The sequence below is a fragment of the Serinus canaria genome, chromosome 2 (genome assembly GCF_022539315.1).
Source record: "Serinus canaria isolate serCan28SL12 chromosome 2, serCan2020, whole genome shotgun sequence".
Lineage (NCBI taxonomy): Eukaryota > Metazoa > Chordata > Aves > Passeriformes > Fringillidae > Serinus > Serinus canaria.
In genome coordinates, this window is record NC_066315.1 from 91,839,336 (window position 1) to 91,974,997 (window position 135,662).

The 135,662-nt window shown below is 42.3% G+C and overlaps 2 protein-coding genes across 2 annotated transcripts; both read right to left on the minus strand.

The window, feature by feature from the left end:
• Positions 1 to 11,292: 11,292 nt before the first annotated feature.
• On the minus strand, positions 11,293 to 18,248 carry BLOC1S4 (biogenesis of lysosomal organelles complex 1 subunit 4). Its single transcript, XM_009101464.4, has 5 exons — positions 17,989 to 18,248; positions 17,607 to 17,678; positions 16,355 to 16,456; positions 15,537 to 15,671; positions 11,293 to 12,273 (listed from the first exon to the last, which is right to left on the minus strand). Exons 1-5 carry the CDS (start codon positions 18,199 to 18,201, stop codon positions 12,175 to 12,177), a joined length of 621 nt encoding a protein of 206 aa, XP_009099712.1. The 5' UTR covers positions 18,202 to 18,248; the 3' UTR covers positions 11,293 to 12,174.
• A 953-nt stretch (positions 18,249 to 19,201) lies between these two features.
• On the minus strand, positions 19,202 to 83,408 carry PARD6G (par-6 family cell polarity regulator gamma). The gene is made up of 3 exons (XM_030238919.2): positions 83,242 to 83,408; positions 70,179 to 70,401; positions 19,202 to 21,974 (listed from the first exon to the last, which is right to left on the minus strand). Exons 1-3 carry the CDS (start codon positions 83,311 to 83,313, stop codon positions 21,115 to 21,117), a joined length of 1,155 nt encoding a protein of 384 aa, XP_030094779.1. The 5' UTR covers positions 83,314 to 83,408; the 3' UTR covers positions 19,202 to 21,114.
• Positions 83,409 to 135,662: the final 52,254 nt, after the last annotated feature.

The window sequence follows — 135,662 nt, forward strand, 5'->3', positions numbered from 1 at the left end:
TAAAGTTGAAACAGAAAAGTGATAAAGCACTTTGAAGTATAACTACATCTGTATGTCTAAAATGAATCACTTCCTGCACTGTTACAACATAACCTGTAGAAGGTATTAGTAAAATACGATTTTGCAGGTTAAAGAGGAGCTGTGCTGATGGCGTGTTTCTGTGAAAAGCATTGGACGTGAGTATGTCTCATTTCATCTGTGTAAGCACGCTCTGCCACTGTTATCTACAATTTACATCAAAATGCCTCAAGTTAATCTGGCAAATATTAACTACAGTGAACATGATACTTTGATTTAACTTCAGAAGTGCTGCATATCTACAAACAGTAATTCAGTTACATTTCCAACTTTCATCTTCTCATCATCACAAAAATCATCTGAGGTTAATGCTTCCCATTTTTTTACAATGCCTTTCAATATCTCAAGGTTCTTCTTGGTTTTGTGCCAAGTCTGCTGGCTCATAAGGATTTAATTATCCTTTGTCCACCTCTGAAGGCTTGGCTCCATGGTAAGTAAAGGGAAAAAAAAAAGATGTAAGGGTTGGGTTTTTTTCTTCTTATACAAGTAGCAGCATCAGGTGGGGAAGGGCAAGATCCCTTCACTGCTCCTCCTGTGGTGGTTCTACTGGCAGGGCTGAAACACAGGTTGAGGGAGTGTCACTGACAACTGATGGGGTCACAGAGAAGAGGCATGAGGACAACTGATCACACCCAGAGAAGGAAACCACAGGGTGTGAGACCATATTCATTTTCACAGCTGCCTGATATTTTCCTTTGCTGGCAGCAAGGCAGGCAGCAGAACAGGAGAAGGAAGTCAGAGAAGGTGCAGAAGGAAATCTCTTCCCAGTCCCTCTGCAGCAAGTGGCAGTAGTTGGCTGAGGAGGAGGGTGGAGAGCTGGAGTTGGTGCTATCAGAGCCCTGTCAGGAAAAAGCTGCTGTCTTAGTTGCTTGCAGGAGCGAATAAACCATGGACCAGTCTGAATGAACCAGATCCCTACTCTCTGAAAATGCTCTGCCAAACTAAAAATACTGGGCTATACTACTCCTAGGACACACATCAATGCTCAGCAATAGCCAGTGCCACCCTATGGCCAAGACAAGGAGTAAAAGGTATTTTATATTTGTATAGGTGGGACTCTTTGTTATTTGAAATGTTCATTTATATTCTTGTGCTTAATTGTTATATTTTATACTGTTTATGTTTTAGATCTTTATAATATTCAGCTGAATTATAAAGCAACATTGCTTCAGGACCTGGACTGCTAGTAGGAAACAGCACCAAGAATTTTCAAAAGTGACCAGGTACACCTGCATACCACATGCTGTGAAATCACAACTTAGAAAAAGAGGGTTTCTCTGATCTGACAAAAAATCCAATGATACCTACAGGGAAAAAAATTGTGCTTTTTCTGATCAGAAAACAAGGAAACCAAAATGAATGCTCCAGCCTGAATCGTAAAAGTATCAGTACAAAGTAAATGCAATGACTCATCATAGACAGGAAAGCAGTGTAAGCTGAGACATACAAAAGCAAAGAGGAAGGAGGGAGAAACAATTAAAGAGATTTTAAAAGAGTCAAAGTCTCTTTTTAAAGAGACTTCTAAAAGATTAAAATAATAATCTTTTATTATTTTAACATCACCTGAAAGTTCCACACTAAAGAATATTACTGAAGAATATTATCAGATGGAAATTTAGAGGAAGTATTTACACTATTAATTAAGAATTCAAACAAAACTTTGAAAATAATAGGAGTGATTAAATAAAAGCAACTGCTAGTGATAATTTTCAAGCTGTAAGCCATTAATTTCCTTTTACCAGTTTCAGGCAGTATCAAACAAATGTGAATGGTAACAAACACGGTTTTCCATTTGCTTTATGATGTGTCAAAGCACCTCCAAAATATGATTCTTTTACACAGACAGAATATTAGGATGACGTTGGTATTATCTAACAGTGGACGCAGGAAACTACATTACACCTACAGAAATGCCCTGTGCAGCCAGAGTTCAGTATTCTGCCTCCTATGGCCACATCTACTAAATTTTTCTGGAAAAGACCAAAAAAAAGGTACAATGTGGACTGACTAATTTTTAATTGTTTCATCTTCCTATTAAAAGGAAAGCAGAACAGAAACAGCTGGCTAAGAAAAGTAACACTTACCTAGTAAAGAGTGATGTAATAAATATTCTTTCTGGAAATAGGCTATAGAGCACATGAGAAGGAAAAATGGAATTTGAAAGGAAGTGCATGAATCATTACAATCAGGAAGTTAGTGATAACTCATGTGCAGTAGAGCAATTTCATCTGCATCTTGAAAATCTGTGGCTAAAATTTTGGTGTCAAACTGACTGGGCTGTTCAGATGACAAAATATTTCTCGTTCTATTATATGTCCCGTTTTCTCCTAATATAGCAAATCCATTTCACCTGCCCACATCAGACACTTCTCCTTACCTTAATGTGACTGACCCTAACACACACAGTCTCATAACCTCCTCAGGTACCACCAGATACCTCCCTTCTTTGCTTTCCTGCCTCTTCTGGAAGCTTCCTGCACCACTTTTTCTTTCTTCTGTGCCCCAGCTGGCCCCTTGTGACCTGCTGCTTGCATTGTGACCAGACCTGGGTAGCCACAGGCACTCCTGCAGGGCCCCACAGGATGCCCCAGGATTGTGGACCTGGCAAGGCCAGTGTTGGAAGTGGCAGTGTATATTTCTGGGCTCAGCTGGGATTGTGTTGCTGCTGCCTGCTGCTGCTGCCTGCTGTCTCATCCAGCTTGGTCTTCACAGCCGTGTGCTGACAGCCTTCAATATTCCTCCAGGACCCTTCACCAGCCAACCATATTTGGCTAAATCTTAGAAATTCAGGATTAAACAGATGTCTTTTTGATAGAGCAAGGAGCCCCAGGCAGATCCCAGGTTACCTGCTGTCTTCCCAGAGGTCTGCCTGCACACAGCTAAATACTCCCTTCCATCTGGCAAGGGCACCCCCTAAGCAGGGCTCCACAGAGTTGTGGAGCTGTGTGCCTGTTGCGAGGGCCCGGGTAGCATCGTGGATTTCAGCCTGCTCACTTCTGTTCCAGCAGCAGGGCAAGTGAGGAAGTAGCAGCCAGCCAGCTGCTGCCTGTGCAGATCCCCAACTGCTGGCAGGCAGGTTCAGACACATATAAGGAAGCCTGAGATGAACCTTGCCACATGTGCATGCTCTGATGGGTCCAGTTGATACAAATGCCTGTCATCATCAATGTTTTGAGTCATTAGTTCATTCCATCAGTTGGCATCTATCAGGTACAATTAGGTGTCCACGCAGACTGGGACAGACATTTGACAACACTGTCAGTGCAGGCCAGGGAGGTGTGAATGCATCCCATCCTGCTTTTAAATACAACACTGAGCAGTTTCTCCACAAGTCAAACCATGCAGAAAAAAAGTTTGTGAGCAATTCTAAATGTAACAATTCTGGTTTCCCCAGACACCCTTAACAAACCACACTAAGGCCCAATAGTACTTATATGACTATAAAAACATCACACAGGAATAGCACCATGTATAGTTACAAGAACCATGAATAAACTGAAAAATTATGCACAAAGCTCTATCAGGCAACGAGAAAACTGCTTATTTTTTAAAAAATGTAAAAGGGAAGTGGGGAAAAAAAGATGGTAGAATATTTGAGAATACTCCTCTTCTTGCACTTATGTCAGTCTTTGCTTCTGGGCTCTATATTGGTATTGCCGTTTCACCTGTGAATTAAGCCATGTTGTGTAGCAGATCAAAAAAAAAGTTGAACACAGTGGGAGATGCTATTTTTTCTTGCAAGACAGTATACTGCTTTTTAGTTTGACCATAATGCTCAGTTACTGAAGAAAATTAAATAAACTGAGCTGGAAAGAGGAAGAGTGCAAAAGCAAGGCTATACCTCTTTTCTAAGCACTATGCTGTTATCAGATGGCCACATCCACAAAACTCTTACACAGAAAACAGCAGACTGTGATTGCAGAATAGTCATTCACTTCAACTTCTTCCTACACACTGCAAGATAAAAGTAGCGCGTGATTAATCATCATCATAGAATTACAAAACGGTTTGGGTTGGAAGGGACCCTTAAGATACCTAGTTCCAATCTCCCTGCCACAGTGGGGGTTGGAACAAAAAATGGTCTCAAGGGCTGGGTTCCAAACAAAGGTTTAGGCAACAAAATCTGTAAGTACTATTGTCCAAAGGAGTGTAGCACAAACACTGCTGTTCTCTCTCAAGGCCCAGCTGAGATTCTCCAGGATCATCCAAATGTCTGAGAGTAACAGTACACTGATCTCACCAGAGCAGGGCAGTGAAATGCCCGCTTTGGACTTGGGATGTTCCTCAACATGACTCGATCTACAGGGGTTCTCGCTTCACAAAAGAACCAGAGTAAACCTCTCAGCATGGTTGCTCTCAGCTAGCTCAAAGCAGGAGCTTCCGTAGGAAATCCCACTTCCCACCCATCCAGGTACTCAGAGTGCTTCCCCTCCACCCTACCAGGGAGAAAAGGGGCTCCATAAGAGGCAGCTCAGTCTCAGGATACAGAGGAGTTAAGGGAAAGAGGGGGAGAAGAAGGTACCCTTCTTCCTACAGAGTTGACACAAAGAAGGATTTGGGAGCACTGAAAAAAAAGAGAGTTTCTGTCATTTCCTCAAAGTTCCTTCTCTCCTCCAAGGCTTCAGTGGGCTGAACAGTATCTGGAGCATGCTTCATGGGCTCTCTGCTTCAGCACAGTACCTCAGGTTAAGTTTAAACACCATTTTACCAGGACCACTGCTCTGTAGCTATGATAAGAAAAGGTACATGATTGTCCAGGTGAGCACAAAGGGGTCAGACAACCAGGCCAGTTGCTGACCTCCTGTAGTGGTGTATCCACACAAACACCCTGACCAATGCAGCACCCCTATTTTGCCTTCTTGTGCATTGCCCCATAATCTACTACTTTTTATATCTGATCCACATAACCTTTGTTTTAGCAAAACCTCATCCTACTGATTGGAAGTTGCTCCTGCTTAACAGCCACAGATTTAGCTATTACATTAAAATATCCTTGTACATGAACCACATTATGAGTCAGAAAGTAAATTTGAGCAGTTACTCATAAATGAGATCACACAACTCTGATAGGTCCTGGAAACCATCAGTTTAAACATTCAGAACAAGACAAGAAAGCATATTTGATACAGGGAAATAAGTAGAGAAGAAACAAGAAAAAGGCAGGTTTTGGTACTGTTTAAATAACTGATTTGCTTCTACCTTAAATTACATGGGCAGTCCTAGCTTTTTGATCTCAATAGGATACAGCATTAGTGGGAAAGGATCAGAGAAAGGCAGCAAAAATATGGAAGCTTCATACACAAAATAACAGGGCTTTAAGCAATCTGTTCTGAAGGAAAATATCCCTGCCCATGGTGAGGGGTGGAACCAGATGATCTTTAAGGTCCCTTCAAATCCAGGCCATTCTGTGATTCTTCAGCCAACGGAAGAGATCATGGAAAAGGAAATAACAGAGATTACTACAAGAGGACGAGCATCACAGATGGCTCATGACTGTTGATTATGTCCTCCAATACAAGAATTAGAAGATATTAAAAGAAGCTTATGGGAACAGGGTTCAAAAATATGAATGTGGGATGCAACAGAGAAGGTGCTTTGGCAAGGAGATTTTATTTCTGTGCACACTGCCTCTTGTCCTGCCAGTGCGCACTGCTGAGAATTGCTTGTCTCCCTCTCCTCAACTCCCTCCCTTCAGGTATTTATACAATTTAATGAGATCACCCCTGAGTCTTCTTCAGGATGAACCATTCCAGTTCTCTCAGACTCTCTACACAGGAGATGTTCCAGTCCCTTAATTGTCTTTGTGGACCTGAACTGAACTTACTCCAGTTAGATATATGTCTACCCCTCCATCATCTCCTCTCCAGCAGCTTTCTTACCTGACATTTACATCAGGCTTTTCACAATACCCACAATATCCATATTCAAGCACTATCACATCTGCATTCATCCCAGAGCTTTGGTTCAGTCTTTTCACCCCTGCAGAGTGGTGTTTGCCACCCTGGGGCTATGACTGAGCTACCAAGTACTTCAGCACAGTAGTTCAGGTTGATTTTGTAGGTTAGTATTTCATTGAGTTTCATCTTGGCCTAAAACTGCATGGCCAGCAGCATGGAATGAACACCCAACAGCAGTTGCAGCAAGTCAGCTAAACTCCTGAGCAAGTCTCTGGTTGTATTCAGTCCCAAAAGGATCCATTTTACACTCAGAAGCCGTCCCATAGCGCAAACTAATGAGAGACAGAACGTTATTCGAGAAGGGCACTGGTATCTCCTACAACCCTGCTTTCACTGACCTCTTTCTGTTATTGACTCTGTGTCCTCATAATTTCATCCAACTCACTTAGCAGAATCTTGATTTATCTCACTGGTACATGTAATGAGTTTGCAATGGTGCTGCTCATCTACTTTGTTAGCTAACAATATCATACTTGATTTTCCTTAGGCAAGATTCCTCTGGCATTACTGCTTCGTGTTGTCCTTCAACTACAGAAACACAATTAAATTCAGGAGAAATCAAGCTAATAAATCCAGAATTATTCAATTTTGTTCAATTATATTGTTTAGTATTTTTCCTCCCAAATATTTTTTTGCTTAATAATACACTGGATTTTAGATGCAACAAGCACACTTCCACAAAAGTTCCCAGCAACCTCTGACACCAAGCATAGGGGCACTGTGTATCACTAGCAGATGAACCATGACATTTTAGTTGATAAATATTGCTGGAAGCAGGCATCTGAGCAGGACATGCAAACATCTCTGTAATGACAACAAGAAGGTTATTCCAAATACCTTATTTCTTTCCTGTTTTTCTTTCCCTCTGTGTTTCCATACAAATTGCAATACCATCCCTATAGAGAAAAGGGCTAATCAAAGACACATGCAGGAAACAGATGTTATTTCCACAGCAGGCATCTCCCCAGCTGTACATGGGGACACACTGCCAGGGTAAGTGCTTTGCTTGCCTTCTCAGGGGGATGGCTGAGAGTAGAGGAGTGTCACCCCTCACCTTTGTGCCAAGACATCAGTGCTGGGGCTGGACTGTTTGGCTTGGCAGGACTGATTTTTAGCCAGAACAGTCCAATGACCTTGCTAGCTACCTGAAGTCCTACTGCTTTCAAGAAAGAGGAAGTAACCAGAGGCAGTAACAGCAGCCTGGTCCAGACACACACACTAGAACTGGTCCACAGTTCTAGTATAGTTATAGCCCCTCCCAAAACTAGGTACTTGGGAAAAGTGCACACTGGAGGGAGAAAAAAAAGCTCCTGAACTGTGAAAAAATAACAACATCACATATATATGTAATGTCTGTTGTGGATCTCCATTCTTACCTTCCAGTTCAGGGATCTTGCCCTCGTCTGTTGATGCTGCTCACAGCTCTGTCACCACGATTTCACACCTTGGCACATGCCCTGGCTTATCTCCTGGCTGTGCTATGTTCTGCCTCTTCCATTCCTGCATAAGGCTCTTACCATTCATTTTTTCCTTTTTTAATTTTGTTTTTATGAATCAATCAGAACCAGCTTTATTGCCAGTCTGTATTTCTCAGGTGCTTCTGTCATATTTAGTGCCCTCAGTTTTAATGTCCTAGGATTGTGCAAATTCCTGCTTCTTTTTTTTCTTAAAGGTTGCTTTGCTTGTCAAGAAACTCTTGACAGTGTCACCTGTAAGGAACAGATGGCAATTAAATTATTTTTGAATAATGTAGGCATTGAGCTATTCTCATGAAACCTACAGCTTCTGAAACAGTGGGAGATGAGAAATTGGATATTTATCCTTCTTTTCTCAGTGAATGCACTTTCCCCCATGAATTCTGTCCCTTTGTCTTTTCACTCTGAACCCTCTGATGAAATTCTTGCTAACATTCTCTTCATTTTCATAGGTCTTTCAGTATATTCATATGTCTGTGTATTTTTGATACACTTTTAAAATATACTGTTTAAGATCCCATATAGATAGCACATTGGAATGACTATTGATGCAATTTTAATGTATTGGTATCACTTTAACAGCCCCCCAAAGAATGTACAGACAATATTAAAGCTGACAAAAATGAAAAATCATTTTGAGTCTTCCATGTGGATTTTAGACAGGATATTTTGGTTTCCCTACCATATCCCTTACTCTGACATAATTCCAAAGGCATTATTTCAATTTTTCCTTTTCACAGTCTGTATCTATAGGTTCTGTCTCCCTGGCATTGCACTGTACTGCCCACAAGCAACACCTTCTGTCCTCCTTTTGTCTATTTTGCTTGTTCCTTATTAAGACATCATGCACCATTCCCATAACCTTTACAGTTTTTCAAAATCATAAAAAAATGACCAGCATTGAAAGAGTTTGTGAGTAGATAACATGAAGCAAGAAAGTCAAGAACACTCCCACAATCTCTGAGATCAGCTGGAGTCTGTACTACCATCTTTAGGTTGTACTACCACCCATCGGCTTGAAGTAGAATCAGCAAAAGCAGCTGAGTGGACAAAACCTCTGCTCTGCTGCTGCAGCACAGCCTGCCACAGCAGCTCAGCTCCTACAGGGATGGGAATCCCTGGAAACTGGGAAGCAGCTGGAAACTCCTCATCCCTGATGGATTTAGCTGCAGTGGAATAGAAAGATACCAACTCCAATTATGGTCCTCTTTGACCATAGCTGTATCTGACAGGGATTTTGGCTTTTCAAGGATTTTCTTGGTAGCTGGTCCAGGACCAATTTCTTTTCCATGAAAAGTGAGGGAGTTTAAAAAAGTAAGTGCTTAAAAAACATTTTCCTTTTTTTCCTTCTTTTTTTTTTTTCTGTTTTAAATGGAGCATTATTTACCAATTCCAAATATAAAGTTCTTTTCACAGAAAAAGGTGCAAGCTGTCTTCCTCTTCCTTCTCATTCTGCTGTCTTTCACTCAGGATCACTCTTCACAGCTTTACCTTGCTACTTAACTCTTAGTGTTGTAGGGAGAACTACTTAACCCTGAAGTCTACTGTCAACAGAAGTAATGAAATGCCACAGGTTTTTATGTCAATGTAATCCAGTGCAACTTTAAGTAATTTATCTTATTTGATCAGATAAATAATCAAACCTGTTTCTTTTCATTTCAGTCATCTGCATCCTTTGTAATTTCTTTACTGCAGTTGCAGCACTGCTTGATTGGAACAAAATCTGCTGGTCCAAAAATAATTAAATACAAATATCAACCTTTATGCTGACTTCAGGCATAGTTCATCATATATTTAAATATCTATGCAAGACAGAACATGCTCATTTTTTCCAGGAGCTATGAAAAGTGTAGGCCTCTAACATTCAGTCCAACCTGACTATGATATAACCTCACTGTGAATATCTTGTGAATGCAGCTTCTGTGACATATTGACATACATTGTACATCAAACAGATAATTTTTATAACGCTGCATTAGTTTTAATTAGCATTAGGCTAATGCTAATTTTAATATGGGCCTAGAATGTACATAACTATAGGAATATTGAAACTTTTAGCATTACTTTTGCTAGGATTGTTTTAAAATGTTTGCTTAATGACATAGAAAGAAAAGTAAGATGTGTAGACTCCTTTGTTGATATTAAACATTAGCTCATTTAATGAGCCTGATACTCAAACTTTGCAGCACAGCACAACCACATCTTGCTTTACACCAGTTCTATATGAAGAGCTCTCAAGTTAAAAACAGGCGATGTAGCCCCACAGGTACTGGCTTGTATCTTGGAACTCAGGCAAGAGGATGAACATGGTGTAGAGAAAGATGAAGGTAGAGCCTTCTGGGGCTGTGAATATTGGTATCACTGGATTTTGAGATGCAGATTTTGTTTACAGCTGGCAAACCCAGCAAATATTGAACCTAATTCACAATATAGTTTTTACGGGTTTTACACTAATACAAGGTAACAGCAGACAGAATAAAGGAATATTCTGAGTATTTCTTTACTGAGTGTGAACACATGGGATGTTTTTTATTCCTGTGAGGTGAGTCTGACCATGAATAAGGAGACAGCCAAGGTACAAACAAACCAACAGCAGGGTGCATTTTGTCAGCATTATGAGAATGCCTTAATTTCATAACCATGAGCTTAATTTCATAACAGATGAACAGCGACCTTGGTATTTTGTACCAGGTATTTTTAAAAGCCACAATTCATTTACTGTTTTTTACAGCATTTCCTTAAAAAATTTTCCATGTATTGTCCATTATTTTCAGTAATAAAAATATTTTGGAGAATTTCCAGCACAGAGCTATACTAATTATAGAAACTGTCTGATTTTTATTGGTGGTGTGCCTTAAAGATACAGCTCTTTTTTTCCCATAAAACAGTTCAACAAAAATGCCCACTGCAGGACGTATGAATGTTCACTCTTATTAATATGAACAATATTGTGTGAAAAATATTCAGCTGTATAAATTTGCTGAAATCTTTATTAACATTTCAAACATCATCTCTTTAAAAGAAATTGCATTTTGGCTCCACACAGCAGTGGACAAAGTTATTTGAGAAGGTGATTAATTTAATTAGAAAGTTGCTCTAAAGATTACTTTTTTTTCATACCAGTGTTAGCACGTTTAAGAGTACTTGACTGCAGCCTTCTGTTGCTACCCTAAGTGTGTAATTTTATTAGATCTCACTGAGGAGGGATAAACCTTCAAGCATTAATTATGCATACACTGAAAGGCACCACGCCTTTTAGAAATGCAACTGTTGCTCCAGTGGAACATCTGAATAACGAATTATTTATGAAAACAAGGAGGGTGGGAGGGGAGCCCTGCTTCAAGGTCATGTCTGTTTCTTTCTGCATGTTTATGTGATTATTTTCCTATGTTAAAATTCAGGTAAGTTTCACATCAGAACTACTTTTAGAGCCTACTAACTTTGACTTGAAAAATCTTTGTTTAAAATTTTAATAAATGTTGCTTCAGATGCATTTAAGACATTTAGAGCCCAATCCCTGCTGGTCTTTGGAGACAGGATCTATTAATATATAATCTCTGCTCCGCAACTATAATATCTGTTTTGTGCAAACAACAGGAAACCTACAGAAATATTGTTTCTCTAAAGCATTCCTCCCAGACTTGAATTTTGAGTATTCTAGTGAGCTACACTGGCAATAGAGCAGCAGAGATAAAACTTGTTCAGAGGAATACATCAATTTATTATTAACACCTGCTAGGTGGGTAAATACTGTCCAGTGAAATGCAAGACCACAACAGGGGTTAGCCAGCTATTAGTTTATTGATAATATAAATTGCAATCAGCATGGGAAGCCTCAGTATCCACAGAGAGTTGTGAAGGAAAAGCAATCTGGTCAGGTACCTGATTGAGGTTCAGTCCAGGGTCATCCCTCCTCAACTTAGATACTTGTTCTTTTTGACAGCAGGTTTTACACATCTATATCTCTCTCTATATATATAAATTTATTTCATGTCCACCTAGTTACACATCAAACAATACAATGATGCCATAATTAAAAGCTTGGGTCACTGGGACCTGAGGATCATCAGTGGGGTAAGATGTTGGCTTTGTGAACTAGAACTACATCACATGGATTGAGCCATGTCCTTGATTCCTGGATGACCTTCCAAGTCCTGCCCCTGCAACAAGTACATCCCAATGTGGTGCATTTCTCTGTACAAACTGCAGGGACCAGGCTTAAAACCTTGGAATAGACGTGAAACCTAATGCATAGTTTTTCTTTCACCTCAATCAGCATATTATGAAAAAAGACAAATAAACCCCCTCCTTGTGATACAGCTATTTACATGTGCAGCAGCACAGATATTTACGTATTAAAAAACGTATATACAATAGGATGTTTCCTATTATTTCCATATTTTAAAAAATGCAATGCAAAAATATTCTTAAATTCCTTCCCCAAAATAATCTGAATACTTACATGGTGTTTTAGGAAGGCTTTTGAAATAATGAGCACAAACAAAGATTACCTGAAAATATTGCCTGAAGGAAGACAATGAGAATCAGAATGGCAATATGCCATCAATAGTGCTTAGAAAATGCAGCTGTTCTGAGGTTGGCATTCCTTTTGTTCACTTGGCTCTCTCTATCCTGGCCGATTCATATCCCAAAGCAAAAAATCATCAATAAGGTGCTTCACTAAGACATGGAAAATAGTCTTCAGTCTTGAAGAGGACTGGAGGTTCATAGGGGGTCTGCTGCTGTCGTGAGGAAGACGATTTCTGCAAATTAGAGAAATTTATTTTTCGTCTTTTTCATAAAGCATTTTAAAACAAAGCCTGCAGAGCTAAAATGCATAACAAGAAAAGTTTTAAGGCATATCTCCTTAGTTGAATGAATTCTTAATCACAGCTCAGATGAATTTCTTCCTAAAGTTAGCGAAGAAATGCAGCCTTTGGCCTTTGCCATCCCAGCACCTAAAAAGACTCAGTCCTGGAACATGTATGATATGCCAGCGCTGCAGAAGCCAAACTGTACCACTCAGCTGATGGGAGAGTCATTGTAACCTTCACCCTTTCCAAGCCATACACCTTTACCATTCAAATGCTCCTCAGCTGCTTCTTTTGAGTCAACTCTGGGCCGGGATTCTCATTTAGTTACTCAAAAAGTCCTCCTATGGAAACACACCTAGCAAATGATTCTTTCAAGAAGGTTGCTGCTCCTGCTGAGCTGCTTCATATGACACAATGTTAAAAATAATCGGGTAGTGGACAGGAAAACAGCTGTTATACTGTTTTCCAGGGAAGGCGTACATGTTTCTTTTACATATTGACTGTACAATGTTTTGCTGCATCCAATGGCTCATTGAAAGAGACAACACCAAGGACCACTAGTGACTACTGTGTCAGCCTTGCTGCATGTATATAATGCTGCAAGACAACACAGACACAGGGTATGTTTTCAATGCCTGGCATTAAAGAGAATGCTTGAAAACCAAGATTTCACTCATTAAAAGTTCTTTTCAACTAATAAAGAGATTTTGATGAACTATTTCAGAGAGCCCTGTCAGTTTGGAAAGAGGAACTTAGTCTTCACCCATAATAAAGTTAGAAGTACACCCAATATCATTGTTTGATAGCCTTGGAGTTCAGAATGGTCTTACAGCACCAAATGAAGATAAAAGTAACCATACCTACAAAACAAAGTGGAAATTTCTCAATATTCAGTTGAGCTGTATATTTGCACTCCATAAAAATTAAGTACATATTCTCCTGCTATATAGAAAATTACTGATATATTAAATTATATCTTTAACTTTACAATACCATTAATTTCTCTAAGTTTGTTTTGCCATTCAAGTTGCAATGAAATTAAAAAATATAAACAAAGATCTAATCTATAAACAGTGTATATTATCAGTGTTCTCCATATCACAACTTTTGCCAAATGTAAAAGCAACCTTCAAAATCTAAGTTCTGATTTTTAAAATACTTTCCTACTCTGTACTATCCTATCACATAACAATCTGCAAGCATGGGAATCTAAGGTCACAGGTTTTCTATAACTCCTGACATGGATTTAAGAGGTGTTGTATTTGCCTCTGTGCAAGAAGGGAGTAATTTCAATCCAGTGAGGAAATTTATAGGCAGGCACAGTACCCACAATTGCCTAAGCACACATTTAGGATCAGTTATTTTTGCAGCTGCTTGGCAGACATTTTTACCTTTTGAGGGTCTACACTTTTAGCAAGTCTTATACACTGCCTGGTATTCACAAGGGAAGACCTTTGGGCAAAATCTGAAAGGGAGATTATAAATACACATCTTGAGAAAGAAAAAATACAGCCTTTGTGTAAACAGATACATTTAAAAGGGAAGAGAATGAGGGTACCTGAGTAAATTAAAACTATCACTAAAATGTGAACTACAGCTACAGTAAAAATCATGACATCAGAATAACCTTCTTTTCCAAACATGTATTTTACCATTGACATACTGAGCTAGTTAAATATCAGGCAAATGGAGAAATCTCTATAGGCATTTTCATTCACATATGCTTGTGTTTACTACTGGAAGTAGGTATTTTACAATTCAATACCCAGAATCACTTTGGAACAGTAACCTTCCTTTTAGTGAATCAAATAATGCCAGTAAGTTTTGAGTGTTATTTTATTGCTATCCATAATCCAACTAAGAAACCACTGGAGATGCCAGGTTCACCCTCCTGAAACTTTCAAAGATTTTCTACCTTTTCAATTGTGGAAAAAGTGTTAATTTGACAAAGTGTTCCCACACAACACTAAAAAAGTACTTTCTTTGAACTTGCAAATTTTTCAAGTGAAGACTATAATTCCTTGGCTAATAACTGTTTATCGAAAAAAATGGAAAATACTGCTGAATATCCATCAAGGCAACTTGTGCAGGTTTTTGGTTTTGTAACTGGCCCATCAAGTGCAACTTTGTGTTGTTGATTTTAGATTTTTTTAAAATAAATAAATTACAGAACTCCTAAACTTAAACACTAAGGAAAATGAAGGAATGAGATGAGAAATTACCTAACTTAAAGACTGCAGAATAAACAGCAAGTTCCTTGAACTGAGCCTTAACAAGGCAACACATGTTCTTTTTATAGGTATTTTTGTCTGCTGCCATATATGCTTGGAAGATGTGGAACAAAACTACCCTGAAAAGCCACAATCTTCTTCCTTCTCCCCTTCTACAAAGCTATTTTTTCATCATTCTTACCAGAACACAGAAAACTGAGTTAGTACAGGATGAATACACTAAAAGATAAAACAGTCTGTGAGCTGACAACATGCAAAAGAGGAGAATTTACAAATGGTGTACTGCCAGGTGATGTCAAGAAGCATCAGGAATTCAGGTGATATTTTTTTTAACCAAAAAATTATTTTAAACCCAAGGCACAATGCCAGTTCAGTGTTAGGTAAGGCATCTCTGAAATATACCAGAGAAAGTGCTTCAAGTCTTTTATAAGGGAACAGTCCACAAGGAAAAATGGAGAAAATGCATCCTTAGAAAGCTTACCAAAGTGGTAACATGATTATCCAACTGCGTGGACTAAATACAACTATAACCTTTATTTTAAAAATACTGTGCAGATTAGCTTTAATCTTCTTTTAGGTAACATTTGAGCAGTGATGTTATCAATGCAGAAGGATCCTTTAGCAGTGTTGCCTGTACAGGCTCTTCCTACTTGCTTTGCATACCACCAGAGATCAGGGGTGTTTTAGTATAAAGGCTTGTGCATTATGTGCCTGTTTGTGTCCTTCACATTCATTTCTTTGTGTGCTCAGCCTTGTTTTGCAATGCTAAACAAATCCTTGTAAGAAAATAAATTTTTAAGTTTGGTTGCTTCCTTTTTTTTTCTAGAGAAGCCTGAGAGCTTTGTAAAGATCCTAATAAAGTATATTAAAAATGTTCAGCTACATTCATATACATGTGCAACAAACTTATTATTATTTTAATCATCTGGTCTAGTAAGCAGAGCAACTAAGCTGGTCACATGGCAGCAAAACTTTACTTACATTAAGGAAGGATGGCATGCTGATTGTGTGCAAGATTTTCTTGAAGGTGCTTGGAAAAGCTCCAAGGTCTGTTTCTGCCTTTGTGACCCGTTCTTCCAGTCCAGCTACACTATTCCCAATCATTTTCACAAAAGCCTGGTGTAAAATAAAAAAAACAACAAAATAAATATGACATTTTCCCTAACAAGATAAACCAGGATTACATATTGCAAAAGAGTGGTGAAAGATCCATTGCTTAAATGAGTTGTCAAAAACTTCATGCTCAATTTCCCTTCTGCCTGTAAGTCCACTTTAATGCTAGAAATTACGTGAGATACTTAAAAGGCTGAAAACCAGGTTAAATCTAATAAAATAATCTTCCTTTTCCAATTTACCTTTCAAATAACTAATTTGGATTTTCAGAATCTAGACTTCTACCTGCCTTTCTACTACCAAAAGAAAAAAAAAAAGGATCTGAACAGTCTTGAAACTTTATCAGGGATCAAGAGATCTCTTATTCTATTTGTTTCTGAAACTTTGAAAGCTAACACGAAAACTGCCTTGCTTCAAACAGTCAATGAACAATTTCTTTCTTTTTTTTTTTTAAACACGTTACAAAAAGATCTAAAACACGTCTGGAATTCCCACAGTCCCCAGAAATTCTTCATAAATGGAGTCTTCTTTATTAACACTGAAGTACTGAACCCAGTGTGGACATGGAGAGCACAACTCACCTGAGCTCACTCCACATGTGTGCACATACACACACAAATATGCAGACATTGATTTTTCCCCTCTGTTAGGAAACAAAATGACACTAGAAGGCAGCAAATACATACCTCTAGTTTGTCAATCTTCCTATATATCTGCCTCATTTCTGTAGCTTTTGTGTAAATTTGAGGTATACTTTCATTGACAACTTGAGAGGAATCACTTCGAATCTAAAGATAATGCAAAGAAATAATACAAAAATCAGTGAATGAAACAAACTGTTTAGTAGATTTTATTCTGGAAACTAGAACTGCTTCAATGAACAGACTAAAATCTGGAGTTTAAAAATACCAGAAAAAAAAATATAAAACCACTAGATTAAAATCAATACACTATAGCTTTTTTAATAGCTTATAAGTAAGTTTGAAGAAAATGAATTTTGCAGAGACTAGTATTTACCTTTATACTTATAATTAAAGAAGGCTAATACAATCTCTTCTGAACTGAGATTGAGCATATTCTAAGACACACTAAAGAAAAAAACATATTAAGCTAAAATTTTGTCTTAAGTTTTACTACCTGTACTTTTCCTCAGGTTTGTTATAAAAATGAGACCACAAAAATCTTAGCTTACTGGTATTAAAAAAAAAAAAACCCAAACCTACAGAATTGTGCAGGAAAATCATATGTGCTACACTTTAAAAGACAGCCTATCTACCAATGCCAGCTTACACAAAATTTCCATTCAGTTCCCCCATCTAACCCTATGAGAAAAGTGAAAACAAAACTGCCTTTCTTAAAAGAGGGTCCCCTAAAGACAAATCCAGCTTTGGTGGTTTGGCAACTCAGATTAGATACTTTCATTATAAACCCAACAAAGGATGTCTTTATGAATTTTCAAGAATAAGCAGAATATCACACTGTTCTTTTACACAAGAATACAAATACAACTACACAAATATGCAGTTAGAAAAAATTTCTTCACTGAAAGGGTAGTCAAGCATTTAAGCAGGCTGCCCAGGGAACTGGTGAAGGTATTTAGAAGATGTGGCACTTTGGGACACGGTTTAGGGATGAATATGGTAATGCAGGGTTAATTGTTGGATTTGATGATTTTAGAGGTCTTTTCCAACCTAAGTTCTATAAGATTATATGATTGTATAGCTATATGGACACATTTTGCTCTGACATGAAAACTTGGTAGTTTTCATCCATGAGTTACCTGATTACCAAAATAAGTCACCAAATTATCAAACGTGTTTTCATACTGGAACATGCCTAGACCAAAGGCTTCTTTCTCTCTGTGTCTTACTTACAAACACCAATTAAACTGTGTTTAATCTGACTTTGAAAATACAACCACATCCAAGTTATACGTACCATATCCAGCATTCCCACGAATTCATCCACCCTGGTCAGTAAATCTTCTAGACTCTTGTCTAAGCTTTCTATCTGCAAAACGGAGGTCACTTAAAGCGCTTGAAAACACACTCACACATTCACACAACCCCGGCCAGTCTCACAAACAAGACCACGGAGTACAGACACCGGTCAGACTACAGCCAGTCCCACAGAAATCCCACAGGCTTTTCCCTCTCTCGGCTTCGTCCAGCGCAAGGGACGCGACCCCCGGGTTGTCCTGTCATGCATAGCCCCAGCGCAGGAGCGTGTCCAGCTCCAGAGGGCTGCGCTCCCGTGACAGCCCTTCCCTGAGCCCGGGCGCTGTGCGGGAGCCCCCGGCCCGGCCCGGCCCCTCGCCCACCTGCTCGCTGAAGAGGCTGCGGTCGGCGAGCAGGTACGCGGAGTAGGCGGCGGCGGTGGCGCTGAGCGACGCCTCCGAGGCATCTTCGTCCTCCGCCTCCCCGAGGCCGGAGGCTCTGCTTTGGCTCTGGGACACGTTCCCGCTGTCCGCGCCGGGGCAGGCGTCCGGCACCTCGCCTCCAGCCCGGTCACCAGGGCTAGCGACGGCCGCCATCCCACCTCCCGCTCCCACCGGGATGCACCGCCCCTCACATGACCGGGCGGGCCGGCGCAGCCGCTCTCGCAGCAGGCGAGGCACGAGCGGCCCAACCCCCGCGGTCCGGCACTGCAAGCGGAGCGCACCACCGGTGCCCGGGCAGGGAATGGCGCTTGGCTGGAGGAAACTCAGGTTCCGCCGCCTCCGAGCCGCCCCTGCCTGGTGCTGGGACAAGAGCGGGGCTTCGTCTGTAGGAGAGGTTTTGGAGGATGGGGCCTTTAGCGAGGGCTGGCGTGCCGCTGCTCCCTCAGGCCCACACCCTTAGAGTCCCGTTCGGCAATTCAATCCCGCCCGAAGGGGTCCCGGCCTGTGAAACCCGCTCGGCTCAGCCGCGTTTCCAGGCGGATTCCTCCTGTTACGGCCTGAGTTGGGAAGGGAGCTCACTGTGAGTGTGCAACATAGCTCTGCTTGCGGTTACAGGACACTCAAAATAGAAGCTGGGTTGTGTGTGTGTTTATTTTCCCCACAAAATGTTTGCGAGCCTTAAAAGTTACTTCACAAAGTGTTGGATCCAAGGTTAACGCATCAACAGCTGGCTGTTCTGTTTGCAATTTGTTCGTGTGTGTGAAACAACTTATGCTTCCTCCCTCCTGCGGTGAATGGGGTGGAAACTTTGGATAGATTGTACTAGAACGCTTTCTATGGACAGTGACAGCCAGCAGGCTCTGGGCAAAGGGGTGCAGCGTGGCCATCGGAGGTATCCTGGCCTCTTTCCATGGAGCCAGAATTACCCCTCAAAGCCCAGAGGTCTGCAGCAGGCCATGCTGTGAGGAGGGTAGGAAGCTACTTGGTTCCCATGGAAATGAGAATAACAGGAATCTTTCGTAAAAGCAGCACTGATAAAAGATACTGCACTAAAATAGTTGCATAGTTGAAGAGCCACTCAAACTGGATACCTTGTTTTCATAGGGAGGGGAGATACTTCCACATAAAATGCACGAGGCACAGGGAGAAAATACAGAGTAGAAGACAGCGAACATTTTATTGCAGACAAGGTCACATTTTCATCAGTTAACCAAGGTAGAATGAGTAACTTCAGCCAGACAAATCCATTTATTCATAAAAGTAGTCTTATTTAAGGTGTAACAAATTTTTCCAGATAAGATGGTCTGATTGACTGAAGCATATCCAGCTATTAATTTGTTTTACTGCACCAATAATCAGATTTTTTTTTTTTAATGAAAACCTTTGGTAAAGTACAAACACAGTTTAAGATGAACAGGATCAATGTTCTATTCTTACTGTGCTGGGAAAAATAAGTACAGCTCTATAGCTGCTTTGATACCTAGAAAAGTTTTAATGAGAGTAAGTGAAAGACTTTTAAAATAAACTCTTAAAGCAAATCTAAAAGAAATAAACTAAGTTCAATGTCCCAAAGATATTTAACCATGAGCAGAAGACTGGTTGTTCCACAGGTATTCTAAATTAGCGACAATGAATTAGTCCACACATCCTTTTTCCAGCCATTACAGATTCCAAAATGGAATGTAATTTTTCCAAACCAAGACTCCTGAATTTTCATATTCATAAAATATTTAAGAAATGTCTATTCCACCATATAAAAAAAGCTTTAATGTACTACAAAGTTAAAAACAAAGAGCAAATGACACAAGCTAAAAGTAGAAAAATACATTTTAAAACATTTATATTTTGTTCCTTACACTGATCAAGATATAACAAAATATTTTAGATTAGACCACTTTCATAAAACTCATGGTGTTTCCAGAAGTAGACAGGTACTGACTCAACAGTCACTGGTCACTCAGTAGCCACTTGGCCACCCAGCAAAGGTGTCTGACCTTCACATATATCCAGTATATTTTAATTTTCTAGAAGTCCTGTGTAGACATTAAGCTTTATTACTGGAGGAGTCCAAAAATAACAGAACTATTCTAAGTTAGGCTTGAGAGTCAGTCAGCACCCCTCCCCTCCGTAGGGCAATCTCTTGTCAAGGATTCAGGTTGCCCGAAAGGTACAGCAAGGACCAGTGTCAGCTCTGAGGCTTGCATGCCTAAAAACTCACATGAACCATGATTTTGAAAAAACAGAGATGATGCGGGAAGGAGGGGAAAAACACAGACAAATCAAAAAAAGGAGGTATCATCTAATAAATATGGTAAGAGAATACAGGAAGGCCGCGGTGCTGCCCCCGCTGCGGTGCCCCCGCCGGCCGGCAGGTGGCGCCCATGGCCCGGCAGCCACGGCCACGGCCCGCGCCGCCCCTCGGGCCGCGGGAAACACGCGCGTTTGCACGGATATGGATTTCTATCGTTTCCTTTGGAAAATGTGTCTGCAGCGTCCCCCGAACGCTGTTACCACCGGAATAGGAAACGGCTGCTTTTACAGAGCTCGTCTGGATTAGACATAACGCTGAAAAGACGGTGTAAACAAGTCGGCAGAAGAGCTGTACGTAACAGAAGAAGATGGGGTAGCTATTAAGAAGCACTCTCTCCTTAGCTGGTATTAGAAGAAAACCAGATTCCACTTCAAATAGACATGTCTGTTACTATTAAAATCTAATTCATATATATGCATGTATAAATACGTCTACCCATGCTTTCAAACCCGAGTATATAACACTGCCATGGGCAGCCTGTAAGACTGCTTAGGTTTATACCAACTAAAACAAATTTGTGTTCTCACTTTAGGGCTGGGACATAAACCAGGTTTTGCACTCTGGCTTTCTCCTGACAAATTTTGCAGTGCATGACAGTTTTATGTCTAACTCCAGATGCCACGTTTCCTAGGAAGCAAGTTTTCTGCATCCGTGAGGTCTGTGAGAATGTCAGCTCCCTGTTTCGTGCACGTGTTGCACGAGTCAAATGTCCCAATTGGCACTTAAGACTGTAAAGAGAATTGCAGAAATTGCTACTAAAGTGTAATGACTGTTCCGTCCTCCTCGATACCTCCTCTGGGGATAACTAGACTGTGTCGGGGATCAGTTTTTAAGGAACTGAGTAATTTGTGGATGTTGCCGTTGCTTTCTCGGCCAGAGCTGTTGTTGAGCACCAGGTCCCTTTGAAGTCTGTGGCTAAGGCTGCTGCCATTGATTCGAGAGAGGCTACTGGAAGTAAGGCTGTGCAGTTTAGGAATGTGTTGTGGCTCCAGACCACCCTCAATGACAATGTCAGCCTCTTCATCACTCTCCATTTCATCAGGGTGGAAGTTCTGCAGCACGTGAGGTGTAGGCAAGCTATGGTGACTTGCAGTGCTGTCTGTGGACTGGCCAGAGCTACCAGACATCCTACTGCTCCGAATAATATTGTTCCTCTGGTTTGCTGGCTTGACCGTGATAATGAGATTATGGCTGTTAGCAATCATCATGTCTGTGACCTGGTCAAGAGTCTTTCCTGCTACTTCAATGCCATTGACTTCCAGGACTTCGTCATTCACAGCCAGCAAGCCTGTGCTCTCTGCCAAGCCACCAGGAACCATACGGGAGATGAAGATACCGGGAACTTTTTCCAGTCCGTGAGGAGTCACCCTTACACTGGTGCCATCGCGAATGTAAAAACCCAAGGGTTTCTCACAGCCGTGTCGATACAGCCTCACTCTCCTGTGTGTTTCGGGGAGAATGTCCACATCAATTATGGAAGACACTGGTCTAAAATCATGAGGCATGCTAATGTTGATGTGGGGACGCCGACGGAGGTTGTCATTGCGCAGTGTCACCAGAGCCTTCTTCTTCCTCGACAGCGTATTGGTCCCAAAATTGCTGTAGTCCACTTCATCTGAAAGAGAAACAGTACCAATGTATCAAACAGAATAATTCAATCTGCAGATCATTTTCCTCCTCCAGTTGGTTCAGTGAAGGCACTAACAGCAATATGGAGATAATAATAATATGAAAAAAATAATACTAATATGGAAAAAAATTCAATTAATTCTTCCATTTACTCTAATCTTTGTTTCACTTTATGTTCATCAGCACAACACTCAGAATGAATTGTTTAAAATGACTCCCCATACTTGTTCCACGTTTTGGAGAAAAGAGACTTCTGATACTCAACTCTTGTCAGCTGCGCAGAAGGCAATTTCTTGCTGCAAGCCTGATACACCATCTTGGATATGGGACTGTATTTCCAGAGCTGGACTGTAATCTTACACATACCTCCCAAGTGGGCAAGGAGCATATATGCATTCCTAACTTAAAAGTCTGAACTGGGGAGTGTTTTAATACCCAATACACTGCCTTAACCTTAGGTACAAACATGAAAGCAAGAATGCAAGGGAGTAGTTAGATATTTTTTCAGCCTAGGCTTTTCTAGTAAGGGAGTTTTGTTAATATGCATCTCTTGGTACATCACTTTTCTCTCTGGAGTATTTTACTTCAGTTCAGCTGAACTTGACAGCAATAAAAAGTGCTAAAAGTGCCATATAACAAAAGGTAGTGTGTAAGCAAGCAGCCCGGCAGAAAGAGAAGCAGGTAGAAGGAAACTCCTCTGCTTAGTCTGTATGCTAAGGATCACAGAATGGACATGGATTCACATCCACACTCCTGCCTTGAGAGCAAGATTCACAGGAAAATGCCTTTCTGGGGTCTGCAGTTTAAGGAATTGTTCAAATATTTCAGTCTCTGTAGCAGTTATCTCAAGGGCACGTGAAAAGTGATCACCCTTAATTCATCCAAATAAACTAAGTTATTCCACATTAGAAGTTCATTTTGTGCTTTACAAGTCATGAAGTTGTTAGTGTACAAACTGCATCACCTCCTCTCACAATAAAAAACCTGTACACATTTTAGACATGAACCATGCACTAACTGAAAAGTTATTTCACCGGGAGTTTAAGCATACTTTTCAGATAAACTTACAGACTTTCAGTTTATTCTCCTGTTGAAGACAAGCAGTACCATACAAAGTACAATTACAGAACTGCCCCTAAGAAAATTGCTTCTCTGACAAATTAACCTTGCATAGCAATGTTTGAAAGAGTAAGACAGTACCTGATAAAGTCTGGAGGAGGGAAAAGGGTGTTAGTAAAAACAAGCTTATAATTGCATTTCTATGTCTTGCAAGGTTTCATTTTCAAGTCCACTTTCAAGATGTATTATTGACAGATTTCAATTAAGTGACATTAAGTTATACTAATTAAAGGACACTAAAAAAAAAGTGGTCAGTAGCAACCTGACCTAACTGAGCTTCCTGGGAGCAGGGTGTTAGATCAGGTGGGTTCCAAAGGTGGTCCATTCCAGTCTAAGCTATATAGTGATACTACATAGTCCTTTGAGCTGGAAAAAAATCATTTAAAGACTTCAGAAATATTATTTCTGCATTCTCCAGTAAGTTATTTACACTGGCTATAGTAACCCTGAGGACATCACAAGGCATCTGGAAGGTCATCCTGAAGAAAAAGTTTCTGTGAAATGAAGATATTCCTTGGACAAATCTGTTGTGTTGAACTTCACATTCACCTCTTCTCTCTCTTCCCGGGATGTTCAGAGCTGTACCAGCTGCACAGGCCCTATTGTGTTATTTAGACTGGTGAGGCACAGGATTGGAAGTCCTTAAAATCACCCAAACACAAGAAGCTCCCAACTGGTTTCTGGAAAGGTATTCACAGCCCAAAACAGTGACTGTGGAGAAATGGCACCTTCTCAAGTCTACCTGGTGAATAGTAGTGCAGTGACTTCTCTTTTGAGTTCAGTAGCCAATTACTGCAGCCAAAGCCAGGTATTATTCCTCTTCTTCCATCAACAAGATTACCATCTACATTCAGCTACTTCTGATGGATCCAAAGGTTCACAACAAATATTTTTCCTTGTAAAGTATGGGTGTACAAGAGATATCTTTTATCACCACGGTCTCCAACACTGTGCCCAGCTCACCCCCACAGTTCACTGATAAATTTCTGTGACAGTCCTATGAAAATAACTTGGGGCTTCAGATCTAGAATCCAAATTCTTCCTTACTTGAAATACAGTGCTGTAGAACAGTACTGCTGTGCCTTAAGGTCCAAGAGAATCTTTATCACAAAATTTTCAGTTTAAGATGCCAACTAAAATTGCACATGGGTTTATGCATTTAAGACTGTCTCTAGGAGTACTGGCAAAAAAGCTTAAAACAAAACCTGCATTCCTTAAAGACTCAGAAAACGAGGCAGGTCAGTACAGCTCATTGCACAGCAGGTAAAATGAAACACATGCCCTGGTTAGCCATCAATCCCCTGGAAGCACACAGGTAGCTGTTACCTCCCTCTCTCTCTGTAAGTATATTAATACTTAATTACTTTAGGGCAAACTTGCAAAAGTTTTACCAAAATAATTAATCTGTGAATATTGTTTTGACAGAACTGTTTTCTTTCCCCTAAATTAACAGCAACGAAGGGAGTTAATTCTCTCAAGATGCAAGTTTGTGACGATAAAGTAGCAAAGTCACAGAAGTATGATGACTCTCCCAACACACAAAAGTAATTTCTCAAGTATTTCCCTTAAGCTGAACCACCAGCAGGGCACTGGCGCAAAAGAAGTGGTTGCTTTGTGCCTGTGACCTCCTCACCTGTGCTCAGCCCACTAACCAGTCTCCCCAGATGATTGCCAGCATTCCTAACCTCTGAACAGCTTCAAAACAACCACCCCCTTTAATAACAAAAAGCCCATCTCACCACAAAAATGCTAACTTTTTCCTCCAAACACAAACCAGGCATGAGCAGGGATTACATTATAAGTGATGCAGGTTACCTTCACTGTGGGACCACTGACTGTTCCAGGATTTAGTATTACAGGGCTGAACCATGTTAAAAAATGAAGGCCATGTCCTGATGACTGGAGTTTTTGTTTTTAGAACAGTGACTCAAGCAGTAGTTTCCAACTCTGACTATAAATGGGGTTCTATACCAGGAAGATGAAATCTAATTGTAAGAGGTAAAAACTGTTAAAAGATATTACAGTTTGGAGAAACGAGAGCTAATTTGAAGAGTTTTTAAGAAAAAATGCCAACTTTATTTTCTAGAAAAAATCTGAAGTTCAGAATACATGCTCTTTGACAATACAGGGATTACTACATTACTTGAATTCAAGATAACCCACTCTCTAATGGTTACACTCACTTGAGACATCACCTAAAAATAAAATTTTAAAAACAGTCAAACCAAACAAAACAATCTTGTAGAACAAAACAGCTACACCCTCAATGTTATTTAGAACCACTACTCTTGCTGCAGGAATAAAGCAAAGTATGTCAACTGAAGTTTAACATAATTAGCTGTTGCTGTGGCAGCAGAAAGTCATCAATCCCCTACCAAAATGAAAATAAAATTTTCTTCACAAGGGAACTGGGAGAACTCAGCCAACATCATTCACTTTTATCAGCTATGGGGTGGTTACAAAAAAGGTGACCGGTACTAAACTGCTCAGGTGGCATGTGTCAGGCTGAAATGGAAACTGTATCAGTACATAATTTATGATGACACTCTTTTAATGAAGGTCAGCAACTTGTTAGGTTTTGAGTTTCTCACCATACAGGATTGCAAGCAGGAATGCCACTTCAGCTAAAGAAATGGACTGTGCTTGATACCAGGCTTCAGGCGAGACCAGAAGGTACCATATGGAACCAGACAGAGCTCATTTTTCATTTGTTGCCATATCAAATTCCCCTTGTGAAGAACAGAAGGGGTCCACAGAACTCTGCACGTATACTAGCATGAGAAGTGGCATCAAATGGCACATCTAAACAACGCTTAAAGCACTGAATCTTACAGGAACTCATATCTTATGTTTCGAAGGAGGCCAGACTTAAATGTCACTTACATACACACAGGTGACAGAGAGAGAATTAGTCTTTTAGGTCTTGAACATGTTCCTCATTTCATGGAATACACCAGATTATATGGATCATTTTAATCCACAAGATGCAGTGTTTTCAGATAAGATGTACTACAAACTCGATGGATAATCCTGGACAATCACTAAACTTTAACAGACTTGGACTGCATTTTGCTTGTGCCCATAATTTGCTTTTGACTGAAAATACTGTTCCTGTAAAAAGAGATGAGGTTCTTCTCTTACCTCAGTTGGAGAAGAACTCCTGACCTTTTCAATTCTCTCTTACTTGAATCTGCAATCTAAAGCTACACAAAAAATACCTCAAACTCCTCTGTAGGCACTGAATAGCCACTCTTTTCCCCAAAACTTCAGCTTTTTGTATATTTGAAGAAATATTTTCTCTATTAATGAGTTTCACTAAATCTTAAGTATTTTGGCTGAGTCTTTTCTGTTACTATGTGTTTGGTCAGTGAGGTGTTTGTGGGGTTTTTTTAAACTACCTACTTACCCATAGGGACCTTTCTGTTAGAAAAGATACATGTACAGATCTCTTCATGCAGAGATGGAGACTGTGTTCATTTTCTTGACAATGGTGATGATGGTGATTAAAAACATACCTGTAAAATCTATAACTTTGAGGTGCTCTTCTAACAATTCTGTAGTCATCTTGTGGCTTTACAGAACACCATACATCTTCCAAAGGGGCATCACAAATCCAATGGTTAAGTCACACAGGACATAACAGCAGAGCATACTAAAGGGCTATTTATAAGGCTAAGAAAACTGCTTAGAGTATTTGGTTGTAGCCAAGAGAGTATTGTATTTCTGTAATTTACATGAAACAAGAAATTATAGACCTTCTGAAAAAACCACCAGGAGCACCACTCCCACTGCTTGGACAGCTGCTTTTCATAGGAACTGCCTGCCAGATAAAATACCAAAGCTTAGCCAGATAAGATTGTATAAACAAGCTGAATTCCACAGAGAAGCAGACTGCCAGGCTCCTATAGGAACAGTTTGTTTCAGACTCTACATTTTCAGTGTACATGCACTCATGGCTTATTATTTCCTCTGGGAACTGTGGAACGTTAGTTGACAGCCCTGGAAAGTACTTCAAAGACAAAATTACTTCCACTGGGGAGAGCGGCACTTCAGGCAGCTTGGGAAGGAGGCCAATGAGTCATTAATAGTGAAGGGTAACCCCTCCATCCAACAGATCTCTATTACTGAACATCCAAATTAGCAGCAGTCATAAAGCCACTTCAAGGGAACGTGTCATGTTTAACCCTTCTACCTTTCTGTGTCCCGGCTACAAAACACTGCCTATGTTTGACAGAAACTGCAATCACTTTCTATTTTCTCAGAAAGATCAACACCAGAAGCATTTGTGAAAGCAATCAGACAGCAAATAAGCTGGCAGTCTCTCATTTATGACCTGTAAGGCTGACTGCATGCAAAGGGATTTAAGAGGAAACAGATACAAAATGAACTATAACTTGGGGGGAGGACCAGTGCCAATACTGCTCATCAAGGAGTATTTAATGGTGGGAAAAATAAGGTTATCTGAATGCTAACGTTGCATTGTATGTATTGCAGGAATATTTAAAAATTGTATCAGAAGAAACTGGACACGATTTCATCAAAACTTAGAAGACCACCTAAATGTTGTAGTTTATCATTAACATTCAACAAGACTTTTGAAGCAGGAACTATGCCTAATAAACTGCAGTTTTGCAAAAGGCAACCTTCTTTCTGCAGTGATTCAGTCAGCACTAGAGAGATAAATTTGCCTTTCTACTTAGGAAGTGTTCATTAGTAGGTTAGGATTAAAACGTAACACAGGTGTGTGATACAAATGTATCTCTACTTCCAACATGTTTATAAACTTGTAATATCCTACCTTCTTTCAAGAAGGTAAATGTTATTTTGTTCTTTGGTTTAGCAGTCAAAACTGGCATTTCATTAATCTCAGTCTCTTTACAGTGTCAGAAATATATAAAAAACATTTTTAAACTGGTTGCCTTGAGGACGGAAACAATCAATTCCTTGGGACTATAGCCTGTGCTGCTGGCGTGGCCTCCTGCACTTCTCACTTTTTGTCATCAGAGGCCACTGTTCCCTTGCTGAATTTCTTCCTTTCCCAGCAGGAGGCCCTTGCTTTTGACTCCCAGCCCTGCTTCAATGGAGCAGAAGCATGACCTGCAAGTTTGTCCCACTAAAGAAGTGAGGCCTTTGGAAGACATGGATGCTACCAAATATAAGTAATCATCCAGCCATGTGCCTCCCAAAGTTATCCTTGTCCTCAGAAATATCAAAACCCAGCTTTCCAAACTGTCCCATAAGCCAGCTACAGGACTCCAAATTTTACAGTGGATGTGCAGATAGTGATTACTAGGATTTTCAGGGTTTTCTTCTTTTAAGTTTGATATGTGACTTCTCTTCTATCCTAAAACATGCCAGAAACAACAGCTTTTCTCCCATTGCTGCTTTCCACAAACCACATTATGCAAAGATTACGTTATTGCAGCACTAGAAAATTGTGGGGTTTGAGCTTTGGCTTCATTGCCGGGTTTTTTTAAAGTATTGGTTAATCTTTCCCACTTCCTGCAGGAGGTCAGTGGGAAGTTGGGAGGAGTCATGTTTCTGCTGCACTTCTCGGATATCAGTCATTATTATGTTCGTGCCAGGTCACAGGTGCTGCCCCAGGGAGGTTTTGATGGTGAGCTGGCTTCCCAGGACAGTCAGCAGTGAGGGCATCCAGCAGCAGTACTGGATCAGTGATGCATGCAGAGGGCAACAGCGTCACCTGTAAACAGCTCTCCTGCTGGCCTGCCAAAAGAAGCCTAGCACCATATATCCAACAACTCCCAGCAACCAACAACTGTATTCATTCAGCTGATGGCAGCAAAATGGGAGGGCTATCAATCCTATTCAATGATGCTTGGGGGGCAAAAAAATCACCCTCAAAACCACCTTCCACAACTGATAATTTCATACAATCTATTCAGTAAGTTACCATTTAAGATTTAAAGTTATTAAAAAGCAAGCTTTAATTATTGTACTTCAGCCACTCAGTTTTCACCTGCAAACACCATCCTATTCAATCAGATCCAGCAATTGAGGGGAGCACCGTTTGTTCCCTCAAATAGGCACTAAAGGAATCACTTTTTCCAACAGAAAATGTGTATGTGTTTTGCAAAACAAAATGAGAGACAAAACTGCAATAACTCTTATTAGCCAGTGCAAATACAATAAAAATCTCATTAATGACAGAAAAAGCGGTAAATTTTATCAAGTGACTTGAATACAACAGTTTCCCAATTGGTAGTAGAAAAATATTACATCTTGCACAAGTGTGAAGTGTGGAAGGCATGAAATGTTTACAGATTGAGCCAAAGAGCAAAGAGAATATAATTCTATTTTCCATAGTTGCAATATTTGGAAAAACCACAAGTAATAAAAATAAATTCACCTCAGACCACATGAATTCAGAATATGAATTTTATACATCTGAAAAGAAACAAAATTTTTGTCTCATACTAGTCTCAGGAGAAGCTTCAATTGTAGCTTGAAAAGGCAGCACAACACCCAGCAGCATAAAATAAAGGTGGTGTATGTGCATGACAAGACTATTTACACAGGCACAGGTGAAAGGAAATTATTTTTAAGGGCTGCAATAGTGAACCTGATCAGAACCATCATCCTACAGGCAAAAATATTAAAACACAGCCTTTTCCTCTGTTCAGAGGTAACTTGATCAGCATCAAAGATCACTTCAACAGCCAACAGAGGTGAGGAAGGCAGGATCTCTATTACCCAGCTAACACAGCTTGTGGCTCACCGGAGGGAACCCGAAGCCAACTTGGTACTTCACACTCCCTTCTGCTACTGTCTTGCCACTTATGCACACCTTCTCTGCCAGGTGCTCTCCTCCTCTCCAGTCTAGGCTGATCTTCCCTCCATAGCTAAAAGCAAAACTGATAGCAATCAAGATTCTTTTATTGCCCCATGCTCAGCTACCTGCTAATCATGTTTCTGTAGCATGCAAGCAGTTTTCCTTCTTGGAAGGAACAGATATCTCAGAACTGGGAGCACTTATTCAAAGGTGGCAATAGAGACACTCAAAGGCTACAAACATTAAATCTGTGACAAACAAGGAAACTACTAAAAAGACTGTTTTCTGTTCCAAAGTAATTCTTTCTCATGCATTCTTTTGCTGAGTAACACCTTATTCATCCCAAGCTAGTTCAGACAGGCAAGCTAGGAAGTGCCTTTTCACTTATTCTTCAAAATTCCCAGTAAAAATATTTTTTTTAAAAAAATCACTTAACTGTGGAGAAGTTCATATTTAATGACAATATAAGTCTCAAAGAAATAAATGTCAATCTCTTCCACACCCTTTATCCTGGAGTGTTCTGAAGTTGCTACCAGACTTTCTCAGAGAAAGATGTGGTTTTATGCAGTCAAATTTTTTTCTAAGGTTGTGTTTTCTCTCTTCAAAAAAAAGGACACGACAATGTTTTTATAGCTTCACTGTTGTGGTGTGATAATGCCACATACATCCTGCAAAGGAGGGGAGGGAGAGAAAAACATTTGCAGTGCTTCTCAAAGCACTTTTCTGGTTCCTGCCTCCAACCCAGCAGATTGTAAGTGAAGTCCAGATTCTGCCTCTTATCATGGAATTAAAAGCCTTCAAAACAAGCGTGGCATAAGAAATTAATTACAACACTTGTCTTTCAAGTCACGACCTCTGGGAGTCTCCCAAACTTTGCTGGCTGCAGTCAGGTCAGTCACAAGACAAACAGCGGCCGTGGCCAGCCCCGACAGCTGCGCGCTCTCATCAGCCCCACACAGCCGCTGCCCCGGATGCCCCGGGCCCTACGGCACTGGCAGGCTCTGCCTCCACCTGCGGCCTCCCGGATGCACCGGGATGCCCTCCTGGCTGGTGGGACTGTGGGAATCCCAGACTGCTTATCTCCTGTGCTCTGGCGGGGCAGGAACAGGCAGCACTGCCCCTGCAGAGACACGTTTTCCAGCCCCCCGTTCCCCAGGCTCCAGCAGGCCGGGGCAGGCAGGAGCAGGCCCGCGGGCAGGAGGAGGAGGATGAGGAGTGGCACGGAGCCCTGGCAGAAGCAGGTCTGAGCCAGTCATCATGAACACCAAGGAGTCCAGCCGGCACAACCCCGCGCGAAGATGATGGCACTGGAAAGGAGCATCAGCATGTGAACAAAATCGTGGGCTCCTCAGGTGGTGGGGGACAAGGGAGGAGCAACTTCAAAGTGCTGCTGGTGCAAAGCAGAAAAATTGCAGACACCTACTATATATATATATATATATATATAGATATATATATTTCATGTTGGGTTTTCTAAGGCAGACAGAGGAGAAGCAAGGTCAAGAGCCCAGTCTATTACAATTCAAACTGCGTCTGTAACACGTCCCCAAGCTGGCAGCACCCTTCCCCCTCCAGAGGACATGGCTGCTCACCTCGCAAATGGAAATCATCTTCTTCCCAGTTATAAACAAAGCAAAAGCCAGGAAGCCCTTTCCTGAGGACAGGTTGCAAAGCAGTAAAAGCTGCCTGCCGAGTGCAAAGTCAGAATTTTCCTGAATGATCATGAGGGCAGAAGCAAAGGAGACTTTTCTCTAGAGCTCAGTCGCTCCTGCAGAGGCCCAGCCGTGTGCCAGGCAGTGCAGAGCTGATCTCCTCTACAGAGAGAGGCTGGGAAGAACTTCCCACTTGGGAAACAAAATGCCAATCCCATCCCCAATGCACAGCTGCCCCCAGCTGAACCCTGCTGCTGGTGTACCCTGAGGCCCTGCCCACAAGCTAAGGAAAAAGAAAGTCAGTCCAAGGAGGGCTGCCTGTCTTTGCCCCATGTACACCCTCCCTGCAGAGCCAAGGACATGCTGGCCATCTTGGCAGAGGGAGAGGCTCCACAATACTTTTTTTTTTCCCCAGCACAACAGTAGATATTTAAAGAAGAAAAAAAATCTCTCAGGCTCTCTGTGATATTTATCATAATCCCTATGGTCTTCACACTGGTTCACCTACATGGCACATTTCTATGTGGCTCCCGTTATCCCTGCTGCAATGGTGGCCCTTTCCTGGGCTTCAGCAGGATATCACCTCCTTGTTTTCTTTGCTGCCTTAACACCATGAAGCAAGAGGGTTACAGCTATGCCCCCACCTCTCATCCTCAAAACAGAAATGAAGCCTTGCCTAACATACAAGAATCGTGGCTTCCACTGTTTAAAACAAAATCAACTTGTTACTTTTAACGTTCAATTAGCAAAAACCTTTCCCAGTCATCATCAGAAAGCAGGAGGCCCTTAACTCTCATCCCCAATTCTGTCAGTAAAGTGCAAGTTTTTCTTAGAAGCAGCTTAAAGGATCATGGTGATTCAGGCAGAAGGATCAGCTATGTAGAGTTACTGGCTAAGTGATTTCTGTAACATTTTTATAATGCTGTATTCCTTTCTCCATCACTGGCTGCAGCTCCATACCCAATTAAGTACACAAAGTAATTAAAGGCTGCAACTTGGGCAAACTTTCCACCTGAAGAGACTCCCCAAGATCTGCTGACACTCACAGCACCTGCATACTTGAGGGGCTTATCCCACAGATGACCACTAACTGGACTGTGAACTTTCTTTTCCTAGAACGTTAAGCACTGATCTGCAACACTGAATAAACAAACAGGAGGAAAAAAAAAAATCCCAAGTACACTACCTATGTTTACACTGTTTAAAACGTGGTTTCTTTCTTCCCACTTTTGACATGCTTCATCATTATGTGAGTGTGGCAAGCTCGTGGCTGCTGCACTTTTTCCTTTAAAAAAGTGCTTCTTCCTATGAGCACATGATACAAACAAGGGAGTGGCAGACAGGAAGCGATTATTCAGAAATTAAAGAATTAGATCAGGTTCCACGATATCAGAACAAAACATGACACATGGCAAGTGAAGCTGACATTTACTGGCTCAAATGTAAGAAAACTTCATTCACTAAATATAATTCAGGCCTCATGCAAACATTTTGCCTCCTTAATGAGTATCAGTGTTGGCAAACGTGAGCATTGACATGTCTCCTGGGAGCACCAGTTACTCTATGTATTTCACCAGCAAAGTTACACCAAACACAGAAATACAGATGTACAGCTTCTACCCAAACAAGTTTTTTTTTTTAATGAAAGCATAACTCTGACAGTAGCAGCAGCAAGTGATGGCACTTCTGCTCATGGTTTGACTGGCATGGCTGCTCCAGAGATGCTAAACACAGACACTGCTCAAGTTCAGCCCTCATCTCTGTTGCTAACAATCTGCTGCCACAATGAACGGAGGTTCCCAATGCCAAGGGTACACCCAGTATTCATGCCACTGGGAATTCCCTTAATGATCTCAGTTTTCCTGTTACACAAGAGATAATAACACTGAATCATCACCACATTTGCCTGTTGATTGTTGGGGGGTAGGGGCAGACAGCTACCTGACAGAACATCCAGCTTTCATAGCCTGATCTGTGCTCTAAGTGCACAAACTATGTTAGGACATGAATTTTATTGTAGCAGGAAAATTAAGTTGTAGCCAGACTACGGTTGTACAGCTCCTTAGTGTGGAATTACTCCTCCTGATTTACTACCATTTCAAGTTCCAGAAAATACACCTTAAAGAAAAGCATCCCACACAAGAGAACTAATTACATAAAGTCCTTTTCATCTGTGAATCCTGAAATGCTAAAAATAAAAGTTTACTGTTCACGGGAGACTAAGCTCCCATTAAAATGGTTAAACTAAAAATCTGGAGAATACATCAGAGGTTACGCAAAGCCCAGCAGCTTTAAAGGAAAGAGGAGGGATTTACAGGGTTCAAAGGCAGGAAAGAACAGATGAGGTATGTTAGAACTTATTTTCATTACACTACATAGTTTGTTTCCAAGAATGCTTTCAACAGAAGCATCCTCTCCACACAAAAGGCAAGTGCCTGTTGAGCTGACAAGCTGTGTCCCAGCCCACAGACAGTGAACTGCTACCAGTAACCTTGGCTCACCACTTCTTGTGTCTGCTTCTGAGACCTTTCTCCACCTTCAGTCCCACAGGGGCTCTACCGTGAGCAGCCAGATCACATCTTCACCTCCCGTATGAAACAAGAATGAATTAAAAACACCTTCTGCTTTTTTTACACAAAAGCCTAGTGTCCCTTTTCTGTCTTTCCTCACCTCACTTAAATTGCTAGACAGCATCAGGAATTGGCAAGATCTGTAATAATAAGATCATAGTAAATGCATACTAAAGTCCCACAACAGGAGCCAAATGGTGACCAAGACAAGAATATTTATTCAATGATGTGCTCCATCTTCAGAAGAAAAGCATTCCAACGACATGAAAAGTGAAGACAAATAGTTATATAAAACAAAACAATGGCTCAGACATAGATATGATTAAAATGCTTTCTTGCTAAGATGCTCTGGGGGGGATACATATACTCAGCACTAAGTTGTGCTGTATTTTAATAACACACAAGCTGATGGAACATCTTATTTACAGTTTACAAGGCTGACAAAGTTTTGCAGTTGCAGTGTAGAGATCAACATTAAGAACCAACTCACTCTCAAGGTTAAGGAAGTTTTCTTTGTGTTTATGTTAAATGTTATGGACATGTTTTAAGGTGGCCAAGAACCAAAGCACAGCACCTTTTTCTTCTGTACAAGCATCAGTGCAGGGCACCTCCTGCAGACACCAGAAAGATCCCAGAGCTTCCTCCCATGCGGAAAGGACAGATAGAGAGCATCAAAGAGGTTAAACAAGTTCCAAAGTTAAGGACACCTGTCCTTAGCTTAGCAGCTAACACCACATAATTTCAGGGAGCTGCAGTGAGAAAAAAATACATTAAAACAGAGAAGTAGAATTTTATTTTTTTTCTGGGCTCCTTTTCCTTACTCAGGCAGATTGTATTTATCTGCTCAGCTCCAGTTTTTCCTTCTGTGTGGATGCGATTTAACAACCACATCACCACGCTAAAACTCTGCACAAGACAGCTCATCTTGCCACTATCTGTATCAGCTCATTTCACACAAGTCAGGCCTTTGACCATGGCAAATCAAATGATATGTTAGTTGAAAGGAATCCACTTGAACTCTTAGTCTCCATTTTTTAGTACACAGATACAGTCCTGAAAGTTTAAGAAATAAAAGGGCTGTGGCTATGAATTACCTGCTTGTCTGTGGGAAAAAAAAATCTGGAAAATCCTGATATTAAGACTACCTGAAGTATAGTGAAAGAGAGGTGAAGCATTCAAGACCAGCTAGGCATCACAGAGATCAAAAAGCCAGTCAACAGAAGGGAGAATCTCATTTGTTACACATATTTCTCCTGGGAAAGCACCACTGTCCTGTTTGGTTTTATGCCTCTCCTGTCACATCAGTCAAAGGCCAATGTAAAGTTAACATGCCAGATTTCACATCATCTGCTTGTCCCAACAGCTGGGAAAACTGTTTTAGCTGAGCTCTGCTCTTTTGCTCGCTTCAGATTGTTGTGTTAATTAAAAAGTCTTGCTCTTGTGTTGCACAGCCCACAGGAAGTGAGGAGGAGATTCCTAACTTCATAATCACGTTAGCCAATAGCTCCCAGCGCTCTCCGCGCTGCTCCGCAGAGCACCAGCGCTGCGCTCTCGGGCTGGCAGGCTGGGGGAGGATGCTGTGTAGGAGACTCCTCACGTTATGCAGCGTCAGCCCGAGCTCCTTCACAATGGGAGCTTTCTGCCAAAGAGCAACATAAAATCCTCCCTAAAACTACAAGCCTGGCAGAGCAAATTTCCCAAACAGAAATTAGAATTTCCCAGCCTCACAAAAATCCACTCGGTAAGCTAAGGTAGTCACTAGCTGGGGAGTTATTGCATATGAATGTGTCCCCTTTGGGCTCACCCCTAGCCTAACAAGTAAAAAATATTACTATTGTCACCTCCAAGCTTAGACTTTAGTATTTCCATCTTGGAAGCACTACAAGGAGTGAGTCACTCTATATACCTTGGCAGCAACTTGCAGGCCAACAGGGAATATCCAGAAGGAAATAATGTCACCAGTTGGTGAGGCAGCAGCTATGTTTACCAGCCTAAACAAGCTTGTGTCTCAGTACTTTCAGTTAAGTGTGGCCAACAGCAAATCTCTAATTCACAGGTCATAAAACTTCCAGCTCAGAAGTAATTTACTATTTAATATGTCTGAAAATTAGAGATCTTCAAAAGTTATCCCAATCACTGAAGAGGAGTACTAGATATTAGAATCACACCAAGTGGTGAATTCTTTTGAATACCATATTGTCCTTGCCTGATTTCTGCAAGGCTTTTAGCAAAGCAGGAGGTTTGGACACTGGAAATGCAGAAGTTCAGAGCAGCTGCAGCCTTGTCCTATCTCTGGGAAGCAGGAGGAAGCCTTCACAAACAGGAGCCAGGCTCAGTGGCACAGGGCACCCACGGAACAGCAACCACAGCGGCTCAGCACAGACAGAAGTCAGGGAGATGTCAACCTGATTGATTTTGACAGCTGAGGAAGGTTTAGGCATTTCAGCAGTTACAGTTGACCATCATTCAGAATTTGCAATGTGTGATCAAGCTAGTTAGGAAAAAACAAACAAAGCCTATCCCCCAACCCATTTTGGGGTGTATCAGTACCCCAGTACTGATCAAACTGAGTTTTGAGGGAGATATCAATAAACAAGGCATTGACTAATTAAGAGGACTGCTTATGTGTCAAATGAGATGGTTAATACTGTACAAGGTGGAACTTATTTACTAGCTAAGGCTCCCAACACATCAGTTTACTCAATAAGTTCTAGCAATTTACACTTTGCTACCTGATGAGCAGTGCTAAAGACACTACCAAAGTGCACTTAAGAAAGTCTTTCTTATTTCACAGCATATACACTCTGCATATGACTTATTCACATCTTGAGCTAAAAGTTAACTTTTAAAAAGGGCTGATGGAGATGCATCGACTGCACCCCTTTCAAGCAGATAGTGAGGGAGCAGCACAGAGCCAAGTTTATGGCATGGTAGAGTTAGGATGAATGTCACACCAAGGCTGGCTAGGAAGCTGTGAGAATCCCACTAAGCAGCCACTTGAGAGAAAGTGTATTAATGAAGCAAGACCCTTAAGCTGTTTTTTGTCTACTTCCAACAGATCTATTACCCTCAGAGGATTTACTCTTTCAAAAGCATGCCAACTGCCTTCACTACCAGAAATGCTTTATAAAAAGCTAGACACTTATATGAACAAGTATCACATGCAACAATTGCATGTCTTCAAAACGGTCTGCAAAAAATGAGGATGGAAGCCCCTTCCACTGCATTGATTCAGAAATCAGGAGACATACCTTGTCACCTTTACCCCTCCCTAAGAAGTTTTAAAACTGTCTGATAATAGACTACATACACATCCTTTCTAGCCTTTTTATTTATATTATTCAAAGTCTCTAGGATGCTTTCCTTAAGGCCACAAAATGGAAAGTAACCATGAGTACAAAATCTCCCCTATTCCTCTCTGGAACTTTTAGATGCCTTAAATGAGACTTGAAGTAAGGCACAACAGTTTGACTAAGATGCTTAAATACCCAGGTGTTTTCTCCCTCTCTATGTATACACTGTGCCCTACCAGCTGACAACAGGTTAACAGGTAGAAACAAAGGTGTCATAGGCTTTTAACATTGTAACCCCAAACTCACAAAATAAAGCCTTGCAAGAGCCTCATTTTCTTTTAATAAAATACTAAGTTTCTGCTGCCCACTTGTGAGGGCACTTCAAGCATCTTTATTTTCTAAGCCAACAGAAACCGTGTCTTAGCAAACTCAAGGAAGGCAGCCGTACAAGAACCATGTTCATTTCTTCTTATGAGGAAACTGTTTTGTGAAATTCACTTTCAGATTTCCATTTTTGCAGAATCAGCCCATGGGGCAGCAGCACACTCAAAGTGTCCCTAACTGGCATTTGCTGTTATTGCACTTTGAAATAATTGCTCATGCAGATATTAATTGTCAGCACACACTTATCACCAACCATGATTATTTGCAGACTTTTCAAGAAAAAATCTGCCTTTCTATAATAGTGTTCTCACTACACCCTTTTCAAGGAATCATTCACATTACAACGGAGGTAAATAAATGAAAGTAACCAGATCGATAGAGCATTTACAATTACAGTAACTTGTAAAATTTGAGAATTTGGTTTAGGCAGAATGTTTGCACAGCAAGTTCTCTTTAGATGACTAAGCTGTCACTGAAACTGGCTGAAACTCTGAACCACAATTCCTCTCACAGGGGCTTTGCCAGCTCTGCTGCCTACTGCCAGTTTTCATCAGTTCAGCAGCAGCCAGCACCACCACCTGACAAAACTGCTTCCAAATTCAACTTCTGCATCAAGCCTTGCAGTCTAGGGGCAAGGTAAGGCAGCCAAGCACGGCAAGAACATTCAGACTTCTTACACTGTGGAGCTAGACTTAGAATGAGGGAGAAGGTATTTTGTTTCTAGGAATTTACACAAGATCAATACTGAGAAATTTCTCTCTATTGATCTAGCAGGGAAAGCCACATGAAAAAAAAGACAGACTACTGTATCAGACTTCTTCTGTCCTCCAACATTTTTATTTTCCCCCCTTCACATGTCTAATGAAGCATGAAAGCTGTTGCTCCATCCCTTCTGCTGTCTCTCTCTGCCAGCAGTACAGCCAAGAGATTCTAGCTCTAAAATTTATAGATTGTATTATAACCTGTCAGCACCTATCATATTTAAAAAAAAAGCCAGATCACATCCTTCAAACAATTTTCATCATACGAAGTCATGCTGTCAGTGGGGTGCAGAAAGTGGAGGAATTCCTGTTTACTGTTAGACTTGAAAATTTACGGGGAAAAGGACTTCCAATTACAAGCTAATACCTGAAACACCACACTAATTTGTGTGTCATTAGCACAGATGTTTATCCAGAAGACCCACCTAAAGTTTGTGGATGAAGAATCATTGCAGAAGGGTGACCAGCAAACATGAGAGGAATGGGACACACAGAAAAACATTGCTCAATGCCTGTTAGGGTACCAGAGGAGAGACGTGGCCCTGTCCTCTCAGAGGACAACCACGCAAAAGGAGGTGTACTGTGTCATGATATTGCACTCCCATAAGTCATTGTTGGGACTCAGACTGCTATATGGATTCTGACACTGAACTGCCAGGCATGCACAGACTTCAGCTTCCAAAAGCTATAATCTGTCATTTCATTTTAGGACAGGCTTGACTTTGTGATGTTTTATTTTAGATGCTGCATTACTTTCACAGGTCCCTTAAAAGTTAAGCCATGAGCTGTTAGCTGGAGTCAGCTCGCTAAAAGGTACCTCAGACTTGAAACTCAAACATGAGCACAAAGTGCAGGCAAAGAGTCACTAGTATCCAAGTGTGAGAGTCAAATAAAGCTGGCAAAGCTGGGACTGCAAGGAGAACATACCTAACATCCTGCAGCATGCACAAATGGATGCCACCTGCTCCAGCCAGGGCTGAGCATATAGTTCTGTCCTACTTATACTCAATAAATCACTGCAAAATGGGGACAGTGGTAGTAGACACACTGTGGGTCTCCTCACGAAAGCTCCCAACCCAAATAAAAGCCAAATTCCTGTTCAGTGTTGGGAAAGAACACACCTGCTCAGGATATCACCACACCTCCCCTGAGCAAGGGCAGCAAGGCCCTCAGAATACAAGCTGGCTCATTTCTGAGCTGTAACACACAGACAGATCTCATTTCTGAGCTGTAACACACAGACAGATCTCATTTCTGCCTATTCACGGGTGGCTGACTTGTACCAATAGTGCAGCTCTGCCAAACTCACCCAACAGGCCCAGTCTGAAACCTCCAGAGCTGCCAGCTTCCCATGTACAAACCTGATCTTTGCTAACTAAACTCCACCCTCAGCTCTTTTATCCTGACAAGGGACTAGGTTGGCCAGGATGCTCCTGGCTGATAAGCAAACTCCTTTTGATTACTGCTGGTTGTACTAATACAGGCAACACTCTAGAAGCTGGTTCTACACAACAGAAAGCTTGAGGAGACAAAAACCCAATCACCACACCAATAAAAAACAGGGCCATTGACTGATGAACTGCTTAGAGAAGCAAATAATTTGTCAGCTATTGGCCTGCTGCACTCTGCTCATGCAGCAACTCTGTCCAGTCTCTCCTGACAGACTTCTTTCAGGGCAGGGACTGGATCCACTTTTTTGGTATACTGAGTCTTCAAATTCTAAACACAATATGGAGATCACTGAAGCTTGTGGAAGAGAAAATGCAAGCAGAGAAAGCACTGGTTTGTAAACAATCTTTAACATTTTCCTGTAAAAAGAATACAATGTCTTTCATATATATGTATATGAAAATTACATATGAATGGCATTTCACAATTTTCAATCACACATTTTCATTTGCTTTGGCCCACTGATGTCTGGAAGACAGCCACACTGTATTGAACATTCCACAGTTTCCAAGTTTAGACAGAACAGGCCTGAAGACAATCTGGATTCAACCCAAAAAGCAACTTTGCCTCAATTGAACTTTATTGGCAATTCTGCTTAAGAGGCAACCTAAGAAAAGGGAAGGCTCCTGTCAGTGTTACATTCCATTTCAGTCACAGACAGACTTTCAGTGTGAAAGTTTTTCTCTGTTTACACCATGAAAAGTAAAAAAGCAATATGGAAAACAAATTGAGGCAGTAGGAAAGAAGAATCAATACTGTTAAGTTGTGAAGAAGGGCTATGAACAGACATGTGAGCAATAAGGACCACATCCAGCCTATTGGTAGTTTCACAGAAAGGACAGATTCAATTCATGAGCAGTTCCAGCATACTTCCATGGTTCAAGGCTACAAGTTTAGGTCTCAGACTGAGAATTTTAAACACCCATTGTACTTAAGCTTGAATTTGGGTTGACTTCTTGCCTACACTTCCATCTAGCTTTTGTGGTTAATCCAATTGGTCCTGCCTCTGTCTTCTCAGGCTGCTGTAAGCCATGCCATGGTATGACAGAATTATTTAATGCTGTTTATGTGCCAGTTTGTAGTAGAAGACGACCAATTCAGGATGAGTAAGTTGTATCACACATTGAAAACATCAGTCCTTAGAGATAAATGTTTCCTATGTTGTCTTAGCTCAAAAGCCTAAGCCTTCCCTGCTCCAAGTTTGATTTGCAGACTTTGGTTTGGAAAGACTCTTTTCAAGTCGAGAGAGGCCTGTTAAATAAAGTCAAATACATATGATAGCTTTGTATCAGCTATTTCTGGATGCCTTTATAGCAGTAATCAGCAATCTTATGCATGTTATCACCTGACTACACAGACACCACCGCTAAAGCAGCTACTGAGGAGAGCAGGCAGGAAGTAAAGTCATGACTTTTGCTTTGGAGATAAGGAAAACACTTGAAGGACTATTACAAAACCCACAAAGATAGCAAGCTAGTAACTGGCTGTTCATCTGTCCTGGCTTCAGAATAAATCCTTAAAATTTGTCTTCCAATCCCCAAGTGGCCCCAGGATCAAAAGGACAGTGAAGAACCTCTGCCCTCATCAAGCTCCTTCTGGAACAAAGATGTACATGCATATATGTGCTGGAGCACAGATGATGATAAGCTCTGCAGAGCACTCCCTGAAGCTAGGCCATGTGGCCAACATCAGAAGAGTGATAAACTCTGTGTAAAAATATCTGTATAGAAAAGGCCTTTAAAGTCAGATTGCTGACTGCAGGATGTGTTGCTCCTAGCCAACAACTTGCTCCAAAAGGATGCCTGCTGTCTGTAAGGCTGCTCATTGCCTTGCAGTGTGAAAGAGAAGCTGACCAGTGGATTTACCACTTATGAATGTAACCTCAAGTTCCTAAACACAGGGCTGTAACCTAGATTCTGTTCTAAACATCAGACATCCTTCCAGTCCAATCTGCAGAGAACTGACAGCAAGTTGCTTCAGTATGAGCAGAGGAACCTGGAGAAGGGACTGTGCCACGGCTCACTTTGACAATCTGGTTAAATTCTGAAGGAACATCTAAAGAAAAGAAAGGTTTGCATCTGATGTTGAGTGAGATTTGGAGTAAGAGCAGATAAAAACCAGGGTTGTTTGTCCTAGGAGGTTCTGACAGGATCTTAAAGCAATACTTGGGGTCTGGTCAGCATCACTAACAAAGGCCAGCAGAGCTATGGTGATATACCAGCAGATGGAAAGCAGTGTTAAGTGCTACTGTGGCGGGAGAAAAAGCATCTGACCATCTGCTGAGCTCACTGAAACAGTGGCTACTTAAGTGAAAAAGTTAACTTCCAGAAAAACAAAAGCAAGCCCAGCCTGTTCTTCAGACAGTCAACTTTATAGATATCCACTCTAAGAATCTGGATTTTACAGCACAGGCATACAAGGCAGTAGCCCAGTATACACACAGAGAGCCAAAGGCTGTCACAGACATTTAGTTACAGAGATATTTAGAGGAGCACAATGCAGAAAGAGAAATAATAAAAATGACCAGGAACAGAGAAGAGGGGAAGGAGCATGTGGAGTGGGTTAGTGCTGAGCTAAAGGAGCATATATAATGAAAAGAAGCACTGAGAACATTTACAAGAGTCAAAGTCTGTATAGTCTTAGAAGGCTGGCCACAGGGAAAGAAAATAAGTAAACTAGAGGGTAAGGCATCAGCTCATGAAGTAGAAAGAACACTGGCCAGCACTGACAAAAAATGAGATTCATTATTTGGGAGAGGATGGAACCAAAACCAATGCTAAATACTGTAAGGACTTATGTTAATAGACCTACATACATTTCCTCAAACACCTCACTTCAGTCTGAGATATGCTCTTCTTAATGCAGATTCTGGGAGGCATATAAAGAAAAAGTTTACAATTCACCCCACCTAGATACCATGTGCTGATTTATTTTTATCCTCCTTTCTTTCCACTGAGGACTATATACAGGTAGAAGACCCTATTCCAAACTCACATCAAAATCCTTCATTTTCACCTCTAGAAAAAGAAAGCTGTAGTTTTTATTGTCAAATGATACATTAAGAACTCTACACTGTAAGGCCTCCTTACAATGTGTCATGTATCACTAACACTCCACTGAAGTCAGTGGAGTGCAGCTGGATGTGCTTCATGAACTTCACTATTTAAACATCAGCTTGATGTGCTGTCCAGTTGCAGAAAAAAATATATTACCTATTTTTCAGATATTTATATATTTTCTACCAAGACAGTGAATCCTGACTTCTGCTTTTGGTCAAGTCTTCAAGGTCTGGGCCTAGTCTTCTGGAGGCCATCAAAGCCAGCAGCTGCCTCAACTGTTCAGAACTTGGCACCAACATCTGCAGCCTAAGTGTTGAGGTGTCCTCTTGAAGACTTACTCCTGGCAACATGCAGATAGGTGGGCTGCATTGCCCAAAGTCTACACAGGTGTTCAATGAATAGTGCTTTATAAGCTCTTCAGCCTACAGGGATAGATCTATCACACTATGTCTTAGTGACTTCTCTATGAAAGCTAAGGTTAACTTACAAGTGGGCAGGAGCCACACCATTCCGCTTTGGTGTGCTGAAAGACAGGAGTATTGCTTCAAACTAGGAAAAGACATGGCCTTTCCAACCCAGCAACACATTGTGCAAAATAAATTCTAATCCTACCCTAAAGTCATTTCATGTCTATTCCCCATGCTTCTCCTCTTAGCTGCTGAAGCAATCAAGTTGTACAGCTCCACTCCTAGAGCACAGAAACAGAACTAAGGGCAGAGGAGACAGGAGGTTGAGCCAGCTGCTGCACTGCACTCAGCAGAGAGTTTCCCTGAACTAAAGAGGCCACAGAGGAGAATCTCACTCCTGTGACTCTGTTCTCTCAAGTAACGAATGCTTGGTGTTGGGAGGAGGGATAAGGGTGCTGGGGGGTGGTGATAAAAGATGATCTCACACGGCTATCAAGAAAAACAGGAGAGAGGGATAGGAAAGAAAGCATGCCTGACAGACATGTTAAGAGATGTCTGAACAAGAGCAGGGCTGGCCCAAAACCACACCAGTCTCTTGGGAGTTGTGGAAGTAAAAGCAGTTCTGCAACTAAAAGCTTATCAATCACTTGTGTGCATATGCTCTACAGAACCCCTGAGGAATAAAATATGGGAATTGAAGGAAGACTTTACAGGCTCAAAACAGGAAGAGAAAAGCAGATATGGGAAAAGGGGAGAGCATAAGAAGCAGCACAAACATTATGTTTGGGAAAAGCCAAGACATAAAAATGTCCGTGTGCCATATGCCTGGAACAATTCTTATCTCACCTCCTTTGAATAACCAGTGTCACATTGCTGACTTCCCTCATATTCCCACTTGCATCAGACTCTCCCAAAACATCATTTCTTTTTCAGGAGTGGTGACTGCTATGCTGCAACCAAACAGCTGCTGAATGAAGGAAGCAGTGAGTTTTCAGTCAACTTACTAGTTATGCAACTCTGTCAAAAGAGAATAATAATTCACAGAACCATTCTGTGGAACAGATGATGAGAATTATATACTGAACTATCACATTCAATTATAAGCATGCTTGTCCACAACTTTAGCAATCCAGAAGAGGTGGTCAGCTTGCTTCCTGGGGGAAAAAAAAGCAAGCCTGATAACACCAGGTTACAGACTTAATCCCACAAAACATTACACCGCCTTGCGAAAACATATTCCAGCCTAAGCTTGTTTAGGTAATTAAGACAAAAGATCTTCCACCCTACCTTTGCTATAAGGTATTCCAGTACAACTGTACCCGACACTTAGCCTGAAAACATGCCCATTCAAGTTTGGATACTGGATTCAACCCACTTAAAAATTCTTCTGCATAACTTGAAAAACTGAACATATACTTCCTCAACAGCTGGATGATTAACGTTAATCAGCCATTTCACTCCTCTCTCACTGTCACTGTAGCCAAGGGCTGAAAGGATTCACTATAAAAGCCACTCAACTTATAAAGTTTTGTCACATGATAAATATGGTCATGACTTAAAATTATCACCAAGCCTTTCCTGAGTCAGCACCACCAGACTTACCCATCTCCTGCAGTGAGTGTCTGTACAGATCAGCCACATTACTCCAGGAATACATGCTCCAACTCTTATTTCTGCCAAAATTCCTCTACCCTCACCAGAGCAGGTTTTAACATGGATTTTAAGTCCAACACAATGCAGCTATAGCTGTATGTCAGTATTCAGTGCTGCTGGATCACATTGATTTGGTGTTTGTCATAGTTCATTCCTGTTTGAATATATAGGTCTGTAACAACTCTCCAGAGTAGCACAGCACACTCAGTAGCAGCACAAGCCTCCCTCATAATACAGCTCCTCCTCAACCCAGAAACAAGAGCCCTAGAAGGGCAGAGTAAGGTATCTGTAAGCTTTTAGGTTTGGAGGAATTTCACAGAGCACATGTCCAATCCCTCACTACCACACTCAATTTCAAAGAGAGGTCTCCTGAAGCCAGTTGGATGCTTTTTCTCATTTTGTGTCATAGGAAGGCTCTCTGAAATCACATGCTCCATTGATTAGAGACCATTTGAGCTGCAGCACAGGTGTATTTCTGTCAGTTCACAAGCATTTATTCTCATGCCAAAACAAGCCTTCGGTCTCCCTTTCCCCAGTCTCATCAGTGCTTCATATATGAACATCCACATAACTCCTCTTTACATTATTTTCTGGCCAGGGCCAGTGACATTTGGATTGGAATCGCCAGGCCTTTGCCATCTAAGGAGCTCCCAGCTTCTATCTTTCTAGCTCTGAATGATCTGAAGGCATCTGCCTGCAAGGGCCTGGACTGCAAGCAGAAGCATTTCAGAGCTGCTGCTCCATTATTTCACCTATGACAAAGTCAGGAGTTTACAAGAACAGAATAGGAATAGGCATGTTAGTTTTGACAAGCTGGGGCTTGAAAACAGGAGCATGAGGGCATGTCAAGTTAAAAAAAAAATAGCATAATTCCCAGAGTTTCATGAGAAACTTACTGAAAAAACATTGAAACATTCATGTTTTTTGCTTACATTTAAACTTCACCCTTCACTTTCACCAGAGTTAAATTCCTCCAGAAAATAATTAAATCCTTTGTTTATTGCACTTGCTTATGTTGCCCCTTTTTTGGGGGGGAATGTATAATCCAGACTTTGGCATCTGTTTCTCTCCCCTTGGCTACCCTGGCATTCTATATCACACTAGACCTGATCATGAAAGACTCCAACAAATTGCTTGAGCATTTTCAAGTATGTCAAATCAGCACTACCACTCCTCACTCAATCTCCCCTCCCACACTCCATGTAAGGCTACTCATTGTATAAGCACCACCTGCTGAAAGAGCAGACATCACACAGCTGACATGTTTTCATAAGGGACTGAGACACCTCCAGCCACCCATTTCCCGTGAATTCCCATAAAGGATGGTCTGCTGGGACTCCAGGCCTGAAAGAAAAAACTGAACAGAAACAAAATAACCAAGTCCCAGTTTCACATCAGCAAAATGCAATGCTTCTTCTGCAGCAAGTAGTGTGGAGAAGACATTTCCCAGTATCTGCCACTTGCCTCCTCCAGATTCCAACAATTCAAGTCTTTCTAGTCAGCAAAAGTCCCTTTCTTCACAGGAGCAAGGGGGGAAGAAGTCAGCTGTGCATACAGCTGTGGTTCTGTGAGACTGCTGTGACAGGCAGCTTGCATCTTGCCAGCACAGACATATTTGTGAAGAAATTAAAGCAGCTTTAGCAACACATTGCACAGCCACCTACGCATCCTTGTGAAGTCACAGCTTGGCCCCGTGTGCTGAGGAGACCTATGGAATGCTGGCAAGCAGAAACAGCTGCCAAAACCAGCAAACCAAAGTGGCATCAGCGTCGGAGGGGAACCGGTGGTTAACACCTGCTGCTCTAACGCAGACCTGCAAGCAAGCAAGGTTCCAGAGAAGAGTTTTTCAAAGCCATATACAAGACTTAACCAACTTCTGCAGCAAGGATAGAAAACCATGCATCTTGGATGTTTCAAGCACAAAAACATGTTCATTTCTTCTCCCCACTCAGACAGCAAAGGCATTTTCAGTGAAGACAGAAATAAGATAAAACCAAAAAAATGAATTCTCCCTTCATACATAGCAGGTCAGGGCATAGCATTTCTCATTCAGCAGAGGCAGCTGTTGAAGGAAGGCAGAGGACAGAAGGAGTCATTGCCAAAATCATCAAGACAAACATCAGAACAGCTTCAGCATCTTGTCCCCTGCCTGCTGGCAAAGCAAATACCCTTCTGCCAAGGCAGAGTGGAAGATCAGCCATCGCAGAAGTAATTGAAACAGAGATGAACACCGGGGATAGATTTCCTCGAAGAGTCTCATTAGCAGATCAACTAGAGCCTGATCTCTTCCCTCTTTACTATAAAAACATCAAAACATATTCTTTATTAAACTCCACTTGCAAGTGATTTCAGACAGACTAAGAGAAGGGCACACTTAATAACAAAACATGACTGGAAGGGCTAGACCTGATTTAAAAAGTCAATAAAGCGTGTGTTTTCATTTAAGAAACAAAACTTAACTGTGGTTTTAATAAAAATCCAACCCTTATTTGTTTTGGAGGAGGAGAAGGGAGATCAGTGTGCTGCTCCTCTTGCCTCCTCAATTTTGAATCCATCTCACTGCTCATGGCAACAACAAACAAATTCAGCTCATCCCTATGAGAGAGAGATCTGCTCCTAAATAAAAATGCTGGATGGATAGAGGAAAACCACTTGGAGATTCTTGCATTGCTTCAAAGATTAATCTAACATTTTAATTTTAAATCAGAAGCAGCACAGCAAGATAGGGATTTTGTTTTTAAAGGGCAATTAGAGCCTTCCTCCTCCGTTTGTTCTCTCTTTAGAAGAAATATCTCTATTGTCTTGACATTTTGGAAAGGAAAAGCCCCACTGTGATTGTTTCACAGTAGTTATGAAATGCAGCAGCCACACAATATGCAGCCCTAGGTTTGTGTTTTTGGTTCTCATTTAGGTGCCCAGTCGGGGTGGTGCAGGCATGAAATCATTTGCCTGACAGCTCAGCTGCTGGTCACTTATCTAAGGAGAAAATCACTGATGACTAAAAACCAAGATAAACACCCAACGTGCACAATGGAAGAACTCTGAAAAACAATATACTCTTTCAAAGACAGCCCACACATTAATGACCCATTGCTTTTCCACCTCAGCCACTACCTCTACCAGACTCATATCTCAGTGAGCAGCCTATTCAAACTCAAAGATATAAAAGATTTGGTTTACAGAGCACACACGGACTTAAGAACAAGTTACCCTGGAAGGTAGTCTGCCAAATTTGTAGTCTGGAAGCATCAGGACAAACAACCATCTACTGAAATGGCATCTGAAGAGCCATCTTAAATGTCCTTTAATCTCCTATATTGAAGAGACGGGCCAGTACCAAACGAATTGCAGTCATATTGCCTGCTAGCTAAGGTCAAGAGTTCTGCAACACTGTGCTATATGATTTTATCAGGTATGAGAAATGCAGAACTCCTCACATGTGCCAGAAGCCACCCCATAACACTTGCAGTGAGTGAATTTTTTCACTGTAAGCAGTTCCTTGGGGACATCTCAGATTCTTCAAAATTTTGCCATTTATGAGGTGCTTGCTTTTCACCCAGCAAGACTGCAACTTTGTTTCAGAGTCTAAAGGAGGAAAATTTGGGAAGCTTTAGTCAAGACACAGAAGGACAGAAGCCCACTGCATAAAGACCAGGTTCTTATTTACCCCATACAGCAGTCATCAAAAACAAAACCAAGAATTCCCAGGATTTTCGCCTCAGTTTAGGGCTGGAGGAGGTGGGGGAAGTGTCTGGTATTTGATTCCAGATTTCCCACAGTGATTAATGCATTTTAAAAAAGTTCCCCAGTAAGACACAAGAGCTGTAGTGATCCAATCGATTTCACGCCATGACACTGACAGTAAGACGCCCTCCTGCCAACAGCTGGCTCTTACTAATCCTCCCATTCAACCTGCTGGAACATGATTTTGCACCCAAGGCCACATGCAAAAGCTTCTGGCTCAGGAGCAGAAAAAGAGATGCTGTTAAGCAGGAGGAGTTCCACACCTTTCCTTTTTCTATCCCCACCAATGAACACAAACAATGTTTGATGCCAGATCCCACAGGCCCTGAGATGGAGGCTGCAGCCAGGAAATGCTTCTTTAGAAATGGGGGCAGAAGCATCTGCTATAAATTAGGTACAGCCCGGTGCAGATGGCCACAAGGTTGTAATGTAATGCAAACCTAATTATAGATTGAATTAATTCTGAGCCCAGAGGTTCATAGTATATCATTGAAGTCTCTTCTACTTACTAAATAGAAGAAACTAAGCAGTCAAGAGTCTGCAGTGAACTTCTTTCACCTTACAACAGCCAACTTATTTAGGAAGACGAACAAGGTGGTGAACAGCAAGGAGGTGAACAGCAGCTTCTAACACATGTGAATTCCAGCAGAGACCATTTTAAGAAGTTAACAGAAACAGGGCTGGATAGTAAAAACCCTAAACCTAAGCAGGCTCAAGGCACTCCAGCCCTTTCCTGCTATAACATGCCATGTTTAAATGGAATCAAGTTTTTAGCCTCAATCCAGGGAGGATTTCCTTTTCTAGGACAGAGTTGCATACCATTTCCTTCCCTCATATAAAAGCAGAAAAACTAGGTCTTCTGAGCTTAACTTGATCCAGCTAGGCTGGAATTGAACGCTGATCAAACAACAAGGGAGAAATTATTTTTAAAAATAATTAACATAATAGTTCACTCAGAGACTGCCTTTGCACTAAGACTCAGGAAATGGATGGCAGAAGTTTTATTATAACTAGAGGGGGAACATTTTTCTTTAATAATCTCCACAACTGAAGTTACTCAGGTGTGTCTCCAGCAGACCTAGTCTGAGACACATTGCATAGTCAAAAGATGAAGTCATCGTCAGGGCAAAAACCAGTCTAGCCACCAAAGACAGAGGTTTTTCTCACAGTCAGCTCCTTCCAGCAAATATCTGGTGCACCTGAACAGGGCAGAGCATGGCCAAAAGTCACAGCAAGCAGCAAGCTCCCCAAGAAGAGGCAAGACACAGAGCACAAGCTACAAATTCAGTAATGGAGAGCCCTGTGAAAGACCAAGTTGCTAAGCTGTGGAGCTGCTCCGTTTACTGATGGGGGTTTAAGAACACTGGCATATATCTGCCTTGGAGCTTCAAAACAACACAACTGTAGAGCCTTTAAAGCATCTCTCTCTCCTGTATCAGGAGCATGTCCCAGCCATCCAGTCACAGGGAAATTAATAAGGGGTAATGCTTAGAATTGCTTCCTGAGCTGGCCAAATTTAAACACAGACCATAATGAGCTTATGCAAGGTGTGTGCCATTTAGGACACAGCATCCTTCATTAAGATTAGGTTTTATTTATTTACTGTTTATGTCAGTCTATAATGTTCCCTCCTTTTCCATCTTAGGCAATTTCAAATGTCAGCGGGGGAGAAGGAGAGGGAAAGAAGGAAGAGGAAGGAAAATCATAAAATCATAGAATGGCCTGGGTTGGGAGGGACCTTTATAGACCATCCAGTTCCAACCTCCATGCCACAGGCAGGGCCACTTTCCACTAGACCAGGTTGTTCAGAGCTCCATCCAACTTGGCCTGAAATACTTCTAGGGATGGGGCATCCCCAGCTTCTCTGGGCAATCTGTCTCAGTGCTTCCCATGAGGAAAGATAGTACTTCACTTCTAGTGGGTCCAATCTTTCTTATGCTACCTTTTGTAAACCTGCTCTGGGGAAAAGCATGGCTTTGCTCCCCCCACTTTCTTTTTGATTTTTGTCTTGCTTACTCTCCTAACCATAATTTCAATCTGGGTAAAATATGCTAAGACTGCAACAACATCATGTGCTTATGGTGAAAGGCACACAGGCATCTCTAAATATCTCTGCAGGAGCACACAGCAGCCAAGGAAGACTCCTACCACATACAACCTGTTTGGTATGCAGGGAATGAAAAAGCTTCTCAAGAGACCATTTAGTGCAATTCTCTACAGCAAGACAAAAGTAAATTTTTCCCAGGAAGGGAAAATAGCAAGATGATGAATAAAGGGCTTCTGACAACTTTTAATGACAGCATGAAAGGCAGCTATAAAAACAAACAAACAAACAAACAAACTCAATAAACTCCACCACCCAAAAATGTGAATCCACTAAAAGGGAGCACAAAAGCATACCACGCATTTCCACTGGAACAAGGGGATCTGCATCCACAGCAAGTCATCATTCACCATTTCCAGCCTCCCCTCTGGGCAGTCTGTTCTTAGCACCACACTAGAGCTGGCTCTGCAGTTCCAAATAGCTTGGCCCACTTGAAGCAGCCCACAGAATAATGATATAGAAGGTTTCAACAGCCTGATTATTAAAGGTCTACAAGGCTTTTATTTCAGACCAGGTCTCCTGCCACTGATCAAACACCATGCACATCAGGTGAGCCAGGTGGGCTTTGAGAATGCAGCCTCTGGTTTTGTTTTAGGTGGAAGGAATCCAGTTTGCATCTCCTGATGCCACTTGGCAATGCCAGTCAGCACACAGGGCAATACAGGGTTCACTTGACAAGTGCCTTCCTCACCCAAATCAAAATATAAAAGGCAGGCATACTAAACTTCCTATGCCTTTACCCCATACCAGTATCAGACACTTGTTTTCCCACTAGTTCATATGCTGACTTTGGCAAACAAGAAAAAAAGTTTCTTAAGCCTCTTTGCTTTCTTGCTGCATACCTCTGGACCCTTCTTTCATAAGGTGAAGGGTTAACAGTAAAAAAGGGCACAGAACATTAAATAGAGGCTCCCTCTGTGCTAAATTGCTTCTCAGCTTCCAGTGTGCTGATTTTATTGATGAGTGCAATTTTTGCAGCATGTTTTTATGTCACATTCCCTAGTCTGCCATTGACAACACTAGACAAAATCACTGACCTAAAGAACAGTCTTTACAACTGTTTTTGAAGAGCTCCCCCACCACTTGCAGCATTGCTTATGAAACAGCTCAAGGCAGGGAGCAGTGAGGGAGGAAGAAGACACTGCACAGACAAGTCCATTGCAGGGGCCAGGTGCCGGGCTGCTGCTGGAGCAGGGAGGGATGGGAAACAGCAGCCAGGACAAGGACTCTGGTCCAGCTGAAAGCACCTACTGGTGGAGTGGGAGGAGTAGCAGCAGCCACTCTGTGAACTTGAAAGCTCCTCATCTGAAGAACCTTCCCCAGAAAATGGGCATTACTACCAGTTGCACCAGGCTTATGGGCAGTGCTGTGCAGGGCCAGGGGCCAAGAAAAGGTAGATGTTCTGCTAGGTTGCAAAGTCTGAAAGCATAACTTGGTCCTGCGTAATAATCTTGCTTTTAAAAGGAGACTGTCACTCATGGGAAGCTTTTGCAGAGAATGTAAATTACACACAAACACACATACACACACCCTTACATGCCTTGAAGAGCTTCAAGCAATACTCAAAACACTCCCAAGACATCCAGTTACTGTCTCAGCTTAATTGCTTAATACAGGACCATACACTTTTCCCTCTTCCCACAGGCATGTCTTCCCCAGGTTCCCAGAGATCCACTGTTGCCCACATGAAGATAGGCAGGGGTTACACTTCTGGCAGCTGAGGGAACAAAGCTGCACGATCTACACAGCAGATCTGCAGCAACTTTTCACAGCACAAAAGAGTGCTTGAGATAGGGAGGAGGAAAGCACAAGGGGAACAGTGTGCTTTTCTCCAGCTAGGAGATACCAAGTGGGAGTGGTTTTGTTTATTTCAAGGGAAAAAAGCCCAATAAATTCTTATTAGTATGCATACTATAATTCAAAGTCTTACGAGCTTCTGTGCAATAGCAATCTGAAAGACACTGCCAGGCACAGAACTGCTCATGGCAGAAAATTGAGTATAAGTGGAAAAACTCCATCAAGTAAGTTTTCTTCCTCTTCCAAAGGACTTTTATATCAATACACTGGCATTTCATTTCCTCGATCACCACAGCCACTGATGCTCTTGAGGTTGACAGCACTTGTCTGCATCCCTCTCCCCAGCCAATTCAGAAAGCAACAACCAGGGTAACTTGGAGCACGCAAAGGGGGATTCAAATCAAGCTAGGAAACAGTGTAAGTAGCAAAGCCAGACCCCTGTGCTTTCAGAAGGGTCTGCTTCTCTGCCCTCAAACAGCAGCCTCCGTCAGTCCCACTACTCACTGAGGCCACCTTTCCTCCTAGTCCCCATTGCAGTGAGTCACCATCCAAGGACTGAGGTTAGCCTCTGGAAACCACCAGTTTTTTTTTCCTTCCTGTAATGCATGGTGATAGAGACCATACAAACTTTTCAGGAAAAATCTGCCCCCTGAGGGCATGCTTTTTTTTTTGCTGTCACCCAGTGACCCTTTTGGCTGCGCAGGTGCTTATTTTAAAGAGCACCTGGCCAGCCAAAATAATAATAATAATAATTTCTTATTTTTCTTTGCGGGTAAAGAACTGTCCATACCACACATGCTCCAAAAATTGAGGTGCAGCAGAGAAAATGTCTGTTTATAGTATTGTGAGCCTCACATTGTAAATTCCCCTCCTCCACTTCCTCACCCAGAAATAGGGCACAGAGCAGCAAAAATAAAACAAATATACATAGTTCTATTAATTCACCCACAAAGGACCAAGGCCAAGGGCATTGCTCTCCTGTCCACAGAGGATGGCTGCTCTCCCAGCCCACTCCAGACACCAGGCACAGGACTATGAGCTTGGCACCACACTAACCCAGCTATGTGGCTTCTGGAGCAAAACCAGGTCATGTTCAGCCAAGAAAGCAGAGCAGCCAAAATGCAGCTGCCTGTACCATTATGCCCTTAGATACTTGCACTGCTTGTGTTTTCAGGTCAAATTCTTTTTTCCTTGGTAACTATGAAAAATAGACAACTTTCACAAGTGTCTCAGAAGTTGACCACAGACTCTAGAATGCAAGGGCTTTGCAAATAGAAACATCCTGTCGGAGCTAAAAAAAAGCAGCTGAAGTTTACCTAGCTAAGAGCACGTTAACTGTAACATACATTCTTGGAAGGTACTGTTTCATTCTTTGAAACTATGAGCAACAGCGTGCACGGCAGGGCTGCCACTGCAGCCTGCACGGAGGATATACTCTGCTCCTTTAATTTTCTGATCCTTGAATTTTTCCTTGGAAGTCTCCACCCCCTACCCCACGTTCCCATCTAGCCACCCCCAAGCACTTGGAGTAAATTAAGCCAAAAAAATCAGAGCCAGCTTATTATTTATTAAACAAACAGGACAAATTTTGTCTTTGGTAGAATGGAGCACTCCTGGTTAGCTGAAGACTTTAAACTTCACATTGAGGGGAGCAGACTGAAAGGAAGGAAGCAGTGTTTCACTTCAGGAGAGCACACTGAGAACTCGCTATCTGACTTAAAAGCCATCTGCCTACAAAATGAAACTGTACACATACATAAGACTTAACAAGCTGTAAGCCAGCATCAATAGCAACAATCATATTTCAGTGATAACAGCCGGCTTTGATCATTTTCCTTTAGGATAACCCTCCCCTTCAAATAATTTTCAATTCTCTCAACTCCCATCAAGCTCATCTCCCACATCTGCCAATTAAAGGAAGAAGCAGAAATTTAAATTAATGGGGGTGCAGGGAGCAAGCTAGTGTGCTTTGTTTGTGTGTCAAAAATTTTACCAGGATGCAGAGAGGTCCCTGTCAAACAGGGGCCAGCAACACGTGCAAATGAAAAAAAGCCAGTTATGTACATGGAAAGGCATTCCTAAATTTTTCCAGACAAATTCTGAATACTTTGTTTCCTGTGAGAAAATAAGCATTTGACTAGAGATCTCCTAATCAGGAAACAGACACGTCAGGTATTTCTAGAATGCTAATGAATGTACAGAACAGGGCAGGGATTATCTGCTGCCTGCCTCAGCTGACACCAGGGACTCCCAGTATCTGAATTCCCTCCTGTTTTTATTCAAGCCACAGTTTGCAGAAAGATCTTTTGCATTAAAAGAAAAACAATATGTGAAGTCAGTTCCCAAACGGATACAGAGAGCTACATGTGGAGCTACAGGAAGACAGAGCTTAGAAGCCACTTGCATCAGGGATTGTTTTTTTCTTCTGGTTAGGGAAAAAAGAGAAAACATATCCAAGACAAGAATGTGTAATAAAATCAGATTAAGGAATGTTAGTCACTCCTGGCTTCCCCTCAAAACAGAAGTCAAAAAGTTTCCTCCATTTATTCACAAGATGTCTAAACAGTGAGTCTTGCTGGAAGAACAAGAAAACAAAGAAAAACAAAAAGAGGAAAAAGTGAAAGGAAAGAAAGAAGGTTGCTTTTCTCAATCTATTAATAAGGTTGAAATAATAAGAATGCTCATGAAGCATTCTTCCTTCATCCATGTACTAAAAGCCAGAGCAATCCCTGCAGCATCAGCAGGCACCGTGGTCAGTGCTGGGTCCCAGCCAGCCAGGAATGCAAATACAGTATTAAATGCATTCATACTTTCCCACTGAGACAAAGCCTGAACAGCCTAACAACTGCTCCATCCTCTGTGCTCCCTCTTCCCAGTTAAGCTCCTGATATTGCTCCTAAATACAGATGTCCCTGGCTGTTTCCATCTATGTTTACAGAAGGAAGAGGCTGAGGGTCACAGGGTGGAACAGCTGAGAAGAGCAGGCACATTGCTGCAAACGTGTCCACTCTTCTTCAGATTTGGCCCTGGTACTCAATGGCTTTGCTGTTTGCTGTTCAGCATCCATTTACACAAACACCAGCGTGGTTCTTGGAGAAAGGAGGATTGTAATTGAAACCACCAAAAATAACCATTGGCATACAACACTTGTTATTTAGCACAGACCCCCTTCAGCAGTTTTCATGGTCATGATTCAGCAGACACAGTGGCAGCACTCCAAAATAAGGTCTCTTCCTTCTTTTTCTGCAAAAGAACCATGGAGCTGCACAAGCAGCCTAGGAGAAGGCCTCATGCCCCAAGCTTAACCAATTTACCACCACACTGCATTCCAGCCACAAGAGAAAACACAGACTAAATGCAGTTGCAGGCAGAGAATTGTGCTAAACCTTCACAAAGCCTCTCCCACAGAGCCCTGTTTCCCCACGAGCAAAATGGACCTGGGCTATTCCCAGTAGCTGATGAGTCAAATAACTTCATTATGAAACAGTTGCTTAAGACCAGAGTTGTTATTTAAGGAGCCAGTATCTCACCTGCCTCTCAAAGATAATACAGGTACATGAGACAACACACCCAACAGCACAGCTCCTCTCTCTGCCTACAGAAGTGATGTGCTCTGAAGCAGCTTTTGACTGCTTTAAATGTGTCACACCAGCACAGGAGTTGTTTACCCAGCTTCTGCTGAGATAATAAAGCTGGACATGTAAAACCTCCCAGCAGCTGCAGAAAGCAGTCAACGTACCAAATAAAAAACCAACCAATGACAGGTTTTTTTTTTAAATAATGAAAGTTCCTCATTTCAAAAGAGGGCCCAGCAGAAAAAGTTAATGAATGGATGTATGAAGTGATGTTTTTCTCCAGTTTTTGCCACACGAAGAGCACAGGGAGCAACATATGCCCAAGACTTCTTGTAAATATGTTCCAATACAAAAAAGATTGTACCACAGTTTCAAAACAGTTGAAATAAAACTCCCTTCCTTCCTGTAAATCTGTACTTAAACTACAGGCATAACATACCATATTTAGCTTTTCCAGAGGAATGCACACAGAGATGACCATAAGGAAGATGGCTGTGGTTGTAGGCTTCCCTTTAAACTCCATCTTTTGCTTTGAAAACAGACAAACACGCCACGTCTGAAGAGTAGAAGCTGTTTAACAGCTCCAAATTTACACATCTGCTGGGCAAGAGAGTTCCCACAGACAGGAGTGTTTTTGTCTTGCACTGGTCACATAAGATCCTCTGAGCTGTCAGACACAACCATCTTCATATATGAGGAGTCAGAATCTTCTAACCCAATTTGGAAGAACAGCTCTTCTTCTTGGAGTCTTTATAGGGCTTTAATTGAACCTGGCCCATCAGCTTTGAACCTCACCATCCTCCAAAGGTCCTGGGCTGCTGCCTGTTCAGGTTGTTACTGGTCACTGCCCCCTTGGGAGGGCTGGGAATCAGAGTACAAATAAAGAAAAGCAGAGTGTAACAGAGGTACCATGCTGAGTGTAGCAGTGGTACCATGCTGATGTTTGGAGAGACACAGAGAAAATGACAGATAGGAAACAACATTTTTTAAATTTGTGGAACTGTGCATTTGACAGTTTTTTAATCAAAGTAAACCACTCAGAAATGTATACTTGTGTTCTGAGCAGATTACTCATCATAGCCATTTTAAAATTATTAGCTGGCAATTATTTCCCAGTTGATGTGGATTCCCAGTTGAAGGTGTATTAGACAACAGACCTAAACTCCTTAGTATTTTCCCCCATCTTTAAAAACAACTAAGTGGCATAGCATCTAAATGTCTTAAAAACACCTGATGATTGTTGTCCTCAATAAAATCTTATTAGACCAGAGCAAAAGCTGTTCATCCAGCTCCTGCTGGGATGATAAAGAGGTACACAGCTTGCACATCACAAGAGGACAAAAAGAAGCATGCCCACCTCCGGCTGTTGGGAAAGCAGGATTCTGCAAGTTGCAAAAGCTCATCTTCTTTATCATGGAAATGATTACATTATTCAGGAGTGGCTGGTGGCAGTGACTGTGCCACCACCCTGGCAGACACACCACTTGAGTGAACTGGCAGCTTGGCAATCATCAGTCTCCCAACCTCTGTTTCCAAAAGAAGCACCACTCTGAAGAGGGAAAACAAAGCTCTCCATAGAAGCTCTACACTGCAAACAACTTCAGGGGCTGTGTGTCAGTAGCTCTACTCTTCCACACCTTAAAAAGATTGTACTGACATTCAAGCTGCCAAAGACTGAGTTGAGATTTAGATAAAAAACAAGTGTAGACAAATATTACAACCACTCTGTTTCTTTCAAATGCCAGTATTTTTCAGTGCCATTGACACTGATAAAATGCTTGAACTGTATACTGTACTTTACTATCCAAATTCAACATCCAGCCCTCCTTGTGATGTCCTCCCTGATAGGGTTTCTCCAAAGCCATTGTAGCCAGAGTGTGGGATATCGGCTACCTAAGTCTCTCAAATTGCTGTTCACTACAGCTACTGTTTCTGCACTTGTATTTTCCAGCCAGTTGATTGAGAATGCTAAGTGCTATAAAGTTAAGCTGATTATTTGTTTTAAAATTATTCACATTTTAACTACATTATGAAAAAGTCTTTAGGCAAAAGATCTAGGAAGCAAGGTTTTGCAGATAAAATATGTGAATTTGGAACTGAAGTCTTCATTTTTAAAACCAGTGAGGTTTTGCCTTTTCTTTTCCCCCTCCAGTTTTTTTCCCCTATCTTTCCCATAGATATTTCCTGTGCGTTCTCTCTTCCCCTGCACTCTTAATTTTACTAGAACTTTGTGTTTGTGGGAAGTAGATTCTGGAGGAAACTTCAGAGATATGAAGACAGCAATCTCAGAACCATCAGACCTCCTGCAAGCTAATGAAGCAGCCAAGTACACAGTTGGAAGTTAGGTGTCATGTGAGCCCAATGAGACCCAGACTGCACCTGAACAGGGACAAGACTTCCCCTTTGATCCTGAACTCTGCCCTGATGCTTTGCACCAAAGTGTACCAACCTCTGGATCAGCTCACAGGGCCCATCCACGTGTGCTGTACCCAAACACCATGTTCAACAGGACAGGGTTCACTGCATGCAATAACAAGCACTCCTGATTTATTTTAGGCTGCATGAAAGCTAATAACATAAGCAAATCTTATGTTTGTCTTGAAAGAGTACAAACACTAAGAGTCAGGGAACAATGTCTCAGCAAGACAGCAGGAACCAAATGTGAGTAATCACAGAGGAGTCTGGGGAGGAAAGTAGCTTGAAAGGTCATCTAGTCCAACCCCCCTGCAATGAGCAGGGACAGAGAATCATAACTGCATGACACAGAGCTGACACAGCCATATCATGCAGGAGGGCTGCAAGGCCATGCCAGAGCTTTCGTGCACCTTATAGACACAGGACTGTAGCAAGCCACCTTTTCAGATCTTTGGATCTCCGCACAGCCCCTGAAATATCTCCAACAGCATTCCCTCCACAGTGATCCCTCCTGAGCAGGGATGAAACCTCTTGTTTTCTTGTTACAGGGGTGCTTGTTACTTCCATGTGCAAGCAGCTATCCAGCAATTTATGTTACTGACACTGTCTGGTAGTGCCAGGAGGTCTCTACAGCAAGGAGACCTGGTTTGCTGGAATTGTTCAGTTCACACCAGTTGTGAGAGCCACCATGGAAAGGTACCCTTCAGCAAGATGCTGGCAGGCAGCCTAGCTAACCTAGGTTACACTGGCAGGTTCTCTCACAGCTGCTGCTGATGCACATACGTAAGCATCTTCATCACACTGATCTCTTTCAGCTCTCTTGGGACACCTACATGGAACTGAAGTGGTCTGAAACAGAGGCAATAACATTTCTGAAGGCAGATGGTGCTAGGAACCCTGATTTTCCAAGATAAGCACACACCCATAAACCAGACCAACAAGACTCAGGAGCATGCTACCCACACACTGTATTACACCCATTATGGTAGAAAGGCACCTGGGCCACACTCTGCAGCTCCAGTACTTCCTTATGATGCAACACAGCTCTGGGATCTCAGGATGCAACTGGTGAGAGGAAGGGTGTGGGACACTGCCGCCACTTACCAGCTGAACTGGGACCGAATGAGGTACAGTGCTAAAAAAAAACACCCAGGGAAATTATTATTCCAGGCATCCAGAGGCAGGACAAACTAGCTGCAGGGATGCTCTGCACATGGTCTGGTGATCAACACTACTGAAGGCTACTGTAAGACAGAGATTGGCACACACCTCCAACAATATCCTCTCTCCTGCTCACCACCACTGTGCACTTGCCAGAGTTGATGCAGATGACACGTACCCTTGCTCAGGGGTCACCTGAGCAAAGGAAGAAGAGTTTGTTGCAGCAAGCTGTTTCCTGTGATCTGCACTCCATGAGCTGGCTCCTGTGGCCAGCTGCTTCTGGGAATGTTTTGGAGACAGGAGATGGGTTCTGACAGGAGATGGGTATTGCCAAGCTACTCTGCCCACAGCAGAACATGTTCAATCACAACAGATATCCAGTCTGCAGCTTCTCCCAGAGCTCCCCCTCTCTTTTCTCCATCCCTTATAGCATGGTGTGCCTGTGAGATGAGCTAAAAACCTCCCTGCACCCCAGAGTGCCCAGCAGCACCTGTAAAACAGAGAGCAGCCTACAGCAAAGAACAACCTCTAACACAGACTCTCTGTGACACCCACAGGGACCACACTCCTTTGTTACTCAGCATGTCCCCTGCCAGGTGACTGGAAGCTGTGGCAGGGGGAAGCTTGCTATGGTATGGTTGTCAAGCACATCAAGGAAGGAGAAGTAAAATCCCACTTTAAGAAAAATACAGCACAGGGAACTAGTGTTCTTCTGGGGGACAGTCTGGGACCCTTGGGACAGCCTGCAGACAGCTATTCAATTCCTCTTTTTCAGGGCAAGAAATGTTAACTCTACACATGGGTGACAAAGGCTGCCAGGTAACGCTGTAACGTTGCCTTTGAAGTCAGCCAAAAAAACAGGAAAGAGAAAATTCCACAATACTATCAACAGGACCTTTGCATCCTCAAGCAAAAAGCAAGAGACTTCAACAGAAGTTAAATAAAGTTTATTTAAATTAAGTTAAATAAAAAAAGTTTCCTGTTTTTCAGAGTCACATCCCATTAAAAGCACAGATTACCTTGATGAGGTCAGAAAGGCACCAGCCACACAACTACTGAGATCAACTTTAAAAAAGTAATCTGATGTGCCTCTGGGCTTGGTCTATTTACACAAGAAATGTTAGCCAGATCTAGCAAAAATCATGACCAGTATTAGCATTTTCAGTCACCCATGAACACATTAAGCTCACTAGCAGATCATTGTCAGCACTGTTTGCCCTCGATTATTGTCTGCCCAGGGCAAACATTTGGGATACTTTTGGGTACAAGCTGATAAATGAAGACATCATGTGGTTACCCATAGAGAAAAGTAACTCCCTCATTAAAGAACCTCATGGATGAAGAAGCAACTTTTGAACCGTAGCACTGTATGACCCTAGTTCAGTTTAAAAGGATCTCACATCTTGTAAGCAGTACAGATAAATCCTGTACCAGGATGTGATGCACAAATGTTGTCTCCCTACATGCTATCTTCTCCTCTCTAACACACAGGGATTTTAAAATGCAATGAGTACATTGCATTAGTGTTCAGTGCACTTTTAAGTGACTGAAGAATAATGCAGATACAAACCCTCCTCCTGCTATTGACATTCTTTGGCTCAGCTAGGAATCATTCCGAAACAAGATTTTTAATATTTCTTGTTGCATACTGTGCTCCAAATGTCGTATACTTCTCCCCCCACCCCGCTGCCACAAAGGATAAGGCATGTTGAAATCATGCTGCTTCAAGGAATACAAGCTTAGGGAACTCAATTTTTAATTTTTATTAGCCACAAAGGTATCCTAGGAGTTATTTATGGGCTCTATTGCAAAGCATTCATTTATTCACTCAGAGTCAAAAAGATTTTCTCCCAAACTGCAAGAAATTTCATGGTTTTCTGATTAACACAATGTGTTTTGTTAATGCAATGGGTTTTCCTCCCCTTTAATCACGTCAGCTGCTTTTAAAACTAGACCTCAGTAAGCACACAAAAGCAAAAATATAGAGATTACATTACTTTTTATACAAAATCACTGCATCATACAACTAAAACTACCAAATTGCTTGGCAGAATGAAAACAAATTTAGCCATACTATACCAGGCTAATAAAGCGAACAAACGGTGCCACCAGTGTCCATCCCGAGGCCACAACTAACAGACCCCCTCTTAGGACACCTTCATGGCATCCAGGGATGAGGGAAACAGCTTTAGTCCTTTTCAAACCTCGGCTGGTAACTCAGCTTTAAAGGAAGCAGTTGTGTTCACCTACAGCAGCTGAAGAGGCAGAAAGGCTGGCTCAGAGCTCCCCATACCAGCAGCTGGGCAGCCTTGCAGTGCCCTTGCAGACAGAGCTTTTCCCCAACTCCACTGAACTCCAGCTGGTTTCTAAAGACACCAGACTGTACAGAATTTCTTATTTATATATCAATTCCAACTAAATTGTCATTCTTCTTCAAAAGTTTACAACCTCTTCTTTTTTTAATTCTCAAGTAATCTATTACTTCTAATGCAAAAGGATAATCAGAGAAGAAAACTAACTGGTCCAAGACTCACAGCAAAAGGCCAATTCTCCTCACTAAGTGCTACTTCCATACCTGTTCTTCTCTGCTCTCCAAGTCTTTTTCTAGTGCTGGGAGTAAAGCAACACCAGCCCTTGAGTGCTTTCACCTAACACATTCTCCTGCCCAGGGAGCAACAGCATTGCTGAGCAATTAAAAACCTGAGGCAAGGAGTAGAAAGCCAACAGCAGAGAGGAAGAAAAAAGCAAAACATGGGAGAAAAAGCAGAAGAGAAAAACTACAAGAATATTGGGGGTGGGAGGGGAAATCAGTGGTGTGGAAGTTATTCATGCAGAGCTTTTAGAGGTTACTTAATATCAGCATATGGCAGGGGCCTGAAGAGCAAGAACAACAGAGGAGTTTTCTAGGTTAATAGTTTCCTTAATATTCCCACAGGATTCGTTAGTACTCTAAACATAGCGCAGAGGAAAAAATAAGATCCAAGGAGATCATCATCAGGGGCAGGTTCAAGAAAGGGTTCATTCAACCTCCCCCAAACTGCTTTGCCTCTTGGAGCTGAAAAATACCCAGAATTCTTATGCAGAGTTAATACTGACCCATTTAAATTTGAAACACATAATCCCAACAACACAAGCAGATTGAAGAAAAATGAGAAGGTTTCATTCATTTAAAAAAATAGTTTGAGTGGAGTTGTATTTGTTGAACTATATTTGGAGTTAATTTTTCAATGCCTACTACAAACACATAGCAGAAATAGCCTTCATTGCATGCTTCTTTTCAGTGCAAAAGTCTACCAATTAAGTTGTCCTAAGACCTTTAATGTTCTTAAGGGTTTAGAATACTTCAAAACTTCAGAAGAAAACCTATTCCTGAAGGCCTGAACCTTGAGTTAATGTTTGTATTTGCACTGTGCCATCTACCTTAATGTGTTATGTGAAAGCTACTTCAAGCTTGTGAGGTCTTGTCAGGAAAATCCAGTCAAAGAAGAGACTGTCCACTCTCATTATTATCTGCACATTATACTTATTTCCATCACTCACAGAAGGGAAATGGCAACTAGGCCCAACAGGAAAAAACCTGAGCCATGAGCAGGAAACAGAATCTCTTGTTTTGACTACTAAGGTAAAAAAAGGTAAATAGTGGAAAATTCCCCTCATACAGGAACCATAACAGAGGTGGATCATTTGACAAGTCTTCCTCACCACTGTTTTTACACAGCCAAGCCACCTGTCAGAGTAGCTTCACTATCTTAAAGAAAAAGCATCAAACCAAGGAAGGAACCAAGAAATAGCATTACTTGAGACTATCTGTGAGTACATGTAATTGGGAAGTTCTTGTATTTTGGTGTTTTAAAATACTTGTAGGGCAGCAATCTCAAACTATGAGACAACAAAGAGAAGTTTGGAGGGACAGAAGAGTGTTTATTGGCTCACTCTTAGGTGGGTTAGGACCTGAAGCTAGGCATGGAGTTGAGGAGAAGCTCCTATTAAAGGCTGCACGAGTCCTCACAGTAAACAAGTTTCTTTAGCCTAAATTCAGCACAGTGTGTGGTGGTGGTATAAGCTTGGTGCAATTTTTAAGACTGTGAAAGTCTATTTTTGTTCTTAATATAGTTGGTTATGTGTATTTATTAGGTTATTAAACTTTGAAACTGGAAACAAATCCCATGTAGCTTTAACATGGAAGTGCAACAAATGTTTGCTGGTTTTGCCAGGCTTCTATTCTGTGCTTACTGTACACTGCAACTACAAATATTTATACAGCACATGTTTCTGCAACAGTTCCCACTATCAGCTATCCACTGACCCCACAAAACCTAGCTGTAGACTATTTCCATCCCTCTTTCACTGAAATTCTTCCTTAGCAGCTGTTCTACTTGCAATTAAAAGTAACTGTTGATGAAAAATCAAATATCCTCATCCTCTAGAAATGGAGTTTTCAAGGAGAAGCAAAGAAGCAGCCTCACAGTGGCTCTGCTCAAGCACCAGGTATCACTAGCCATGCAAGCAACAAAATCCAAACCTGTTTTTTGTTTATGTCTGACAAGCCAGATTAAAAACTTTATGTTTTTAAAGTTGCTTAATAAACCAGTAGAAAGATAATGATTACCCAGTCTCATCATTTGCACATGAAAGGTGGAACAGAGAAGCTACAGTAATTTGTTGCCAGACTTCACTGGAACAAACAGCTGCTTTTTACTTATCTTCAAATATCAAAGGACTTGAGTGGGACAAAGATTACTCGGCTTGACAAGCTTTCAAAGACCCCTCCAGCTCAAAACCAGAAATGTTTCTGAAGAAAGTCATGAAAGGATTTAATATAAGCCTAGCAGCAACTCCTATATACTAGCACAAAATTTACCAGCATCCTCCAATCTCGTCAAAGCTAAGACAAGAGGCTTTTCCTCCTTTCCAAACACAGTGGAGTTGCACACTTCCAAAGGCTAGAAGCAGACAAGTTCTTTCTCCCAGAAAGCAGAGGCTTCATGGCAGTGTTAAGTTGCTTTAAATCTGCCTGTCCCATGCTAGCTCCTCACTCAAGCTACTTGTTTTCTGCCCAAGAGCTGGCTCAGGGAGCTCAGCCACTGGGTCACCTTAGTGCCAGGGCAGAGGAGACAGGGAAGCAGCCTTGGGACAGTCTGTCCAAGAGCAGAGCCACATCCTCCAGTGCATCCACGAGCTACCCTGAGAGTCAGCAGAGTTTCTTCTTCACCCTCCCACCCTCTTTTGGAGGAGATAAACTGAAGACCTCAAATCACATTTTCTGCACAGTTTAATAAAATTTATTCTATTCTCTCAGACTCCTAGATGACCATTGTGAAAATCTGCTCAGCTCAACCAAAAGGAAGAGCAGGAGGAGTTCAGTATTTTCCCTTAATATGTGCTGCAACTGCTATATTATTTAATATATCAAATACCTTTGACAACAGCAGTAAAATCACATTGTTCTTGTTTAGAAATACCACATTTTGAGAAAATAAAGTCAATGCCTCTGCTGCAAAACAAACAGGAGAGTTACTGAGGAACCAAAAACAAGATGTGAAGGAATTGAACTCAAACTTTTGTAACTCTACCCACTCTAGAAGGCTGAGCAGAGAGTTAAAAGTTTTAGGTAGCTGGAAATAGCTGCTGCCTCAAAGCCAGTTTTTGTGTTTAACACATGTGGTTAGACAGCCAACAACCATTCCTGGGGATTATCTGCTCAGAGTATAAAAGACAATAAAACAACCCACCATTGCTTTTTCAGGCAGACCTGGGCATGATTCCCATTAGCACAGTTTTTATTTTAAAACTGAGTGTGATTGCTCTGATTTTATAATACAAGAAAGTTAAGCACAGATGTTGGTACTTAGAGCTGCACAAAACTTTGCCAGGTAAATAACAAATTGCAGAGTTATGAACTGCTTCTGAACATGCACAAAGATATTGCATGGCACAGCAGTTTAAATACTTTAGTCACTGTATGCAGTTAAAGAAAAACAGCATCTTCCAATCTTTACATTAAAACAAGCCAAATCCAAAACCCAACCAGGTAAATGACATTTTTCCCCTGTTGATTTTGGATCAAACTTTAAGTGAGAACTGATGGCAGACAGCAGTTTTAACCACTGAAAGAGGAAAGCAATGACTGGTGTTCAGTGCTGGTTTACTGTAACAGTAATGGACTACTAAAAAATATAAATACAAAAGAAAAGACACCTATACCAAGTTTCTGATGGTGCTACTTGGTGGCTTTTTAAATACTACCAGTTTTCTAGACTGCAAAATGCAAGACAACACAGATATCAGAAGTCATTAGCCTTCTCTAACTTCCATCCATGTCAATTACCAGCTGCAGTTAATTTTTGGTTTTACTAATTTATGATGTAAGGCCCTGCTCCATCTTGCTGTGGAGTGTGGTTTAGTATAATGGCTATTAGAATGTTCTTCAGCCTGGCCAGATTTTTTTTTTTGCCTTTCCTGTTCCTGCAGGAAGTGTAATACTTGACAAAGTTAACCTGAAATATAAATTTGTCACCTGCCACTTCAGTGCTTCATCTGTCTCCTACTTGCAGGACATACACCTCCACTTACAACCCTTTATCCCACCCCACAAAGTTCAAGGACTCATCTGAGGCAGGTTTACAATGAAGAACTCATTATAATTCTGCTACTTATTCTATTTAGAATGCTCCAATACAGATCAGTTTGAACACACATTGTGCCTCTGTGAGACAGGCATTAAAGCAAGATTTGATAATAATTTAATTCCATTTAATCATACAAGAAATAATGTAATGTGTTCACAGTATGTAACACTAACTCCTTTCAGTTTTTCTGGTTTATATTTCTGTTTGAATTCATAGGTTACACTCAAATATTTTTGCAGTATACAAGAGATTGTTTCAAGTGCTGTTGTTTAAGTCAAACACAGACCAAACAGTCTTGAAAAACATGATCAGCATCATCAGATAAGCTCTTCCTTGATGCAGGTCTTGGGTAAAATGCAAAAGTTATTATGGAGCAAGTCAAACACATCCTCAAGTTCCTGCATTGTTCTAAGGTCTTTGAGACATCTATCCCTTCCACAGCAGCAGGCACCTTCCATAGAGAGTTCTGTGTATGTCTGGTATCAGTTACAGCTGAGTGAACAAATCCTCATGCTCAAAGCATCAGCTGTAAATCACTACTGTACTAACAAAGCCAAAAGAGCCACGTCAGTTTACAACACAGGACATGACCCATACTTGCAGCCTGGGAAAGCAAGTCAAAGGAAAACTGCTTTTTCTTTTTATAGCCTGGTTCTCTAATTAGGATTTTTGTCCACACTGTAATTTGGTATTGGAGGGAAAAAAAAAAAAAAGGAAAAAAAAAGAGCACCATATACTTTAAGCAGACAAATCACTATGAGCTATAAAAACTTGCTACAGATTAATTTACACAAACATAACCTGAAATGTCCCAGATTCTTCAAGACCCAAAAACTATGAGCAGCAATTGTAGCAAGCACTCTGGGAACACAAATCCTAGTCCTTATTAAAATGGCTGGCTAATAAACACTAACATCCCCTGTGTGGGACTATTGTAATCCTGAAAAATTTGAAGCTCAGGAGATTTGAACCAAAAAAAAAAAAAAAAAAAAAAAAAAAAAAAAAAAAAAAAAAAAAAAAAAAAAAAAAAAAAAAAAAAAAAAAAAAAAAAAAAAAGAGGGAAATGGGAATAAAACAGCCATCCCATACCTGGACACCAACCTGGCAGAAAGAGTCCAAGCAATAAACACAATGTTTGCCTTAAGGGACAAGTGAGAGAAAGGCTTTTGAACTGAGAAAGTGCAAGACTAAGCTCAGATGAAAAACATCATACTAGCAAACTGTTGCTTGATTATTGTGCAAAGACTAAGTTACCTATTTTGCCACTCTGAGAATGTTTTAAGTGTTTTAAGTGTTTTAACATGACTGTGAAATTGACCTGACAAGAGAAAGGGTAACTCAGCTATAAACTGGGAAAACAGACAGGATGACTAATCATGCAGTTGATAAACAGTTTGCTTTGCTAGAAAAAGAGACCTGACCTTCAACTATTCAGTCCTCTTGTGCCTGCATACTTCTGCTGTGTTCCCTGAAACTCTCCCTACTCTACAACTCTCCCTACTCTACTCTGGCAGCCAGCTCCCAGGACTACTCCCACTGAAAAGCAGTGATCCCTGATTTTACAGCCTAGAGAGTCCATGCTCTGCAGTCTCCTTCAAAGACCCAAGACATCACTGCTCACATATTTAACTAGCATCCCTGTCATGCTAATTTCCTGCCTCTGAAGTTAGAATTTAGGGTGCAGGCACACCACATTCCCCTGAATGGCACAATGATTTCTTGGAGCCAGTCACCTTGTTCTCTTGTGCAGGTCTCCAACAGAAGGACCAGCACTGCTCTATCACCTCAGCAGAGCAAAGGAAAAAAAGATGAAAAGTTCACCTTCATTCTTGAAGGGAAACATTTCTAAAGGCTTTGCCTAAGCAAAGGAGATGAACATGACTGTTACAGACCATCATCCACAAGTACTAATCTCAAATGTTAACCTCAGGAGTCCCTTATACAAGTTAGCACTAAGCAAAGGGATGGGCCAGAATTTACTGTTCCCTTCAGCTTTATAGAGGGAGAAGGTGTGTTGGTAAAGATTTCAGGCTTTGCCACATGTAAGGAAGAACAGGCCTGTCTGTCTTCCTACATTTGTCAGCATGATTCTTTTCACTGAGCAACAGGTTAAAAAAAAAGCTTTTTGAAAAGGAAATATTGCCCTTTTCCATTAAGGTTAAAAGTTAGAAACCTTAATAACCAGCACACTTCTCCTAGAAGAAGAGGGAGAATTTTTTCTATAAGCAGACAACAGTTCTCTGATTTGCCTGTTTCTGTGATCAGCATTTCAGCAGCAAACCCCTCTCAGTGGAGGGTTAGGTCAGTGGTTTCAGCAATCTGTCCAGAGCATGGAGACCTGTGTTCTGAATAGGACTGATCCAGAGAGGCAAACTTAAACTGAAGTAGGCATGACAAAGTCATGCAAAGGATTTCTAATGACTTGGCCCACCATGAACATTCACAAGCCCTAACAGGCATTACAAGAAGACCTAATCGGATTTGTGATACACATTTGCACTTTCTGCACAAGAACAAGGAGCAAGCTTTCTCCCATGGACATTTCCACTCACCTAATAGGTCAACTAAACAAGCTGCTCTAAACCATCTTCTCAGCTGGCTCTTCAAGCATCTAAAAATGACTCTAAAAGGTGTCAGACAATATGCTCTGAGCAGACAGGAGCCACACAGTCCTAGATGTATTTGACGACACCAAATCAAACACACTCCACCAGCTCACACCAATGAGCAGGTTGGAACCTCTTGCTAAATCCTTATCAGTACACAGCAAGAGTCCAGGCCAAAAAAAAGCCACATGACTGCTCCAAGTCTCAAATCAAGTCTTGTTCCTGAATCTGTTGCTGATGAGATTTTAATTCCAAAAGCCCTGTGCTATAAATCACTACATGGCTGAAAAAAAAAACTGTGGAGGAAGTGTTAACACAGTGTTAGGTTTCCCTGGGATTTAAGGAGCTCTGTGAGAAGACACCCTATTATAAAGCCAATTCTCTTCTGAAGAGACTGCCAAACATGGTCCTTAAGGAGAATAACACACAGGCCTTAAACCTGATGTCATCTTGACATTCAGGCAGCTCTTCCCAAAGTTTGCTTGATGATTCAAAATGGGAAGAATCAGCATTCCTTAGTATAAGGACAGAGGGGAAAAAAAAATCATTGTTTGCCAGGTTAACAGAGTCAAAGAAGATGTTGTTTGTGTCAATTTTTTCCCTTTCAGAACTACACATCTGTGTGCATTCACACACAGGCATGAATAACTTGGGTATGGCACTGACCATCAAGATGGATAGATAGGATCTCTCAATGTGAAGCAGTAATAGTAAGATCCCCTCCCTCCACCAAGGGGAATGGTGCACCTGGCAGGCTCAGGTGATGACAGGGTACCAGCAGCACAAGGTACATTCAGCTCAGCATGGTATCCTTCAAACACCTTACAGACAGCACTGCAGTCCCCTCCCTGCCATGAAGCCATGCCATTCCTGCCAGCTGCAATGAAGTGCCTGTGAGGAAGAGGAAGATGGCTCCTGAACGCCTCTTACAGGATTTCAGCCTTTAAATGGGTGCCACAAATCCACTCTTCCCCTTGCTGTAGCACACTTGGAGGCACTGAAATGAAACTGCATCTTACCTTGTCTTTGGATAAAAACCCTGAGCAGTGGATGAGCACTTGAAACAGCCTTGAAGAAGTTGTCATCATTATTAATAGGGAGAAGGTCTCCATGAACATCAGCATATCCGATCATCACTTCCAGGTTGGCTATGTGATGGATGTGAAGAATTAGTTTGTAGAAGTCTTCAAACTTTCCTGGCTTGTAGCGATCCAGAGAGAACCTTCTGAACTCTGCCCCAAACTGCAAGAGAAAGCAAACAGAGCATCAGCAGATGTGTCACCACAGGCCAACACTCCAGTTTGGCATTTGAACATGGTATGGATCACTTCTCTTCACAGAATTAGAGAGCCACAGGATCAATCAGGTTGGAAAAGACTTCTGAGATCGAGTCCAAGTTCTACTATTTAAACCTATTCTGTGGTGAATACAGTCACATGTTGGTGCTTACAAGTCTATTAGTGGCCTTTTAGGTCCTCCCATCAGAACATAACCATGGCTACCAAGACATCACAGGTACACCCAAGTGTTCCATGTTAAAAGAAATCACATTTTTAAAATATTAAGTTCTCATTAAATCCTCTAGAGGATAACTGCATTTATAGAACTTAACTTTGAAGGTCCATCACTTATTATCATCACCTCAGGCATCCACAGAACCATCCCTCACCAAAGCAGAAGGTTTCACTCTGCTGCTTTCAAAAGAAGTTACTCAGCTATTCAAACAAGCTTATAAAAATTCTTTGCACATTTCCCATCAATACTACTGGGATCCCAACCACAAGACCTTTAAAGAAGCATGGTATGTGAGCACGCAGCTTGTTATTAGAAAATACACTCACTCTACATGACCCCTGAATTTCCTGGCAACCCATGCAGCAGAAGGAAAGTTCGTTTTTATGGCTTTATTTTTTCTGTCACTCCACTGGTTTTTATTTTTAAAGCTTTACAGACCATTAAGTGCTTGTCAAAAGAAAAAAAAATAGCAGGGGTAGGAGGGTGTGATTTGGCACAAGACAATAGAAAATGTTATAAACCCATGAAGCTGTTTTAAGTAATTCAAAGTGACTGAGGAAAAGATTTCAATGGTCCTTATTTCTGATATTAGAAACAAAATATGCTGTTAAGAACTTGAGGGAAGAATTTGATCCTCTATTTAAGGAAATTATGATAATGAAAGCAGGCATCTAGTTAGACTAAACAGCTTAAATCACCTTTCTGGTACATTTAATTTAATATTTCAGACTGTACAGTGTGAGTAAACTACCATTCATAAACCAAACCTCTAAAGCCATCCTAACTCACTCTTGAACACATGGAACCACAGCCACAAATCCAAGAACAAGTAAGGCTGTAACTAGGACCTCATGGAAGTTCTTATTTGCAAAGTCAGCCAATACCAGGGCTTGAAACCAAAGACATAAAACTAACAAGCACACAAAAGAAAGAAGAAGGAGGAGAATTTTCTCTAGACAAATTCTTCCTCAAAATGGAGAATGACTTGCTTAGAGGTTCTCAGCTGTTAAATCAACTATACATGCAAGCCACTCTTTTGCTGAGACTAACAAAATTATGAATCATCACCATAATCATCTTCAAGCAAAAAGGAAAAAAAAGAAGCCAACATAACCCTACTGGCTTTGGGCACAAGCATGTTCTCAAATTACTTCCGCAGTTATGAAAATCCCACTCTTGAGCATCAAAGCCTAGTTGTGATCATCTGAAAGCTTGTTTAGTCAAATTATGCTGCTTGTTTGTAATATTAACTGCTAGTTCCAGTTTGGATTTCAGAGTGCCCATCCAAATGCACACAAAGTGAGCAAACCACAGCTGGTTCCAATGGAGGAAAAAAAATCCTCCTTCGTCCTCCACCCCCTGCTCCTCTCCAGAAAAATGCGAGCGGCAGCTTACTTCTGTGGACACACTTCAAACTGAAGAGAAAAAGCTGAAGTCTTTTTATTTAAAAAGTAACCTGAAGCTTTCTTTTTCTTAGATTCAAGCTGGATAAAGCAATCTTCAAGGGTCAAGTTTAACACCTATCTACATGGTAAACTAAATGGGAGGGAACAAGACTTTGGAGGTTTTGCTTAGAGCTGCATCTACTGTTCTGCACACCTGAACAGAAATCTGGGATTCCTTGGGATTTCCTTACCCAAAAAACCAGACACCAGTCCCAGTAACCATTTGTTTACTGGACAGCTTGTTCAGGACCATCAGCACACATGGTACTGTGGAGGAAGCAGCTGCTGCGCACTCTTACCGCAGGCAGTACAACACCCACCTCTCACAGCCCCCTCAGACCCATGGTCTGCTGAGGGAACCCGTCCTGCTCTGCCCAACACAGCTGAGGCAGAGCTCAGGACATTGCTCCCGGCAGGAAAGTGACATGGAAAAGGATGGAGGAGAGAACTAAGGATAGTTACTTGCGCTTGGCTGGTATGACCCAAAGCTCAGCTTAAGTTGCAGCATGAGAAGACAGCTGGCAAAAGGGCCAAGCCTCCCAGCCTAGCCCCTGCAGGCACACTGGAAACTACTGATCAGTGGAGCCTGACATGTGGGAATGCCATTGCAGGCTTGGGGCACTGAGGTCTGACAGGAATGTTGTCCAGTCGAATTGACTTGTTCACATGTTCAGCCTTAGGAAAGCCCAAGAGTCAATTTCGTTTGCCTGGGAATAGCACAATAGTAAACAAATGCAGAAAATTTCACTTGTGCTTTCTGCATGACCCAGCTTTTTAAGGCAGGGGAGCTAGAAGGTGGTTCTGAAGAGGAGAAGGGAAGAGTCAAGAGATTTAAGCAGATAATGAGAATTACTCTCTTCTTGTTTAAAGGTTAGTATTACTGTAGTAATAGTTTAGTTGATTTATTCACCCTGTGCATATACACAGGCAGCAATCATTGTCAGCAGGTCTTTTCAGAGGAGGGAAAAACTGCTTCAGCTCATTCATCATCCCTAACGAGGCTGATAGAGAGTATCACAGTAATAATGGGGTTTGCAGTGCCACACAGCTTGGAGACTGGGTGCTCTGCATTGTATTCAGCCAGGATTTCAAGATAACATCTACCGTGTATCTTACAGAAACTACAAATTCTCATAGCCAAAATGACTGATCTGCTTCTCTAAGCCACAAAGTTCATCTTATCATATCCCTTCAGAAAAAGATACACAAGGACTGGTGTCTGCCAGCAAAGTCTCTGCCAGAACAATACCGTATTTCACTGTTTGATAAACTACCAGTTTTTACAAGCAGATTAGTTTTCCATAATGAAGTAAATTACTCAGGCCTATTTAACTAATGCAAATACTGCATTCAGTATTGCAGAAGTCAGAGGACAGGAGGATTGCAGGGAACTTAAAAAAATTTAGTCTAACAGAGCTTATTATGACTGAAAAAAACAACTTAGAAAAAACCCGTACATTTTGTTTCACAAAAATAACCTCCGCCCCAAGTTCCTCCAAGCATCAGCCAATCAGCCAATTTGTTGTCTGCAGTTTGATGACAAAAAGCACACAACAAAATGCAACACATCAGGCAGGAACCCCAAACAAAAACAGATGCCCAGAAAAATGTTCTGATCAAAGTTGTGTTTAAGAAGAAGGAAGAAACAGCTAGCTGATCAAAACTTACACAGGCTGATCAAGAGCCATCAACTGCTTTCTTTGGCTTTTTTTCTGGCCAAAGGGTACAAGAGGTCAGAGGAGATGAGGGAGCAGGATTTTGAGGTTTGTTTACTTAGAGAGCTGTTGTTTTGTGAAATGAAGGAGTTATTTGCAAGCAAAAGAGGGCAACTCTTTTTTTTTCCTTTAAATTTTAAGTTTCAAGATATTTACAGGGCCAAAAATGAAGCCCTATGTTTATGAGGTGCCATCCCTCTAGTTTATTGCTGGCTTTGAAATCAGGCTATTGTAATAAGAAGACATCAAAGAGCAACATTTAGCAATAAACATGAGTTACATTACCCACCTACTTCTCTCATGAAGTAAAAAAATCAAGAACAGAAAGAAAACTAAACACTTTCATCCTTGCATAGACTGTAATTTCTGCTTACATCTGAGATTTTCAAAACTGGGAAGACCTAATCAGGCATGCTTTATCAGTGAGAATGAGCAGAGGGCAAGAAAGAGGAGGAGGGAAAATGCAAATGGTTTTGTGCTCGCTGACTTCACCTGGGACTTCAGAGCTCTGCTGTCACATTCACATCTCTGTATCTTTGTTTCTTTTTTCTCCCCCAGTTACACCTTTCCCAGCTCACAGAGAATTCTCTGGCTCTGCTCCCAGCCTCACAGTGGCTGTCACTAGTGGCAAGAAGCCACCAAGCAAGCAGATGCTCTCTGCAACAAGTTTTCTCTTCAATGGTTTGCTCCAGAGCAGCTTTGCTTCACTAAAATGATTGAGCTAGTGGAAAGTGTGAGATTTCACGTTCTGCTCAGATCTTGCTTTTTCTTTCAAGAGTCACAAGACTAAGCTTCTCTTCTGTTTGCCCTTCACAGAAATCCTATCAGGGACACAGTTTCACTAGCTTCAGCCTCAAACTTTTTTCCTGATTGACATCATGCCATACTTCTACCCTTCTTCCTTCTATTCCTTCCTTTTACTATCCCAGAGAAACACAGCCATGCTTTGGTGTCTTAAATGTTTACAATAGTTTCTCCTACCAAAGAAAATCAGCGGTTCCCCTTCTTTTTCCTGCTTCTCTGACACGATGTTTCACATCTCATTTGGTTTAAAGAATAACCTTTGTAACTCCTTCAACCCTCTCCAGGGTCTGTAAGGCTCAGCTTAGGACAACACCTTTCTCTCTTCTGCATCTACTTGGGAGAGAAATTCTTCTCTCTCTGTTCCCATCACCTTCCCATCACCTCAGACCACCTTCTGCTCCTGAGATGCACCTTGCATTCAGTCTCACAGATGCCTGGCTGTCAGCTCAAGGGCAACTTAAAGCCAAGGTTACCCTTTCCCCTGCCTCACTTACCTTATTTCACAACTTCTGAAAACTAGACCACTTCACTGCTTATTTTGCCTCACATGTCAGTCTGTGAAAATAGTTATCCACAAAAACAATTTTTTCAGATGTTTGGAACCATCATGCCTTTCTTTGCCAGCCCTTCTCCAGTAGTTCCTCTCCTATCAGGCCACCCATGTAGCTGCTTTCTCCCTACCATCTCTGTCAGCACTGCCTCCAAGCAGCACACTGCCAGCTTTCCTCACTGCCTCACCTCCCGATATTTAAACCCCCAGTGCCATTCTCCTTCAAGAAACAATTGTTTGCAAGAAAGCAAAGCCTTTAAAACAAACCTGTGATTTAAGTGCCAAGTCTACCTTTCCAAAAGCAAATCTCTTCCTTTTTTTATTCCAGTCCCCTGCATCTCTGGGAACAAACCAAAGTCTGTTTGCAAATGATGAAGACCGAGATGGTCCTGTGCAACACACAGAGCTTAAGCACAAACACAGCACAGGATGCATACAGCCATGGCATGTCACCATCAGCATGAGGGAGAAAAAGAAGATTTGGCACCTAGCCACCCAGAGGGACAAAGCAATCAGGTCTGGTCATCAGTGTAGCTTCCTGTAGAAAGGCAGCCCTGCCCTACTCCAGGTCTCCAGCGAGAGCAAACCACTTGCAGAACACTTACTGAGAGGTATCCACATGGATACAGGAAACCTGCAACCAGTAAGGGCTCTGGCTGGTTGCAAACTTATTTAAGATCCTTTTAGCTGCCGCCAGAGGCTTCCCCATGAGCTCAGTGCCAGCAACAGCTGCAGAGAAGTAATTTGATGCAGATGCACGCACACCCCTGGCCAGACCTGAAGGGGAACTGGGAACAGCTGTGCAGTGTGGAGGCAGGAGGGATGGATGGCACAAGGCTGGGGGGCCTGGGGCTGGTGCACCAAACCAGCCACTTCTGCTTGAATGAACTTCAGGTATTTTCCAATGGGAACTGGAATACCTCTGTACAAGGGGATTTTGTCTTCACTTAGAGGAAGGATACGTCTCCCAAGGTACATTCCATCTTTTATCTCATGGCCTGCCATTGTAAAGGTAATTAGGGGCAAGCAGTGAATCCTTGGAAAAATCTTTCTTGGTTCCTAAAAGTTCAATTAAGTGCACACAAAGTCTTTCAGAAAGGGAATGATAAGGGACTACAGAGGAAGGCACTATTAATTGCACCTCTGAAGCACTCCTTGGAGGTGGCTCGTCCTGGAGCCTGTTAGACAGAGCCTCCACAGGTATTTTTACCTCACACAGGAGACATTCCTTTCTGACTTGGCTGTAAACAGCATTTAATTTTCTGAGGTGCTCTTTAAACTTGAAAGGTCCATTGTTCAGTATCCTTTAGGATGTTTCAGTGTGGCGAGACTAAATTTGAGAAGACTACTCACATAAGACAGACTGGCTGGATGAAGTTTTAAGCAGCTCAGAAATTCCCAAGTTACTAGACTAAAAAGTATTACAAACAGGAGAGATCCTGCTGGAGGCAAGATCAAGAATGGGAAAGCATGGGAATACTGGAACACAAGATGGCAGCTTTCTGGTCAATACCATCCATCCAGTTAGCACAGCTGGTACCCAAGCCCATACCAATATACTTGCTTCAGGAACGCTGTTGGAGGAACTACCATCTGTCTGTGACAAGACAGACCTGAAACTACATCAGACCTGAGCACCAGAGCATGTCCTCCACCACACCATGCTCTGTGACACCAGGTAGCTCAAAGCAGTGCTCCAGCCTTCCCTGTATCTCCTAGAGGTACTACTGCTCCCACAGTGCCAGGGTACAGGTCAGAGAAGTGAGTTACACTGAGCAGGTGCTCGCTGCAGCTGTCACCTGAACAGAACTATCCCAAGATGACTTGTTTGTGCCACACTTTTCAGCTGAGAGGTTTGGCTTCTCATCTGTGAAGGGCAGCAAGCACGCACAGGACCATGCACAGGACCCACTGCTGTGGCTCAGATGAAAGCTGTGGTCACTTTCTCTCATGACACCTAGCAGACAGACTTAGGGTTACCAGCTATGGCCACTTCAGAAAGCTATCCTATTGTGAAGAACAAAGATTTGTTTGTAATGAGAGAGGAACCAGGAGTTTAGTAGGTGCTATTTAGCACATCAGAATAAGCACAATACCTGCTGTGAAAAGCCCAGCAAACTGGGAGGGAAAGGAACAGAGGCAACACTTTTAAGAGATTAATGTTTACAGTCTCTTTCTCTTGACACGTTTTGCAACAATCCAGACTGTCTCAAGTTGCTATTACTGCGGCACACTGTCTTCATTTGAGAGGGGGAAGCACTGCGGTTTTCTGAGTCCGTGCCACATTTGGTTTGCATATAATCAACTATGTTTTCAAGCTCAAAAACAGAAGTTAAATCAGATGGTTACAGGGCTTTTTACTGCACTTATTTTAGTTTTATGCCAGGTATGACAAGTACGACCTTAACTTGGAAGGATCTTAAAAGTACTGCTTAAAAACTTTAAGCAGACTTAAAGTCTGTTTTAACATTCTGTAGCATTTAAAAAGAGCACTGCTTTTTGATCTATTTTGAAGTGTGCTACACATGAAAAACTTTTCTTAAAACTTCAGAAGGCCTGTACAGCTTCAGGGTTAGAGTGAAATCAAAGTACACAAGGCTGGAAAACACAATTTGTAGACCTCTGTCAGTTAACACCAGACAGTGCAGAACCAGACCTTTAAAATCTCTTTAGAGGAGGCTATTAAAAGTAAGCTTGCTCTTTTCTGCTGTTGCTGCAGTTTTAACACTGCTTGATGTTACACTTTATACATTTCAAATACACAATGTGTATACATACACTGCCATAGCTGAACAGTCATGTTCAGCAACAGTCATGTAATACCAGCAACTCTGGCAGGGAGGAAGATGCAAAAGGTTTAAACCATCAATCTTTATGTAACAGCACAGGCACACTTCTTCTAAGAAGGGGGAACAACACCCAGAAGGACAGGACAAAGCACCCACAAGCTGTTTGAATGCTACAACTATCCGCCAGCTGGGCAGGCTTACTAAAGCACTGACTGCTACACGTGCCTCAGACCAAAACAGTTTTTCAGCTGCTAGTGACTTCCTAAGAGCACGGAGCGCAGCTGATCCCAGACAGGCTTTTTGTCTTTGAACACCGTAGCAGTATCATGTCTACTCAGGACACATCAGAAAATGATTGAAAATTTATTGATAATCCATTTACGGCACCCATCTAAACACCAACATTTCATGAGAGTCAAAACAGGATAGGAAAAGTAAGTATTAAAAAATATGGTCACAATTAACTGGTTCTATTTGTCTTAATGGGTTTGTTTATAGTGGTAGGATGTTAGTCACGTTATTGTTAATTTGTAAATCAGTTTGCAATGCAAGAAAACGTGACACTATTAATAAGACAGAAATGTGACAGTCAGCACATGAGTCAGGTAGCTGTGCTTTTACAATCCTCAGCCACTATCAAAAGTTCCATTGTCTGAGAGGGTTCATCAACAACAAAGGGTTCTTCTGCAAAGCACTTTTATCAGGGAACGACGAGTACATTTAGCCAACTTTGAAATCATGAAAATTAGTTCTTACTAGTACAAACAGTTCACAGGAGTTCATAGAGTAGTAACAGAAAAACAGTACTCTACTGCTTTTAAGCCAGAAACATGGACCTGTCAGTTTCAAAGTAAAAAAAAAAAAAAAAAAAAAAACCAAAAAAAAAAAACCTCAAACACACTCTCAAACAAACAATTCAAAGTGCTATCATTTAAAGGCCTGAGGCAATCTTATACTTTTACTATTACAAAATTTCTAAGAGATTGGAAAAGAAATACACATTTGGGCTGACAGTTACCCTCCCATTTGAAAAATTGCATATAGTAGTCAAGGGAAAAAAAAATAAAATCTCCTTTCACTCAGAGCGAGACAAAAGAAGATTGGCTATATGGAGTTATAATCAAGAGAAGTTCCACCACTAATGTAGGAATTCCTATTTGAAAAGCATTTGTTCTTCTGTAGGCTTATATTCATGGGCAAAGAAGCCTGTCTGTAAAGCTAAAGACAGAAAATGAAAAATAGGTTAAGAACTCTGCCTGTGGCCACAAGATCCCAAACAAAACAAACATAAAAAGCCCCACACATTGCAGGCACTGCAGCTCTTCATAAAAGGGAAAATAGGGGAGAGAAAGGGTCATCTGGAAACCTTTTTCAGAGATTAGAGGCAGTTTCTTGAGAGGGGACAGATACTTCACTTGTCACCCAACAGAAAAAAGGAGCCAGTGAGTTCTGGACACATGAGAATACACAGTTGTTCTAAGCCAGCAAGCTAATGTGTTTTCAGATCCTGTCTAAAAGGGCTGAAACATTAATCCTGAGCTACAGAGACAACACCTAGATAAGAACTGAGCTTCTAATTTATTTTGTCATGAAAGACGGGATAGAAAGGCTAAGGTATAATTACAATTCAATTAATATTTTCTTATGACATGTGCCAATTTCTAAGCAGATTTCTCTTTATCCTTCCTCTTTTCTATCTAGCAATAAACTTTTAAGTGTTTTGATTTTTAAGGCCAGCTCTCTGAGGATGAAGCAGGGGAAGGGAAAAAGCAGGGAGCTGGACAGAAGGCGACTTCTCAAAGAAGATGACTGCAGCAATTTCCACCGCTGCCATGTCTGAAACAGAGATGTGCACAGATGGCAGAGGGTTTTCCCTTCAGTGTTTGCTGCCACACAGAGACCCACTAAGCTTTTGTAACACCTTACAGTAACCCAGAGAAAAGTGACTTGGCATACACCAAAAGGTACAACACAGAGCCACAAAGCACATCCTTCTGCAAGGACAGAGCCAGAGAATATATCACTGCAGTGTCTCCCCCACAAAGTCACAGACATGAAAAATCCAGGGACACAAGAATCGTGAGCTGAAGCATCGTTTGGGCCATGTTCCCAGCAGGGGTGATGGGTCCAGCTAGGTTCAGCAGAGCTACAGGCTGGTTTAGACCCACAGAAATCCAATCATCCACAAACCTCACAGGCCTACTGGGCAAAAAAAAGAGGAACACCTCCTGAGGTTTTGGCCCAATGGCACAAGAAGGATGTTGAATATTGGAATGAGTTCAGCCATAAAGATGCTCCCTCCTTCTCCTCCTCCTTCCCCTCCCCCCCCACCACTTCCAACACACAGATACACACACTTTTTGTTTTTAACAACCCTCTGGCACACATCAAGAACCTTGTAACTTAAGGATACTTGGGGATTTCCAGAGAAGTATCTTATCCAGCGTAGTACTTAGCACTGGCAAACTCTCCCCTTTCAATAATCAAGGGCACAAACTGACTTCCAAGAACTTGTTTTTCGGAGAAAATGGAAGAAATTCAGAAAATCCAGAAAAATCAGATTTCACAGGAGCCAGTTCTGCATTGTGACTAATGCAAGACACCAGCAGGATACTGGTTTATCCTTAAGGAAAGAACCACCTGGTTATCATAACAGAGGCAGGGCTATCAAAACCCCAGCATCTGCAAACTATCTCTCATCCAAGACCCCACAACCATTTTTTTTCCCAGAGTTCCTTCTGATCCAACTCAATCTTCAGAGGAAAAAAAGCTATTGCACACCATTGTGTAAAAGCAACACACTCTCACACTCAGCTCCTCTGCTAAAAGGGATTCCACCTGCCCACGGACTGCCACTTCCCCAGCCTTTGAAAAGCCACCAAGAATCCCTTGATCCCCGGCCAGCAGCATGCCCTGGCGCAGAGGCTGAGCTGCACCCACCTCCACTCACCTGGCAGCCTGTGCTCTCAGGCGATAGCTGCAAAATCATGAGTTCTCAGACTCAACTTTCAAGTTCTCAGGCAAGCCCAGGCAGGCCTCATACTTACAAAACACAAGCAACTAAGTGTTTAAAAGGTTGACTATGTAGGGCTACCAAAAGTAGCATTACTGAACCATTTTGTTCCCCCAGCCTCAGATAGTCCACGCAAACATAAAAAATCTCAGCTCCATATTTCTAGATGATTACAGCACAACACCACAGTGATCCATAGGGACAAGGCTGCCAGCATGACAACCCACCCTACAAGAGCACTGTGTTTTTGTAAGAGTTATCAGGTTTTCATACAGCATCTTGCCAGAGCTTTTTCACTGGACCAACTTCAGGTCACAGAAGAGTAACTCTGTGAGAGGGAGCCTGTGAGCTTTACAGGCAAAATAAAACTATCTTGCAATGTCAGCACCGACAGCCTGCTACATCAACAGCCTAGCTGTTATTGTGCCCAAGTCATGCTAACAGTAAAACTCACCAGCACCAGGAAATTCAACAGCACAGCTTCCACTGACACACACTGCAGGTTCACAGATCATCGCTGGGTGTAGGCCCTCAACAGGGCATTTTCAATTTAGCTTCTATTTTAAGTTTTCTTCCAATCCAGTAGAATTCTCCATACTAATTTCTGGGCCACCAGCAGTGACAGCCCTGAGCTACAGAAGGCCTTCAGTCCCACCCATGTAAGTTTATTTTCCTTCCCTCCAAAAATCCGCAATCATTCCTAGGCTTACAATCTCCCCATACATCACTCTCTGTCTGTAGAACCAGGCAGGATTCACTTACAGAATTCCTGCAGCTGTAAAGGAAGCTATGAGCTCTTTATTATAAGGCTGCTATTTGTTACCAGAACAAACTCAAGCTATGGCAACACCGAAGTAGAAGAGAGGATGAACTTAAAAATTCTCCTATGTGGTCAAGGCTTTAGTTTAACACTCATAGAATGTAAGGGGTATAATTCAGAAGACAGAATCTGGAGCATTTGGGAGCCACAAGGAATGTTGTGGGTGGGTTACATCTTAGAACCAGTACAAGCCGAACCAAAACTTTCCAGCTATGGAAGCAGAATGGAACTTTCTAGGCCAGTTGAGCCCTTTCAAGTAGCAACAGCAGGTTAGGAAATAAGGGCCCGAACCCACGTTTCAGGTGCCATGTTTGGAAATGACTGGCAGCTCCCTTGGATACAAGGTATTTCTCCCACTGAACACATCTCTGTTCCGTGTGCTGCTCAAGGCCATTTGATCTGAACGCACATTTTAACAGCAAAAATGGACAAAAATGAGCAGCACCAAGCAGAGAGTCCCAAAGACAACACATCCAACAATCTTTTCAGCAGGTGATCAGGTACTCCAGGAAAGGTTAACGTTATCCATACTCTTTTCAACTTATGCATTACTTACACCTTGCCTGTTATATGTGTATAAAACACGGGTTTTCAGGGAGATTTCTCAGTTTTGCCAAAATGCTACTTCTTTTTGTCCTCAGAGACAAGATTCTGATGTGCTGGTTCAACCGAGAGCAACCAAAGTGTGCCGAGGAGAGCTGAGCATGACCAACGTCAGGCACAGCCACCCGGCACCATCCTTTGCGGCGGCCAGCTCCGGCAGCCCCGCCGATCTCGGCTCCTGCCCCAGCACCACCAGCGTACACAAGCTGACGCCGGTGCCGGCATCCCGGCACAGCCGCCGCAGGAGGGGGAAGCTTCCCGCAGGTCTCCCTCCGGCTCCTGCTGCTCGCACCTATGGCAGCACCGGAGGGGGGACCCGGCCCTTCACTCTCCCGGTCCTCCGCTCCTCTCCTCAGAACGCGTCGGGGCACCCATCCCGCCTATCGGGAGCCGGTCGGAGCACCGGGGGGCTGAAACGCCCCGGGGCGGGGCGGGAGCGGCACCGCCGCCGCGCCTCCCGGTGCCCCCGGGCCGAGCCCCATCCCGCCCGCCAGGCGAGGCCAGGGGCGCTTCCCGAGCCGCCCCACAAAGTTACCGCCGGAGTTCCCGCGGCGAAACAAAAGATGGAGCGGGAGCGGCGGGCGGGGAAGGGTCGCGCCGCCGCCTCGGCCGGGCAGGGGCGGCTCGCCGGGAGCTGCGCCCGGAGCGCTGATCCCGCCTCTCCGCCGGCCGCCGCCAGCCCGTCCCCGCTTGCGAGCTAAGCCTGGGACTCGGCTCCGGCCGCACCGGGCGGAGAGGGGAGACACGGGGGAAGGGGGCTCCATTCATTTTCGGGAGCAACACCGGGCAGGGGCGCTCCCGGCCGAGGCCGCGCCGCGGTCTGCTCACCTTACTCTTCACTTCCACCGCGCTGCACTCCAGATACCGCAGAGTCTGAGATTTGTTGAAACTCCGGTTCATCTTCCCGGCCCCGCTGCCTCCCCTTCCCGCGCCGCCGCCTCCCCCCACGAGCCGCCGGCCCCGCTCGCGCCACGCTCCGCTCCTGCGGCCACTTTGTTCCCGGCGCGCGCGCGCCAACGGCAGCGGCGGCGGCCGCAGGGATCCGCGCGGGACTCGCGCTCCGGCTGGGCCGGCGGCGGGCGGGCGCCTGGGCCGGCGGGACACGCCCCGCACAGCCCCGGACACGCCCCTGCACAGCCCGGGACACGCCCCGGACACGCCCCTGCACAGCCCGGGACACGCCCCCGCTCGGCCGGGACACGCCCTCCCTCGGAGCTGCGGCGCAGCAGGAATTGGTGCGGGAAGCGGCGTCCAGGGCGGCTGGCAGGCCCCGCTGCCGCAGCCGCGCACGAAGCACGAAGCGCCCCCGCGGCACGGCCCGCCGGTGGCTCACCGGGTGCCCCCCACTGCTCGGAGGTGCCCGTTGTGCGCCACAAAAGAGACCCGCACAAACTTTTCCAGACAGCGCTGATTGTTCTTGAAAGAGGGTTGGGATCTGAAAAGTGCTGAGAGTCATTAATTTGAGACCACAGATCACCAGGTTTGGGAGGAGAGTTTCCACCACGCCCTCCTTGAAATAAATCGGTGGACTGCCTCCTTCTGCTAGCAGCTCTCACTAATTAGGTAGGTTATTAATTCGAGAATCTCGAAGGAACTTAACTTCTTTACGTCTTCTGCCAAGGATCTTTTTAATTTTAACAGACCTTTTTCCTTCAGTCAGCATCTTTTAGTCTCTGGGAGCCTTTGAAAGTGGTGGTTTTTTCCTACACAATCCTGCCCAAAACATCCAAGTCGTGATGTACAGAAGCTCAGGACACGGCACAGACTTGTACGACCAGTTTTCTGCTGCTCGACTTCTCCTACATGGTCTGCCCGTCTAAGCAAGGAGCACAAAGCCCTAACAGACGTTAAAAGCCACCCATCCCTTCTCCAGGCTTGCTGGGCAGGTGTCAATGGCAGTGATGGGAATAACCACGAATTTAGGGGCAAAAGACAAGAGCTGAGTTGACTTTTCATGTCACTCCAAGTAGGAGGATCAAAGCACATGCCCCAAATACAAACCAGCTCCATCTTATTGGAAAATGGACCTGAAATGAACGTTTGTCACATGTTCTGGGCTTGCACTGTGTTTGGAAGGCTTGCTGTAGGTTAAACTGCAAAAATAAAGTCTAGAGAGCTGAGAAAGGAAATGTTTGTATGAACTTGCTCTTTCCTCTTTTCATCTTAGTATGAGCAATGCAGCAGCTTTGCTTTCCTGCTGTGATGGCCAAGGCCAAGCTGCGGAGATACAGCATCCCTGGCGTGCTCAGAGGCTGAACAGCCCTTTTGGGATGTTTTGATGTAAAGATGGATCTTGAAATCCAGCAGCTGGATCTGTATGATTTAGTGCTTCAACATCTGGAGCAACAAGGCCAGTCCAGTGGCATGAAGTTAGTCAGTAGCTGGAGGTCTGGTTTTCAGTCCAGTTTTTTGAAATTTTTTGTTTCAATTTCTTTGGTCTGTTTTTGGGGTTGGGTTTTTTGGTGGTTTTGTTTGTTTGTTTGTGGGGTTTTTTTTAAGAAACAAAGTTCTCAATAGACAGAAACCAGCAAGCAATTTTAGTCTTAATTTTAAATTCGGTACTTTTTGTATTTGTGATGCCCATTTGAGAAGCACACATTAAACTTGCTTGTCTTTTATTTTATGCTTACTTCAGGGAGCACCAATGTTTCATTACCATCTATTTTATATTAATAGAGACTCTTCAAACTAATAATGCCTACCAAGTTGTGAGTAACCAGAATGAGAATTCTATGAAAATTAATTAAAAATATTTTTTTTTTTTTTGGGTGAGAGAAAAGCTGGTAGGCCATACTGAATTAATGAAGAATGAAGATACATGTTTCAAAGCACAAAACAGGGGTTTATTTACCAGCAGAGCTAAAGGGATTTCCACTCTCCCTTCCCCAGCCATTGCAGATCCTGTTCATATTTCCACCACCACATGAATAGACAATCCTCTTCCTCTCATCTACCCTGTCTTTGAAGTTAACAGGTATATTCAGGACAAAAATTACTTTTTTGAGGCGTGGAGCTGATTTTTTTTATTTTTTCTGTTTCTTCTATCCTACAAGAATTTAGAAATGGTAGATTATTGTTTCTCCTTTTTTTTTATTTTTTTTTATTCACCTGTAAGAAAAGCTGCTTTTTGGCTGTTCCATTCCTTCCCAAATTTTCAACTTTGCATTAAACACTTATTCTAGAAACAAGGTGAGAACACTAATATGAGGAAATATGTTTTTATACCTCCAAAGAGTCTATTGGTAGCGAAGATTCCTTTCAAATTACTTCAAGAAAATCTGATTTCTGTTGTTTTTTCTCAATCTGAGTTAAATATCCATCATTTTGTAGGTCAGTGTAGACACCTTTAACCCACTGATCTGAGAAATTAACAGCTTCTGGATAGCCTCTTAATTAGGCAAAAATTGGGGGTCATGTATGAGAAACTGGCTGTATTCTTTTGTTAGTATAAAAATATAATATTATGTAAGTATTTATAAATTAGGTATGATTTATCAATATTATTTCTTTATAACATTTAATAATTTATTAAAAGTGAATGCTTTTCAATCAAGCCTCCCTGAAACCCCAACTCAGTCCATTCTTGTAAATTCTCTAAGATACACTTTCCTTTTTGCTATTTCCAAATTAGTTGCAGCTTTAGTCCATTTCCTCCAGAGCAGAGCTGAGGCACGACTGGGACAGCTTGAGAAAGTTCCTTTTTCTCTTGCCTCCCCTCTCCATGCCCGTGCTGTGCTGTTTGGAGCAGTGACTTGGGCTCCGTGCCCCGGCAGAAGCCAAAGCACCGGGGCTGCTCCCAGGCCATCCCAGCCCGGGCTGCCTGAGGCTCTGCAGCCCCTGCCAGCTGTTTTCCTCCTCAGACTGGGTCACAAAGATGGTTTCCATTTAACTGCTTTTGCTCAGCCACCTTTCAGGGGCTTTTTTTGGTTTTGGTTTTTTTTTTTTTCTCATCGCTTGCCAAGGGCACAGCATTCCTTTGACAATTTCTATAAATCTTCATCTGTTTTAGTAATCTGTGGTTACTTTACCCTGTTTCTGACCTGAAGAGCTTTTAAATCACTGTTTCTTCCCATGTGCCCTTCTCTCAGCCCGTTCTTGCCGCCTTGCTCCCAGATGGACGTGGAACGTGGGGGGCACATTTGCTCTCACCCGGTCCCTTCCTGCACGCAGCACTTCACCAAATACTCTAATTTCTTGCCCTAAACTAGGTAAGGAAGCCACTGTCTAGGGATCCTAACAGGCCATTTAAAAAATACTCAGTTTTTCCTGTTTTCACTGCTTTTAATTTACCAGACCAACAAAAAGTGCTGCAGCATGTGCCAGACTCACATTTCTGCAATTTCACTCATTCCTGCAATGCTGGTTTCCAGCTTACAAGGGGCTTCCCCTCTGACTTGCTGTGTGCTTCATCAGTATTGACAAGTCATCTACATGCTCTGAGAGGAAAAAAATACCCCAGACTTACATCCAAGGAGTTATTTTTCTAACTCTACACCTGCGTTGAGCTTGCAGGAGTTACAAATAGCACATCCGAAGGGCTTGGGGAAACTGCTGAAACGACAGACTGGTTTTGTTTTCTTTAAATGTAAACCAAAATGAAGCATGGCACGAAGCAGGGAAGAGGGAGGATGACAGCTATTGTTTTGCTCGTAGCAAGCAATGTTCCTGCCACAGTGAAGATGGTTTCTACTTCATCAAACTCAGAGTACAATGCCAGGGAACATCCAGTGCCCTAGCGCAGCAGCTACCTAGAGGAGACCAAGAGGAATAATGCCAACAGCCACAACACTAATGGATGCTCCAGGACCAGAGACTGGCTGCTCCAATGGTTTTCCATTGTTTCATCCCTTGTGGCAGTGAAATATCTTCTTTTTCTTTCCTTTTAAGAGCTTTTGCCTTCAGGCCTACAAGAGATGCATGTGCATTTAAGAGGAGAAAGAGCAGACAGAGGGGAGGGTTGTTCTCAAGGCATGGGGAACTTGATGCTCCTTTTTTACCAAGGATGATGAAGCATTTGAGGAAACCTCTTGTGTGACTTGAAGAGGGGAGACCAGAGCAGTAGTTGAGGGAATGTCACCTGCTGAGCTGCATACAGAGCTCAAAATCAAGCACGAGGATGAGCACTTGCCATTGCAGCTCCCAGTGTTTATCCAGAGAGATGTGCCAGGGGGAGTGGATGGAGGCCCTGAAGCTGTCTGTGCATGAGTACTCTGGCTTCAGCTGATCAAACCAACATGCTCTTGTGTCACCTGAAAATTTTCCCATTATTTCCCATATTATATAACCAGTTATGCTTTGAGATGTATCAGTGTGAAAATAATGCAGGAACTAAATGCAGGAACCAAAGCTGCCGGGATACCAGAATCCCAGCAGCCAAACTCTGAGCATCAGAAGAGAAGGAGTAAGGTGGGTTATGAGATCATGTGTCCTTTTTCCAAAAACTACACCTCAACTGGGTTAAAAGCAGCAGTGCTTTTCAAGGATGGGAAAGGTGAGTTCTGTTGCCAGAGATGAGTTTAGAATTGGAAGGAGGAAAGAGAGAGGATCATGCTCCTTATTCTGCATCCAAAGTATGTTTTAACTACATATTAAGGATTCAACATTTCCCTTGAAATACAAAAATATTCAAACTTTACTTGTTCTGTACATGAATCTGCTGAATTTAATCATCTTTAGCATCTTTTCAATTGCTTTGATTCTTGGTTTTCTGTTTCTTTACCAAGGAGAAAAACAGGAAAAGCAGTAATGTTTCCCAGATGTCATTCATTGCAGCAGAGAAATAGATGCCATCCCCTCAGAGTGTCCAGAAGTAGGTACTTCTACTTCCACATAGGTAAAAATCTTTGTTTACAATGTGCTGCCCTGCAGATAGCAGCCACTCATGATGTTAGAATGATTACTGAAAATACTTTTAAAATATTATTTATTTAAAGGAAGTACTGCTGATCACAGGCCTAGGGTGTGCAAGCATCTGCCTGGTTCTCTTCTACCTTTGTTGCTGGCCCTACTTCTACAGGAAACTGAAGCGCCATTGGAAGTTGGCAAGTGCAACACACATCTTCTAATTAGTCCAGTGCTATCAAATAATTTATGCAGATGGCATCATCTTTATCTTCCCAAGCACTTTTTCTGTGTGAAACTATGAATACTGAAACTCACTATGACGCTGGAGTAATTTTTCTGCAGTAGTTAACAAATTTTCTAGTGGAGTTAAGCTGACCAGATCTGGAAAGAAAATTAGTGTTGTTAATTTTTCCAAGTTAATGTCTTTTGGAGAAAACTGCTATCATGAAGATATAATCACACCTTCCTTTGAAGTGCTTATCTAACTTGCTCAGTGAACAGAGAATCCCGCCTGTGGAACCTTTCTGCCATTCTTCTCAATCACAAACTGGCTTTAATCTCTTCTGAGTAACAATTTAACTCATCTGAATGCCATTTACCATCTTTGTTTCCTGGCAGCTGAGGTGTAGGGTCTGGTAACAGGGTAAGAGAGTGTGAATTTTGCCCAGACCTTCTCACTCCCTCCCTCTCACCAAGAGGACAAAGAGGTTTTTAGCTTTGCATGGAATGCAATTAACTGCAAGGAGCAACCTGAATCTTTGTGAAAATGTAATTTATTGAGAACTTCCACTTGGGAAGTGACTGAATGGCACCTTTAATAAACAACCCCAATATTCCTGAACTGCAGCTTTAGGCAATTTGTAAGGCACTATGTCTAGCTAGTAAGCCAAGCCCTCTCAGAAGTGGTGGTTTGTGGTCTCACCTGCTAATAGAGGAAATAATAAGAAATCATCCTAGCCATGCGAGTCATACAATAAATAAATCTTGTCTGTTTGCTTCCTAACTTGAATTCCTAAAAAATGTAACATGCTGCAGCTGAAAGCTTCTTAGTAAAAAAAAAGATTAAAAATTGTCAGATGACTTTTTAAATCTGCTTTTTGCAAAATTTTTTGGCGGATCTGCTAGACCAGTGGCAGTGTTAAGATAAAGATAGATCAAAGATGTCATTCCTGATTAAAAATAATAACAAAAAAAAGGTTAGAGGGAAAGGTCACATATTCACATAGCAAACTCCATCTGATGTTTACTGCACAGGCTGTACCAGGCTGAAATCACCTGATCCTGTCAGAACTACTGAAGCAAACTCCTGTATGGAAAGGCACTGTGAGGCTCTAATTGGCTGGGACTGGACATAATCTCTTCTTCACCCACCTGATTTGCAAAGAGATTTGCCAAGAAGCGGCTTACTACATTGGAGATGTCCTTCAGCATGCCTTTGTGCCCTGCAAACACTGAAATCTAAATCATTTGTGCACAATCAATCCTTTCCAGAGCTTTCAGTGAAGGCAAACAGCCTCACATGAGGCTTGAAGAAGTCCTTCAGAGCAGCTGTTTAGAAATGCATGAAGCATGAGGCACATTATATTCTCTTCCCACAGGCTGAGGGCCAGATGTTCAGTGGGTGTAAAGCAACAGAGCCTCAGTGTGGCTTTTTTGGGGGGCCACAGTGATTTATACCAGTCTAGAATCTGGCCCTTTGTGTTTCAGCCAATTGACTTCCCCAACCTCTGCTGCTGAAGAGCATGGTTTTGTGAGGTGAGGAGGGATGGGAAGTGTTCAGGATTACTGGCTGAAGGTGCTGAAAAGAGAAATCTCTCAGAAGACTCCTGACACCACTTCTCCAGGCCAGATTGCTGAAGTAAGCACAGGTTTTTGGTTGTGAAGCATTCACATATTTTCCTTCCTGTGTTTCTGCTGCTAGCAATGTACAAAGATTCTTTATATCTGTTTACTCCCAATGCAAGTTCACTTTTCCGTCCTCTTAAGATCAGGAAATGAGAATATTTCTAAGTAGAGGTGATGTTCCTGTATTTTTGTTTCCTTCATAGCTTGCATTTTCCTGAAACACAAGTGAGAATTACTCACGGGAGTATGGATTTCAGGATCAGACCTTTTGGTCATTTTGACAGTGTCATGGGAGGAAAAAACTGTTTCCCAGAACCAAACAATTTTATTGCATTCCAGAATCATGTGCAAAACAGGGATCCCATCTGTTCAACAGCATTCCCACTAAGTACAGTTCTGCCTGTAGCTCACCAGAATATACAGCTCAACAAAGGAGCCTCAGTTTTCAATGATAATGTTTTCTTCAAAACAGAAGACACCAGTAGAAAGGGCTTCATAATAATTTGCACTTTTGCCAAGATGTATTTTCTTAAATACTGTATTGACTAAGGGCACTGCAAAGTAGTAGAGCACTAGAGCACTCCCTCATAAATAGAGCTTTCTCTGTGATCAGTTTTGCCAATTCTTCCAAATCCACAATAAACAAATAAAAAAAAATAATAATAATAAAAAGCATTAATCTCAGAATTGATGGATTAAAACTGGGCTAAAATAGACTTCTTTGTTTTTTCCCTTGACAGCTTAAAGAGCTTTGAATAAAGGATGCCTGATTGCAGCACTCTAGGTTTAGGCTAGTTTACTAGAACAATTCTGTAATAAAAAGATTATTAAATAAAAAAATAAAGGATTTAATTTATGAGAGTCCTTCAACTGAAGATTGGTGCCGGGGATTTTTATCATCACCATGAACATAGCAAGTTTTGCTTAGCAAGTGCAATGAAGAGCTTACAGAAACCCCAGGTCAGAGCTTTATAGTTGCTTAATTCTGCATACCTCCATTTGTAAATGTCTGCTTTGAATTACTTCAAAGTCCTCCTAACAGTTTCTCCACCTGACTGAGATTCCCCTGATAGCTCTGCTTGTGCTTTTCCTTAGAGAATCTGACCTGAAAAATAAAATACAATTTCGATGCTTGCCTGTGGAAAGTGATTGTTGTTGGTCTGGGGAGTTAGCCTTGCTGGTGCACATGCTTTGCCTTTGTGGGTAAAGAGTGATGCCCACCAAGCCCAGTTTGCCCCAACCTCTCTTGTTTCCAGGCTAGAGGAGCCTGGAAATGTTTGTCCCCAGGTACACACAGCTCTGGGATCCTCACCAGAGGGTGTCAGTATCCTGGTCTCCCAGGATGTTTCTCACAGGATGTAGGTATTATAGCTGCCACCCACTGCACAGGTTTTCATGCTGGCTGGGTTTTACCATGGTGCAGGCAGTTCAGCGTGAGTGGATTGTAGGTAGCAATATTTGGCTTTCACTCCTTGGATTCAGCTGTAGATGCAGGTGTCATGAGGGCCACGTGCTGGGAATGACAGAGAAGTACAACCCATGGACAACTAAGAGTCATTCCTTGCCTGCCTAATGATTCATATGGGTATGGGTGTCTTCAGGAGTGCATCCATGGTGAGCCCCCAGGTTTTTGAAAGGGGGGAGGCACTTCCTGGACAGTGATGTAGAGATAATAACAAACATCGAAATTCTCCATGATTTTCATCTTTGTAAGTAAACTGTGTTAAGATTTTACAGGGGCAATGGATGTAGTCTGTTAATTTTATCCACAACAGGTCAAAACTTCTTGATGATCTGTCAGCTGGGAGTGCACCTAGTGGCTAAAGTAGAGAGGCCAGCAGAGGGCTTGGGGTTTAGGACTGAGTAGCAGGTATAAGCTGGCCCCTCATCCTCTTCATTTGTAAACCAGAATAAAGAGAAATAGCTGTAATTCTTCATCACAGACTTAGCACGAGGCTTAATTAACTCGTGTTTATGACACCCTGCCAAAAAGGTGTTAAGATAATTAGAAACGTAACTCTTACATCTGTTCAGGGCTACTCCACTGGGGCCACAACCCATGATTAAGATTTCTAGCAGATGTCACAATGCAAATAACAATGACTTGTAAGTGGGAGTACAGTTACAAGGAGCACGAGCAGCTCTCCTCCCCCAGAGGACAGGTACACTCACGCCATGGCTGCTGCCCACACACCCCCGTGCTGGGTGAGGTCCCTTCAAGGGATCCAGCCCCACACCACAGTGCTGCTCAGCTCCATGTGTGGGGCAAAAGGGAGACTACACTGAAAAATGGTGTTTTATGATAATCATGCAGCCTCTGCAAAGCAAATTAATCTGTTCCATGCCTTCTACCCTCACTGCAGGCAACTGCAAGAGAGAGGCACTTGCTATTGGAAGGCACGCTTTACTGACACTGTTAGGGAGCAGAGTGACATCACTTACATTTTTTGGAACAATGGCCTTTTTCCCACAACTGCCTTGGCTTTTGTTCCCTTTGCACTGGCGCCATGCAGCTGGCTAGGATCTGACATTATTCCCCTGAGTTCAAGGAGAAAGCAATCCCTGGAGAGTGGGTGTTTGGGAGGAGTCAGCATAATGTTGATGGGCCCAGTTGATATTCAGGGGGAAGTGATGGTATTTAGTTTTAGCCTGCTCCGTGCTTCAAACTCAAAATTTGTTAGACGAAATGTCTGTCTGCAGAGCAGAGATCCAGTCTGTTGGTACTTGTGGTGCTTGATGCAGTGGCATACATGGACAGGAGGGAATGGAGGTACCTATGCTAGGTAAGGCCTGGGAGCTCAATGGTCTGGATGCAGGCAGGAGAGCAGAGATAAAACAGGATCCTGTAAATAACAACTGCCCTCATTACTCTCCTTCCTCTCCAGAGCAAGTCAGTCCTTTGCATTCAAGGTAAATCTTGGTTCTCCTGCTCTGCCCTTCTCTATTGCTTCTTTAAAGTTCCCCTGCTTCCTTTGCTTCACTGCATTCCTTCTCTTTAGCTGGATGTTTTTTCTTCTGTTGCAGCCTTGACCTGTTTCCCACCAAGCCTGGAGTCCCTGCTGCTCACAGGACTGATGGGGCTTTTACCCTACTAGGGTGCCCTGGCCTAGCATGACCTGCAGGAGCTGTGAATAGCTAACCAGGAAAGGTTTTCAGCAAATTTAACCACTCAGATATCTGAAAGTTGTTCAAACTAGAACTCCTCACACGTTTGGAAGAAATTAGGTGCATGTCAGTGGTGATGCCATCAGTCTCATGCACAGTGTACTCAACAAAACACAGAGTTAAAATGTCATCTGCATGAATACAATCTTTTCTTAGGTCTTGCTAGTGTCAGTAATTTCCAAATGAGAGATCACACAATTTATTTCTTTTAAATATGGGTAAGAGGTACCTTCCCTAGCTTCTTCCTTGGCAATGGTGGAGCTGTTTTGCCTGGGAGAAACAATACAAAATAATCACAAACAACCCCCTCCAAACCACAAAAATCCCAAAGTGAAATCAGCTCCCAACAAGACTTAACTAGCCTGAGGTAGGCACCTGGGGGAGATTTCAGCTTGCTCACTTCTGGCAGTGCCATAAGGAAGCCAAGGCAAGATCTCATGCCGGGAAATGCCAGGCAACATGACCCTGAGCCAGGCTGCTCCTCCTGCCCGCTCAGCTGGCCTGGACACTTGGCACTCCATTCCAGGTGCGTTGGCTGTGGATGGCAGGCAGCCTCTCTTAGGGATTCCTGCTGGCAAGCCTGCACCTGAAAAACAGCACAGTGACTTTTTTATTTAATGCAAAGCAGTTTGAAGCATGTGAAATAGTTAGGACGATGTGAGGCCTTTTGGGTAATCACTGTGCAGAGATTTGGTACCTGGATTCTGAAATAGCAATTTCCTGGGATATTGATTCAGTGTAAATGGAAAACACACGTACACTCCTGGGTTTATTAGGAGGGGAAGGGCAAAGCTTCAGCAATGTCATCACATAAATCCACAGTGAATATCTCTCAATTTTCTGGTGTCTGGTCCCAGCCCCATCTCTCAAAGGTGGCATAGCAGAATTTGAAAAGGTGCATAAAGGGCCAACATAGCCGGCCACTGGTGTGATACAGCTTCTCTAATACAGAAGATGAACCAAAGTTCCACAGTCTGGGAAAAAAGAGGACTGAGAGGAGAAGCTGGAGAGGTTAAAAAATCACTAAGTGAATGAATCACAGAACTCTTTGGGTTGGAAGAAACCTTAAAGATCATCACGTTCCAACCTCCTGCTATGGGCAGGGATATCCTTCACTGGACCAGATTGCTCAGAGCTCCATCCAACCTTGTCTTCAACACTTCCAGGAATGGGACATCCACTACTTATCTGGGCAACCTGTTCCAGTGGCACCACCCTCAGAGTAAAGAATTTTTTCCTAATACCTAATCTTAACCTATTCTTCTTTCATGCTGTCATTACATGCTCTTATAAATAGTCCCTCTCCATCTTTCTTGTCAGCTCCCTTCAGGTTACTGGAAGGACACAGTTATGTCACCCCTAAGCCTTCACTTTTCCAGGCTGAACAAAACAAATTCTCTCAGCCTTTCCTCATAGGAAAGGTGCTCTATCTCTCCAATCATCTTGGTGGCCCTGGACTCACTTCAAGAGGTTGTTGTCCTTCCCGTGCTGGGGACAGGAAGGTGAATAACAAGTAGTTATTGGCAGTTGCTCATAAGACAAAAATCAGGAACCTTCAGAGGGAGATTTAAAGCAAAGAAGAGAAAACAATTTTCCCCTAGCACTTCATTTAACACCGGGATGCCATAGGATGCTGTGAAGACTAAAAGATTAAATTAGTTCTAAAGCACTTAGGCTTATGGAAGACACACTGTCAGTACTAATAAACACAGAGCTGCAGGTATGTTCTTTAGGTCTAGAAACCTCTGTGTGCCAGCTGCTAGAAGCCAGAACAACACATGAGGAGGAGCAGTACTATATGCTGGTCCCAATCCTTTTTTTTTTTTTTTTTTTTTTAATTTATTCATTTTGTATTCAATGCTAACATTTTTCTGAGGCTACAGGCTGAGTGGCAGTGCACATAAGGTGGTTGTTTTTCTTATAGTGCAACAACTCTGAAAATGCACCATCTACCATTTGAGGCAGCTGGGAATGAATACAGCATGTCTGAGACAGGGCTCTTTGGGCTGGAAGTTCATTTACACCCCATTAACAGAACTACATCAGGCATCAATTTGTTCATTTTCTGAACAAATGAACATCAAAGCTGTTCATTTTCTACAAGTAGCTGCTTGGAGCAGGAGTCCCTTCCAGCTAGGTTTGGTGGGTTGTGCTTCCTTAGGAAGGTTACAGTGTATAAAATAGCCATAACCAAGAAAAGTACCAAGAGTGCTTTGGCTGGCTGCTGGTCTTCTCTCTTCATAAAAAGGATGAGATTGGAGTAATGTGCGGCATGTTTTAAGTTACTTTGTGTAGTTGCCTCAAAACCATTTCTTAGGGAGCAATAATTCTTGGGAGGAAGTGCCAGAATGCTAAGAATTAATACTGATAAAACCTACGTATTTCTTCCTGGGGATTCTCATGGGAAATATCCAGCTTTGCTATTTAAAATTATTTTTTGAAAAATGTGCTACCAGTTAGATGTTCTGGAAATAGATTAAGTAAAAGAGTGTGTGACAGGCATAAACATAAAAAAAGAATGGTGAACCCTCTGTCACTAAGCTTGTCATGTGCAATTTGAGTGCTCCTGAGAAGATAAGCAGTACCTTGGAACCTGTGAATTTTTAAGCCAGCCACTAGATTACAGAAGCAGGTCCCCCAGTTTAAATCAGCTTCAAAGTGAATGGCTGAACAGTGATCCTGGAAGAAAAAAATCTCCAAAGGTATATTTTCCCTTTAATACACTGCCAAGAGTTTTCTCTACAACAGGAAAAGTTACTTCACAGGGACAGGGAAGCCAGGATTGGCCCTCAAACACAGTAGCAGGAAAGTTAAAATGTGAAATTATGCTGCTAATGAGCCTAAGACAGTTGGCAAGTCATTTTCTCCTGTCAGAGAATCTGGAAAAGTGTGTGAGGAAGAAAAGCCTGTGCTGCCTGCAAGAGAATTTTTCTGCTAATGAACCTGTATGAGTGAAAGAACATCAAAAACAGGCCAGGAGTCCTTCTTGTTTGTTTATTTCTTCCTGTAGGAATTTTTCTGAAGTTCTGTAGGACCTTGCTGTCTGCTGCCTTAAGGTTTCATCCAGACCATCCCATCTCTAAATAAAGGACCTCAAACCTGTTGCTGATGGAAGTAGGCGGCTTTAGACAGCTGTGCCTTTCCACATTTGCCTCCTCTGCTGTCCACCTCCACCTTGTTGTGAGGTTGCTGATGGCACTGAAGTGACTGCTGTGGCTGGGCACAGTCTGACACAGCATGGAGCAGCTCCTTGCTTTTACCATGGCATTCCCTACCATTGTTCTTCTCCATACAGAAGCCTGGGAAATTTTGATTCACCTCCTTGTTTCCCCAGCTGGGGATAACCTAGTGGCTTTGTGATACCAGTAAGACTTCCTCTTCCTAGAAAAGAAAGCTGTGGAAAATGTTTTCTTCTGCCTTTTTAGTGTCAGGACATCAGACTGGACTGTATCCACCTCCTCAAGTTTCAGAGTGAGCCTTTGATACCAAACCCCACATCATGACAAGATTTTCCTCCAGCCTTTAAGAACATACTACAATGAACTTACCATCCCTCCTTCATCTGCAGTTACACATCATCTTGTTGTTTCCTGATACAAGACTTTCCTTCAGGCCACAGATCACTTACTGTCCAAATGCCTTGTGTTCATTTCACCAAGTCCTAATAATTTCTGACTATTTTTCCCATTTCCCTGCCTATTTGGGTAATCTGATACAAACCATTCTCCATGCTGTTTCTAAGAAGGCAAAGCTCTCCTGCAGGTAAAGCATTGACTCATTCTGGCAGTTTCATGCTAACCTGCATTAGGTCTGTTGCAGAGTTGACTGACTGTCACTCCAGCTTCCTTAACCTTTAGAAGACGGAGAAGTGGAGAACAGCAAAGATATTCAGGGCACCCAGAGAGGATGAGGGAGGTCTTGGTAGACAGTAAAGCCTGACCCAGGATTATTCTGGGTTGTTTATACATAAAATAAGATTCAAATTTTCACTAACATTTGTCAGAGGTTTTACCATTGATATCACCCTTGACAGAGCAGAGAAAGCACCATTACACCCAAAAGACGAAACAATCAATAACCAGGGTGTAGGGGAATAGTAGATTCAGCTTTGCCTCCTGATGGAAAAGCTCACACAGAATAGTTGTTTATTTCCAGTGACAAAGAGGGAAGAACTGCTTATTTCTAAGAGCCTATGGAAAAAATGAAGCTGACAAGAAAGGGAAGAAATTACAGAGATGAAATAGTCTAATGAACTTATTTCCTGTATACACAGGCAGAGTGTATTTTTTTCTTAAAAGCACCTGATATGAAAAATGTTGTCATTGTTGGATTATGGGAAAGGAAACATTTTATCTTCTCATCTTGGACTGGTTTCAGGAGATAGAGCTAAAGCTGCCTTGTGCATTCCACAGAAGATGAATTTATCTTTCAAATTTTTAGTTGTAGCCCAGCTCCTCACCATTTGAAGGCACCAGTGTATCCAGGGAAGAAGAGCATCTACAGAGCTGTGATACTGACTCCACTGCTGAAGTCAATTAAATTTTGGTTCCTGAATTTCAGGAAAAGTTATAGGTATTGCCTGGGAGTTGCATAAGCTCAGTGTATAATAGAAAAGTCTCACTTAATTTAATAAGGACATTTAAATTAGAGTCTCAAATGAAAGGCTGATTGTTTGAAAGACACAACAAGGGGGTGAAATTCAGGCAGTTTGTGGATGGCATCAAGTTTGTGCTGCCTGGCTACGGACATTCAGTTTTGGGATGAAGGAGTACAAGGCTGGAACTTGGGGTGGGACAAAGTCAAGCTTTGCTGAGCAGCAGGAAGAGGAGTCACATGCAACCATTAATTTGCTAGTCCAAGCACACAGCCACTAACAATGCCTCGGACCATTCCCAGGAGGAAGAACTTGCTTGTTCTGCTGTTAAACAATTTTGTTCAAATTGTTGAACAATTGCAAAGTATTGTCAAATTGTTAGGATAGCTCCTGCCAAAGAGCATCTTCCAAAGTTCTCCTGGCCCAGAAACTGTTCCCAGGAGGCAGCTTGAGACAGGCACACTCTTTGGTGAGTAGCAGAGATTAAACATATGGTACTGGGGCCCTTAGTGCCAGGGAGTGGAGCAGGGCACAATAAATTTACTTGTACAGACATAGCTACAAGTTGTACCGAGAAAATAACAGCTTGATTTGAGTGCTCCTGAACAACCTATTTGGGAACCAGCAATGATTTTAAAGGAGTGTTTACCAGGCCAAAGCAAAGGGCTGCAACAATGCTCTGGATGGTACCAACCCATGAAGGGCTGCAGCTATCAGCTGGGGGATGCCCAGCCATGGGATCAGTACTTGCTCCACGCCAGGGACTTTGGATACCAAGGTCTGGCCTTATAGAGGAGAAGGGAGTGAAGTCACACATTACAAATGCTGTTTCTAATAAGGATTTATTTTTTCCTATTTAATTTAAACACCTACACCGACAATCCTTTAGGGTTGTAAACACTTGCTGCTGGTAGATTAATTTGGTTGTTGCTGTATTTGTCATGCTGGTACTTGAGAAACTGAAAGCGGAAACAAGTAGAAACAAAGGGAAACAGCTGAAGTCAGTCAGTCAGTCAGTCATCCTCTGAAGTAAGTAAATCAAAAGCAAATAAATAGCACAGATAATGTAATTGGTGATTATAAGACTACATAGGATCCCTTCAAAACACAGAATGAAATGAGCTACTCTCTTGATCTGCCTGTTGCTTATGTAGTTCTTGTTTAAATGTCGTTGAAATGACAGTGTGCCAACAAATACAAACTGCAAACACAGCATTTTAATAAGCTCAAAGTGAAATAAAACAAGCCAGAGCAGATCTGTTGGCTCTTGCACTTTTTTGTTTGCAAGATGGGGAGGTTGGAGGTGGGAGGCATGTAGGGAGAGTATTATTCCTTGCACATGTTTGTCTGGTGCTGATTAAGAGGGGCAATGTTAAAAACTTTCTATGACATGTTACAGGCTATAATCTTCAAATTTAGAGCCTTGTATTGCTCTCAATCTAGTCACAAAATCCCCATTAAGGAGAGTAGAGAACCCTGAGGAGTTTGTGTAATAGGCTTTAGTAGCATCTAAGAAACAAAAATCTCCTACTTAATTGTGCCCAAACCATCTTTTCTCACATTTTGCAGAAGGACCTTGGATACTAGTGTATTTGTCCTTCATCTAATCTGTTGTTCTTTAAGAGTGCTCATCTAAACGTGGGCTTAAAATAGATCTAATTAACAGATCTGACCAGCTGCTTAGTCAGATATAACAGCCACTACAGTGCAGAAAGGTTAATCCCAAGTGTGCAGAAAGCCAAATGACATCCTCTCTTCCCCCCCCTGAGAATTTCCATACAAACACCCACCATTTTCCCTGTCACATTCTCCACTGTTGGTTAGTGCCTTGGTTAACAACATCATCTCCCAACTCACACCTCTCAGTTTTGCTTCTGCTTTGCACAGCTAAAATCCCTGTGAACTTCCAAGCTGAAGCCTCTACTTCAAATCCCAAAATATCAAGTTTTTCCAATGTGTAGGCAAAAGGCTTCAGCTGCTCCTGTTTTCCAAGCATGACTGCCCTGTGCTGATGCTGTCAGAGGGGCCTGGTAGATGGACGGAGAATGCTCACGGATGCTGCCAGAGAGCTTCTAATGAAAAGCATAGCCAGGCAATGCTGGGTAAGGCAGGATTCAGAGACCAGAGCTTTGCTCCCTGCATGGCATGGCATGGCATGGCATGGCATGGCATGGCATGGCATCCCCCAGGACAATGCCACCCCAACCCCTTGCTTCACCGCTACCTCCCTCCTCCCCTCTGAGCAAGCTTCTGCCTGGTCCTTAAGAAAATTGATGCTAAGTAGAAAACCATGAAAGCATATTACCTGTAAATTACCTGACTAATCATATTCTCTCTCCTGAGACCTATTACGCTTCCAAGCTTGCAACTTAGTCATCCTTGCAGGCAACCTCTCTCTCGTTTTGTTCATCAGGTTCATCCAGAACATTTGCAAATTTCTTCATTTTCCTCCAAGCTAGCTGTTCAGTCCTGCCAGGTGCTCAGCTCCTGGAGCACCCTCCGGGAAATTAATTAAGAACATGCTTGACTTTAAGCATGTGAAGCTGATGGCAATTAGGAATATGGCAGGTTCTACAGCACTTTCTTTTTGCTGGCAATTCCTTAGGTAGGTGAGATGAACTGTCCTCTAGAGACTCTTGCCTCTCTCCATTGACTTAGGAGGAAATCCTGACAGTCTGTGCACCACAAAGAGCAGTCTGGATATACCAGCCAAGACATAACGTGTATCCCTTGAGTAGGGTATTTTGACTCATGTGGGAGATAAGTCAAGCACTATTTTTAGCAGTCTTTATTGATTCCTGTATAATTTCCTTTGCTCTTCCTGTAGAAGTTCCTTCCTTTCCAGCAACACAAGCATTTGAAGTAGCACATCAATCCCTATTATGTGTCAAATCTGACTTTTTTCCCCAAGCCTCGGCGTGATGCGGAAACTCTTAAACACAAAGTCTTCCTGTAATTTAAACACCCAACTGTATGTGTAATTCGAATAAGATGTGGTGACTACCAACGAAGTTACCCCCAGGGTCAGCAGACAGTACAATTTTCAGGATTATTTGTAAGAAGGTTGATATAGAGCCACAAAAGACTTTATCTTGCCAATGGCTCTATGAAACTTAAACTCTAAATAACTTTGGCTCTTTTAACATCCCTTTTGTGGTTCTGATTTATTCTTCCCATCTGAAAATTACAGTAAAAAAGCTAAGTTATTCACAACTTCTTTTTACTTGCTCTCAAGCAACGTGACTCTCAAAACCTCTTGGTGGAGTTGCTGCTTTTAAAACACTTTCATCACCAAAAAGAATTAATGTTTAAATTAAACCCCTCCCCCAAAAATGGAAGAAGTCAGGTCACTAGATCTGAAAGCCAGATTTAGAGGTGAAAGCTAAGCATCCAGTGCTGATACTACTTGTGTCTTGATTAACAAAACCAGGCTGTGTGACATGAAGAGTACACAAGTGTGTTCACCTCAGCAACAATGTATGCTGCATCACATCTTTTTAGGTTGAGATGTGTCTACGACTATCCATAAAGCACAGAGTGAAGCAAGTGCAGTTTGCACATTAACTATTTTTATCTTGTGCATTTACTATTGGAATGCCAGCCTTTGTCTCAGGATGTATTAAATGCTATCAAATGCAATTGTGTGGGATGACAGCAGACAGAAAGGGCCTTGAAAATTTTTTTCATCTTAAGGACAAATTGCTTCCACCAAAGGTCTTAGAGCCACGTTTTCAATAAGCACCTAGCCCTGTAAAAATGGCTAGGCATACTCACTGGGACCGAGATGGTTTCTCTGCTTTTGCTAAGTATAAAATATTTGTCCCTGAGCTGTTAGAGCTACACACACAGTTTCCACAGAAGAAACTGTGAGCAAAGGAATTGAACACAACCACGCTGACCACAACAGCACTGAAGCACAAGGATCCACCACCTCCTCAAGGTTCACAATCCACCAGGCATGTGTGCACCACGGGAAGACAGAGGAGTGAAGGAGGATTTAGCTATTTGTGCTACCCATGTATGGCAGGAAAGCCAGCTGCAGGGTGTGATGCTTCCATACACTGCTGTGTTTGGAAATGAAGGGGTTGACCTTGTCTCCCAGCCACGCTTCCCAACCAACACTACTTGCTGACTGCCATCTGGGTAAGGGCACCCCCTAGGTGGTCCTTACTGAGCTTCTCAGTAAAACAAGGAATTTCTCTTGGCTTCCCATTGCCCATGTTTGGGGACACAAGTGTGGAGCCAGTGCACACCACAGACAGGGGCCATTTTCCCCTCCTGAGAATATCAAGGCTACAGGAAAGTGTGGGAAAGTTTTTCATTAATGCAGCTTTCTGTCCAGCTCAGGTGAGCCCTGTGGGGGCGTGCAAACCCCAAAATGCTTTGAAGGAGGCTGGAAATAGTCAATGAGGACAAACTGATAACACTCATTGTCCCAGAAGAATTTTCTGTCCTTTTACCTAGGTTGCTAGTTTGGATTCTGAATACCAAGACTTCACATACCTAACAAACAATTCACAGGCTGCAATATTTTTTATCATTTTATTCTAAATTCTGAATAGCTCTAAAAACTTCACAAAACTCAAGCAAAAACTAGACTCAACAATGGCCAAGCAGCTTGAACAAAAATTTAGCTGTCTACCTTGCTCTGCAGTTTTGAAATGCTTTAGATGGATGTTCTTGTGCAACACTAGCCCTGGCTTCCACGGTGTGCATTAGGACTGTAATAAATAAGTTGTGAGTTAAATGGGCCTGACACGGTATTTATGAAAAGATCATATTTACTCCTTTGAAACAGCCACCCTGCAGAAAGTCTGGCACTTTACAAAGGCATTTATTCGGTGCATCCCCTTTAAAGGTCAGGAGAGAAAACTGAGAAGATGGGTAATTGCAAAACTGATTCTGAAAATGTGCTCTTATCTGCTGGACAAGAGGGGAATGTCAAGAAGGCAGGGAGGTGAGCTAAAGCAGGCTCAGGGAAGATGCAAATTCCAGGACCCTCACGTAGGCAGATGTTACGAAAAGAATTCCTCCTGCTCTTGCCATCTGAGGAGTGCTGTGCTGTCTTCAGCCAGCAGCAGAAATATCCAAGGGAGGAAAGTGTCATATGTTGTTTACCCCACTTATCAATTTTTTGCAAGAGTGGGGACAGGGAGGAAAAAAAATTATATTTAACAAGCATTTAACGGGGCATTCCGACTTCCCTGTTTTGGTATGGAATGTTCTTTTAAATCCCAAATCTACCTTCTTCTTCAGACATGAAATTTTGACATGGCAGATATTTCAGTGACAAACCCTCTTTTCTGTTGACTTTAGCAGATTTAAGTAGATTTTTTTACTAATGCTGCTGTTAATTTTCAAATAGACATAGGTCCTATCTGGTAAATAGCAACTTAAAAAACAACCTACTATTATTCTAGTCCTGCTTTCTTAGAACATGTTCCCTGAGACTGACACTGCCCTGTTTTGCCTTCTCTGGTACTTTCTATCCATGTTTTCACTGCTCCCAGTTTATGTCCATTAAACATTTGCTGCCCTTTGTTACATGAGAGTGAAGATTGGTGTTTCACTATGAAATGTATGTAAGCACATGCCTTGACTTGGTTTGGATTTCAGTCTCTGATGAGTAGAGTTATTGCACACCTAGGGCACAAGCCTCAATCCTTTTTCTTTGGCTGGGCTTACAGTGATATGTTGAAGGTCTCAGAGTGGTCCATCCTCAAAAGCACAGTGCAAGCTTTTAAACCAGGATTTCTGGGGCAACTTCAAATCAGGTACTAGAGTGCAGGAAGGAAGGACAGGCAAGACTGATCACCTTGCAAAAGTGGAAAGTCTCTTACACAGGAGCAGGTGTTCTTGTTGCAGGCAATGCTTGTTCCAGTAAGCATAAATTACCATTTCTGAGTTTCTGGTAAAACTCACTGAGGGGACAGAAAGCCCAGCATGCAGGAGCAGAGAGACACTGGGTGACACCTGCTTTCACCGAGCCTCAAATGGAAGATGTCCAAGGACTCCTGAAGCAGCAAAACTTCTCCAAAAAGACTATATGAAGATGTTGTTCTTTTGAAATCACAAGATAAGTAATTTGTCTATACACATCAGCTGCTTCTTCTGTTTTGTTAATCTAGAAATAACAAAAGGAGATGTCAGAGCTTGTCTGGAGTTAAGTGACAAGTACCATGTGGTGGAGGTCCACATTTCTGGACTGTACAATGAGACAGGCAGCATGCCAGTGAGACCACAAAGCAAAGGAAAATAAATAACCATTTGTGGTAGCAGCCTAAAACCCTCTCAGTTTCACATCTCCCTTTTATTTATAGTATTGATGTGTTGGAACTGCTGCATGCATCTGACCCAGTCAAAGAAAGCAGAATTAAACCCCAAAGTTCTTGTTTGTGAACCAAGGTGGCCGTGTCGCGAAGAGCAGCTTGTGCCCTGTGCTCTGTTCAGTGGGAGCAGTGCTGAGCCAGGGCAGAGGTGACTGAAGCCAGGTCCTGGAAGGGAGAGCCACAGGCTTTGCCACTGGCATTGCCCCGACCTTGCTGTGACCCTGGGAAGCCTCTTTGTCCCCGCCACCATTATTTCTTTTATCACCCTCATGAAGGTGTTAATTGCTGCTCTTTTAGTAAGCTCTTTCAGTGGCTGCATTCACTCAGCCAGCTGGAACACTGGGGTTTGCTGCTGTTTGTGCCAATGCAGGGGAAGAAGACAGCCAGCCACAAACAGAATAACAAAACATCATGTGGGGTGTGCAGCCATCTCCTGCCAAGTGAGGGAAATATTAACTTTATGCTCCCCATCCGAAGCCCAAAAACACAAAGGTAAAAACAAAACATGAATTTAAAGCTTTGCACAACAGCCACCAGGCCATAATGAGATTTATTTTGTGGTCTCTTGGATATTTTGGACTGATAGGCCCAGCAGCTCACTGCATGTGGTTTATGCACATCATCAGACTTAGGGCATGCATCTGGAAGAATGCACTTATAGTGGATAAAGGTGAGACACTACCTCTCCAAACGGAGATTCTAGTCTAATCTAGACTTGTCAATTTTTCTGCCTTTCTGTGCCCTACCAAAAAGCTCACAGGCGTTTTCAGATCTCCTTTTTTGTCCTTGGAAAGGTTACAGTAGTTACTAAATCATGAACTTCCTCTCCTCTCCTGTTTTTAAACAAACCTACAGGAAAAACAATGGAGTTAAGCATAAGGAAACCTAAATGCTGGGATGGCTACTTCAAAAAAGTTTTGGAAAAATGTTTGTTTGTGGATGAAAAGCTAAGTACTCCTACTCATCCCTCTGCACCTGCCATAATAATGTAACCATCACTTTCAGCAACCCTACAGATTTGAAAAGCAGAACTCTGAGTGAACTACCTGCTCCATCTAACAAACTGTGAATAATGAACGGGAAACTGGGCCTGATGTATATGCAATCTCTTTTCCCACTTAATTCTGGACTTCTGCATAAGCACATGTTGTTGCTGCACTTCACAAAAACCTCATAATACCATGACATCAGCAGTGGTGTGTCCATGTTGTTTCAAGCCAAATGCAGGGCTCTCAAGAAACAGGTCTGAGCTCCACCAACGGGGCACAAGCGACTGCTGTGGTAGATCCTCACATCCTCCAGGCACTCACTTTCTTCTGTGAGTTACACTCAATGGAGAAAGAGGAGAAGGAGGGAAGACATGCAGCATGTGCTGCTCAGAGGAGTCTCCCCCACAGTAATTTCTGGAGCTCCTTGTGGAGCTATGTGGTGAGGAAGACCACTGGCATTCATCTGAGTACAGCTAGCAACTATCATTTTATTCTTTTAGGTTTTTAGCTTAGAAGAAGTGGACATCCACAGTCCTCTCTGCCCATCACGGAAGGTCTTCACGGAAAGGTCCTGTCTGTATCCAAAAAGGGAGACTGGATCCTTATTTTACTTATGAAGGGCTTTGAAAATGCCTGTATTTGATGCTGTCAAGAAAAGGGAATAGTGGTCGGGATGCAAAGAAATCACAAGCCTGGAGGGAGATTTAGGAGATTGGAGAAAGATGAATATTTAGATATGTGTATGAGCTGAGCAAGAAGCTGTGCAAAAAATTGGCATGATTTAGATGCTGCCAATGTCTGAGGATATGAAAAAAGAGTATCAGGTCAAAGTAGCAGTTAATGGATAAGCTATAGATGTATGAGAGGAGCATTATGGCCATGGTGTCTGCATTATGGTGAAAATCGATATCACACTCTGCTGAAGAACACTTTTATCCAGAAACAATCAAATGAGAGTGCAGAGCAGCTGCTGCATCTAGATTAGCTTGCTCCTTATAGAAACTGCTCACACATCTTTAAAACTTTCTCCTTTCAGCCTTGTCATTCTCTTTAATGAGTATAATTGAGTTGGCCACTATTTCTCAAGGCCACTAACTTCAAGATAACATCACTGGAGGCATAACCAAGAATCACTTGGAGGCTGGCTGAGAAAAATATCTGGGCTTTGCATCACTTCAGTTCTAAGGGAGCATCTAGTGAGCCACACCAACACATCAGTGGAAGTCAGCCTTGCTCAAGAGGGTGGCAGCAGATTTAATTCAGAGGTTGCTTCTACCTGTGGCATGAGCAGCTTCAGTGTCTCTGGACAGAGGTTTTTTGCTTATTCTTAGTGTCCACTGTAAAGTGCCTGCTGGTGGCTCTCTTGACTAGATTGCCTTTTCTACTGCATGCCCTTTGTAATATTTTTCAGGAAACAGATTCTAAGCACTACCCCCATGAGACTTTAGGGACTTTTGCTCTGGGAACAACCTTTCTGGCGAACAAACAGGTTTACACAGGTTTAACGCAAACTCAACATAAAGCAACAGGATTACTCCAGGAAAGACTTGGCTTGACAGGAACCTCTGAGGAGACAGTCACAGCTGTCCTTTTTGGCTTAAATGCCCAGAATATTTAAAAACCAAAGTTTCTTTCTCTTAAAAGGTGCTGGACAGACAATGTCCCTTCATTTGTCAAAAGATGCTAAATATAGATCTATGGGTCTGCACCAAAGACACCAAATTCAAAAGTGCTGGCTGATATTGTTGTCTCACTGAGTTAGTTCCTGGTGGCCATGATTTAAACTGGGACATGAACCCCTTTTCATTCCTCTGAGTCCCTGGCATGTCTGGTTCTATAGGCACGTGTAACAAAGAGCAGAATTTGCACCACTGGGTGGTGAGGGGAAGTTAAGCCCGCTGCTCATAATGAGTTCCTGTGCATGCTCTAAGGTCATGATAAATTTCAGGAGATTTGAGTTGATCAGCTAACTGTCTCTCATTGAGGGGTAATTCAGTCAACCTTGGGCTAAAGCATGCACGTGAGTAATTATCAAAAATTACATGGAGCAATGACTACTTTGTGTACCTTGGATCCTCTGTTCTCCTCCAGTGTGTCATTGAAGTGTGTCTGGGCTGGATTCTGGCTTCACTGAAACACTGGAGCAGCTTCAGTGTGAAAAACAATGAATCCAGCCTCATGAATAAGAACATTAGTCTTGTCCTTTCCTAAGTACCTCTCACTGCTGAGGTTTGGTTACATACTGAGATGTCTCACAATTTGTCATGCTGTGCACTTTCACAAGCTTTCTTTGCCCAGTCCCCTGTTAGATCTAATTGAAGTTTTCACCTTGCAGCCCTTTATTCGCTGAAATTATATCTCACTCAAAAAAGTGCTAAATAAGGCAAATGAGTCTTATTTATCCCCAAATATGACTTTGATAGGGGTAGCAGAAAGTCCAGCTCTTAGACATCCCTAGGCTAGCTCAGCAGCTGGGACTTTGGTAGGAGCTGGGTGAAGTAAGACTTTAATTTATATTTTACTGAAAAGAACCCAACCAAACACCAAAACAACAGGAGAGCTTTGTTCCATCTGTTTCTCCTCCCTATCACCACTGTGCTATTGAATCAGACACGATCAGTATTCAGCTCCTAACAGGAAGCACTTTTGTGGCCAGGCAGGTTTATATTTAGAATGGGAGTGGTTTAAGATGCGGGATGGGAGTTGTCTCCAAACATTGCCATTACTTCTTTAATCGAATATACAGCTTGCCTCCCTCTTTAAATAGCAAAACAGGCCTCTGTAACCAATTATTAGAGCTTGCAAGCCTTCCTCAGGCCCATAGATGGCATATTCCCACTATTTGTGTTCTGTGAAACCAGCAGTGAGCCTGAGAGCAGAACAATGTAAAAGGCAAGATTGAAACTGAAATGTTTCTTCACAGGCAAAAGAGAGTCTATCCCTGGAATTCAAAGGCAGAGAAGTGAGGAGCTCAGAGAAGACTCGGTGAATGCTCACAATGGATTCTCACCATTTGCCCTTTGTCTAACAAGGGTAATAGACAAGACATTTCTTGTCTAATAGACAAGAAATGCAATGTGATGGCAGAAATTATTTCTGTTTTGCTGAAAACAAAAGGGACTGGAAAATGAGGCACTAAATGAAATGCAGATGGGAACTACGAAGAAAAGCACACCACCAATGAATTTGGGAAGAGCCACAGACTCTCTTCCATGCCTGCTTTACAGTGATCTCAGCCCTTCAATTGTCCTTGTCACACTGGTGGGGCTGTTGAAAGCTGATCCAGTGTTACACCAGTGAGTGGCCTTCCTACACAAAAAAGGCAACACGAGGCAAAGACAAAGGACTCAAGTTTGCTCTCTGAGAGAGATATCTGTTAAAAAGCCTGAAGAGGATAAAAGATGTGCAAATGCAGTAGGACCCAGTTGACCCTTCTGGGCCTTTGGTTTTGAAATTCCTATGTCAAAGTCACATCCAAGATTTTGAGTAAAACTAAAATTGTATCTTTCCTTCCCATCTCAAATCCATGCAAATTATGCATGCAAATTCTGTATAGAGGGTTAGGTAGCTGGGGACAAATAGTGAAGTCATTTGGGAATTAGTTATGGATGAATAAGTTGATTTGTGTGAAGAGAAAGAAAGGGTGATCTCCAAGCATTTTACAAGCAGATCTAATTATTAGCCCACTGTGACCATCAGTGCTGCATTCTGGTACTCACATGTAAACATGGGATAAACCAACCCAGCCTTCAGCAGGGGTAGTCTGGGGTAGAAGGAATAGGCAGGATGCACAGAACATTTCTTTTTACCCATATGCCCATCATAGGAGCACCGTTCACTTCTAGCCCAGCAAAACTGATGCTCAGGGATGTTGTGTACTTCACTGTGCAGTAAGAAGGAATAATGCTTCTCATCATCACTGGTGGAGAAGTTTTCAATGTCTTCAGATACATCTCTGCAGCCACAGCAACATCTATGGCAGGACATGAGGCAATTGTGTGGCCAAGCCAAGTGGCACAGAAAAGGTCTTATCCATGCTGCTCATGGTAGCCACCCCCAAGGCAGCTTAGTTCCACCTGCCCTGCAAATTACGTGACCCAGTTCTATTGTACCCAATGTGGCACCCCAAAAATACCTTTGTTTTTTATTCCAGTGCATCTGAAATGGATGTATTGCAGCCAGAGTGGGGGTTTTAATGGCAGGAAGCTGAAGTTTGCACCTTGCATGCACTAACTTGTGGCACCGGGAGCAGCCTGAGAGCACAACCTTTTGTGGTGGTGAGTGGGATTAAAATCTGTGTAGTTCCAGTGCTGTTCTTTAGAACACTAATAATTTAGTCCTTTAGAAGATGAGCTCCAGACATTGTCCTAAAGGAAATCAAACACCTTACTAAAAAGGGAACCCAAGAATCTCAGTATCTCCAGTGAGATATCTGATCTGCAACTTTTAGCACATGGCTAAAAGTTGCAGACCAGGCAACAAAATTATCTGGCATTTTAAATTTACTCTGACCATTATTAGTTCATAGGTTAGTCAAACCAGAGTCAAATAATCTTTTGGCTCCACCCTTGTGAGGAAAATACTGCAGAGATCTGCCTGTACACTTCTTGGAACATATCTGCCAGCAGAGAGCTCAGCAGCATCTCATTTTACTGAATGTGTGCTTGTGTGCTATGCTGAGGAATCAACTTTTATTGAGGTTTGTCACACTGTCTTTTGTGTGTGTGAGTATATTTTGGCACTGCTACACCATAAACAAAAGAAAAACTGATGTTTTACAGAACAAAGTTTGTTGTTGCAGTGTTAAAGGTACCTTTGTAATCCAAACTGCAATCCATGTGCAGGAAAGCTCAACAAAACCTAATAAAATAAACAGTGGATGGAAAAAGTTTACATTGGAAATTATATGAATAACAGCATTAGAAAAGCAGGCCACATTCAAGAGTGCTGAGAATTCATCAGAAATTGTTCTGATGATCCTCAAATAACAAAGGCTTATTCTTCTTTGGTTTTGTAACACATGCTATGGTGAATTTTCCAGTGTCCTTGAAGTCTGCCAAGAATGGGGAAAAGCAAAAGAAAATGAAGGAAAGAGAGGGGAATGTACTGCAAATATGGGATGACAGAGGGCAGAAAAATGTGGAATGAACTTTGATGTGGAGCAGATGCACCCCTGCATTCCATAGGCAAAACCAGTGGCGAGGTCACTCTGAAGATAATGAGGAGAGAAACGTCTCCTGTCTCCTTTAGCTTTAGCACAGAACCATTTCAAAGATGGGTAACAGAAATGTTTCTAATAATCCCCCCCCATTTTTTTCCTGTGGAAGGAAAGGAGCAAAAAGCAGGCAGAGAGAGGATTACACTCTGCAGCAGTGCTTCTCTGAACTATTTCTAAATTCAGACACTTTGCAAAGTGCCCTGTATTACCCTCAATCTGGGAATATTTGCTCTGTCTCCTGCAGATAACCTAGAGAGACATATCCAGTGTGTTGCATAAAAGTGTTCAATTGACATAATATGCAAATACAGAAATATATATTTTTATTTTTATGTTGCAACAGCAGAAAATATAAGACAAACACATAAGCAACAGCAAATTACATGATTCAAATATTTTATCTTTTTCTAATAACATTAGAGATGATCCTTTCAAGCTGTTAACAGCACTGAGAAAGGGAGGGGGGAGGGGGTCTCACAAATGATTTGATATTCGCACTGAATCCAAACCCATGTGGAAAGCTTGTGATGGTAACATTTCTGTTAATTTGGTCTGGGCAGGGATTGGAGTGCAGTGCTGGCCCTACAAGGAATGAGTGGCAGAAGCCACATTGACTTCAACAGAACTCTTGTTTAACTCTTTGCATCCTTCTGCTTTATTAGAAACATCTGTCAAAGACACAAGGAGCTGTCAAGGAGATGAGAGGATTTTCCTTGTGGTTTTGCTTTTAGAAGCATATTCAAATATATATTTAAATGTGTTTTATAATAGATGCACTTACTGTATATGAGTATGTGCATATATGTCTATATGTAAAGATATGATGCTTTGAGGTGTCTTCCATGGGTCAGAATGAGTATATTTTAAAACTTTCAAAAATTAATAGTAAGATGCAAAAAGCCCCATTGAATTAGATCATTCAAAAAACTAAGTAAGAATCCCAAACTATGCAGCATCAGTTATTTTTTTCAAACAAAGGCAGCTTTTTCAGAGAAGGAGTTGTGTATCATGCATTACTCTTTCTTTGTTATTTATATGGTTGAGAGTTAGAAGTGTTTGCAATCTTGTATACAAAACTACACTTCCCTTTCTCCAGCCTAGTCTGTTCAATGGGAACAAATGAAATGTTCCAGTAATACAGCAAATTTATGTATATTTCTTGCAAGATTTAATAATTTCTATCAGGTGTGTTAAATAAGGGTCAAAATAAACATCAAAATATAAGAGAATAATAAGAATGAGAATAGTTACTGAAAACATGTACAAGTGTCAAAAACGCTCCCTACATCTGGGGCTCCACTGCAATGTGCTGTTGCCTTTCTGTGCCCTGGTACACTCGGAGTCACACAGGACAGACTTTGTGCAAACAGGACATTTGGCTAGGCTGGACTCACACAAGAGGATGTTTGATGAATGAAGCAGCCAAGGATGAAGAGAAGGACCACAAGCATTCTTGTATTAGCATACAAAGCAGAACATGCTTCATTCATAAACATACAAAGCAGAGCATGCTTCAGAAACTTCCTCTCTTGGGAACAGGCAGCATGTTTCCATTTGAAACTCCTGATGGTGCCTACAGTCAGGAAAAGAGGCGTGGGACCTGGCTACACTGTAGTTGTGCCCTGGAGCCCCAGTCAAACAGCTCAGAGGGCACAAGAGGCTGGCAACATTTTTTCCCTCAGCTTTTTTACTAGCATCAGCTCCTGGAGACCAGGAGTGAAGCTGTGGGTGAGTCTGCACGGAAGCAGCTGAAAAGATCCCTGTATCAATGGGAGAAATCATGCTGAGACAGTGGGCTGTAATGGAGAAGTTCCCAGCAGACCTGTGGAGGAAGTCTTTTTGGTTCTGGGACACATGGGTTTTGTTGGATGAGTGCACAGAGATCCAACAGGCTTTTGCAGCCTGCTCCAGTCAGTATTCCCTTCACAGGAGCACAGGGGGGAACCAGGATTAGGCCTGAGAACATCAGGTAACGATTAAGCCGAAATAAAAGCTGCCCTATGGCAGTAAGCAAAGTATGATGTTTTATTTCACTCGTACTGGGGTATGCACAGAAAGGGGATCTTTGGAGTCCCCAGTGGCTGAATGAAATTGATTGAAGTGCACAAAAAAGGTGAGTATCAAAAAAATCCCTGATAGCAAAGTAATTGCTTCCAGATGTTTTAAAACTGCCTTGAGAATTGAACAATCAAATCCTACATGAACAAGACACAATAACAGAGGCAGGGAGAGTCAGGAATGTTTATGAAGAACATTGTAGAGGGCACCTCTTCTTTCAGCAGGGACATAAAAGACTTAGCAGCCAACACCACCCAAAAGTCTGTGTTTTGGATGGTGGCCTGCTATGGACTTTCAGACTGGCAGCCAGTTAAGTGGAAGGGATTGACATGCTAATTACAAATGAACACAGCCAGGACAAGTGTTGCTGGCCACAAGTTTTTCAGGCCCTAATTAAACGTGATAAGACACACAAAGCCTTGGTTTATCGAACTGTCAGCATGAGGCCTCTGCCTGTCATTCATCTTTGTATGTGGTCTTAGGACAAACAGGAAGGTGAACTTAGAGCCTTACTTCTCTTTTTTTTGGAGACTGTTCTCTTCAGTACATGAACTATTGGGTCTCCTCGCACTTTAATTCAAAATTAAGATTTTTTTAATGAAGTCCATCCACATACACATTTTTTTTAATCTCTAAACCACTGTACTTTAAACTCTTACAGGTCATGGCAGAGACCTTGGTCTGATGCCTGCAAGCTATCCTCCACCTCCACCTCCTCCACCTCCTGACCTTTGGAACAGATCCCAGGCTCAGGTACCAGAGCTCTCCTCTGTGCCTTTAGTCACACACTCAGTGTAAAGAACTGAACTGCCCAACAGTACATATAAAAAAAGCCCTAGAAGCAGTTAAATTTACTAAATAGGTGTTTTGAGGGACAGTGCCCCCACTCAGCATACTTGAGCCTGAACTGAGTACCAGAGAGTACTGTCTTTACATCCACTGTCCAAATGCAATTAAACAGAGCTTTTGTTCAAGAAAGCTGCACCCACTATGAATGAACAGTTTAAAACATTAATCCATATCTGTACCAGCAGGTACCATACTGCCTCACAAGCAGTATGTAAATAAATTAATGGAGTTTTAAAGGAAATCGAAAAGATATGGCTGCAGGAAAAATATCAAATACAGATTTTTTTAAAATAACATTTACACAATCAGGTTTTTTGGGTTGTGATTTTTTGTTTTGTTTTGTTTGAGTTTTTTTAATGAGGTGCTATATCTAAGTATTCTTCAGCTTAAAAGACAAGCAGAAAACAGAAGGCAGTAAAGGTGAATGTGGTTTCTGTACAGGGATCAATGTGACTGAGCACAGCTAGCTCTTCCACTCTAAAATGGGGTTGGAGAGGTAATCTCTCTCCCTCTGGAGTAGATGTTTATAATTAAGACACAATGCCTCAACAGCAAGCAGCAAAAAGAAAAGGTGCTTTGTTCTCTGTGGTTCCAATAGGCAGCTGAGGAAAGGATTAAAGAGATTAAACCAAGCTGAACTGCCAGAGGAATTGTTTCTGAGGTTGGACCCTGCACTTGCCCACCCTGGAGCTCAGCAGCAGGTTCCCCTGCACAGCAGGGAACTCCCAGAGCACATGTGCAGCAGTGAGGGGAAGGGCCGTTTGGACACACCACATCTCCAAGCTCATGCTCTGTGTCTTCACAGAACTGTTCCCCTTTAGCATCACCCCGAAGCTGGTGTGAGGCTGTTTCCTGCTACTGCACTCACATATTGGCATGCTGCAGACGCACCACTGGGAGGTGCAGCACAGCAGATCTGCAGAAAGGGCAACAGAGTGGAGGGGCTGTGCCAAGAACTCTGTCATTGCACTCACAGATCTGGGTCTCTACCATTCAGTCCACTTTATGGTCATTACTTCTGATACAGGTTATGTACAAGACATTCTAGGTCTGGTTTTTTAGCATGTTGCTTCTCTTATAACAATGTGAATGGCTGCTGCAAATGATGAAGTTAAAATGTAGAGCTTGGTTGTGCCAGGCAGTTTTGTCCCTAAAGCTCAGAAAATCACGTGTTCCTCCACCTGCCAATTCAGTCTTTGCTATGAGTGGGGAAAAAGAACTGACATTTAAATAACTCATATTTCTATAGAATATCTTAAGCAAAAGGAATTTTTTCTAAATGTCTTTATGACAAAGCTACCACAATTTATTTTTAAGAAAAGATCACAACCCAGCTTCTCTTTTAATGGCCATGAATTCATTAAGATAATGAATCTAAATTTGTTGACATCATCTGTATCACTTTGTAGAGGATCCTTACATCTGTCATGTCAAGGTTCGTCCAGGACATGTCCATCACACTAAATTCACAGCTACACTGCTGGGATCTGTCCAGGGCTGAGCATGGTGCTTCCTGATGAGACTGAAGGGTGACCAAATTCCGCAGAAGTTGCCCCCATGGTTGGCTAATGTTGTTTTGGTGCTCTACAAAAGCAAAATCCTCCAGGTTAAGAGACTCCTGATTCCCAGAAGGTGGTTTTCCTCTATGGGAAAAAGATGCAGCCTGGGAGTAGCTTGGTCTGTGTCACTGTGTGTTCATGCTGAGGATAAGGTGCCTTGGTTTTGGGCAGCTCTAGCCTGATTGTCACCCTACAGAGCTACCCAGCCTCTTGTTTTTGGCAGTGTGATAAGGCTGGCATTACATCCCTTACTAAGCAGAGGAGCAAAATCAGACATCAGTTTTCCCTCCTCATCTTTAATGTTTCATGTCTTCCTGTCACCAGAATCTTCTCTGTACCTCTCCCTGACCAGAAGGACACAGGTTTCAGGCTCACTGCCCCCAGATTACCTCTGGCTTTCATCTCCTCACTCAGCCCTTTACACCAGCTCCCCATCCCATCCCAAAGCACTGAATGCTTGGCCTGGGCATTTTTGGTCTCTTGTCGGGGAGAGAAGGGCAGTGACTCAGCCCCTTTGTTCCAGGGAGGAAGATTTCTGCTTCAGGGAGGCTCATGCTGAGTGGATAACTTCCAAGAAAGAGAAGTCTAGTGTGTTATCTGATTTAGCAGAATAGCTGACATAAGACAAAAACAAGAGGACCCCAAAATTTAAGAGACACCATTCCTCTCTTGTGGAATTAAAGCTGATTCCAGGTTTTTCCCTATATCTCACCCTCTGGCAGTCTGACAATACTCCTGAGACTAACCACAGCAAAGTCAGCTCCATCATGATCCGCTTTCAGACATGCTCAGGGGTACCGCAATGGTCAACAGCCTCTGCAGTTCTCTATTTTCCTCCACTTCTATTAACATAGCCTGTGACTGTCATGTGTTTTCCAACTAGTTTTGAGTTATATCAAATTAATCATGCCAGAAGCAACCATTTCATTGGCCTTTGCCTCCCTGTTATGCTGCAGGCAAAGTGCCTGGGATCCTTCTGTCCAGAGCCAAAGGCTTTGACCTTCTCCCATCAGCAGCCAGCATTAAAGTGATTGTGGGTCTGCAGCAGTTGTGTAACAGGAGGAAAGGAGGACTGAAAACACCCTGAAACTGAGCTCACTCCTGTCTCTTTGATGAGTTATTCAATATGTGTGATACAAAGTTTTTCTCTCTCAAATAAAATGTTGCCATTTTAAACAGCTCTTGCTACACTGTTAAAAGCAACACTTGAAAGCAGAGGCCACGGATGCACAGCTGGACTTCCCCTTTAATTGTTCAGAGCTTATTTCATGGCTCATCTATGCTTGGACAGTCTCATGCCTTCAAAGGCACTTGGGAGAGCTAGGACTGATAGCAAGAGGAAGGGCAAACTAAATGTTGCTACAAAGCACATAAACACTTCATTTTCCCTGTCTGAACAGCTCTCCTGACCTCAATTGCAATGAAATCTAGAGCACAGTTAAATACAATCTAACATGTTTGCAGGATTCAGATGTTAAGCAAGTGACAGTTGGTCCACCTAGAAGGAATTATTTGTGTTAGTCTCTCAGGGATGGCAGGCAGAATTGAACAATACAAGATAAAGAAAGGTTTTATGCAGTGAGATACAAGCCATTATCAGCACAGAATTAACTGGGAAAATGATGAAGATCACTGTGATTTTTCTAGACTCAGGTTTGACTAAATTTCTATGAATCCTATACAACAACTCTTTTGACAGATTAATTAGTGGGAAGATATCTGCACAAACCAGAGAATATTGATAAAATTAAGACATACCCCCTACAAGAAGTGAAATTCACTCTTTCTCCTTAGAATAATTTCTCTGCTTCTCAGATGCAGAGCTCCCTGTGCATTAGTCTGTTAGTTGTAATATAATATTTTATTTTGCTCTCCAGATTCTTCTCTTTCACTCTCTGCAAGGGGTAAAGTGTATAAGAGCAAAAAGAATTTCCACCAACCCCTTGGTTGATCAAAATGCTTTTTCACCATAAACAGCTTAAAAGAAGGATCACAGGGAAGCATAAGTGAAAAAGAAAAATAAACCAAACCCCCAAACCTCACTTAGATTTACTTTTCATGGGGGTACTTCCACTGTTTGAAGATTAGCACAGACTCAGGTGCCACAACCACATGCAATCTGAATTTTTCAAGGAACTTTCCTGTTCTAGAACTGTCGCCTAATGTTTCCATAAAATACATTATTTCACAGTGTAGAGAAAGTATAACAGATGACAGAAGCATGAAATATATTATATAAATCTCCATTCATTCAAATAACCCCTATTTACTCATGTAGATCGTCCCAGTTAGTTATCTGGAAGAGATGAGCAAGGGAAGAAAGTACATAACCAAGGAAAGGGGAAAGGTCTGCCAGAAAATTATTCTTCTCATTCCTGCAATGAACACATGTAACACTAAGAAAATCCCCCAAGGAAAGGAGATTGCTTTACTCCTAAGAACTGTAAAGAGTAAATCTGGAAAAAAACCCAAAAAACAACCCAGGGAGACAAACAGCATGACTTCCAGCTGTTCAGTGCCTTCACTAATCTTTGAGACAGCTGTGAAGACAGAAAAGCCTTTTCACAAGACAGCAGAACAAGGTCACTTTGCTTTAACCTATGAGAATTGCTGATCTCCTGATAACACTAAATGAAGAGCAGAAAGGAATAATTAGACTGGTCATTCCTGCAAGTTTGCTATCACTGTAAAAATTTCTAATGTGATATAACTGAGGACACCTGATGTCCTCCTGATACTTTGAAGTCAACAGCCTTTAAATCACCAGCAGCTGCATCTGGATCTCTTCTGATGATTAATCTCCAAACTCCTTGAGAGGTCCATGTTAATCTGTTTTGAACTTCAGCTCTTGCAGGTGAGTTGAAGCCTTGCTTTTGTAGAAAAAGCTCTTGTCTCTAACTGTTCCTTCCTTTCATGGATATTTTTCCTGTTCCCCAGGTGCAGAATATCCTGGGCATGGTTCCTGACAATCCTTTTTTCTAGTCAAGGTTTACTCTACTCTCCATATGCTCCTGTGGCACTGCATATTGATCAGCTGTTTCCTGGTAACAACTGTAATTTTTTATTTACATCAGCTGTGTTTTGCAGTTTGAAACGCCTTGTTTTCAGTGTGCACAACATGAGAAACAATAGCACAAATACAATGTTGTCAGCAGTTAGACTGTGGTATCCAAGGCATGATTAAAGGATACCCCTAGGCTAGAATATTGTTTGGCAAAGGCTGAGTTGTCAGCCTCATCCTCAAATACTAAGGAAAACTGCATCATCTGTGTGCCACTGGAAGCCTAATTATGCATCTCCTACACATTTATCACAGCAAGAACCTTATCTCTAAGTTACAGTCAAGAAATAAAATTAAGAGGCTTAGTGACTTCTAGACCAGCACTATTCAACTGATAACCCCACGTGGCACTTGCACTTGCAGCTTCACCAAGAGGCTCCTTGGGAAGTGGCATACTCCAGCCTGTCCTCCTTCCCTGGAGTGTCTCAAGACCAGGCAGGTTTTCCCAGCAGCTATCCTGCCCTTGAATGTGAGCAGTCAGTCAAGCAAGCCAAAATTGCTACTGCTTTTTCTGCCTGTGTTTAAAATATTTGTCTTGAAAAGGGATACTGGAAGCTTCTTGACCCAGCTGACACCAGTTAGTCACTTTTAAGTGAGTTAAACATCCACATTGGCATTAAGGCAACAACAACAACATTATAATCTGCTTATTTATCAGTATACCTCATTAAAAGTAAGCAAATAATTCTTTCCAAGGGTGTATTGCAGTCATTTACATCCAAGGTGTGTTAATGACACCAGAGAGAGAGCTCATATGGACCAGGGAAGGGAGCTGTCTGGAAGCCACAATGAGCCTAAGCAGAGTAACCAGGTTACACAGCAAACCCACACTTATCAGCAAGGGTGCTTTTGCTTCTGCTCAGGTGCTGAGGCAAACAGCCTGGCAAAGGCCTCACAGGCATCTGCCTCAGTGAGGTTGCTTAGCAAGTTTTGACTTGTGTATTTTATTCTTGAAGGCTACCTGGCTGCGAGGACCCAAAATAGTTCTGAATGCAAATGATCTCCTTTAAATACCATTCTTGCTGTCCTTCCCTCAGAGGGCTTCCAATAGCTGAAGCAGCATGTTCAGTCCATGATACTGCCCAGAACAGCTGAAGTTAGGCAAGCAATGCTGGCTTCATCAACTTTCTCTGTGAATTCATAACTAGGTGAACAGATTAGAGCCCAGGGACCTGGTGCCCTTCCCTACAGAAGTCCATGTATTCTAGGAGCAAAGCTATGGCCAAGTACAGAAACCAAGTATCTTACAGGGTTTCTTCTTAAGGGGATACCAACTTTTTGCTATGAACATCATAAGTAGCCTAGATAGCTTATCATGGCCATGGCTTTAGTTGCCAGAACTGGGGTGTCAGGGCAAGGGCCTTCCTGCAGGAGGCCTGGATACAGCTCTTCCCATGACAGCCAAGGGCCAGGGACTTTGTCAGAACTTGAATTTCCCCATATGCTTTCACCCCTTGCTTTGCACATCTAAATATGTTCCTGATGGTGGGGCAGTTTCAGGGTGTAGCTTAAGAGAGAAATGTGAGTAACTGAAACCTAATACAATCCTGTCTTCTCAGCTGACACCACACAGCAGGAAAAGCACCTCAGCTCCTCTAAGAACATAGATAATGTGCATTCATGAATCCCTAAGTTAATTAAAAATAACAGAATTGAAATGAGCAATAAATTACTTTAGGGCTTTACCACAACCTGGGATTTAGAATGAAGTACAAATATTATCAAGGAAGACAAGCTCACACAGTCTTAAAATCTGGCTTAGGACCAGTGACCCTAGTTATCTGTAAAAACAGTAATTGCTGTTAACATCTGTCACTTTTTCATCCTCTGAGCTTTCTGCTCAGTGCAGTTTTATTCAGAGATGAGACAAATTTTTTCAACAAAACTTTGATGCTATAGAGCCACTCACCTTCCATATAGTACCTAGACCCAGGGCACCCTTTGGGGGCCATTTTCAAGTAGAACAAATTTGTCTGCCCAGCTCTCTCCTTCCCCTATATAGTCTCTGCAGAAAGTGGAGTGTCACGGCTGTTTTCCAAGCATCCTTCTACAGGGAATTAACTTCAAAGCTACATGGTTCATGAGGAGTTTTCCCTACTTTTATCCCACAAGGATTAATAGCAGTCAAAGGGTGGGTATTAAAACTCTGTGGGGAATTCGTGGCTTTTGGAAACCTCTTATCACAGAGAGAGCCCAGATAAAGTGGAAGAGATTTAACATTTTGATTTTTGTATTCTGCATTGGGTATGTCTTCATATTAGAGGAAGATCTCCACAGTATAAACTGAAGGAAGCAGGTCAACTTGCCTCCCTGTCTCACTATAGACAATAGACTAGTCCCTGGATGATATAGAAATTATGCCTTCCTATGTCCTCAAGAATTTCTCTTACCGATTCAGGAATAACAGCCTTCCATAATACTGCGGGAAAGGACTTCAGTGCATTAACATGTTTGGTAGCACGAAGAAGATCAGGAGCATAGAAAGGCATTTGCTTAGAGGACAAGAATGCTTTGTACATTGAGGGACAGAGAACACTTCCTCTGGCCTAATGAATTTCCACTTGATGTTTTATGAAGAGCAGTTGCATCATAACAGATGGAATTTCTGGCGCTGTGGCTGATGCTGTCACACAGAGCTTACACAGCTTAAGCACATCACTCTGAGTCCACCTTCTCTCCCCAGCAGACAGGGCTGTCTGCACTGCTTTCGTTGGGCCCTTAAAACAGGTTTATTTGACCTTCCTGGTAGTAGCTCTGGTCAGGCTAAGGTCGAATTTTTAAAGTGACGAACCATGCATGGCTGAAGGGAGTTTCTACCTCCTTCCAGTGGTATGCAATTTTCCTCACCCTGTGGTCAGCCAGACGCTGACAGTACCTACCACAGTCATCATCAGGCTTCAACAAAGTGTCTGAAGGTCTGGTAGGAACGGGTTGAGAGGAAAAGGGTCCTCCCAGCCACACATCCATTTCTGTGCTCGCACAGTGCCTGGCACAGCAGTGACCCTGATGCAATTTGGCCTCCCTGTGGCAATACCTTTTAAATGTCATTACTCTGAAAATAAGGATGTTGATGTTTAATGAACAAATGATCCCAGGCAAAATAGGACAATAGATTTCATAAGATAATGGAAAGCTTTAAGGGAAGAAGCCTGACACAAGTGTTTCTTCAAGGCAGAGGGTACTTGGACCTGCTGGGACCCCATTTGTCCAGTTTGCTCAGGTGGGTTTTCACAACTGCCCAACAAACACACATCTCAGGAGGATTAGCCTTTTTATGATCTTTACTTGAAATGAAGGACTCAGAAGAGAAAGAGATCCTGATGCTAAAAGGAAAGGGTTACCCACTGGCAAATGGCCAGCAGTACAGCAACCTGAGTGAGGACCACTCGAGCACCAAAATGAGCTGCTGTCTATCCCAGTGGTGGCAGAATATGTTATTTACTTAACAATTTTAATGGTGTTTTCTGTGATGAGAAAATATATCTAGACAGAAACAGATTAAAATCCTTTTCCTATTTTACACTGTACACTGCAATGATTATATGAAGATAAATTTGAATAACTAGTCCTCTGGGACCATTATACTGTGTTATCCAAATCCTGCCTTTAATCCACACTGCAACTGCACAGAAACAATTCCAATCAGGCTAAAGGCAGTGAAATGATGCTTTTCATCTATATGTCATCACTTAGTCTCACTATATTTTGCAGCTATTTAATGCTTTGCACGCTTTCTTTCAAAATGTTGGATGTGCTTATCCCTCTCCAGGCAGCTTTCCAGCCACTCTTTCCCAAGTCTGTAGCACTGCATGGGGTTGTTGTAACACTAGTGCAAGACTTGTGTGTATCTCGGTGGTGCAGAGCATTTCTGCTTGGATTGTAGATGCTTCATTTTGCTCCCCATCTTTGTCTTCCAGCTCAGGGGGCTGTGTACCCCTAGGAAAATTGGTCTTACTGTTAAACACTGAGGTAAAGGAGGAATTAGGTACCTCTGGAGTTAAATCCAGTTTGTGGTCAGTCACAAGGGGTGTCCCCTAAGGCTCTGCTTTGGGGCCAGTCCTGTATTTTATCTTTATAGATGACCTGACAAGGAGATCGAGCACGCCCTCAGTAATTTTGCAGATGACACCAAGTTGTGTGGGAGTGTTGATCTGCTGCAGGGCAGGAAGGCTCTGCAGAGGGATCTGGACAGGCTGGAAAAATCAGCTGAGGCCAAATGTATGACATTGTGTGCCTGGTCCTGCTCTTGGGTCACAACAACCGCAGGCAGCACTACTGGCTGGGGGCAGAGTGGCTGGAAAGCTGCTGGTGGGAAAGGATCTGGGGATGCTGGTCCACAGGAGCTGACCATGACCTAGCATGTGCCCAAATGGCCAAGAAGGCCAATGGCATCCTGGCCCGTATCAGCAAGAGTGAGGTCAGCAGGACCAGAGGAGGGATCACCGCTCTGTACTCAGCACTGGTGTGGCCTCACCTCAGATCTGGTGTTCAGTTTTTGGTCCCTAATAACAAAAAGGACATTGAGGTGCTGGAGTGTGTCCAGAGAATTGCAACAGAGCTGCTGAAGGGTCTGGATCACAAGTCTTCTCAGGAACAGCTAAGGGTGTTTATCCTGGAGCAAAGGAGGCTCAGGAATGGTACTTTTTTGCTTTCTGAACATCCTGAAGGGAGGTTGCAGAAGGTGGGGGTTGATCTCTTATCCCAGGTAAGAAGTGCCAGGATGAGAGGAAATGGTCTCAAGTTGCACCAGGAGAGCCTTAGATTAGATATCAGGAAAAATTTCTTCACTGGAAGGATGGTTAGCCTTTGGAACAGGCTGTCCAGGGAAGTGGTGGAGTCACCATTCCTGGAGATATTTAAAAAATGTGTAGGTGTGGCACTTGAGGACATGATTTAGTGGTGGATTTGGCAGTGCTGGGTTAATGGTTGGACTCAATGATCTTAGAGGTCTTTTCAAACCTAAATATGTTATGACTCTGTCATAATGTGGAATACTGTCTCAAAATTTTTTTTGCAAGGCTTTTTGCAAACTTCTCCTCTACCAGCTCACCTTTGTGAGTCATGATACCCAGCGCCTGAGTGGCACATAGTATTTGCAAGTGCTTAGTCCATAACCATAAAGCTCAAAACATATTTTGTGGTTTGTTTTTTTCTTCTGGCCACACCCTGGGAATAGCCACCAAACAAGGCTTTAAGAACTCAGGGCAGGGACATTCTTCCTCAGATGTATTTATTCAGAAGCTGGCACAACAAGGTTTTCAAGTGTAAGTTAATAATTGCTTGTTACTAATAATTACCACCTGTGCACTAATCATTATGTAGGATAACTTTAACAATTGGCTCCAAAAGGTGCTGTTCATGCCAGGCACTCTGTTTACTCAGGGACTCTACCTAGCAGCCCTGTGAAGCTCCCTGGCCACGTGGCTGGAGGAAGCATGCTGGCTAGTCCTGCAGCTGGAGAGAAGCCTTCTTTCTCTGCCAACAGCAGAAATTGGCTCCTGGAGCAGGCTGGACCAGACTCAGTGGCAGCCAGCTATTCCCAGCTTTGCAGTGGCTCCAGAGCTCCAAACCATTGAAATTAAATGTCAGTCTGACTGAGCTGCTTACACCAGAAATGTTAAATTACAGTGTAATGCAAACCTCCAGAAGACTTGAATTGCTTAGAGGGTAATTTTACTGTCTCTGGCATCCCATGCATGCTTCCATCATGGTTTTCCTAATAAGACATCCCTGTTGTTTTTTATTTGATTGAAAAGTACATGCAACCTCCAAATAAAATAAATATGCTCATGCTTAGTTCCTATGCGGGAATTCTGGCATTTAATCTGTCCATGTTTGTTAATATGTTTGCATATACGTGGCCACTATGTGTAGCCATGTGTGGCTGATACATGTTGCCCTCTGAAATTTGGGATTGTCTAATTCAAGTTACAACTGCATTTTGGATTCTTGTCTGTGAAGCCCTGTTGCTCACCAAAGCTGTTACCAGCACTAATGTCTCCTTGGTACACAGGGCTTCAAGTCAGAGGCAAGGCGCTCTCAGCCCAAACTGTACCTGCTGGAAAGTCTCCCTGAGCCAGGCAAGGCTGGCAAACCTTCAGGTTGTGGCTCTGTCGTCATACCAATGTGAGCAGAAATATTAATTTGTTTAAGCAAACCAGGCTAAATAAGAGAGATAAGAAACCATGAAAAATTCTGGAGTGCGTGATTGATTTTGACACCACAGCTGAAGTAAAGCGCATCTTGACTTTTCCACATTTGCTCCTAGACTACAAATTAGGAGTTCATCTACAGCAATGCTTAAGTGTCTTCTGTAAAATATTTACTCGGAGTTCGATCAGTTACAAGTGACTACAAGGTATTCATGTGGCATTTGCAGCATTGAGTGAACATTCCAGCCCCAGCCCAGAAAAGAGCTTAAGGCTCGTGCCACTGAGCTGTGATCTCTGGCCAGCCTGATAAAAGATTTTTAACTTGTGTTGTGCCAAAAAGTTGCTGAGCAGCCTCTGAGCTGAGGATGCAGCACTAAGGCTGCTGCTGTGCTCCCCATCACCCACGACCTCTCTGAGTGCCCATGCACCTCCCTTCCCTGTCAGGCAAGCAGTGTTTGGGAGCACAGGTGGGACAGGAGCAATGAAAGCCTCCTGACCAAGACCCAGTTCTTCACCTGCAGTAATTACCTGTATTCATCTCCTGGCTTTCACTGCTCCTTTTCCTCTGGTCATGAATAAAACAGACCCTTGTTATGGCTGCTAAGCAAAGCTGCCATGAACACAGTTCTGTTATCCTTCAGCATAATTTACAAATTGGAAACAAACCTCTCTCCTGTTCTTACAGGAGAGAAGCCCAGAAAAAAAGGACAGGATGAGAAGGAACAACCTCTGTCCTCAGAAATTAGGCTGAAGATGGACTACAGGGATTCCCTCCCTGATGGGAGACTGGCATATTAGACTGACATGAGGGAAGAGCCTGACTGGGCCCTGTGAGATTCCAGCTTTGTGCTAACTCTGTGTCTCACTGGGAGATATTCAGCCAAGTGCCGTGGGCTGAAGGTACAAGTGTCAACTGATACTGTAGTCAAAATCACACAATCACCCCTGGACAGAAAACTTCCTAGGCTGGTATTAGCAAAAAAGTACAAAGTGCCTGTAAAATAAAGGTTAAGAGAAGCTTAAGCTGATACTTAGAAGATGTTATGGGCCATACCCTTCTTGGAAAGAGCTACACTCTGACTGATACCTCAAAAACTCTGCTTTTCTTTATTCAAAGAAAAACCAAGAAAAAATCCTTGGAAAGTTATGGAAAGCTCCCTGAGCCCCACAGGCTGGAAATCTGACTGCAGTTAAATATACTGCATTTAACCCTAACTGGAGATCATAAAGGGATGCCTGTGTAGCCCACTGCAGGTACAGCAATAAATAGAAAATGTCCAAGAATTTGCACAAGACAGTCTGAGTGCTGTGTGCATGGGTTCTGCAAGTGGCATTTTCAGCCCATCTTCCTCCATGTTTCTTTGTGTGTTCATTTTGGCAAAACCTCTAATTTGTGCATGAAATGGCCATTTCCTTGAATGCCATGAGGCAATTGAATCTAATGTTCTAATTTGTAGTTTCAAATGCTTGTTTGCACGAAGAGTCGTGTCTGTGGGCAAGGGGGCTCAACCACGCAAGCACAGACCGCTGCACATCTGGACTGTGGGATTTGAGAAGAACCAGCAAAACAACAAACCTCACAAAAAGGCTTCAGAAAATAGCATGACCTTTAAATGGCAATATTAGTAATAGAAAAAACAAAGGGAAGGAAAGAGGAGTAATCTAATTCAAGTGGATTTTCAAATATAATGCAGTTCATTTAAAGTTAATTTCATTTAATGTTAGTTTTAATTAGCTAACATCTGTTGCAGATATCCACAGGACTGATTTAACCTGTGAACTGGGGCTGCTTTTCCTTGCAGTCCTTTACTTCAATTACAAAATCCTACCACACTGTAATGCTACACACATAGTTGCTTCCTTTGGAAAGGAGCAGGGAGAGGATGTTGTTTAATGTACAGCAAAAAAGACCTATAGATTCTGTGGTGACAGCTCTGACATTAAAAAAAAAAAAAAAAAGCCAGCCCAAAGCTGTAATTTGTCTTAATATTAGGATCTGCAAAACTTTCTGTAAAAATGTGAAAGCCAGAAGTACTGGCTGAATGATCATGGACCACTAATCTCTGTTCTTTCCTTCTTTGTATGCTTGAGACTAACTGAAGTTTGCCTTTCACATTGGTTTGGGGTAAGTGAATTTTAAGACTGTGAAATAGTCCCAACTGCAAAATTACACTGACAACTTAAAAAAGGGAGACCAAGATGATTTTTTGAAACCAGCTGGATTTTTCACAGCTGATGTTCTGCATTGTGATGAGTTTATATGGATGTAGTATTGTAGTTTACAGGAACGTTTGAAGAACTGAGACCTGGATACACTGAGTATCATTAACACAATTCTCAAGTGGAATGTGCAGCAATTTAAATTAATAAAACACTAATTTCCTGCTCTTTCAAAGAACTCCCTTTACTACCATAAGACTCACAGAAACCAGTGTATACATGCCTGGTTATTTAGTGGTGTGGCCTAAAGGTCTCTAATAGGACTGTTAAATAAATAAGAACAAATATCTGATGAATTTGTCCCAGTGATGGGCTTTGTTATCTCTGCACCCAAGTGCTGCATTTCTTATGCACTCATTTTTCAAAGCAGAGCACCTAGGGCAGACTTTCATGGCCGTTAAAGGGAAGGCTTTGACATGTAAGAGATTTCCATTTCTTCCTACACTGAAATCTAAGCCTGACAGAATCATGGGCTAAATTAATTCCTTAAGCCCTTGGCCCAGTGATAAAACTTATCTGAAGCAGAAAATGGAAATGTACAGCATGCTTTATAGAGCTGATCAAAGATTTCCCAGAAAGTGCTGAAGCAATCAGAAATGAATGATCTGCTCCCATGGATAGGAAAAGTGAATGTTTTAATTGCATCAGTTATTCACCAACAATTATTTGTGAGAAGTCCTTTACGTCTGGGTGGTTCAGGAGCCAATCTATGCATGTTAAAATCAGCTGAGTTTCCTATTATTTTTCTGTGAACACCAGTACAGTTAGCTGTACTGATGGTTCAAATCAGAGATGGAGGAGCCTGAAAAATTTGGAGCTGCCACCTACTGTGCGACCCCTTCCCTACTGAAACTCAAAAGAAACCAACATTGTGGCAGGAAATTGATCCTTACTGAAATGATCTTTAAAACAAAGAAAACCAGACAATCTCCTGAAGAAGATGATGTACAGATATATACTATATTTTAACTTATTATTTCATCATTACACAGCAGAAGATTACACAAAGAGGATGCTAACACAAGCCATTTCTTTTTGTTATTTTCCCACTAAGGTAAGAAACATCTTTGACACTGACTAATTCATCAGCCTTTTCAGGTCCATTTCTACCCACACATGACGTGGTTTTGGGGATCTGTGTTTTTGTTTAACCGTTCATTGCTGCTGAGGAAAAATTATCAGGAAGGGAGCTCATCTCTCCTCAGTGCTTCTCCAGCTTGTGGGGATCCCTGTGTAACTCCCATGCTGCTGGGTGGCTTTAAATGGCTCAGGAGGGGAGTTCATAGTCCAGGCTATTGCATTTGTGGTGTCTCTTATAGACTTGGGGCTGAATTTCTTCTCAGTTAACATTGATGGGCTTGGATGTGTTGACATGAGGACAGGATTTGACCTGGGACAAGTCCAAGTATGTTACCTAAAGGGTGAATAGTGGTTTTGATCAATCAGTCAGCTTGGTGACACTGTTGGTAATTAGTGAACCTGAGATATTTATGTGACATCTAGGAAGAGTCCCTGCTTAGTGGCTGCTTGCCTGGGAGGGACCATCGGCATAATTTCATATGGAGCCGATTCCTTCAGCACATCCCACCTTGTGAAGTAGCCTGGACAGAACCAATATCTCCAGAAAAAGCAAGATGTCCTTTTCCCAAGCTGCTTCCTGAAATAACCTGCATTTCCTGCAATGCTGCTGTCAGCCTGCTGTGGCTGGCATGAAGAGCTGTTATCACATGTAACCCATGTCTGAACCCCAAATCCCCCCGAGACACAGTTGCCACGCAGTGATTTAAGACTCCTTAAGCAGAGCAGGAAGAGATCAGAAAAACAAGAAAAGCCTATTTGCAAAGCTAAAGAAAGACATTGTGTAGCTGGGGCAGGAAGAGCAACAGCTGAGCAGCACCTGGAGGCATTGCCAGGCACAGGCACAGGACAAGCAAAGTGATAAAAAGTCCCAAGAGCAGAGGAGCTCTGAACCCCTGCAAACACTCTGAGGCTTGTCAGCCCTGCCAGGTGCCCCTGACCAGGGATGTTCTTCCAATAGTAGGATCCAGGGAGAGAGGCTACATACAACAGCGTGGCTTCAGTGCTGCCTATTGGCACTAAAACATCTCCACAAAGTTATGGGACTTTGTCTCAATTTCTGCTTCCTTCCCAAATTTATCATTTTGGGAAAATTACTGATATTGTCCTATGCCAAAGTGACACATGTATCAGTGTGTTTGCTATGGCATTAGAGCTGAATTGTAATGGGTTTTTTTTGATTAAAAGCTGCAGCGGGACTTGATGATCTGAAAGGTCTTTTCCAACCTAGATTATTCTATGATGAAATGGCAAAAACTGGCATCCACAAATAGATTTGTTTTGAATGAATTTTTGCTGCCATTTTAATGGAAAAAAATGAAATGCAGGGAAAAGCTTGAAGTTCAAGAAAGGACAAATATCCCACTGATGTGAGCTGTCTCCTCCCTTTGAAGGGTTTTGGTGTTGAGCCATCAGTTATATACTACTGGTGCTCCTCTGTAAGGTACTGGATGTAAGGAAATGTATTAGAGAATTGCTGTGTGACAGATGCCAGGGACTTTTGGCTCCTCAGCTACCTGCTCCAGCTGAGGCCACAGCATCTTTCCAGCCAGCCCTTGGGGACTCTGTACTTTGGGCTGAGGCATTTTGCATCTTCCTTTCCAAATACTCTCCAGCTGAGAGGAAATGCCTTCCCCACTCTTGGAGCATTTTCCCTGGATTTCTTTGAAATTCCAGAGGTACACAGAATTTCCTTAGCTTGTATGCTGCAGCTCCTCACACATAGCTCTTGGGGATCTCACGTGGTCAGAAGTAGCCTCAGCATTGTGGTTTCCCATGAGTGAGTCCAAGCAATGTCCACTCCTGCTTCCAATGGCCCAGCAGGATCAGGAGGACTTTTAAAAACAAGGAATGTGGCCAACAGAATATATACTGTAGGTTTTTTCAAAAGAGGACACCCCCAGCACCAGCAACCTCAAAGGCAATGGAAAGAAGTTGAGGAGGAGGAAGTCTCAGGCATCTGTCAGGAATGTGCTTGATGCCATCCCTCACTCCCTTCTCTGTTGGACTGAAAAGCTGTACATCTCCCTGCCTCATTGAGCTCAAGCTCTGATGGCAGCCTGGTGAGATTTTAGCCAACACCCCAGCAGCTCTGAGCCATCTCCTCCGTACGGGGGAAGAACTGCACTTCTTGACTCAGGTGCCTAAAGGTGTGAATTCAGGCAAGGATGCATGTTTGGTGATGGCATGGCACATCCCTCTGCCTTGAACTGGCATACTCTCACCTTTCTTTTCTTCTTTCCACCTACCTGCCTGGACTTCTCTGTCTCCCAGAACAGTGAATCAAGGAAGAGCAAAGCTTGTGGATGTGGCAGCCAAGAGGTTTCAGAAACAGAAGACAGGATAGAAAGAGTCCCACAGGTTTCTTTAAAAAGAAAAAGAAAGGGCAAAGATACAGGGGGGCAATGAAAGAAGGAAAAATAGAGATTTTACAGTTTTAAAGCCAGCTGCTCAGTCTGGTGTGGCCTGATCCATGCCCAGTGTTGGCAACAGCACTTTGGGATCCTGTCAGCCGGAGAGTGGAAGTGGTGGCCAGGGCAAACATATGCTAAATTTCTGAGTCAGAAAATCAGAAGGCAGAACATTCATGATAATTTATTGGAACTTAAAAATAACACTGACAATACCCTTTTAACATCAGGCAATTTCTAGTTCTTAAAAACTACAATACAGCTTTCTGAACGCTGTTAATAGCAAGCCCATAGAATCTTCCATTGTTTAGACATGAGAAGAAATCCTTACTGTAAAGACAGAGATGTATTAGACAGAGATGGTTAAAGAAATTCTACAATGAGTCTCTAAATGCCATCTTGTCATTGTATCAATCATTTAAGGTCCTTGTAATATGCCACCTATTTTAGCATTTTGTGCCCTATGATAAAAGTATAGATAGGAAGTATCTATTGATTTGTTTAAAATCTCCTATACAGCCTAAACACAAGCAGATCGGTCTCAGTTTAGTGACCAGAAGGTGTCCCAGATGCATGTCCATGCTCCTATGCACATTTACTTATTAGGAAGACAGAAACAGTTGCCTTCAGTTCTCATTCATTAGGTCTTAGGCAAAAAAAAAGTTATTGTTGCACCTTGGCAAGCTCCACGTATCATCTGAGCCATCGCATGTGTTTTCTCTGCTAGCAGGAGGAGCTGAGAAAATAATGGGTTGGCCTGAACTTCATGTGCTTTGTGGGTTTCCCAATGATCTGGTCAGTGTGTCTAAAAAGGCGCTGATCTTCCCCTAATCTGCAGCAACTGGCTGCCCTTGTTCTGTCTCTCAGCTAAATTGAGGCTCATCTGAAAACCAGAGATTGTACATTACTCTAAGCTCTGCCACTCAGCTGCTGCCTGGATCCTCATCTGAAACCAAAATTTTTCCAGGCTTCTCCTCGACTCCGGCACAGAACACCCCGGCAGTCTCCTGGCTCCTAATTTTAATATGTTGGACAAATGAACCCCTTTCCTACAAATTATCAATAATAAATGAAAACTTCTTGGTCACACCATCAAAGTAAAGAGATATATTGGCCAAAGTGACAGATGACAGCAATCTATTCAAACAGCCACCTAAACAAGACTGCTGAGCGCATCTCTATCCTCCTCTCTATGAGGCATTGGGAGTAATATTTTACATGAGACTTGGCAGGGAATCAAAAACTGAGAATGTGTTCTCTTTAGCTCTACCAGCTGCTAGAAGCCCCTTGACAGCTCTGTAACAGCCCTCTATCTGTTTGCAGATAGATCTGCTTGTATCCCTCTGTCAAGCAGGCGACAGCCTCTCTCAGAGAGAGAGCCTCTCTCAGAGAGCAAGCCTTCATGCTGCCACTTCACTGTCACTATTTAACTCAGAAGCCTTCCTTTTTAAAAGCTCTAGGCTATGTCTAGGAAACAGAGCCACAGCCATTTCTCCTGCCATCCCAAGCTGGTCTTACTCCATTGGAACTAAGGGGGCTCTGCAGGCTGGCAGCAGCTAGGGGAAGGAACTTGTGGCTGTCCCATGCAGCTTCTGTCATTAAAGCCCATGTCCCACCTCACAGAGACATGCAGGAAGGGTGATTTCTTCACACCATGTCAGCAGTGACCCTTTTCTCTCTCTTTACATTCCAGTGTTGATTACAAAACAGAACCATGGAAGAGTTGGAACAAACATTACTGTGCAGGGATGCAGGCCACAGTGGGATTGAAAATTAATTTAGAGCTTAAATTCCCTGTATTTCTTCTGGAGATCTTTCCCTGGGTTTTGAATCCAGGGTCCATTGCAGGAAGACTCCAAAGGGGTGACCAGGCTCAGAGTAAAGTGCAACCCATGCAGTCCCTCACACTGCAGCATGTGGGCACTGGAACCTTCAGCTCTCCTTTAGTTGGAACATCATGGCTGTTATTGTGAATATATCCCTTGAAAGTTCACTTCCAAACCAAAATGACTCCTTTGAAATATGTGCTCTCATCACCCACAACAGAAGCCATCCCCTGGTAAGACTGAGCAGGTTGAAAACATTTCAGACTCACAGCCACGATGCTGGGGAGAGCAGAAACCCCAAACCAGGTCTCTCTGAGCCTGGAGCAGACACCCATTCTCCAGACCTGTTGCCTAATGATATTGTCTCTCATGGGCTGTGGTGCCACCCTAAAATCCACTCAAACTAATTTTTTCCTGAAACAGCTCATCTAAAGAGACGCCAGATGTCAGAGATGCAGCCTGAACATTTGTCCACATTGTGTGTGCTACTGCCCTGAACATTTTTTCTGGGCAGAGATATCCACTCTGGTTCTGTCATCATCTATGCAAGGTGTCCAGCACACCTGCAAGGTGTATTTTTATGGACAAGATCAACTTTGAAGGAGTAAATTGAAGTGCCTGAAGCCAGCATAAAGTCTAAGTATATAGCAGGCAGCAAGCAGGATGCTTTACCATGGAAAAGTTTGTGAAAATCAGTGATTTCAAGCTATGAAAGAGAGGGCAGGGAAATGTTTTTACCTCTGGGACCCAGTTGGAGCTCCCTGTAGATGTAACTGCATTGTTTACTCCCCTTTCCCCATGTGAAAATGTTACTTAAAATGAGATTCCATTCTCCATGGAAATACTGAAAATACAGGTGCCAGAAAATGAGATCTTTTCGTTAGCTGTCAGTGTAGCCCTCATGCAAATTCCACTTTCATAGTTACTTTACCCCATGTAATTACACAGCAAAGCCCTGTTTAACATCTCGCTACATAATGGGAACTTTCTATTTCAAATCAGATCAATGTTAAGAGTTACTCAGACATTTCAGGAGATAATAGCTGTAATTAAGGTGTTTCTAGTGATGGGTTCCTATTATAACGTGGCAGAAGATTCTCTGATAGTCTTGCTGACTGCATTAATCACAATTGTTTTCATTAATATTGACACTATTCTCTTACCAGACAAATAGAGAAGGAGATTAATCAAAATACTGTGCTGGTCCCTTTTGCTCTGAACCCCTCTTTTGGACTGATGCTCAATTCTAAGCTTTCAATTGGAATAAAGAGCAGTTTTTGTAAGATGTGCAGGCAGATGTGCACACCTGTTATTTAAAGCAAAATTGTGAGAACAAAGAGAGATAATTATTTTTTGAGAATCTGAAAATAAAGCACTGATGAAATTTAAATGCTACAATTCCTAAACATCTCATTTGTTTCCAATTTATGTGTCAGTGATGTGAGATTGCTGTAATGTGTTCAGACTGGGGAATGAGGTAAGTATGTATACATGGGTTCATTTTCTTAGGGGAAAATTGCACAGACCAAGGCACAACTGGCACACAAGCCATTTGGGCTTGTGAGGCTGACTCAGGAAAATGGGGCTTCCAGTGGCAAGTCCCTGTGATGATGGTTTGGGACAAGCAAAGACTGTGTTGAGTTTCAAAATGATGGAAGAAAGGAGACCTTAACTTCCAGTAGAACCAATGAAGTTAAACAAGGGATGGATTTGACTTTAAAAGCCTATAAATGTTAATTTTTAATGGGACTGAGTTCTACACAGTCAATTGAAGCTGTCAGAGCCAGCTTCTCCTGAACAAAGGTGTCATGTCAAGTTTTCCAGATAAAAGTTATGTCACATACCAAAAATGAGAAGGGCCAAGACAAGCAGGGAGGATGACAGGAGTGCAGGGCATGATCTCATACAACTCACAGTGAAAAGGGAAGCAAAGGAATAGCTTTGTTCTGAGGAAATTCACACAGTGATTTCCAGATCTAGCAGTCTGCCCATTAAACAAGTAAAGGAAGAAAACCAACCATAAAAATGCATATTTGGGAGAACCATGCATATTGACCACTAAACCTGTGGCTGCTAAATGTGCTTTGGAAATACAGCTATGAAATATGATGAGTCAGTTAAAAGTTTATTTCCGTAGATTTACATACTATGAAGAGATAGAAAACTGTGAATCCCTTAACCCCAGTTTTCCAATGAAAAACATGAAATACCAAGGGAAAACTATATTTGCAAAGATTTTTATTCACTTTCTAATACTAGTTACCACAATGTAGCCTCCTAAAAATGAGTGATAACCATGGAAATTTTTGCTTTTTCATATATCTAATGCAAACCAAGTATTTTTTGTGTAACCCTTTAAATGTGAATTATCTTGTATTTTGTACATAGGAGTACATAGAGGTACCCTTCAAATTTGCAAAATGGAAAACAACTATACTTTATCAGATGCATTGCCCAGCTTTATATCTACAGGAACATAAGAGGTTGATATTATCAGAGCGTTAGACCAAAGGACCTGGTAGATTATTTATTATTGACGTGAAAACAATAACTAAAAAAACCCAAAACCAAAACCAAAAAAAGCTCTGCAAGGAACAGATCTTCTCTGCAAGAAGTCTCAAAATGCCTGTATCCTGCCTTTATGTTGACTTTTAGAGGCTACAGGTTTATAAAATGATGTCTCACTAGTGATTGCCTGGCTGACCTTTGCAATGTGGGCTCAAATCCCACTGCACCTCACATTTTGTTTTGCTTAGAGGGGATCTGCCACTCACCGAGGCTGCAGTCCCACTGGGATACGGCGCTCTCTTATGGTCCTTGCAAACAAGACAGTATGTATGTCTGTCTTGCTGCTCTCTGGTTTCTGGCCAGGACACAATAAAAAAACAAACTCTCATGGGAATGGAAAACTAACTAACTAAAAAAAAAAAAATCTCATTCTCTGATTTCTAAATACAACCTTTTAATCTATGATTACAAATTACTTCTTGCTAATGTTTTGTAAAATGTTTTTTTAAACTCACTTACTGGAGCCTATGCACTCACTTATAAAAGCTAGTAAAACTAGTTGTGTGAACCCTGTGTCAAAATCAGTATTTAAAAAAAAATAAATCCCAGACTTGTACAAAAGAAGCAAAATACATTGTGACACTGACATCTCAAATTCATAACTGCTCAGTGTCTGTTGAATAAAAACTATTGGCTGTAGAGGATGTGAAAAGCATAGAGGTTTAATAAAGAGGAAGTGTTTTATAATTCTTATATATATATATATATATATATATATATATAAAATTGAAATGAGACCTGTGGTTGTATCAAGTCTTTAAAAATAAATTTTTCCTTCGGGTTAAGAGTTGATGTAGTTTCGGTGAGGCAGGACAGGATATGCTTCAATTTATACTTCAATAAATAAGAAAGAGTTCTACTGATATTAGTAGGATTAAACAGAGGGGAAACAAAAAATAGACCTGCCATCACTGGGAATTATAAAGAGCAAAAAGACCCTACATCTATATGTGGAAATATATCAAAGGGGATGGTACATAAATGTCTCCCATATCCAAAGGAATAAAAACATAGTTTAAGAAAAGAAGAATAACAATTAGAATGATACAGACTGAAGGAAGAGAGAGAAACAGAAGAATATACATAAAGGCATAACTCTTTATGCTGATCAGTCACATCCTACATCCTATTTGAGGTACAATAAAACAATAGTTGTTTTATTCTGCTCGATTTGTTACAAGTTGTTCAAAGACTGTGATAAAGCATGTCTGATAAACAGCAGTGTGGGGGATTTCTCTGCTGGTGGTCCTGCACTCCTGACCACAGCTCTTCCCTTAGAGGGATGTGAGCATCCATGAGCAAAACTGCAACCCTACTGGCTTGAGGAGTTAATGCTAAGGCCTGATTCCTTGTTTATGGGGTTTTTTTTGAACCACTGTAAAGCTCTGTTATTGTGGTTGGGATTTGCGTTGCTGCCAGGGTGATAAAAAGCAGTTTCAGAATTTAAAGGTCTAGCTCTGTGCTGGGGTTAAACAAGCATTTAA

Bases quoted from the DNA above. Each gene is read 5' to 3' on its own strand.
- BLOC1S4 (XM_009101464.4), bottom strand. From the start codon at position 18,201: ATGGCGGCCGTCGCTAGCCCTGGTGACCGGGCTGGAGGCGAGGTGCCG. The intron at 17,679-17,988 runs GTGGGCGAGGGG...TCCGTTTTGCAG, and splicing joins GCAGCCTCTTCAGCGAGCAG to ATAGAAAGCTTAGACAAGAG. The intron at 12,274-15,536 runs GTAAGTAAAGTT...TCTAATTTGCAG, and splicing joins GCATGCCATCCTTCCTTAAT to AAATCGTCTTCCTCACGACA.
- PARD6G (XM_030238919.2), bottom strand. From the start codon at position 83,313: ATGAACCGGAGTTTCAACAAATCTCAGACTCTGCGGTATCTGGAGTGC. The intron at 70,402-83,241 runs GTGAGCAGACCG...TTTCTCTTGCAG, and splicing joins CGGTGGAAGTGAAGAGTAAG to TTTGGGGCAGAGTTCAGAAG. The intron at 21,975-70,178 runs GTAAGATGCAGT...TTTCTCTTTCAG, and splicing joins GGTTTTTATCCAAAGACAAG to ATGAAGTGGACTACAGCAAT.